Genomic DNA, 144179 nt, shown 5'->3' with positions numbered 1-144179 from the left:
CTTTCAAAGGTCACGTAATAAAATAATATGTACAATTTTATTGCTCGAATATAAACAGTTGTTCCTCGAAAGAACGAATGTAAACATTTTAAATGCCGACAATTAAAAGTCAAGTGGAGGGATATTGACGGTTGAAATCCTTGTTTCTCGGTTCGCGTCTGGTGTGGCTACCGTAATGTAGTGTTGGTTTGGTTTCCTTTAGCGCGTGTGCGGTATTAGTGTTGTATGGCGAAATACATATTGAAAGTGGCAGCTTTAAAGGAAAACGAAGTTTAATGAATCATTTTTAATCAGATGTATCGATATTTTAAACTATAAAAGTGCTATTAGTACAGAGCATGCAATTAGTGGAAGTCAAGTACCATGATAACAAAATTGTTAATAATAATTATAATAATGTCGACAGTGAACAAAACAAAGGATATCCTAAGGGCCCAAATTTTATAAATCCCGCTCTGCCTGCCTGCACTACATTTTGCAGACAAAAGGGGTTTTGGCGTCTAAACTCACAATCAGTCTGTGTGTTGCATACTGCCTACTTTGAAACAGTGTTTGTTAAAAAAAAAAAAAAAAAAGAACAACGAAACTTGGTTCACGTCAAAATAGAGGTCTAGCAATCTTTGTCGAATTGTATTCCTCGTCCCCATCTGTCTCCATATCGATGGCGGGGCAATCGTTTCACGGTTAAGCTCTCGCAATTAGTAATATTTTATCATTACTGCAAGAATTGTGCGTTAGCTTTCCTTTCCTTTATGCTTACTTGTGAAATCTCGATTATTTATTTCAATTTCACTGGCTTTTATAGTTTTTATTCTTATTTTTAACATACGTATATTGTATTTTAACCTGTTCAAAAGATGTAACTTGTTTCTCTAATATGTAGACTTGAAACACGACCAATTTGTACTATTTTTATACCTTACTTAAACCTGTTCTTCCAAAAAAAAAATGAATTGTGTTATTTAAGTCACGACTTTACAATCTTAAGATCTGTAGGAATTGAACAGGAAAGGGTCTCAAATTACATTAGCTTTACCTTTTATCGGCTACATTTGAATTGTACCTATTCTGGCTCAAGAGGAAAAGACAGAAGAGGATAGGTGCCAGTCAAAATTTTGAATGAATGAGAATCTGACCAAAGAACCCTTGCAGAAATATTATACGTATAAGACATGATTGCATGCATGAAACCATTGTTTAACAAAATAACTGCAGTTAAGACTGGAAGAAGTTTTATATTATCCCTAGCTTATCCCTGGCGTACAATAAACGTAGACAGACTACTTACATAAGGGAGGCCTCAGAGGCCCACACATTTTCTTCTTCTTTAACATTAAAATTCAAGAAACAATTTTTTAAATGAATCATTTCTTCCTTTGTTGTTCATATAGCTGCAGTTATACATATAATATTGCACGAGTGTCACACACAAATTTTATCATTCACTAAACCTGAAAATAACATGTTAATGTTGAATCAATGATTTTTTTTTGTTTACATATGAGCAGTTCTATAGCTGTTATAATAATTACATTAATTACCATAATTACCAACCAATTGTACACTGTTACAAGGTACACAAGTACCTTGGCGGAACATACATCTGTATTAGGGCTGATAGGCCCTCAAATTAAATTTTCCTCGTATGTACGTTACCTTCATCATTTTATGAACGAAGGCCATTGGTAGCGAACATTGTAATTGACTTTAATTTATTTTCAATTTTTTTTATATACAAATATCAACAGTTGAAAATTCCATAAAAAATAGGTGGTGGGTTTGGAGTCTCTCCTTCCCCCCTGCCCATCAAGGATAAGCTATTGCTAAGAATAAATCATTTTAATTAAGAGCGCGGGGGAAGGGGCTGTAGTGAAACTAAGTAGGTTATACACAATGCAGTAGGGATCCTGGCTCCCACGGCAGTCCCGTGGATGATCTAAGGTCAATTTTTTTCCGGCCTTGTCCATGCATAAAACGGCTCTGGAGCTCACCCAGCCTCAAACAAACGGGTGCCTAGGGTTAAACTTGGGGGGGGGGGGTTAAAGGCGGCAAGAACGTGCTGCTGATCACATCACCTCCAAATTGGCCTAGACTGAAGAGTATGTGAGGCCCTGCACATCTCTTTAGATAGTCTGATGGTCTGGTCATTGCTACGAGACTAAACAAAATGCTGAAGGACTACATTTAGAATATAATCGTTATATTTGCTTTGTACCTTCAATCACTGCCACGAGCACTGTAGGTGCAATGCCTATCAAGTGCTTTTTCCGAAACGTTTTCCGAGATCATGGCGGTGGAAAGTGAACCACTGAGCCTCTAACCGGGTGGGGGGGGGGGCAACGGTGGATCGCATCATGTGATACCGTTACCACTACGTCATCGGGAACAATTGCAATAGCGGAGAGCAGTCACACTATTTCCCCATCTTTCTTTGCAGTTGACCTTAATTATTTGTGCAGTGAACTTGAAAGAAATAGGGAGTACTTATTTCCCAACTAACTGTCCCATGCACACGCCACTGTTGCTTGGGCTTGTTCACTTAGAAGCGAAATCGAAACTCGAGCTCTCTAGCACACAAGTGGCGATGCAACTCCAGACGGTTTTGCGCCAGGGACAGAGAACGGTTTAGCAACTGAGGTTTGGTTGGAACCTGCATTTCTACAGTCGTGGCTTTGTTCCACTGCTTTGGTTGCGATGAAGTATTTTGACAGCTGTCTGTATTTCGCTGCAGGGTTGTTGCAAGGGGTAATAAAAGAATGTTAATGCTAGTATTACCTCGTGTGATATAACATGGATTATTATCTCTCTTTGGATAAAATTAACAACGGCAAGAGCAAAGTATTTAATCAGAAATCAACAAAATGAATACAGCATTTACTTGTCTTTACCTGTTGATGTATTACCAAAGGAATTAGCTGTCTTTGTTTTTAAATACTGCCGATACTGTGCGTAAATGCAGTCAGTAACCCTGCCCCCAAAATGGTATGTTTACTGTCTCTTCCAACGCTCTCTATTTCTAACTATTTACTTATTGGCTTCTTTAGGCAGATATGCGAATTCGAACCCAGAATTTTTGGAGCTGTGATTATGAGTCGCAGTCATAGCTGCGATATATAAAAGAAAGTTTAGATTACAATTCTGTTGAAGTAGGAGAATATTTCGTAAGTAACGAAAGCGCTTTGCTCATATCAGAATAGCACCTTTCAGTAAACAAAGGATTCATTGATTGACTTTGTGTTTTAAGTGCACTTTATGCACAGTGTGGGTAGACCTACAGTGTAAAGTGAAATCCGAACCACTATGTGCCTCCACCGGCTATCGAAGCCGGGACTCCTTGATTAAAGTGCGACGACGTTACCACTACGCCAACAGGGAGGTCCCAGTAAACAAACAAACGCAATACGAGTACAAAGAAGTGTAACAGTGTAAAATTTACTTTCTCTTGTTCTACCTACTAAACACCCGATATCATCACACATTCAAACACCATCCCTAGTTTTGGTTATCGTCAATATTTCCTTGCACACATGAAGCAAATGAAAATTGATATGTCAAGGCATGGTGGTGCGTACGGGGGGTGCCAGTGGGGTCTGAGTGCCCTCTCATATGTCCTCAAAAAATAAAATATGTAAAAACAACCATTACAATAATGAAAATAATGTCCCCTGCGTTGCCTCCAAATTTGAATGTTAACAGTTGGGTCGGTCGAGAGTTACAACTGGGGCCTTCCCTCTGTTCGATACCCTGCCCTGTGGAGGCACATAGTGGTTCGGATCCCACTTTAAACTGTAGGTTCAGTCCCAATTAGCTTTACTGTGCAGAAAGTGGACTTAATAAAATACTTACCAAATTCAATCAATCAATCAGTCGAGTTAGAGCCAGTAGGGTGAAGAGACTTGCAGCCAAAGCTGGAACCCATCCGGAGAGATGACCTTTCGTTCGGGATTCACAAGAGATGAGAGGAAATAATTGAATGCTTGTCGAGTTTCAAACAAATGATGTTGACTAATACAATAAAATACAATGGTAACAATGCCCACAATAGTTTCCAAAATGATCTACGTAATCTGTACGATGTTTCTAGACGAGAAACATTCTACTTGAGAGCAAACAGGTTTCAAAGTAGACTTCGATTGATTTGATTTATTTAACATCGCATTTCCACTACTTTTGGGTAATTGCGAAGATGAGGGTGAATGGTAATACGATCAGATTGATGAAGTAACAATCACAAACCTACATGGACGACACAACCCAGGCACCAGAGCCTCGTTAGTCTGATAAATACAGTTCAGGGTCAGACTCCAAGACACACATTTTGGCGAAGTACAAAATAATTTTAAATATATTCTTCTTATTATTATTCAATTTGTTCGACATAGCATGCAGTTTTTCTTGCATAACAATTGTGTTACTGAATTCTAATTAGATTTTTTATGTGTAAATATTTAGCGTACTACATACTGCACGAGTGGCCGCGGTGGCTCAGTCGGTAACGCGTCTGACTACCATGCTCAAGGTCCCGGGTTCGATCCCCGGCCGGTTCAAATCCGGGAACTTTTCTAACGGTGGAAGCGGCCCCGGCGCCTACCCAGCGTCGAATAACATGGGTACCTGGGGGAAACCCTGGGGGGTAAAGGCGGTCAGGGGCGTGATGCTGATCACATCACCCCCACTCACGACCGGATCAAGAAAGTGTGGGGCGTTACCCCCGCACCCCCTATACGCCTTCATGGCGTGGTGCTATGCACAGGGGAACACTTTACCTTTTTTTTTTTTTTTTTACATACTGCACGAGAAATTACTCTACTCGATTTATATAGGGCCTCCTTAATCTGTTTTTCGGGGGGGGGGGTGCAAAACTGATATAGCAGTCACCGTTTTGCTGGTGTGTATTAACGCTTTTCGTATAGTAACATTATCGGCCTGTAATGAAGATGTCTCCGATTCGATTTTCAGTGGCGGCACATATAAATAGTGTAAATACCGTCACAACTCACAATAATAGGAAAAGCTGTGCTAAGGTGATAATGCATACCCATAAACAATAAGGTCAAATATTTATCTTCATATACCTAATGGTTTCTGTGAAAGGGGAGAAATGAACGCATCACAATTAAGCTAACACTGTCCAGATAGGCAACTGAAACACCCCTTTACACTCCCATGCATGCATATGTGTGTGATGGGTAGGGAGAGGAGAGCGTATAGTTTAGAATTCTATTACTTACGTGTTTAAGTGACATTTCAAAAGCTGAATATCTGTTCCTCAGCATCATGAAACATGACCTTGAGACTCCGTATCGTATCGTTAACTAAATAAGGACGGAGAAAAGGATGGTAATTGGACATTGTTGATTGTTTTGGTGTACTTCACTTTTCTTTTCTGCCACTTTTGACTAATCGCGAAGATGAGGATGAGCTCTGGATTTCTCCCTATATTTTAGTCGCAATTAGTAACCGTGCACAGTTTTTTAAAGTAAACGCTTCCTCCACAACTACATAAGTTTGAGTAGAAAAAAATAGTTACAAGGAACACAGACATTTGCTAGTAAAAAAAGCGTGATCTGCGCGCTTTACAAAAGTACTAGCAACATTTTTTCTTGGTAATTAACAAATCACCCAACTTTTTAACGGCTACGGCCACTAGGCCTAACTACATATAACAAAGCGTCACAGATTCAACTACAGTTTCTGCCTCGATCGATACTCTCATCACGGGAATTTAAACGTCATTACTACAGCAATTGTTTTCTCAAAAACCACGACAGTGCAGTTATGCAACGTGCGTGTATAAATTCCAGCCACAGAAGATCCTCCATGTGGAGATAAAGAGTGTCTGCCAAATGGCAACCTTTGCGGAGAAAGCGGGACGGGACGGATAAAGCCGCGTTTACACCGAATGTTACCTACAAATGTTATCAACATTTTGTTACCAACACGGTTAAGAACAGACATTGCCAACAAATGTTGGTTGCCATTACACTACTTTCACTTTATTTTTGTTAATAACTTTTGTTAACATTTTGGCTGCAAGAAGCCGACTGTGGAGGAAGTTGATTACTCTCTGTGGCAACATGAGTCATTTTGGCGCAACAGAGAAGACAGAAGATTCTGGATGAGACCTTCACTGCGGGCAGGAACTAATTGTAGCGGAAGTGTCCTTTGATCTTTACCGACTTCTAGTGGATAACAACATTTCTGTTTCCAACACGGGAAATCTGTTGCTAACGTGAGATGTTGATAAGAAATTCATAAGCGTTTTTCGAAATATTACCAAAATTTGCTGGTGACGTGTGTGACCAACCCCGGTGTAAACGCGGCTTTACAACATGGATAAATACTGGAAAGTTTCGATACAAAGTTTGCTTTCCAATAGTTTTGTTATCCTGAATTGGTATTGAACTACAGCTAGGATCGTAGCAGTTAGTTAACACACTATTCTGTTCATCATTTGAAACTTTTCAGGTACTAAAAAAGGACATTAACAGTCGAAATAGACGATTACGTTACATTTACATGTAAATGTAATGTAATTGTTTGAGAAATGTTAAATTGTTCGAGCAATAAAACGTAAATAAGAATTTTAGAATTAAGAATATGATTTACATTTATTGATTATAAAGTACATTGATTGAGTTGGTGTTTTAAAGTCTGTTTTATGCACAGTAAAGCTAATCATGACTCGAACTACAGTTTAAAGTGGTATCTGAACAACTATGTGCTTCCACCGGGTATGGAACCCGTCGAACATTTACTGCAGCTGCGCTACCAGCAGATGCAACCAGAAAACAACGACGCGACGGGAGACGTGCACGTTGTCATGTTGGTTCGAAAGGTTTGAAAAGTTGCATTTGTTATTGAATGTTTGTTTCCAAGTGACAAGTGTCGCTTCTCGCTTCGCTCGGGAAGCTCCCCAAGACTCGTACGGGATTCGAACACAGGATCCCTAGTCGTAGAACACGGAACCAAGTATTTATACTTCTCAAAGTTAACTGCTTGATCGCAATCCTTAACTACATTCAATTTCAATGTAGTTCTTTTTTTAACAGTCGTGTTTGGCAACACTGATAAGTGAAGCGAAGTTTTTATTCTCGCCCTGCTGCCACGGCGAGACCCTGGATGTCTTCTTGCGACTTTGCTACACGTATTGGACGTTTTCTGTAATCGCTCGCTCTCTTTAACGTGCGACTAGAAGAGAGGGCATTTTCCCCTGTGTCTGTTGTCACGGTATCTTACGCTTGATCTCTCCATTGCGTAAGTTTCACAAAGTAGGAACTTGCTGTTTGTGTGTGTGTGTGTTCAAAGTTCAAATATAGAGATAACATACAAATACTTACGCAGAGATATTCGAATTATCATATGCGTATAATGCATTTTCATATACATAAAACAACCGAGAGAACAATGAAATGTACATTTGATGATGGTCCCCAACAGAAACTTTGAGGAAGGAGAAAAACCTCGAGTTGAAGACATCGATTTCATTCCTTTTTGATAAATAATGCCTGTAAACAACATGTACTTGCCTTCTATGATATTAATGAAAAAATTAATTCCACTGTAGTAAACACTACTTGCTAGATTGCAAAATAAAATATAAACTATATAAATACTCTTCCCGTTTCTAAACCTGATAATTTATAGCCGTGTATTTGATTGCACTTTATAATTAATAATGCAATGAAGTAAGTGGTCACACAGTATTCAGGTTTAGTGAAAGATAGAGCATTCCTTCCCTCGGTGTGGTCTTTATAAAACAATATTTACAAAGTTATAGAAGCAAATGTACTTGAAAGGACAGCTAAGCGTTAGGTAGATTTTATGCCATCAAAATATATGTGGCGACTGCTACAAAAAAAAAGTAAAGTTCCCCCTGTGTATGGCACCGTGCCGTGACACCATTCGATCAAATGATATGGCTCCACACATTCTCGATCTCTGCCGTAGTGAAGAAGACATGAATGATCAACACCACGCGCTGATGTAATCTAGGGATCCCGGGTTCGACACGCGGTGGAGGCACATGGCACAGTAGTTCGGATCCCACTTAACTGTAGGTCCAGTCCCGATTAGCCTTACTGTGCATAAAGTGGACTTAAAATTCCAAAAATTCCAATGAATCAAAAACCACGCTCTGATGAAGCATTATAAAGGGAAGTCTCCTTGAAACGAACGTATTCAGTAGATTCGACTATATTGCAGCTGACCTTCGTGGAGGAAAGGTTAGCACAGTGCATTACGACGGTACGTGGTTTCGGTTCGAATCCCGGTCTGCTCATGGGTGTTTTTTTGACGGTGCATTTCATCATATTATTACTCGTCTTCGTCGTTTGGATTAGCCAAAAGTGAAAAAAGCGACGCTAAAAATAATCTAATAAAATGTATTCACTATTTACCTTCCGGGCTCCATGAAGAAGTGGCTACGAAGCTAAAGCCCTACTTTTGAATCCCGGGTAAGGAATGAATATGTCATCGTGTTCGTTCTGATTCCACCATTAATGCGCATTAACGATTAACCTACTACGTAGAAATACGCTTAAAATAAACGTAAATATACTTCAAGCGGGGTAGGAGAAAGTCTTTACGGACCTTGCCCTTAATAAAAACCTTGATTAGAAAGTGACATCGTTCTTAGTCCATCATTTATATATGTATAGAAAGATTTCAACACTAGGAAATATACAATATTACAGGATTGTAAAAGACAATTATAAAATCACTGTAAAATTTAAGAAAGATAAGGAGTTACGAGGATTTCCGGATAATTCGTTCCGAGTAATGTTCTTGTCCTAAAAACTTAGAAGAATCAGGTAATTAACTTGAGGTTTTATTTTAAATCTACTTTATGTACAAATAGGTTAGTCATAGTGGACACCTACAGTTTAAAGTTGAATCATAACACTATATGCCTCCATCGAACACAGATCCCCTTGCTTACAAAGGGACATGTGAAAAATGCTAACGTTGGGATAACCGTTAAAATAAAATAAATGGTGGATTAAATGTCTTGCATTAGCTGACTTTCGCAGTTATAACTATCGAAAATTAAATATTTGTAGTTAGGTTCGCCTAAAATATATTGGTTGTTGGTTGATTTGGTGTTCACTTTATGCACAGTAAGGCTACCTAAAATATATTGGTAAAATGTTTTACATTTTCACACAAATGTCAAGTTAATGTACTTGAAGGTTATATGTAGTGTAAGTTTGAGACATCACAGAGGGTGGAGGGGTGGTTGTTGAAAGACTGCTGAATTCGTCGCATTATTCCTACAAGGGGAGGGGGAAACTCTGCGTTCAAAACGTAAATATTCTCACCTAAAACGCTAGTGGCGACAAAGAAAGAGGGGAGAATTGTTTTCATCACTCTGTCCTCAATATTTAGCATGCATGGACTAGTACATGAGAAGCAGCAACTTGAACTTTCCTAAAGTATAAATGAAAAATCTGCTGCTGCCAGGGGGCTCTGTATACTGGGTTCTACTCGTAACGGAGTTTTCACATGTTGACTCACATGCTAGTCATTCATGAAAGTCTGTCCTCTTAGTAGGTCATTCCTAATCAGTGACATGAATAGATATTGATATTTTTTAACATTAAAATTCAAGAAACTATTTTCTAATGAATAATTTCTTCCTTTGTAGTTTATATTAGGTGCAGTTATGTAATAATTACAATAATTGCAAAATCATCATCATTGAAAAAAAGAGAACCAATTGCACGAGTTTTACACATATTTTATCATTCTCTAAACCTCAAAATAATATGTTAATATTGAATCAATGCTTTTTCTTGTTCACATCACATCACCATCACCTCCAAATTAGCCGCGATTGAAGGGTGTGTGAAGCCCTACACATCGTTTTATCTAGTCTGATAGATAGTATGGTCATTGTTAAGAGGTAAAAGAAAGGTAAAGTGCTTCCCATTGCTTAGCACTACGCCATGAAGGCGTATAGGGGGTGTGGGGGTAACGCCCCACTGTTAAGAGACTAAACCAAATGCATGACTACATTTAGAATATAATCGTTATATTTGCACCTTCAAGTGTGTTTACAACACGCTCCGAAACGTTTGTCGGAATCATTGCAATGGGTGTGATTTCGCTTAAATAATTGTGGGGGATGTTATTGGCTGAATGTCATACAATGGAAACAGCCGCTGAGGCTGTAATGGTGATCGAACGCCGGACCACATCATTATATGTGATACCGTTACCACTACGTCATTGGGGACAATTGCGATAGCATACAATATTTACACTATTTCGCCATCTTTATTTGCAGTTGAAGTTAATTTTACAGCGAACTTGAACCATATTAGGAGTACTGTATTCCCAACTAATTGCCCCATGCACACGCCACTGTTGCTTGTGTATATAAGTGTTCACTCACTTACAAGCGAAACCGAAACTCGAGCTCTCAGCGAGACAACTCCAGTCTCTTTGGCGCCTGAAACAGACGTTCGGTGGAACCTTCATTTCTACAGTCGTGGCCTTTGTCCCACTTCTTTGGTTGCGATGAAGTATTTTGACAGGTTTCCGTCGTTCGCTGCAGGATACATGCAAGGCGTAACAGAAGAATGTTAATGACATGCATATGATATAAAATGGTGATTATGATTCGGAAATTAATACATGATTTCTCTTCTGCGGAGTGTAAGAATTTTCTCTTCCGATAAAATTAACAACAACGAAATAGTAGTCAGTAGCTACCCCCTGCCCCCAAAATTATATGTTTATTGTCTCTTTATATATATATATATATGATTCTAATTAATTACTTATTTGCCACATACGACAGATGAAATTGACATAGGAATTCGAAGCCGAATTTATTGTGCTAAGAAAATGAGTCGACCGACGTTTAACAATCATTACGTACTTTAACTTTTGCAGGAAGTCATAACCGAGATATATAAAACAACGTTTCGATTATAATTCTGTTGGTTAAAGTTGGATAATTTTTCGTAAGTAACGAAAACGCTTTGTTCGTTTCCGAATAGAACCTTTCAATAAACAAATTGATAGATTGAGCGAGTTCGTGTTTTAAGTCCACTTTACATACAGTATAGTTAATCGGGCCTAGACCTACAGTTTAAACTCGAATCCGAACCGTTTTATGACTCAACTGGTTATGGAACCCCCCGGGAACCCTTGATTACAAGGCGACGACGTTCCCACTAGGCCAAAAGGGAGTACCAGTAACCAATATACAGGGTGTCATTTTAATGGCGCCCACGGACCACAGATTCGTGTAGACGACATCAAAACAAACAAGTTTTCCCAGTAACATTTTTCTCGTTGGTGCATCGATTCGACGCTACAGCCGTTCAAAAAAGACCGTTTTGCCGCCTGGATGCTGGCAACCCAACACAACATTTTATCGTACCTGTGACGTCATATCCTGCGGCGAAACAGGGCACGGCAGGGTTGCAAGGAACACACAAATTTTGTGAAAAATGACAAACTACCAACCACATTATTAGCTGTAAAACAAAGCGAGAAACGCGTCCAGAAGACCGAACATCATAGCCTACCAGCCAGAAGATGAGCAGTCATCTCAGGGGAAGGGCGAAGTGAACCAATGATATGAGAAATGGTAAAAAACGTATTCAAAATGAAATGTCAATGTCGGATTTTGTCTCAGCCTACATCTAAAATATCAACAACAATACATTTTATTGGACTTACAGCTTACACGTGGCTGTTTACGCCCAGCTACATGTCAAATATTTGCAAATCTTGTTGCAAGGTTGATATCAACAGGTTTGTGTCCAGAAGCCATGCGGTACTTTTGTGCTGATAACGGAAGTATCCGAGGTTCACGTTGTTACATTACGGCTAAAACACGTACAACCACAGTAACAACGTACTGATGAATCAGTAACGAATATACTGCCCTGTTCACATTTGCAAACTATTACATGTGTATCCGGTGCATAGATAAACACACAGTCGTCTCAGAGCTTGTATTACTACTAGTTATATCCCTGTATTTTCAATCATTTTTGCCACTTGCCTCATAATGCTCTGAATACATTATATTATCTCTTGCTTACCTTTGGAATTTTGAGTTCTTTCATTTCTATTTTGTCATCTGTTCAGTGTGTCACAGACAAATAGTATCAGAAGAACGAAGTGGATAGAGTAAATTGTAGATGCCAACTTGGTAACTAGATTTGCAAATATTTGACATGTAAGCTGAGACAAAATTCGATATGACGACTTCCATTTGAATTATATTTTCTTTCTACTATTTTTTCGTATCGTTTGTTTACTTCCTGTTAGGTTACAGAACGTGATTTCTCGTTTTGTGTTACGGTACATAATGTGGCTGATTGTAGCTATGTCATTTTTCACAGAGTGTGTGTGTTCCTGGCAACTCTGGATCGCATCGCTTCACGACGGGATATGACGTCACCAATGCAATCAAATGTTGTGTGTGGTTGCCAGCATTCTGGCGGAAAAACGGGCTTTTTGAACGACTGTAGCGCCGAAACGATGCACCAACGAGAAAAATGTTACTGAGAAAAGTTGTTTGTTTTGATGTCCTCTATACGTTTCCGTGGTCCGTGGGCGCCATTAAAATGACACCCTGTATATATATATATATATATATATATATATACAGGGTGTTTCTAAAGGTCGTTTACAACGCTTGGGAGGTGATTCCTCACACGAAAACAAGCAAAAAGTCTAAGTTCCATTTTTACGACTGAGGCTTCGTTTCCGAGATAGGAGCCTCGCAAAAGGTGACAAAGTGAACGTGACACCTAACTGGGACGAATACTATCACAGATAGAGAGGCGGTTCCAAGGGAATCATAAAGGAATCGTATGTGCTCAGTCCGGAAGTCACTATGAAAAGTTCATTGCACGCATGCGCAATGGAGTCCTCAAAGGAATTGGGGATTTCCAGCAACAACAATGCATGGAAAAGGTATGTAACGCAGCAAGAAGGACCGTGACAATGAGAAATGCGTTCAAGACAACACATCCCGACCTCAAACATCAAAACATGACCACCGAACACAAAATCAGAAAAGTTGAGCACGGTTGCATACCCCAGTTACACGCGAGGAATGAACGAATCATGTCATGTGGCATACGAGAGACAGGAGGAGGGAAAGAAAAACACAATATCAGATGATTGCGACAACGTGTATTTTTACACGCGACAACTACGTAATATCCCCCCCCCCACACACACATAACAAACAACAAATGCTACAATATCTTACGCACAGACAGTCCGTGTCACTGTACACCAACTGAAGATGTCACTTTCACCACACAAAGGGGGTGGGGAGCAATACCAAAAGTGTTCGCACGCGATCATTGTGACGTAAAAGAGACCAGTTTTGGAAGCGCTGCACAGGCAAGTCTGGCTCTCGTAGTCTACGTTTGACCTTCATGACTGCTGTTCCCGCGAGAGGAGCTCGAAGGGTTGGTTCTCTCCGGCAGTCGTCCCAATCGTGTTGCAGGTGCTGGGATATGATCAGCAGTTCGCTCTAGGTTGTCATACGCATTGAAGAGTACTAGTATGTTGCATTGAAAGAAGTTGACGTGGTGGAGTGGGCAAGTCAAGTATCGCAACAATTGGTCTGTGGTGTTCGTACGGTGATACGGCAGTGCACCAGTGTTAAACAAAAACAATACTTTGCAGTTCCAGCTCCCTATTACACAGATGGCTGCGTATACGACCCAGCAGCTAGCAGACATGCATCTCATGTATGGGGAGGCACGTGGTAATAGCCGTGAGGCAAGGCGTCTTTATGGAGAACGCTTTCCACATAGACGTTTACCGTCTCACACCTTCTTTCAGGTAGTGGACAGTCGACTGCGTGAAACAGGGTCAGTGTTACCACCGCGACAAGAAGTTGGAAGACCCCGAAGTGTACGCACACATCAGTTTGCAGAAGATGTGTTAACAGCGGTCGCAGAACATCCTGGCACCAGTACGCGAGTGCTCGCTCGGGCACGAAACACGTCTCATGTGAATGTCTGGCGAGTGTTGTCAGATGAAGGAATGCACCCTTTTAAACTGCAGAAAGTACAAGAACTGTTACCTCGTGACTTTCGCCCTCGTATGGAGTTTTGCCAATGGTTGTTGCATCAGCTGGACACAAACCCTCACTTCGGGGCAAACGTATTGTGGACAGATGAAGCCATTTTCACCAGGATGGATGTCTTCAATAGTAGAAACAGTCATGTATGGGACATTGACAACCCACATGCACTTTTTGTGGCCCATCACCAGCACAGGTTTTCAGTGAATGTGTGGTGCGGGATAGTACATGATCATTTAATTGGACCATACATTCTCCCTGTTCGCCTGAATGGTCGCACGTATCATGCATTTCTTAGTGAGGTTCTGCCTGAACTGTTGGAGACCGTACCTTTGGCACTGCGGCAAGAAATGTGGTACCAACACGATGGTGCACCAGCTCATTTCGATCGTAATGTACGACATTTCCTGCATGACGTGTTTCGCAATAGGTTCATTGGTAGGGATGAGCCTGTGCCTTGGCCACCGAGGTCGCCAGATCTCAACCCTCTCGATTTTTTCTTCTGGGGAGAAATGAAAACCCTCGTATACGACACACCTGTCACATCAGCTGAGGACCTCGTTGCTCGCATCAACGTCGCCGCCGCGACGGTAGCAGATACACCTGGCTTGTTTGCTCGTACTCGACAATCCTTGATTCGTCGCTGTCATCTCTGCGTAGAAGTAAACGGCAGACATTTTGATAACCGTCTGTGATTATTGCCCTCGGCAAATACCAGTGAGAACACTTTTGGTATTGCTCCCCACCCCCTTTGTGTGGTGAAAGTGACATCTTCAGTTGGTGTACAGTGACACGGACTGTCTGTGCGTAAGATATTGTAGCATTTGTTGTTTGTTGTGTGTGTGTGTGTGGGGGGGATATTACGCAGTTGTCGCGTGTAAAAATACACGTTGTCGCAATCATCTGATATTGTGTTTTTCTTTCCCTCCTCCTGTCTCTCGTATGCCACATGACATGATTCGTTCATTCCTCGCGTGTAACTGGGGTATGCAACCGTGCTCAACTTTTCGGATTTTGTGTTCGGTGGTCATGTTTTGATGTTTGAGGTCGGGATGTGTTGTCTTGAACGCATTTCTCATTGTCACGGTCCTTCTTGCTGCGTTACATACCTTTTCCATGCATTGTTGTTGCTGGAAATCCCCAATTCCTTTGAGGACTCCATTGCGCATGCGTGCAGTGAACTTTTCATAGTGACTTCCGGACTGAGCACATACGATTCCTTTATGATTCCCTTGGAACCGCCTCTCTATCTGTGATAGTATTCGTCCCAGTTAGGTGTGACGTTCACTTTGTCACCTTTTGCGAGGCTCCTATCTCGGAAACGAAGCCTCAGTCGTAAAAATGGAACTTAGACTTTTTGCTTGTTTTCGTGTGAGGAATCACCTCCCAAGCGTTGTAAACGACCTTTAGAAACACCCTGTATATATATATATATATATATATATATATATATATTATGAGTACAAAGAAGAGTAACAGTGTAAAATTTATTTTCTTTCCTCTATTAGACACCCGATATTAACACACTTTCAAACATCATCTTGTACATATGAAGCAAATTAAAATTGATATGTAAGGGCATAGGAGTGAGCACGGGGGTTGCCAGTGGTGCATGAACACCTCCAAATGCGTCCACAAAAAATTAAGAATGTAGAATCAACCATTATAATAATAATGAAAACAATGTCTCCCCTGCTGTCTCGAAATTTTAATTTTAATGGTCGGATCTTTCTAAACTTAAAGCCAAGAGAGTGAGACGACTTGCAGCCAAAGCTATCCTCTTCTCTAAATTTAAGCTGCTCTTGCCTATCCTCTTCTCTACTCTGCTTCATAAATAATAAAAGTGTCGTGAGGCTAACGCTCTCTTTATTCTCGTCAGTTAATTTTTTGAACACCCTGTGCAATTTTACTTTCCTTTTCTGACAGTGCGCAGCATATTGGGAAAAAAATCTTCTATGCAACTCAAATTTCGTAAATTCTTCTTCGCTCATTTTCGCGCAAGATTTATGGTACCACTTTTTACAAAAACTACATTCTATTGTCCCCTCATAACAAAGTTCATTGCCGCAACATTCAAGTATTTTATTCCAGCCTATTTCGGCTGTTTCGTCCTGAGAAGGAGAGATCGACGTTCGAACCATGTTTGTACCACTGACCTACTTATCGCTATCTCGCTAATCCCTTAATCCCTTACAGCTGCAACGGAAAAGTCTGCTCCCCCGATCAAACAGTACAGTTTTTTTTCACTTTCTTATGTGAAACACAAATATTTTACACACAAATAATCCTATCTCAACTTATTATAAACAAGATTTCTTAAGACCCCTTGATTACAAGGCGACGACGCTACCACTGAACCATCGGGGAGGCCCAGTACATATTGTGCCAGAATATTTTAAATAGAAGGTATTAATTGTATTTTTGACTGTAAACACGAGAATCTAATAAAAATGTTCCTACATTTTCATCACGTTTTAATGAAGTCAAAAATACAATGTTCAAACTTTCTTGTAATACTTTTCTAGATATCCAAGTTACAAGATGTTGTAATTTCTCAATTATAACTTTGTTGCAACATTAATATATTTCTGTCATTGTAGTCATCATTTCTCAGCTAGGGTGTAGTAAACGTTCATGCAACTTCCAACTCTTTAAAATTATGCACTTTTTGCATGATTCCCGCCATCATAAATTAGGAGGGAGGAAAATAAATTGATGACACGCTCACTCAACAAGAGGCCTTGCATCAGTGGTGCTTTCAAATCTGGACTGAATAACAATTACAAGAGTCAGAACGAGTTTACGCCATAGATTGAGCTGATGCACTCGTATCCGGACTGAAATTTTCTGTGTCTTATACAGATGACTGCAGGCATGGCAGTTTCGTCGACGGTCAATATTTTCCAAATAATTGCCCTAAATCAAGAAATGTTCCAAAATAGTGCGACATTAAGTGAGATATAATATGTGGCTCCTTACAACTACATCCATACAACGCTGTAATGCACTTTACTTTACCCTTACATGTTTCACATTCATATTATTTATTAGTATTTTTTGTATTAAGAGCTCTACACCTTTCCAACGACATTCAAATCTAAAGTCTTAAAATACCACCATAAAATAGAGATTGTTCATTGTATGCTCGAAGGCTTGTTGCACTACGTCGCTATGTATTAGTAGCGACATGTTTTGTGCTGCCATTGGTTGAAAATGTTCCGTGTGTACGTCGATCCAAATTGTCTCTTTCAAGGTTAGTTGGTAAAACTACACACAATAATAAAACTAGACCGTACATAATTGAGACAGTTAGCTTCTTGTGCTTTTGTATTTGAGTCTATGTTCTGCCAAGACGACACCGTCTACTTTTTATAAGTAATTAATTGAAAGCATTTCTTGTGACTAAGAAATGTCTCCCTATGTTGCTAATATCGGACTCTTGAGATAACAGTGCAGAATAATGGTGTGTTCGTCTCTACCTCACTTTGGTGAAGCCACTTGTTTTATTGCGACATGTTATGAGAGTTTTTTAGTCGACATTCCAAAAAAATGTAACGCAACATCAGTTTACGGTTGTGCTGTCACGGACACTTCTGGGTAGTAATGATTCCGTTGAAAGTCAATAATGTTGCTACAACACAGAAGTGTCCGTGACTCTACGATATGATTATTTACCAATAATATACTTCTCCCAACTCGGCCTCGAGAACGTTGGTTCTTTTCTCTTTCTTAATCGTGGTTGCGTATTGCAAGGGTGACGTGTTTGTGATATGGAGGTAGCAAGGTGATAAAGAGGGTTATTTTTTATCCTGCGTTTGAGACTGGGTAACTACATGAAGACGTACGATATTTAAACTTCTTGACTGTATGCTTGCTTTTGGTGCAGGTGGAACTCGTTTGTTTGAGTTGGTGTTTTAAGTCCGCTATATGTACATTAAGGCTAATCGGGACTGGACCTACAGTTTAAAGTGGAATCCAAACCACGAAGTGCATCCACCAGGTATCGAACCTGGGACCCCTTGATTACAAGGCGACGAAGCAACCACTATGCCATTTTTTTTAAAGAATACCCCTAACCGGAAGTATACCCCTTTTTTCATTATATTCTCAAGATTTTCATTTCTCGGTTATTCTCAATTTTCAGTTTTTCTCATTTGGACAAACACAAATACCCATGCCTTACCCGGGACTCGAACCCGGAACCCCTGGCGTCGTAGCGCGCTGTGCTAACCACTCCGCCAAGGAGGTCGACTGGGCCATCGGGGAGGCCTTAGGTGTACTCGTACCCCTCCTACTTGACTAAGAGATGAACTACCAAAGTAAGAAAGAACCGGGCGTCCGGTAAAAAAGGCGCGAAAACGAAATGCTTGTGGTCTAGGTGATAGGATGCAAAGATACACCAGCAAACTTCACGGGTGACGTGGAAGTAGAGGTCAGGTGATGAACAGTTACTGTGATTGGGTGGTTGCAAGGAATGAGATTTATAAAACTTTTTATTGTTCGCTCTATTCGCGAAACAAACATTTCTGTACGCTTCACATCAAGTTTATACGTCAATCATTCATTATTACAATTATGCCCTATCTCAGGGGATCCCAAACTTTGTAGTTTTAAATTTTTTCCGCGACGCCCAAGTCAGAATGTAGGCATAGGCCTATCTAAAACTTGCAACGCTAAGTTAGTGTTGTTAGGTTGCTTGCCTTATGTTAAAAAATAAGCACATATTTCATATTCAGAAACAGTGTTTATGTAAAAAGGACTAAATAAGCAAATGTTTGGAACAATCATATCTAAAACCATCAGTACACTAACAAGTAAGTGGCATTTCAGTGAAATTATCGCACCCCGGGGCGCCAAGGAGCACACTTTGGGAACCACTGCCCTATTCAATATTGAATCAGTTTGTGAAGAAATGTTTAATTAAAATGTCCATTAAGACTCACACCATTATATGCTTGGATAGTTTTACCGTACTGGACTTCTGGTAAATTAGCACTTAATTCATATTACAAATAAATTAAATAAGTTACTTTTCCTTTGCTCCTTTTGTTCAAATGTACAGTCTACATGGAACAGCCATCTGAAGCACCACCCTCCTCCCCCAATCTAATAACTCCAACAGAAGTAAATTTTTTGTGGACTATAGTCTCCAAATTCTGTTCTCAACCGGAGAGATAAAATCGTAACAATTCTATTGCGAGTGACCCTTCCCAACGATGAGGAAAGTGAGATCCTAGTTCCAGCGAATAATTCGTTTGGGCCGCTTCAGTAGATTATAGTGCACGCTGAATGTGCACAAAAAATATAGTTTCAAATATAATGAGTGGCTTCGCAAATGATCTGCGGAGACTGTATTTGATAAGCATTCTCTTCCTTCCCTGAGGAGAATTGAATAAAACAATGGCTTGGTGTAACTTTCAGAGGGGAGCGGCACGTGACACGCTTAACTTGCAAACCAGCATTAGAAAGCGACAGGACAAGTTGCATGTGTCGCTCTGATTAGGCAGTTTTCTCAATACCGTGTTAGCTCATGCGCGGTGAATGTTTGAATTTAAACTAACTGTGCTAGTGTCGCTTGCCGCTTGTAGCTTCTGTGTGAATTCTCCGTGTCGCTTGTCGCCTGTCACTTGTCGTCTGCCGTTTGCAGCTTTTTTGCTTTGTAAGGGAGATTTCACACGAAAGCGACAACCAACACGTGTCCTTTGGAAGCGAACCAGCAGTAATGAATTGAACCTTTCGAACAGAAGCGACACGACAGGATGCAGGTGTCGCTTGTAGCTTGCGTGTCGCTCTGATTGGCCAGTTTTGTTAATACCGTGCATCATGTCGCTTCGTACTTTTGTTCGCGCATGCGCGGTGAATGTTTTGCCTTATATTGAATGGTCTAATGTCTCTTGTCGCTTGTCGCTTTGGTATAAAATCTCCATGTCGCTAGTCGCCTGCCGTTTAAGGAGATTCCAGACCGAAGCGAAGCGACAAGCGACAAGCCTCGGTAATCAATGCAACGTTTGGAACTGATACAGCACGGTAAGCTGCAAATATTCCATGTCGCTTGGTTGTGTCACTCAAACTGGCTACTTTATCAATGTTGTGCATCGTGACGCCTCCACTTGTTGTCGTGCACGGGCGGTGAATATTTTAGTCTACAAGACAAAAGGGACCCGTGTCTCTTGTCGATGTTGAAGCACACTGTCGCTTGTCGCCTCCGTCAGAATTCTTCCCCTGACCCCCTTCAAGGAGACTTCAGATCGAAGCGACAAGTGGCAGACGATAATCGACAGGCAACACTGGCATGAACGTCAGCAGGATTTTTTCCAGGGAGGGGCAAGGAAGGTATTTTTTTCCAGGGGGGCAAATAAGCCACAATTTCCCCAATGTTCCCTCAAAAAACATTGCTGAAAATTGAATTTATCATGTTCGTGCATTAATTAACACATTTTATTGTGGCTGAAATGAAATCATATGTGTGAAATATATAATTTTTGGTTGACTTTCATTTTCCAGGGGGGACACGTTCCCCCTTGGCCCCCCCTTCCGGACGCCCATGAACACTGGCGACTTCAATCTAAAGCAAGAAATTCACCGCTAATGCGCGAAAAACCTAATGCATCGAGCCGAAAGCGACATGTGCAGCTTTCCCTGTCGCATCGATGCGAAAGGTAGAATTGATTACTGAGGGTTCACTTCCAAGCGATACGTATCTCTTGTCGCTTGTTACCTATTGCTTTTCGCTTGGTAGCGTGCCAATAAAGTTCACACCGTTGCGGCATGATAGGCCGCACAAGTCTGCTTTGATTTCTGAAATCTTCAAACAACACAAAAAAGTATGCAAAGTTAAAAATTAAGAGTCAGCGATTAAGGTAAATGTGATTATTTTCTCAATTCCACAGTGGGGCAAAACCCCCTAAAGTACGCCACTGACTGCGGAGCAGTTAATCCCTTCCTAACTCCGCCGCGAAAGGAACTCTTTCTTTTCCCCCTCCCCCTTCCGAATGCTCTGCACCGATACAGATACGACGCTGTAAAGCGCGTTTCACAACTTATTGCCCAATTCGGTATGGCACGTAGCTGCTTACACACAGGAGGAAATCATGTGACCTACAAGAATTGTGATTGGTTGGACGGGTTTTGCAATATTGATTGGTACCCACAACGGATGCAATTGTATTAAAAATTACAACACGTAAATTAGACAGGTGATATTGGTACCAGGTTCCAACAAGAATAGTAACCATTTTTTCGTGAGGAAAACTGCATAAATGATAATTTTCAAAAACCACGGTGGTATTTGTAATCACATGCATGGTCTCGACATTTTAAAATGACCTTCATTATGCTAATTTATCAAATTATAGTGGTTCCAACAACATATGTACACTCACTCGGGCCTTATAAGACCACGTTTACACGTATGTGTGTGTGCGTGTGTGTGTATCTTGGCTTAGGTTTAAGTGTATCCAAAAAAAATATCAAGAGGGGCATATTTTTAACAAATTTATGGACAACAATCTGACAGAAATGCCTTTTGTAAGTGTGGACAAATCATTCTGAGGGGACTCATCATTTCACAGGAACTTCCCGAGGACATTTTTACAAAAATCTTGGATTAGACGGAGTACCACACTTGAGCAAAAAGCTCATATGGGCATGTTGAGCAAGTTTTAAGTGTAGCCAAATCTGCCTGAGGGGGGTTCATCATTTCTCGTCCCAGTAGTACCCTCAATTACACTACTCACTGCACATCCAAAGTTGTACTTTGACTGTATTAGCTGATATCCAGCTCATAGCTCCCAGGTCTGATACCTGGTAGAGTGTGTGGGCATAGCCCCATGGCTTATATGCCTTGTAATCAAAGGCTCCTGGGTTTGAGGCCTACCCATGGAGAAGTGTTAATATTGATGCCTTGTAATCAAGAGCTCCCAGGTCTGATACCTGGTAAAGTGTGTAGGCCTTCCTGATGGCAAAGTGTTGGTATTATTGCCTTGTAATCAAGAGGCTCCCGGGTTGGAGGCCTGGTAAAGTGTGTGAGATTAAAATACATGTGGCAGAATAATATCCCCACACGTGAGACTTTGAGAATATTCACTGCAAATCCAAAGTTGGACTTTGACTGTATTTAGCTGATATCCAGCTGATAGCTCCCGGGTTTGATACCTGGTAAAGTGTGTTATACAACAGCATAATAGAGCAAAACTACTCTATATTGGGGATCACCAGAGCCTAGTTATTGCTGTTGTCTGGGTATAAAAGCACCAGCTCAGACTAACTGCTGTTATAATTGTTTTGGCATATTATCGATAGTTCTGTTTTTTTTGGACCAAGAAATTTTATATAATAAACCAACAACAAAAATGACAAATCAAAAATATTGCAATCAGTGTAATAAAAATATATCTAGTTCTAATTGGGCTAGGCACCGCCATAATTGTGATCCTAAGAAATGCAGAACACCCACAAAAATATGCCCAAGATGCCATAAAATATTAAGCAAAGCATATTACAATAGGCATAAGTGTACTTGTTATGTACAGTCATCAACATTGCCCTCACAGCCATCTACATCTGGTCTGAAAAGGAAGCTTGAAACACCTGTTAATGCTAGAGCAGCAAAGCAGCCACGCTATGCACCACCTATCCATAGCAGTTTTAATGGCCAACTTAGGGATCACTGTTTTGAATCAGAGCCAAGATGTGACATTAAGAATTTTTTGAACAGTATAAATCCTGATGTGCAGGCAATTCTAAATGCACAAAATGGCTCTTATAAGCTGTCCCTCAAATTGTTTACACAATATAAGAAACCAAATGGCACAAAATTTACACAGCCCCACATAACAGAAACTGTGGCTGTATATTCAAATGCAAATTTAGACAAAATAATAAGCAGTTTGATAGAGCAATTGAATATTAAACACTCTGAATTTGCAGCAAAGGAATCGGGTTGGAGCCTATGTGGATCTCCACACAAGCTCTATGTAAATATTTCTGAATTCAGCCCACTACAAGGTTCTACATATCTGCCTTTACCTGCCAATATTAAAAACAAAAGAGCCGTGGTTAACAAAGAAAATAATGATGAGAAATGCTTTTTGTGGTGTATTTTAGCTGCTTTGTTTCCAGTTTTAAGGCATCCTGAGAGAATAACTTATTATAAACAATATGAACACAATTTTGATGATGCTATGGAGGGCTTAGAATATCCAATGTCTGTTCAGAATATTGATAAATTTGAAAAAAAGGCAGGGATATCAATGGTAAACAATTATCTATTAATGTTTTTATTTGTTCTACTGGCCGTGGCAATTGCTTGATAGCACCTCTCAGAATCAGTACACTTGATGATGATTCTGCTGTTCCGATTGATCTGCTCTTAATTGAAGGGGATGACACATACCATTACACTCTGATACACAGTCTTGAAGCTTTAGTCAGAAAACAACAAGGCAAATCCAATACAATATTCAAGTTGTGCAGAAGATGTTTGACTGTATTTGATGGTAGAAAAATGGTGAATGGTGTTTATGAAAAGAATGCAGAAATTGCTAAAAACAAGTTAATTGAACATTTAAAATACTGTGGCAACCATAAACCTGTTCATATGGTGATGCCTCATCCAAGTGAAAATGCCAAATTCAAAAAATTTGAAGCTTTGTTGGAACACCCAGCATATATAGTTTGTGATTTTGAATCAAACCTGAAACCCCTTGCATTATGCAGCCCAGATCCTGATGAATCTTCAATTACATCGTACCAGTTACATGAGCCTTCTAGTTTTTATTATGTGGTTGTACAGGATGGTGTTGTTAGTGAAGAATATTTATACATGGGACCAGATGCCATCAAAGAATTTGCACATAGAATAGAAAATGAGTGCCATGACATAGCATCTAATGTCTTACTAAAATCAAAACCTATGTTGCCTTTAACAGAGGATCAGATTGAAGATTTCAACAATGCAGAAAAATGCCCGGTATGTGATTCTGAATTTTCAGATACAAATATCAAGGTGCATCACCATTCTCATACAGATGGTAAATTCAAAATGGCCCTGTGTAATAGCTGTAATATTAAGATCCAGAGACCAAAATTTGTCCCGATATTTTGCCATGGTGCATCTAATTATGATTTTCATCATTTGATCAGGTACGAGGGGTTTGACAAGCAGAATTTAAATATTTTAGCAGAAAATGATGAGAAATATATTGCTATTAGCAAGAAAATTAAAGTTAATGGTGTTCCTATTCTCTTAAGATTTCTTGATTCCTACAGAATTCTGTCCGCTAGCCTGGCTATACTGGACAGTCAATTATCTGATGATCAATTCAATATCACATGTGCTTTGTTTCCAAATCAGGACCTGAAATTAATTAGGCGGAAGGGTGTATATCCATATGACTATGTTACAGATTTTTCTAAATTTGATGAGTGTGCTCTGCCACCAAAAGAAGCATTCTACAGCAAACTCAGGGCATCTGGAATTTCTGATGATGATTATCACCATGCCCAGTTGATGTGGAACAATTTAAAATGCCAGACATTTGGTGATTATCATAAGGCATATTTAAAACTTGATGTGACTCTCTTAGCTGATATACTTCAGGCATTTAGAATATCATCGATGGAAAATTATAAGATGGATCCAATGTATTTCCACAGTGCTCCAGGCCTAGCATGGTCTGCAATGTTTTTAAACACTAAAATGCAATTGGATCTGATCCAAGATCAAGATATGTATCTGTTTATGGAGCAATGTATAAGAGGGGGCATGGTGCAATGTTCTCAGAGATATGCCAGAGCCAACAACAAATATATTCCCAATTATGATCCAGCACTGCCATCAAATTATATACTGTATGTAGATGCCAACAGCCTGTATGGTTATGCTATGATGGATAATTTGCCATATGCAGGGCTTGAGTGGGTTGAAGATTTCAATATTGAAGATTTTCAGGGCCTCCCCGATGGCGCACTGGTAGCGTCGTCGCCTTGTAATCAAGGGGTCCCGGGTTCGATACCCAGTGGAGGCACAAGTGGTTCGGATCCCACTATAAACTGTAGGTCCAGTCCCAATTAGCCTTACTGAGCATAAAGTGGACTTAAAACAACAAATCAAATGAAGATCTTCAGGATTTTGATGACATTAACTATGGCCTGTTCTTAGAAGTTGATCTGACAATTCCTGATGATTTACAGAACACATTTTCTGGTCTGCCCCCAATTCCTGAGGTTAAGTGTTCACCTGGCTCTAAACAGAAGAAGCTCATGATGACTCTAGAGCCAAAACAGGATTATGTCATATATTACAAAAACCTCCAGTTCCTAATGAATCATGGTGTTCAAGTGACCAAAGTTGTCAAAGTCTTAAGGTTCAGGCACTCAAGATGGTTGAAGCCATATATTGTTACAAACACAGAGCTAAGAACATCTGCAATAAGCAAATTTGATAAAACTTTGTTTAAATTGATGGTAAATTCAGTGTATGGCAAAAAAATAGAAAATGTCAGAAAACATACTGATGTTAAATTAATTACTGACAACAGCCTGAGCAAAAAATTAATAGCAAAGCCTAATTTCAACTACAGAAGAATTTATGATGAGAATATGGCACTTTTTAACATGAAAAAAACAAATATTAAGTTTGATAAGCCTATTTATGTAGGGGCTGTGATATTGGAATTGGTCAAATTACACATGCTAGAGCTCTATTATGATGTGTTGAAGCCTATTTATGGTGATTGTGTAAAACTGATGTACATGGACACAGATAGCTTTATCCTTGATATTCAGACAGAAGATGTTTATCAAGATATGTCACAGCCTGCATTGCTTGAATATTTTGATACCAGTGAACATACAAAGATTCAACCCCACAACAAAAAGGTGCCTGGCAAGTTAAAAGATGAGACACTTGGTGATGTTATTGTAGCATTTGCTGGGTTAAGGGCCAAGATGTACAGCTTTGAAACATGTAGTGGTGTTGTTGCCAAAAAGGCCAAGGGCATTGGCAGAGTAACTGTGGACAAAGAGCTCCAATTTGAAGATTACAAAAATTGTCTCAAATCACAGAGTTTAATCAGAACATCAGAATGCAGAATTCAGAGTGTGGATCACTTGTTCACTACAAATGTTGTAAGAAAAGTGGCTCTGGACCCACATGATGATAAGAGATGCATTTTATCATGTGGCATACATACTCTACCATGGGGTCATTGTGATTTGAAAAGTGGCAAACAATGCCCAAACACAGAACATGATTTGAAATAAATAAACATGCCTATGAACTTATTTGGGTTCAAAAAACAGGCTATTATGGACCTGCCAACACCAGCACCCACTTCTGATATACAATCTATAATATCTAAACTAAGTGCTTTGTTAATTATTCATCTGAACAGCATACTTACAGATGTTGATGATGAAACAGGTAAAACATTGTACATATTTAACAATAATTTAAATCATTACCAATTACCTGTAGGTGGTCAATTACAATTTATTACAACCCCCGAGGGTAATGTCAAGGTTTCAGTAGGCAAAAATATTTACAGAATTAAGCACTCAAACATGGTTTCTGGCACTGTATATACTGTTTCTGCTGGTGACTGCTTATATATTGAGGTCCCAGGATCCTATGACAAGCTTATACCTTTTTTTATAGAATTAAGAATTAGATATTTTATAATAATTAACCACTAAAACAAAAAATGCCTAATGATATATTTGTCCATACAAGGCATGAAGATCACAGTGATGAGATTCTGATGCTTGATTTCAGAGTCAAAAAATTAAGAAGTGATTTACAACCTTTACAAACCACACTCAATGCCAGTCTTCAACTAGAAATTACAAATTTACAATCACAATGCATGGACCCTCTTCTTAAAATTGATTCAGAACTCAAATTGCTGCTTCAAAAATATACTGACTTGGCCACATTAGATAATTTTCAAAATATAGAGGAAGCTGTGGCAGCTCTTCAAGCCAAATTTAAGACTCAGGCTACCAACTCTGAGCAATTGAAACAACAATTATAAGAACAGATTAATAATGTCCAGACACAGCTCCAAACAATTGTCAAAAGCATAAAATCACAAGAAGATTTTGATCTAGTATTTTCCACTCTAAAGGAACAGATTCAATCACTACAGATACCTAATGTGGACCCCTTGAACAATGCCATAGCTGAGGTTAAAGAAAAAATTGAGACACTTGAAAATTTTATGAACAACTTGCCATCTTCTGATGCTTTGAGTGCTATAACTCGGAGTGTTGCCAACATCAAGCTGCAACTTGAAACATATGAGGATTTTGGAAAAATTCAGAGTACCATAAGCCATCTTGAGGGTACAATAACAGCAGTGCAAAGTTATCTGACAAATGTACAAGAAACTCTAGAATCCCGCCTGCCTGGTATTTTAGACACACTTGTCAGTGTCCAGCAACAGATTACAAAACTTGAAAACCTCAACACTGAATCTGAGCTATCTCATTTTCATCACTTGATCGATGATATCCAAACAAAACTTGAAATTTTACAACAATCAACACCCACTCAGGCAGACATAACCCTGCTACAAGATGCTATGCGAAGTGTGGCTGATGCTTCTGAATTAAATGATGTGAAATTGGCACTTGAATCTTTGCAAAATACTGTAGCAAATCTGCCTACATCACAGGAACTTAAAAATATTAAGAGAGCTGTGAATCGCATAATGAAATCAGAAGATATCAAGAATATCCAGACAGAGATCAAACAACTTACTCAGACAGTGGCCACTCTACCAACTAATCAACATATTAATGAACTGCATGCCCTGTTTGAGGATATCAAAAGACAAGTCCATGATCTTACAGCTCAAAATTCAAAATTGGCAGTTGTTGAAAATCTACAGCAAATTGTAGCTAATATCAAGCAACAGCTAGGAAGCATGGAATCCAACCAAGCAAATGCTTTGTCTGCTTTTGTCACCCAGCTTCAAGAGATTGTGCAACAATACAAAAACTTGTTGTGGACATAAAGATCAAGCCAGGCCATGATGATGTTGTTAGGACTATCAATGAGCACCTTGAATCTGTAACAAGTAGATTGCTTACAGCAGAAAAAAAATAACTGGCCTAATCGAGAATCCTAAATATACAGTAATTCTTGAATTGTACAGTATCCCCAACAAAGAATATGATTCACCATTTACACCAGGTGGCAAAATATATATGCTGTCCCCTGCACAATTTTATTACCAGTTTTTTGTTGGGGACAAACTTAGACCAATCAAGATCAAATATTGGCTACAACCACAGGCACACCACTACCCTACTTTATCAATAACTAATGCTGACAACAAACCATAGGTCACCAGTGTAGAGTTAGAGGATTTTACAGACCCCAATACATTAGAGACATCTTATGCTGAAGATGATGGTTCTCTGGAATTTAATATACAAATAGGAGACAAATTATATTTAGAAAACCCTGTAGTATCAGCTGCTGAACACCCCATAGTTGCAATATTCTTGTTTACATACTATGTCTAGAAAAATTATTGTTGATGAATTACACAGACAAGCCAGACATAATTATAAGAGACTGCCAGTGGTTACAAAAGGCATAGATGATTTATGGCAGTGTGACTTGGTTGAGATGGCAAGTGAACTGCTGAAAAACTTAGACAAGATCAACAAGGGCTACAAGTATCTACTCACTGTCATAGATACATTTTCAAAATTTGCCTGGGCTGTGCCACTCAAATCCAAGACTGGAGCATGTGTTACAGAAGCCTTCAGGACAATCATCAATCAGAGTGGAAGATCACCGAGCTATCTACAAACAGATAATGGCAAAGAATTCTATAATTCGGTGTTCCAACAATTTATTAAAAGCCAGTCAATACAACATTACTCGAGTTACAGTGATCTCAAGGCCTCTATTGTAGAAAGATTCAACAAAACCCTAAAAAATCATATGTATAAACAAATCACCCTTCAAGGTAATTATAAATGGCACAGTATCCTACCAGAACTTTTAGATAGATACAACAACTCGGTCCATTCCACAATCAACATGAAGCCCTCTGAGGTAACTTCATCTGATGAGCAAAAATTGATCAGTTTTGTTTATTATCCTAGATACCAGCCAACAACAAAAAAGCTAAATACAAGGTTGGTGATCAAGTAAGAATCAGCAAATATAAGCACTTATTCAAAAGAGGCTTTACCAGAAACTGGAGCACTGAATTATTTACAGTGGTTCAAGTTAAACCTGGGACCCTTAACACATATATAATAAAAGACCATCGAGGAGAAATTCTCAAAGGCAGGTTCTATGAAGAAGAACTCAGCAAAACTAAGCAGCCTGACACATATCTCATAGAAAAAATCATCCGCAGAAAAGGCAACAAGATACTGGTGAATGGCTAGGACTCCCAGAACACAGCTGGATCGAGGCAGACAAAGTGATACTATGAACACCTGGGATGTTATAAAGAGACTATCAGAGCCTGAACAGCAGAATAAGAGAAATGGAAAGCTGCTGCCTGATAATATTAAAAGTCTTATTGTTGGGCCATCGGCTTGTGGTAAAACTTCACTAATGATTGATAATTTTTTATTGGCACCCAACTGGTTAGACTGGAAAAACAGGCACTTGTATGTCTTCTCTAAGAGCTTGGAACAATTAAAATATCAGCCGCTGATGAAGCTATATGATGGACTGGATATAGCCACTTTTGAACCAGATGTTAAGCCACTTCATGAATGTCTCGATAATTCTGTTGTTGTGTTTGATGACATTATACTGGATAATCAAAACAAGGTTAGAAATTTTTTTACACAGGGCCGACACAAAAACATAGATTGCTTCTACCTGGCACAGACTTTTTCTAAAATACCAAAACAACTAATAAGAGACAACAGCAATTTTATATGTGTGTTTCATCAAGAACATACCAACCTCAAACACATACATGATGAATATGTAGGTGGGGACTTGAGCTACAATGATTTTTCCAAGTTTTGCAGTAGGTGCTGGAACCAGGACAGCTATGGGTTTGTCACAATTGATATGACAAGGAAACCCAATAGTGGCAAATACAGAAATAGAATCAACAATTTTCTAGACATTGAAACATATATAAATAACCATGAAATGACCAATTATTAATGATCTTAAATTAAGAGATTATCTTGTAAAAAGATTTAAGGGATGGAAAGTAGAGAACCGAGGAATCTATGAACAACACAAGCAAACAGAACAGCCTATTATTGATGCTATTAGTGAATTAGGTAAAAATATCAAAACTGTTACAGAGTAAAATCAAAATTTGATCACAGAGCTTGTGCCTGTAGCTGCTAGGAACATATTAGATTATCCAATCACCCCACTTTCTAGTATTCATACACCTAGTCCTGTTGCTCCTCGAAGAATTGAAGCTACTCAGGATCTTATTGAATTGGGTCTTCTTGCTCAAAAATATTGAAGCACACCTAAAGACAACAAAGATGAGGTCTTTGGCTTATATGCTGACACAGAGCGTGATGGTAGCATCATACATAGAATTGGCAATTTTAGAGTAACATTTATGGGAGATGATCTAATTGTATATTCAAAATCTCATCTTGGAGAAAGAGGTGGTTTTGTTAAGCATCCTGGAACACCTGGGTTGTGGGAACTTATGACTAGGAAAAGGCCTGGCAGCTATACAGATCAAGATTATGAGCATTACAAAGAAATATTAATAAAATCAGATGCTCTATAACAGAACAATGATCCCACACAAAAAAGAGTCAAGTCTAGCAGTGGAGCAAAATACAACAACTTAATCAAACCCATATGGTCACAGATCAAGACTGGTAGTGGAATCAAACATTACAACACCCTGCCTAAAGAATTTGTCTGGGTTGATGATGTCAGGAAACTTGTAGATAGGGGAGGAAAATGCTGGCAACCACAATTTTTACAATGAAAAGGTTGGAATTATGGACATGATAAGCACCAAATTGTCTAATTTTATAGTGAATGACACTAAGGGCATTGGATATCTTATACAAATTATTAATACTCTACCACCTAAATTTTGGAATATTTCTGAGGGTCGGGGGCTGGTTAATGACATCATAAACAAGCTGCCATTTGAACTACACATACCAGGCTATCAGTATTGTGGTCCAGGCACCAAACTAGACCATCGACTAAACAGAGGTGATCCTGGTGTTAATCCTCTAGATGCTGTTTGTAGAGACCATGACATAGCTTACAACACACATTCTGATCTTGATAGGCGACATGTTGCAGACAAGAAATTAGAAGAGGCTGCATTTGGTACATTTGTAAGCAAAGATGCTTCTTTAAGTGAGAGGATAGCAGCATTGGGGACCACCATAGCTATGAACACTAAACAAAACTGGGGTGGGGGTTGTGATAAATTAAATAAATTTAATCCACTTAATTAAGCTATGTAATCCCAGAATATGTATATAATAAACCTAGGATGAAGGCCAAGGGTGTTATGTATCAGATACCTTATGTAGGTCTTAAATCTCTTAAAACTATTGATAGCCTTTTAACCAAAAAGCAGCGCAAGAAAAAAATTCTTGTCTTGCCAAGGGCCATGGTATGAAATTATTATTTAGTACCCCTCAATTAAAAAAATTACAGCAATCCAGGAAAAAAATCACATGTGGGGGTTTTCATATTTACTATCCCGGCCATCTTAGCAGCTTTGGGGGCTGTGGGGAGCTTGCCTGGGGGATCAGCTGCTATAGCAAAAACAGTAATAGATGCCAAGAAGAATAAGGCAGAATTAGATGAATTGAAGCGCCATAATCTGGCCATGGAAAAACAAGGCAAAGGTGTTAAGAGAGCCATGAATAAGTTTAAAAAACAAGATCCCCTTACAAACCAAGATATTGAAACTTTAATCAAGCCACTGGGCATCAAAAATTTTAGAGGTGTGTACATGTCTGATTCTTTGCCACAACAACCACTCAACAAAGAGTGTGGCATAATTAATTTGGATAAGTACAAAAATCAGGGTACTCACTGGATCTGTTATCTTAAATATTTAAAAGATGAGGCATTTGTTTTTGATTCATTTGGAGGTGTTCCACCTGAAAATTTAGTAAAATATGTAAAATCAACTAATTTTTATAACAGTAACGCCCGTGTTCAAAACTTCAAAGATGTTAATTGTGGACATCTCTGTTTATCTGTTCTTAGATATCTGTCTCAAATAAATAAACCATCATTTGAAGATTTTCAAAAGGCCTTGTGGTATCTGAAACATCATGGGAGTATTCCATCTCACCAGCCAAAATTCAATATTGAAACTCAGATTACATGATGATATAGTGTATCCCAAAACAATAGCTCTCAGAACATTTTATGGCATGTGCTTGATACCTAATATTACACACCACAACAACACAATTGCAGTTGGTGATCAAAAAATTGTTATCACTCCAGGGCAATATAATCTATCTACTCTAAATGCTCAGTTACCCAGAGGTATAGTGTTAACTCAAAATTCTGTCACTCACAGAGTAGAGATTGTGTCTGCTACAGAAACAGTGGATCTGGGTACTATAGGAGAGCTGTTAGGCTTTGAGAACAACACAAATCTTTAACCAGCCATTAAACACACTGCTATTAATACACCTAAAGTCTTAGCTATAGAAACTCAAAATATTCACTGTAATGTGGCCGAGGGTATGATCACCAAATCAGATGGCATAGGCACTCACAAACAAACTGGCATTATTGCAACATTCAAACCTAACTCTGAATTTATGGAACCGATCATCTACACTCCTTCACCAACATTATATTTTCCTGTGTGCCATAATAGAATAGATTACATTGAGTTGATGGTCACTAATGATAAAGAAGAATTAGTTGATTTTGCTGGAGCCACAACAACTGCAATCATAGAAATTAATATTTAAATAAAAATACATATAAAAAAATGGAAAATATTGAGAGTTATGAGCTCCAATCATTCCCCCCAAACAGGAGGACATTTGCAAATTTAAATCAACCCAACACAGAGATTGAGGTTGATCTTGATGTAGGAGATGGCTTTATACACCCCCACAGAGCAGATCTATATATAAATTTGATGTTGTAAAGCTCGATGGTACAGATTATCCTGCAAATTCAAATATAAGATTGGTAGACAATTTTGTGCCACATCTGTTCTCTGAAATTGACATCAGAAAACATGGTGTTGTTATAAACAGAGTAGATTTCCCTGGCATTACCTCTACAGCTTTGGCCACACTAAAATTATCCAAGACCGAGGCCTCATACTACAAAATAGGTGGATTTGAGGCTGGTGATAAAATAATATCTAAGAGCCACACAGTGCTGTTCCCCATGCGCCTGTTGCCAGGATTCTTCTCAGATTACAAAGATATTACGTGGAAGGGTGGTTTAAGAATCACATTTAGAAGAGCTGCCAATGATAATAATGCTTTGATGAGGTACAGTACATTAAACTCTACCGGGGCAGCTCTGCCTAATACCCTACCTGATGAAGGCAAGTGCATTATTTAGACTATGGAGCTAAGAATTCCAGTTGTTGAATATGAAGCCAGTTATGCTCTTAAATACAAAGCAGATATCCTAAAAAATCCACAGGTGCCTTTACAATTTTATACATATCAATGTGTGCAGAAGCCTGCCACTGGCAGCTATAATGAATTTGATGCTACAAATTCATTCTCCAGTATACAATATGAAATGCCAGATTTTGTGGTGGTACTGTTTCAAACTGGAAGACACAATAATCAGGAAAAAAATTCAAGTAAGTTTGATAGCTGCAACATCAAGAACATATATCTTAAAAATTGCAGAAATGAGGTGTATCCTAGAGAAAATTATAATTTAAACATGTCCAAGGATGATTTTCTTAAATTATATGAAGCATTTACAGCATACAAAAGGGTCACTACTGGCAATACTGACATGTATTACACACCAGATGAATTCAAAGCACAGAGACCCATGTTTGTCATCAACACCTCAAAAAGGAAACAAGTTGTGGTTAATAACAGGACAAACATTAAAATTATCTGTGACATCCATGATACACTCCTTGATGATACCATATGTAGTGTTATTCTTATAGGTGAAAAATCATATGTATATGATGTAAGAAATGAGAGAGTCACAGAGCAATTCTAGAAAGCCTCAGCAAAATGCATTGTCTTAGTACTAGATATGCAAGTTGGGCCTGGTGTCCAATTAAAATATTCGGGTTAACATATTAATACTCTGAACTGACTGTCAAGTATTACACTAGAGGCAATAGGCTCATATGAGCATTTTTGGCTTAGTTTTAAGTGTAGCCATAACCATATCAAGAAGGGCATATTTTTGACAAGCTTATGGACAACAATCTCACAGATGTAGCTTTTGCACACATGGCCAAATCAATCTGTTGAGGATTCTTCATTTGTACACTAGAATTCAGGATTCTTGGGATTTTGACAGAGTAGCACACTGTAAGCAATAAGATCATATGGACAACTTGACATAATTTTAAGTGTATCCAAATCTGTCTGTTAAGGGTTCTTCATTTGTACACTAAGATTCAAGATTCTTGGGATTGACAGCATAGCACACCTGAGCAATTGGGGCATATGGGCATCTTGACATAGTTTTAAGTGTAGCCAAATCGGGCTGTTTAATCATATGGGCTCTTCATTTGTTGTCCTTATAATAGGTCAAATACAACTACTGCAAGGTGAACAATTTGGCGATTTTAGTGTCGACGCTGAGCAAATTACTGTGAACGTGTCCAAGTTTATTTTCAATGGGCAACAAATGCTCGATTATGGTATCCGTTATGGCAGAAAATGACGGTTTGATTTTCACTTCCACGTTTAACTGCTTGTAGTTTTCGTTCAGTTCTTGCAACTTGGCACCGAAAGAGGCCAGCGTCGATTCCTGCGTGGATTCCAGTACTCCAACTTGATCTCTGATGTTGACGACAATGTTCTAAAGGTTCTCAACTTGATTCAATTTCGAACTTTTCTCGGTAAGATCGTTCACGATGCTTCGCATATCTGTAAACTGCGTGTGAAGATCCGTGACGCTCTGCGAAGTGGGCAATGTCGACACCAGCGAAGTAATTTCATCTCGAATCTGTTCCACGTTTGCCGTTTCCGTTTCTAGTCGTTTCAGCATTCGAGATATGTTCCTTTTCAAAGCGTGTAATTCTTTGGAGGTGGGGAGAATGGCCACCGTACTTTCGAGATCACTCAATGAACTTTTGATGTCACTCGAATCGGATAATGCCGTCACTGCCGTTTTCAATTTTTCCAAATCTTCCTTCGAAGGTACACTCGTCTGTAACGATTCCAAGTCACCCTGTATGTTGTCCAGCACGTGATGAAAATGAGCAAGGTTCGATTCCACGTTCAAATTTTCTAAATATTCGATCTTCTGCTGAACGTGTCTTGAATACTCGTCAACGCGCTTGCTTGAACGTGAATATTTTTAATTTCTTCGTTGATCAACTCCAAAGACGCCTGAAGCGTAGCGATGGTGGTTTGAATGTGTTCGAAATCTTGATAAGCCTCCAATTGAATTTTTATGTTCGCAACGCTTTTACTGATGACTTGCAGTTCGTCTGACGATGGTAGGTTTGTCATTGTATCTTCCAAAGTCTGTAACTTGGATTTAATTTCTTCCAACGTGCTGGTGAATTCTTCTTGTAATTTAAAAACGACGACATGCAAGCGTTCTACATCGATATCATTCACAACGGTTTGAAGTTCAGAGAAATTCTCTTCAATTGCGGAAGTCCGTTCTTCGATTTCGAGTTTCAATTTTTCCAAATCTTTCGATTGAAATTGCTGTAATTTGGCCAAATCATTTTGAAGCGAATCCACGCTCAACTGTATATTTTGAACGTTGTCGTAAGAAGGTACATCAACATAATTTTTTATGAGTGTTTTCAGTTCGGAATCGATTTTCAGAATAGGATCGAGACATTGCGTTTGGAGCGTAGCGATTTCCGATTGTAAACTATTGTTTAAGGTCTCCTGCAAAGCCATCAATTCGCTCCTCAACTTTTTAACTCGAACGTCGAGCATGAGAATCTCTTCTGCGTGGTCTACACGCTTGGTGTGGCCGAAAATTTCGTTCGGCATTATGGTTATTTATAATAGGATAGGTGATTCGTAATTCTACGAAGAGAGGAATGAGTTTGTCGTAATCTCCAAGGAGTTCCACGTAAAGATAATCGCCTGCAGACACATCGTACGCCATGTTAGAAAGTACCTTGTGCTTCATTCGAAAAATATTCTTGCCGGTAGAAATTTTTATTTCGCCTTCGTTCTCCGGATTCACGGTGATCCGAAGTTTCCCATCGATCGGAATTTCGTAAAAATGTAAATTGTTGTTGAAGACGTAAAAAATCTTGCCGACCTCGTCGTCCAATTTTGTCCAAATGCTGTTGAGGTGAATAATCAGTAGACATTTGAGTTTAGATAACATGGAAGGTAGAAATTCATGATCTGTCGTGCGGTGTACAGTCTCCATTGTTTGCTTTCGGAAACCAAAGAGATTCATTGTCCTTGCTAGTTATTTATTGTGTATGAGACAGTTAAAGTTTTTTTTATTTTAGTTATAGTTATTTAAGTTTATTTTTTTTTTCATTTGTATTGCCTACAATTTTTAATAATTTCTAAACGATAGTGCCCCCAAGGCAACGTGTGGATTCCACAAGACAAAATACATCTTTTATCGTCATGCGGATCCAGCGCAATTTTCTTAACTTTGTTTGTGGTAAGCACGTGGTCTACGCTTTGTATCCTTGTCTCCAAACGTAGAATCCTCGACTGTGAATAGAGGCAATTGATGTAATCCTCGAACACAAGCTTGTTTTTCACGGTATTTTACCAACACCTTTGGCTTTTTTGGTGATGCTGGTTTTTGTTTTCACCACATACATTTTGGAACGTAAGCCGGGGAACTCCAGAATAATTTCTCCGTTGCATTCATCCTTCATTTTACCAAGCACTTTTTTATTGCGAGAAGGGAGATCAAATCTGTTTGGTTGAGGGAAGGGAGATGTGTCGAAATGATCAATCATTTTCGGTTGTTTCAAATTGTTGTAGAGGTCAGATGTCTGTACGGAATAAATAAAACTGTCCGTGTCCGTGTACAAAAGTGTTATATTTTCATTATAGAAGGGTTTCATGACATTATAATGAAATTCAAACATATGCAGTTTAGATAAATCCAAAACCGTCGCCCCCACGTAGATTGGTTTGTTGAACTTGATTATTTTTTTATCCATCACAAACAGGGCCAGGTTTTCATCATATATATTTCGTGATTTGAATGTCGGCGATGCTATCAATTTTCTACATTTATTTGAATCGGGAACTAATCTCACGTCCACGTGCTTCCTGACATTCTCCATTGTTTTTCCGTAAAGAGCATTATTCATGAGTTTAAAAAAATCTTTATCTAAATCTGACGTGGCGCGTGTTCTATGATACGTATTTTTTTCATTGTAAGGTTTTAACCACTCGGAATGTTTAAATTTCATTATTCTTCTCACATTTATTACTTGAACTCCCTTCTCAATTAAGAATTGAAGATTTTTGTAATGGAGAACGTATCTCTCTTTCCTATCCAATGTTAACAGAAGCTTACGTTGATTTGAATCAGGCGAACATTTTAGTTCGGGTGCAGGAGGTAGATCTTTGAAGTAATCGTGTAGATGGTCGGGGAATTCGAAGTCCACCTCTATAAACAAGCCAAATTCACAGTCGTTGAAATTATTAATGTTAATGGAAGTGGTATCCACCCATTCGAACCCGCCGTAAGGAAGTTTTTGTATCATAGCATGTCCGTATAAATTATTTGCATCCACATAAAATATGTATTTCGATTGTTCATTAGGATAGTATTCTTCTGTCACGTGAACGTTATTTGCTTTTGCATGTCTCTGTACGCATTGCACCATTCCACCTCGTATCCCCCTCTCGATAAAATATAACATGTCCACGTCCGGTATCAATTCGAGTTTTATTTTTGTCTGTAATAACATGGCAGACCACGCTAAGCCCGAGAGACCGTAAAAATATGCAGGATCTAATTTGTAAATATTCGCCGACGTTTTCCTGAATGCTTGAAAAACATCCGCGAGTATTGTCACGTCCAGTTTTAAGTAGGCATCGTGATAATCGCCGAGTGTCCTACATCCTAATTTGTCCCACATTCGTTGCGCGTGTTCGTATTCATCATCCGTGATTCCTTTCTATCTGAGTCGACTGTAAAATTCTTTTTGAGGTGGAAGAGTGTAATCGTTAAATTTAGAATTATCACTAACATATTCATATGGATAAATACCTTTACGTCTAATCATTTCTATGTCTACGGTGGGAAAATTAGCTCTCGTTATTCTAAATTGTTCAGCCGAAAGTTTGCTTGCAAGAGCGTCCAAGATCGCAGATAAAAATCTGTAAGAATCTAGAAATCTCATCTCCACAGTTTCGTTTGTTCCCGGAATCAATACTCGCTTGCTGACACTGATGTACCTTTTTTCATTCTCTGCTAGACTATTTATTTTTTGTCTATCATATCCAAGATTCCGAATTAAGAGATGGAAGTCGTAACCGCTGCCATTATAAAGGTATATGGGGACAAACGTAGGTTTTTGGATCTTTAGATTACACGTGTTACAGATTCCACCGATGTAGTTTCCGGTGAAGTGATTATGGTGAAATACTTTCCGGTTCTCGTCGGTGAAACGTTGATCGCACACCGGACACATTTCAATGTTATTGTGAGATTGAAGTTCATCGCTGGATAATGGAAGCATTGGTTTCGATTCGCGTAAGAGGCTGCCAATGGTCTCAACCTCTTCAACCATCTTTTCAAAAAAATGTTTGATTACGTCTGGTCCTCGGTAAACATACGGTTCATCTCTCCTATCCTGTCGCACAACAACATATCCGAAACTCGAGGCTTCGTGCAACTGATACGGTGTTGTGGAAGAAAGTTCGGGGTCTGGTTCGCAGCACGACAACGGTTTGAGAAAAGACTCAAAATCAGCAATGATGATTGCGGGATGTTCCAACAATGCCTTATGCATCCTAAATTCTTCGACCTCTTTTGATTTCGGCATCAACATGCGAGTCGGTCTGTTGTCACCGCAATAAATTTTATGTTCGGCAAGTTTATCGATAGCAATCTGACGTCCGGTGAAATTTTGATAATCGACTTGTTTTTTATCGTTGAATGTGGTTAGGCATCTCGGGCAAACTTCGATGTTGTTTGCATACTTGGTAGTTTGGCTTCTGACTAAGCGTGATAGTGAACGAATAAGACAGTAATGGTGAACACTGTCGTTTGAAATTAGAAGAAGATTAATCACACGAGCATCATCATCGTCGACATCGCTTATCCTGACGGGATGCACGACATGTTTATCCAATTTATAGGAATACACGTTTATTATTAAGCGTTTTCCTTCTGCATCTCGTGCTCGTGTTTCGAATTTTGATATATCAGAAATGGTCATCGGGTATTCGATGCCAGACATTGCATTTTCCAGTTCAGGTTCATGCTGCTTGTAATGATAAACCCGTTCTGGATTATTTGACCAATGAATCGGGTGAAGTTCCGCCAACACACACCGAAGAAAACACTTGTTATCGCTGTTCTGTATATTTAACACAGCCCTCTTGTGTTGAATGTTCGGTGGAAGAGGAACGTAGCTGGAAACGCGAAGAGGCAAGAATTGGTTCACGTAAACAGTTAACGTGTGAGGACTTCCACACAGAGACCATCCCGACCCTTTAGCCTCGAAATCGTCGTGTTTCTTAACCAGTTCATTTGAAAGATCAGAATAAAATTCGTCCAAATTATCGACGTCCGCCAAATGAAGAGCCTGTTTTTTTTGTTCGATGATAAAAGACTCTTGTTGTACCATCGACTTTTTCGTATTCGGAAAATAGATCAACGTATACTTTTATGGAATTATTTTCCAATTTATTTTTTAGAATATTTATCACGGATGTTTTCGTTTCACGCAAGAAACTAAGAATGTCGCAGCCTGGTTCCGAAGTAAAAGAGAAATCCTGAATATGACGGTTAAATGCAGATCTAATTGGTTTTCGTCCATCGGATAATTTAACTTGTTTGGAAGTAGAAGTATCGGTTCCTGGATCATCGATTTTTCTTTTCAATGTTCCTTGTTCGGTGGATGGTTTGCAAATTTTCAGGTGTTTACTTAAATTTGCAATGCTGATCATTTTTCCGCATCGAGCACAAGACTTAAAAGGTAACGAACGATTTAAACTCGAAGCTGTTTCGTTACATCTTGCCCTATGCTTGCTAATATTAGTTTTAGATATTGATTTTTCGCAAGTAACACATTCGATCAAAGTGGTGGATTCCATTATGCTTTCTCCAAAATCACAGAAATCACAAAGTCTAGTATATAGCGATACAATTTTCAGGTATGTTATTTATATAGAGTTTCTTGGGTGTGAATACAAAAAACGCACGATCAACCCAAAATTCAATGAGATTCTATTTACTAGGAAAAGTACGTCCTCAACGCGATACTCGAGGCTTCCGTGCAACAAAAATACATATCGATCTGCATGGGTTCAGCTGTTTCGAACCTTCTACGCTTGGATAGCAGGTACGAAGGCAATCCGCCCATCATCGAATTGGTGAATTCGATTTTGGCTCCTCTCACGGACGAGAAGAACATGCTTCACATGTTCATCGCGTTGCTGGAGATTGTACTCGAATGTTTCGTTTTTTCGATCTTGTACGGGCTTCACCATCTTGTGCTCTCTGCCAGCATGCATCAACTTCGATCGTCCCAGGGGTGGGGACCACCTCCTCCTGCACTTGCGAGGCGCTGAAATCATCCGTCGCTCTCGGGTGCATCAACCATTTGGACGTGGGAGTCCTGCTCGAATTGTACATAAAGAATATAGCTTACGTTTCGAATCACGAACACATCAAGCAGCTCGTGCAGAAATTGACCGACACGTTCTTGATAGCCGACGAGAAGACGCGGACGGCCAGGTTGCAGCAGATCATGGCCGAAAACCGTAACCAAAGAACTTTTTATTATTTCGATGGGTTGGGCCGGAATGTGTACCCTCTTTCTAAAATTAAATGCAGATCTGCTCCTGATGCACGTGTTCAGGTTTCAAGATAAGAACGTGGAAAAATTATCCTTGGATAGAAGATACAAGAAGATAGAAGAATTCTGCGACTTCGAACTTGAAATCGTTCAAAACGGTTGTTCCTGCGTCAACTCTCCGAACAGTACAATAAGAAGGGTAGGAAAGACAGAGGAAACAACAAACCAATTTTAACTCTGCTGAGAGAACGCGTTACGACTTTTTCCGAGGCGTGCCTGAAAGAGGCGAAGATCGAAATTCCGAAAAAGCCGGAGGATGTGAAAAATCGAGACACGACCACGACTCTGTTGAATTTTGCGACCACGTTCATAAAATCTATCCGGGATCAGACGTACGCGCTCGTGAAGGACCACGATCGCCCCCCCCGTTATTTCGATGAAAAGCCAGGAAGTACTCTTCCGCTATCCTATTTGTTCAGTGAACATGAAGAGATTTTTTCCCCCTTCACGCAGCACAGTCGATTTCAAATATCGCTACAATACCATTTTTTTGCATCATGAGGAGAAAAACATCGTAGCATGGGGCCCAAAAACATCGTAGGAGAGGTCCTCCCGTTAGGTCGTAGCAGCAGGGGGGCCACACATTGTAGAAGATCATACATGAGTTGATTTTTTTTTTTTAAAAAAAACATCGTATTAGGTCGTGGCAGATTACGCTGAGAGCAGAAGCCTATATATTAGCAGGTCGTAGTAGATTACACTGAGGGACCTTACAGTAAGAGGAGACAGACTTATAGGTAAGTCATTTCAAAAGTAGGTCAAAGGGCGAGGTAGCATAAGAGCAAAATTGGAGGATGTAAAAAATAGCTTAAAAAGTGATGCCAGAGCTTTTTCTGTCCACTTTTCTCTCATTGTAGGTTAGTTTAGTCCGTAAAACGTCGTTATATCACGTAAGATCGTGGCATTCGTTTCAAGTATGAGTGGGAAAAAAATGAGATGCGGTGAAAATTGCACTTAAAAGTCGTCAAACGCTATAAAATCAACAAAAAAATCGTCAAAATATGCTACCACTGAGGTTAAATTCGTAAAAAAAAGGACTCGTACCAAGTATGACTTAGAAACAATAAGTTTACACTACTTAGGTGTAACACAACTATGCTAACGAATGAAATTTGTGAGTCGTAATAACAAGTAATTTGCTGGAGAACGAAGAGAGCTACTTTCATTACGTAGGAAATAAACTCGCCGTAGTTCTTTAGAACTTTCGTCGGCTTGAAATTAGTTTATTTCTTAGAGAGAATAATATTGTTTAATAACGATAATAATAATTATCTACCCTAATCTTCTAAGTGAGAGTATTAGGAAGGGAGACTGCCCCCCCCATGCCTATGAGAAGGATTGCTACTTCTGCGGCTTTCCATACAAAGTACGGTTTAGAACGGTTTTCTTATCCTGAAAAGGGTATTGAACTTTTGAAAGATCCTAGATGATTACTTTGTAGTTCTGCTTCTTAAGGAAGGAGTTGAATGATATATGTATTCAATTGACGAATAACCCAGCCCTCAGAAACGCTCAGGTCGTAAGACCTGACTCAACTCTTTATTGATTTTTATTATTTAACTTCAGTATTCTGCCACTTTTGACTAACCGCGACGATGAGGATGAAGTATATGAAGTGACACTCATATCCAAGTCCAGTTCAGAATTCGAACAGTGGACGCCGGGAGTAGTCAGAGAGGGGGCATTAGCGCCACCCCCCCAAAATCTAACAATTTCATAGTAAGCTCTCTTAGTGTAATTTAGCTGATTTTCCAAGTGTAAAAAACTGAAAATTTGTTTTACGCAAGAGCTTAAATTCCAATTTTATTGTATAAAAATTCCAAGATTTAGATAATTTCCCCCTACGACACCTAATATTTAAATTTCACTTTTTCTAATAACTAAAGCAAAATCCATTACTTTTTTAACTGTAAAAAATAATTGACTCTCATGAGTCAATTTTAATTTTTTTTTCAAAATACCCCAGTATACATTCGGTCCATTTATATCTGAACCCAAGATACCGTACTTGCATATTCTCATATCCCCAAGTGTTAAAACTTTAAAACAGATTTTTGATCAATGTAAACAGAGGAGAGGATCGTTAATTACCAAAAAGTATATAGTTTTGTATACTAACATATAAAAAAATATATTTATTACAGTGTATAGTGTATTTTTATATTTTTTTGTTTTTTAAATAACATATATTTTTTAATTATTTTAATTAAAAATATGTCATCTTAAAAAAAGTTTTTGTATATATAAAACCAATCTCAAATTTTATACTTTTTTAAAATTAATTTAAGAAAGCAAAAGAAAAAATGTATATTTAAAACTAATTCCAAAATTTAATTATAAAAAAATGAATAATCAAATTTTTTTAGATCATATTATATATGATACAACTGATATAAATAATGAGGCAGTAGATATTCCCCATTTTCTAACTAAACTTAAACCCGAAATTATAAATAAAATAAATAGTCAACTTACAATATGTTCTCTCAAAATAAATTTTATTTTATCATCAAACTAAAGAAATTCTTCTAAAAATCAAGAAGATAATTTTTATCATTATACTCTTACAAAAATTCTACAATATAATAACAAACATCAATTAGATGATATTTATGATAGCTTTTGTAAAGAACTTGTGTTAAAACATGAAAATTTTGAAAACAGAAATTCAGGATGGTCACTTTGTGATACAAATCATAAACTTGAATTGAAAATAGCAAAATATCACCCTCTTGGAGGGGGAAGTGGATCTAGTTATTTTAGATTACCAGAACAGATCAGAAACAAAAAAAGGTGTATTGAATATTCAAAATGATGACAATAAATGTTTTCTTTTTTGTATCAAGCACATTTTTATCCAGCTAAAGATCATAAATATTGTGTTTCTCAATATAAAGGATATGAAATAGAATTTAAAAAAGCTATGAAAGGAATAAAATATCCAATAGACATCTTAGCTATCGACATATTTGAAAAACAATACAAAGAACACAATAATCATGTTTATGTTTTGTTCATGTTTATGGTTATAATAAAAAATGATGATATTTATGTACTCAAACAGAATCATTCATTACCACATGATATACACACCATAAATTTATTATATGTTTAAAAAAATAAAAAACACTACTGTCTCATACAGGATCTCCAAAAATTGACAAAAAGTCAAGTAACACCACATGGTAAAATTACTATATGCGATAGATGTCTGAAAACATTTTCTGGAAGAGGTAAAATATCAAGCGAACAACAATTAGAGCAACATATTAGAAATTGTAATACTCATCCTCATGTAACTTACAAATTTCCAAAGAAAAGTATAAAATTATCTATGTTTAAGGCACTGCTAAAACATCCATTTATAATCTCTGCTGATTTGGAAACAATACAGAAACTAACAGCAAACAACTTTAACCAAGATTCATGTACGTACATCATATACAAGACATATAGCTAAGCATGAAGCTTGTAGTTTTGGACTAAAATTCATAAATACTTATGGGATCCAGATACCAGATAGCGTAATAGAACCGTTTATATATCGAGGTGAAGATGCAGCCAAAAAAATTATTGAAACACTTAGAGAGTGGGTAAAAATTCTTGCTCTATTGTAACATACAGAAACACCAATGAATGATCTTACACCAGAACAACAACAGGAATATAATAATGCCATACAAAGTGTGTACTGTAAAAGTAATTTTGATTTAGATAATAAAAAAATTCTACACCACAACCATTTTAATGGAGAATATATCCATACGATTTGTAATTCATGTAACTTGAAAATACAAAAAACATTTTCTATTCCAGTAATTATTCACAATTAAAAAAAATGATATACATTTATTTATTAAAGAATTAGATTATCATGCAGAGAATATTAATATTATATCACAGACTAAACAAAAATATATTATTGTAGAGAAAACTATCAGATTAGAAAATAAAAGAATAGTTGTTCTTAAATTTTTGGATTCATATCAGTTTCTTTCCAGCAGTTTAGCTACTCTGGTCAAACAATTAACTCAAGACAAATTTATTTACACGAAAGAAGAATTTGTTCAATATGATATAAATTTGCTAATGAGAAAAGGAGTCTACCCCTATCAATACATGGATGATTTTGAAAAATTTGAAGAGACACAGTTACCACTGAGAGAAGCATTTTATAACCATCTTCAAGATAAAGAATGTAGTGAGGAAGATTATCAACTTGCACACACGGTTTGGGACATGCTAAGTTGTGAAACAATGGGAGATTATAATGATTATTATTTGAAATTAGATGTTCTCTTGTTGGCTGATGTGTTCGACACTTTTCGAAAAAATTGTTTGAAAAATATAGTTTGGATCTTGTTTTTATATGTACAACACCTGGTTTATCTTGGCAAGCTATGCTCTTAAATACTAGAGTTGAAATTGGTCTTCTCGAAGATAATGAACAGTTTACATTTGTTGAATCTGCTATACGTGGTGGTATAGTACAGTGTCCTTTAAGATATATAAAAGCAAACAATAAATATTTATCTGATTATGATGCTAATAAAAAAATTAAATATATCTACTATACTGATATGAACTATTTATATGGGTATGTTATGACTCAATCACTCCCAATTGGTAATTACGAATGGATGACCCACAAGAACTTGAAGACAGGGATTTTTTTAAATGGCCCGAAGATCATCCAAAAGGTTGTCTATTGGAAGTTGATATGCTATACCCACCATGGTGTCATGAGAAACGCCATAGATTAGCTATGGCACCAGTATCTTAAAAGGTTCCAGGTACAGAAGAAACAAAATTAATGTTAACATTCGAAAACAAAAATAATTATGTACTTCATTATCGAGTGTTACAATATTACGAAAAGCAAGGTATAATACTTACAAAAATCCATAGGGGTTTAAAATTTGATCAAACAAATTGCTTAGCTCAATATATTGTGAAAAATACAAACAATCGAATACAAACAAATTCTAAAGTTTTGAAAGATCTTTATAAATTAATAATTGATGCCATATATGGAAAATATTTAGAGAACAAGAAAAAATCGATTGAGGTGTAGTTTGGTGACCAATTGGAAAAAAACTTTTGAAACGTATTGCTGATCCTACATACCAAAGTTTTATAGAAATTACTGAAAATATGACTCTTATTGAAAGAAGTAACACCGATGTAGTGTGTGATGTGCCAATAGCTGTGGGTGTTACAATTCTTCAATTATCTAAATTAGAAATGTATAAATTTCATTATGATGTGATGCAAGCTAGATACGAAAACATAAAGGTAGCATACATGGATACTGATAGTTTTATATATGAAATAGAAACAGAGGATTTGTACAAAGATTTACTAGATATGAAAGAATATTTTGATTTTAGTAACTATCCAAAAGATTGTCCATTATATAATTTATTATACAGTTTTGATAACAAGATGATTACTGGGAAAATGAAAGATGAAGCAGCAGGATTTATAATATCAGAATTTGCTGGACTCAGAGCAAAAATGTATTTTGTCAAAATAGATGAAAAAAAGAAGAAATTAAAAAAGCTAGAGGTATGAAACGATCAAATATAGTAAGTCTGACAATGGATGACTTTAAAAATTGTTTATTTGAAAATAAAAATGAAAAAAAATAATGTCTGCATATTATCTTACCAACAAAAATCATGATGTTTATACTACAATAAAAAATAAAATAGCCCTCGATGGCCATGACAATAAGTTAGAAATATTAGATTGTAACATCCATACATCCATACTAGAGAATATGGACATTATGAAAATGTTGACACAAAACATTGTAATAAATGTAAATTAAAAAGTTGATAAAAATATTTATATTTAATATTTTTAATGTTATATATAATTATTCATATATTTTTATTGAGCTAAGGCTCTGAAGTAAATAATAAAATAATAAAATTCTATAATCTATTCTATTCTATTTAAAATTGTTCTATCACTCTCTCATTCTTTACATCATATACATATGACTTTTCTACTATTAATATAGCACTACATGTAGTATTTTCTGGTAGAGTTTCATGAAATTCACATATCAATTTTATATTAGTTCCATCATTTATAACAACCAATTTTCTTTTTGACGCATTTATTAAAAACATTGGTCTGTGAATTATGAACTCATCTGGATTATAATACATGTCTGTTTCCTTCAGTTACTCGTTTAAAAGCACTAAATGCTTCATAAAACTTCAAATAATCTTGTTCTGCAATGTTTAAATTATAATTTTCAAAAGGAAACACCTCATTTCTGCCATTCTCCAGATACACATTTTTAATTTTACAATTATCAAACTGGCTGCTATCTATTTCCTGATTGTCATCTCTCCCTGTCTGTAACAACACAGCTACGAACTCTGGCATATCGTATTGTAGAGATTGGAACTGATTGGTAATGTCAAATTAAAAAAAAATACCCTCGACAGGCTTCTGAATGCATTGATAAGTATAAAATCGAATCGGAATTTGTGGATTTTTCAAAATGTTGGCTTTGTATTTGAGAGCATAATTGGACTCATATTCAACTATACGCGTAATTCCATAGAGTGGATCACACATTTCGCAGCTTCGGGTAAACTAGCTTCATTAGCTGTTCCATCTGCATTTAAAGTTTTGTATCTCATGATGGTATTATGATCATTGGGTGCTCTGCGAAATATGACACTCAAACCACCTTTCCACATAATTTCTTTATAATCAGAGAAAAATTCAAATAGCAATCACATGGGGAACAGTACTGTGTGACTTTTTGCTTGAATTTTTGTTCCAACTTCGAACCAACCAACTTTATGATATGCACTCTCTTATTTGGACAGTTTCAATGTCCCCACTGTAGTGGATGTAATTCCAGGGCAATCAATCCTGTCTATGACTGTACTATGCTTCCTAATTTCAATTTGAGAGAATAAGAATGGAACAAAATTATCTATAAGTTTTATATTAGCCCCGGGGAGGGGATATTCTTCACCATTACTTTGTTTTACAATATCAAATTTTATATACAGATCTGATCTATGTGGATGAATGAACCCATTCCCTACCGTGATGTCATACTGTATCTCTTTGTTGGGCTGATTAATATTTGCAAATGTCCTCCTGTTTGGTGGGAAGGACTGCAATTCATATCTCTCAATATTTTCTAATTGGTATTTATTTATATATTTTAAATATTAATTTCTATTATTGCAGTGCTATTAGCACCAGCAAAATCGATGATCTCATTTTTCTCATTTGTAATTGTTATCTCTACGTAATTAACTTTATCAATAGAAACAGGGAAATAGACTTGTGGGATTGGGGAATAGAAGAAGGGTTCCATAAATTCTGAATTTGGTTTAAATGTAGCGATGATACCTGTTTCTTTGTGGCTACCAATCGAATTTTCTTCTGCTTTGATAATCATACCTTTGGCAATGTTGCAGTGAATATTCAATGTCTCTATAGCTAAGAATTTTGGTATAAATTTACCTATGTGCCTAACACCTGGTTCTAATTTGCTATTGTTCTCGAATCCTAGAAGTTCCCCCATGGTAGATAAGTCCACTGTTTCATTGGTAGATACAATCTCCACTCTCTGTGTAACAGAATTTCGAGACAGCAATACGGTGTTTGGAAATTCAGATTTTAAAGTAGATAAGTTATACTGTCCGCGAGGAATAATAATTTTTTCATTACCTACTAGTATAGTATTGTTGTAGTTAGTTACATTCGGATCCAGATACATACTGTAGAATTCTCTTAGAGCTATGGATTTTGGATAGATAATATCATCGTGAAGATGTAGTTTCAAAACCGAAGTTTCGCTGGAGAGATGAAAAATTCCCATATTTAATATACAATACAGCTTTTTGAAAATCTTTTAATTTGATGTTTGGTATTTTATTTAATATTCTGAGCATCGTAATGCAAACATGGCCACATATAATTTGATCGAAATCTTGAATACGATCGTCGTTGTAATAAACCTTAACATGTTTTAAGTAACGAATTAATTCTGTAGGGGTACCCCTCCGATAGAATCGAAAATGGCGTAGGAGGGAAATCTGCATAATTTTTAGCAGTAAGAGGTACCAACTCATTGATGAGGTCTTTATTTTGTTCTGTCACACCCTTAATCTCTTTACCAAGACCACTAATTACATCGATAATTGGTTGGTCTTGACGCTTGTGTTGTTCGTAAAAACCTCGATTATCTGATTTCTAACCTTTGAAACGTTTGGACAAGTACTCTCGTAATTTCGAACTATCTTCAATTTTGTGTTTATTTATTTCTTGATTAATGGTTATTTTATATCGTTTGAACGTTTAAAAAGTAGTTGATTTTATTTCTAAACTTACGATTGTTAGGTTTCCGAGTCATGTCGATAGTAACAAATCCAAAATCGTCGCTGTTCTAACAAGATGAACAGAATTTTGAAAATTGGATGTAATTTAAGTCTCCTCCCACATAATCATCGTATACATGTTTCAAATTAGTATGATCTTGACGAAACAAACAGATTAAGTCTGTATTATCTCGTAGTAATTGTTTGGGAATTTTGGAATAAGTTTGAGCTAATTAAAAGCAGTCTATTTCTTTGTGACGACCCTGTGTAAAAAAATTTCTAATTTCATTCTGATTTTCCAGAATAACATCATCAAACACCACACAGAATTTTTCAAACATTGGTCGAGAGGTTTTATTGTTGATGTAAATGTATCTATGCCCAGTCCCTCGTACAGCTTCATGAGTTGTTGGTATTTTGGTTGTTCTAAACTCTTTGAGAATACATACAAGCGTCTATTTTTCCAATCTAGCCAATTGGGGTCAGGCAAGAAATTATCAACCAGCAAAGTGGTTTTTCCACAACCGGATGGGCCTGCAATAAGGCATCTTATGTTATCAGGTAACAAACAGATCTCCATTTTTTTATTAGTTTCCACTACATCTGGTAAACGCTGTACCACATTCCATGTTGGTGTCAAAGAATCACCTGGTTTGCTTCTATCCAACTTTTGTCTGGCAGACCTAACCATTTCACATACAATTTATTATTTTTCTTCTTCAATTTTTTTCCCGATTACATATGTATCTCGATATTTTGTTTTACTGAGTTCCTCTTCATAGAATCTCCCTTTCAATATTTTGTTATGATTATCTTTTATGATATATGTATTTATATTCCCTGGTAAAACATGAACCACAGAGAATAACTCCGTACTCCAATTTCTAGTGAATTTCTTCTCGAATAATTGTTTATATTTACTGACCCTTACCTGATCCCATATTTTAAACTTTGGCTTCTTGCTAGTGTATGTATATTTTTGACAATAAAGAGTAGAAATCAATCGTTGCTCATCAGATTTGGTTACCTCAGCAGGTTTTATGTGAATAGTACCGTGTACTGTATTGTTATAATTATGAACTAGCTCGGGTAAAATTTGCTCCCACTTTGCCCTGTAGAGTAAATTGTCTCCACATGCGATTTTTTAATGTTCAGTTGAATCGTTCCACTATACTAGCTTTCAGATCACTGTATGTACAATAATGTTTAATATTATGTTGTTGCATTAACTTAGCAAATGTAGAATTGTAAAATTCTTTCCCTCTGTCTGTCTGTAAATATTTTGGTATCCTTCCCTCACTAAATATCGACTTAAAAGCCTCGGTAACACAAGTACAAGTCTTGGATTTTAGGGGAACAGCCCATGCATATTTGCTAAAGGTATCAATAACTGTAAGCATATATTTGTAACCATGATTTATCTTATCCAAATTTTTTAAAGTCCCTGTAGCCATCTCAATCAGATCAGCCTGGAAGAATTCATTCACACCTTTCGTTACCACACTCAGTCGTTTGTAGTTACGACAAGCTGGTCTGTGTAATTCATTAACTATATCTTGTCTTGACATCGGATTCTATAAGACAATATTACATAAAATGGATTATCCTCGGGGTATAATTGTTTCACCTCAAATAATAATTTGTCATTAGCTTGCACAAGGAAAACAGATAATTCTTGCTCCTCATGTATTTTATATTTTTTTCCAGATTCTTCCCAATATGCAACAGGTATCTGTAGTGCTCTGTAGACGCCATCTTTTCTCTGTATGGTGAAATTTGGTACTTCCACATGCTTTCCCTTCTTCACATAGCAAAATTTTTTAAAATATAATTTCGCCATCAGGGAAAAATTCATGAGACTGACTGTAAGGATACATTTTGTAAACATTTCCTGCATTAAGATAAGTCCTGTGCCTTTGTACATTTGGTACACTCTCAAGCCTAAGTATCTCAACAGTGAAAAATTGACGTAATTCGAGATCGTCTAATCTGTTTAATACCGTTTCTTGATATTCGTTTATGGTGCGTACCACTTCATCGAAGCTGGGTTTGATTTTCACATCGACATACAACTGTTTAAATTTTTTTTTGAGATCGTGAAGTTCTGATGTGAAACCTGATAAAGCAGATTCCTGGCTTGTTTCGAGGGTAGCAATTTGTTTTCTAATGTTGGAAGTAATCTCCAGTAAACTTTCTACAAGTTTCAATTTAGTGCTCTGGTTTGTAAGATCGAATACCTGCCTTCTGATTTCTACAAACAATGCATGTAATTCATTCACAATCTGATTGGTAGGCAAAGTAGCAATAGTATCTTGAATTATGGCAATTTCCGCTTGAATATTCTTAATGTCCTCCGACTTCAATATTCTATTTACTGCTCTTTTCACAGATCTCATCTCCTGGGATGTGGGTAAATTGGATACTGTGTTTTGAAGTGACGTTAAAGCTTGCTTAACCACATCTAATTCTGTTGCAGATGCTACACTGGTTAAGGCATTTTTAAGTTGCTGTATGTCATGTTGCGTAGGGGTAGACTGTTGCAGTATTTGCAATTTGTTTTGTATGGGATGGTGAAAATGAGATAGTTCAGATTCAGTGTTGAGATTCTCTAATTTTGTGATCTGTCATTGAATTACAATTAAAGATTCGGTTATGCTTGGCAACTTAAATTCCAGAGTTTCCTGTACATTCGTCAATTCGTTTCTCATGGTTGTCAAAGTATCTTCAATATGAGCTATCGTAGTCTGTATCTTTTCAAAATCTTCGTAAGTTTGTAATTGCAATTTGAAGCTGGCAACACTGCGAGCGATGGCATTTAATTCGGAAGATGAAGGTAAATTATTAATAAAGTCTTCTAATGTTTGTAGTTTGGATTGAACTTCTCTTATGGCTGCATGTATTTGGTCTGTTTGCAGTTCGGATTTAATATATTCCAGTGGGTGAATTTCAAAATATAAAAATTGGCCCCGTAATTCAAGAATGCTTGCATTAAGCAGTTCATAATGCTCTTGAGTCTTGATGGTTTCAATTATGGAAAGTAGTTCCGTACGAATAGTATTCGCTTGGTTATTTAGTTCTTGCTTTAGATGTTTCGAAGTAGTTGTTTGAATTTGAAGGAATTTCTCAAGATCAATTTTTAATTTAGCTAAATTCTCTTTTAAATTTTCAACATTATCGAGAGACGGTAAATTAGTATATTTTTGAAGTAAAGACTTGAGTTCCCCATCAATTTTTACTATGGGATTAATTAATTCAGACTGGAGATTGGTAATTTCAGCGTGTAGGCTTACATTCAAAGAATTTTGTAATATTAATAAATCGGATTTAAGTTTCTTAAGACGTTCGTCTAATTTGGCAATGTCGCTGGAATTATCTGGTATTTCCTGCCTTCTTCTGTTTCCAAATATGTCCATTTTGTTTTGTTTATGTTTTATTTTTATTTATTATTTTATTTTTGTTTCGGTATTTATATATTCATAAGAAGATAGACTATTCTTATTTCGATAAAAAGGGGAATTACTTTATCATAATCGCCAATTATTTCAGCATAAAGGAAATCACCTGCTTCCACATCATATATTGTGTTGGGAATCATATTATTGTGTTTAATCCTGTACAAATTTCGACCTATGTGTACAACTGCTGAATTAGATGGAGAGATACTCTTTTGGATCTTTCCTGTCACAGGGATTTCATATGATGGATAGTTGTTGTTAAAAACATATAGTTGCTTTCCGGTATTCTCATCAACTTCGTACCATATACTATTAAGTTGAATAAGGAAAAACCCTCTCAATTTGCGATGAAGATCGGAAATCAAATATTTTTTTATGGTAAACTATGTTGATTTTGATCTCATTTTAAAGAGTACGTTGAGACGAAGCGAATAAAAAAAACCGCACCATTCTACGTTGTATAGTTTTCGAGATATGAGTATTTTAATAATTTGCAAGTAAACACTAGGTCAAGAAATCTATAAGACAAAATCTATTACTTATTGTATTTCTTTATTACACGCAAAGAAACAGATAACAATCTTTATTCCAAGTTGAATCTGTTTAGCGTGTCATGTCAAAAACTATCTTCGATCCCCTCTTCGCACACCACATATGTCAGTGTTACACGCTAATATTGATTTCTCTTCCCACAACATAACCTCGCCATTCATTTATTTATTCAGCTTTTATGTCTCTGATTTTTAGGAGGAGAAAAATAAAGAGGGAGTGGGAGGGGTTAACATTCCCCCCCAAGACAATATTTATTAACATAATATTCCCTAACTGGCCAATATCTTCGCCTTGCAATAAATCATGTAACCTTAAGCAACCAAAACCCACAGCGCTACAGCCCTTGAAGGGCCTTGGCTTACCTACCGACTGCTGGTCTCCCTCCCACACTGTTTCTCCGTCACCTGTTATAGCGTGGAGGTCTTAGACCAGTATTGGGGTGACGGGTGATCAGCCCGACGAACCCCCAGCTGTTGTTGTAGGTCTTCTTGACCGGGTTCGCTCACTCACTCGGAGCTTCACAATTTCCTCACGATGGTGGGTTGCCACCGGCCCTATACGGAGGACGAATAAATTCCGACCAGAGCCGGATTCGAACCTACGCCGTCCCGCAGCGAACGTTAAGCAACCTGCACGAACATGCTTCCCTCGGGAACCTTTGGCTTCTCCGAACAACACTGTTTTGAAAATCAATAATATTTCTAACAGGGCATTGTCTTGTTGTTCCTACATACACCTGCATATTACAGAGCCTCCGAACAGAGAAAGGTTATTTTTTACACAGTATTGCCATCTAGTAGCAAATAATTGTACTTGGAGAAACTTGAAAGCAGAATAGAAGCATATGTATGTGTGTGTGTGTGTGTATGTAAGTGCTCCCCATCTAGTTGCAATAGAGAGTACTAATATAGCTTTCATAACTTAGCATGCGTAACTTTCTCCGAGCTAGAACATTTAGCAACGCCTCAATGTTTGTACATACACTTGCATATTACACTTTTCCAGAAGAGGGAAAAAGGGGGTTACTAAGAAATAGAAGTATGTGTGTGTAAGTGCTCGCCATCTAGTTGCAAAAAAAGTACTCTTAAGTTGACGTAGCTAAGTTTGTAGGGCCCCCAATGTTACTGGTTAAGAAAAAGTTTTTTTTTAAATTAGAAAGAAAAACACTACGAAAACCTATGACCTTAACAGGTTAATGCCTCAATATTCACACGCTCCCGTAAGTACGTCAATCTTCACACATACACTCAGGAATGTTTGGAATGCAAAGAATTCTTGTGACAAAATTATTGATTTGTCTAAGTAAAAACTAGCTTACATGAGAATTCTTTGCATGTGACGCAAGTTAGGTTCCCAAAAAATACTTCATACACAGTAATTTATATATCACCGACGCCATCTAGTTGCAAATAAATGTAGTTGGAGAACATGAAAGCAGTAAGTATCACTAGATGCTGCCATCTAGTTGCAAAAAAAATATACTTGTTGGAAAAAAGTTTCATTACTCAATGATTTTATATATCTTCCGGCAGTAATACGATTAGCTGAAGACATATGACAGAGCGCTCTCGAGTTCACGTAGCTAATTGCTAGGGCCCAAATATTACTGAAATATCTTAAACTTGTATATATCTTGTACCGCCATGATATTACTGATTAGTTACAAGCACAAACAGTGTGAATAACAATATCATAACACTTGGAGGATATGAGAATATGCAAGTACGGTATCTTCGGTTCAGATATAAATGGACCGTATGTATACTGGGGTATTTTGCATTTTTTTTTAAATTGACTCATGAGAGACAATTATTTTTTAGAGTTAAAAAAAGTAATGGATTTCGCTTTAGTTATTTGTAAAAGTGAAAATTTTAAAAAATTAGGTGTTATAGGGGGAAATTATCTAAATTTTAGAATTTTATACAATAAAATTGAAATTTAAGCTCTTGCGTAAAACAAATTTTTAGTTTTTTACACTTGAAAAATCAGCTAAAATCATGATTTTCAGTTAAATTACACTAAGAGAGCTCACTATGAAATTGTTAGATTTGGGGGGGGGGCGCTCGTGCCCCCTCTATGACTACTTATAAGAACGCTGATAATACTTTACTAATTCAAAGTAAGTTTCATATGTTGAATAATATTTTATCTGTATCGCCTTTTTCTTTGGTAATTTGAAAAATAAAGTTAGATTATGCAGAACGGTAGAGATTGCATTTTACTCTCAACAATATTATTTAAGTACTTTCTAATGTTACATAAAATTTGAAATGTTCTTGGAGGGCAAGGCAACATTCTACATGGAATAAGAAAGAACGATTTAGTCAGAAAACTATATAATCTTACTATCTTTTACAGTTCGTTGTGTTAAATATTGTAAATGAAGAATTTCGTTAAGCACTGATGTGCTGTTGCTTTATTGAATTAATTACGGTTGCAAATTTGTGATAACTAAGATAAATTATGAAAAGAGTTAATACTTGCACACGAAATTGTTTATCTGTAAATTTACAACTATTTTGAAGGCAAAATATAGTTCATTGTTTGTTTCTTCAATTTTACTTTCAAATGAAAAAAACTGATAACATTTCATAGGAAACTTAATTTAGAACAAAGTATATTTGTATGTATGTACGAGTGTGTGTTTTGTATTTTTGTTATATAGCGTCGCTTTTCTACCACCTATAGCTAATCATATCGATTAAGAAGAGTGATAATATCTATGTCCAGGCCGGGTCTCAAACCTGGGAACGTTGGTAACGAGTTCCGAAAGTAAACCACTTAACTCGTTTGGTTCCGAACTTGCTGACTGTGTGTGTGTATGTATCTACATACAAACTTACTCAAACCGTTTGTTTTCCTGGTGATCGGAAGCGTACGCTGTGCCTGCACTATTTTACATAACGAGAAATTGATGTACATTGTATCATCGCCATCATGTAACTAGTTACAACGAACTTCTACATTCCGTTTAACATATTATGTTTTGGAAATTTGTATACTCATTGTTCTGTGAGACAGGGTGAATCCTGTTTACATCAAAAAAGTACCAGGGTGACTGGCAAAGCTACAACATTGGGCAAGGTTGTATGATTTTACATGTATCTTTTTGCACGTTGGTTCAATTTTGCAATGGGACAAAAAACAACACTTTATTCATGTTCTGTTAAGCCCGTATATTGTAAGGAGCTTTACTTTCGGCTGTACTGTTATAAAATCAGAATGGGTTACAACAGTGATGAATAAACCCCCACTGATGATCAACAGGTAATAATTTCATTGAATACTCCAAGGAAAAGTAAGGTTTCTTTTGTCAAGAATGCTGTGAATATGAGATAGTATAATATGTACTTTTCATTTGCCACCCTAATTACCTGTTACTTTACCATATTCCTTTCCATACAGCACCTCATTATTTCACAATAGAAAAACAACTTTTCGCCATTTTTTGTTTGTTTTATGCAGGCAAACATGTGTGTATATGCATTGCTAATACCCATACCTCCTGATCATGTAGGACAGGTGCACTGAATTTTTCGATAATGTTTCAATGAATTAATATTTGAAAGTAGCAAGTCGTATAGGGTCGCAGGATGGCCTAACCACCATTCGGGATCTTGCTCATCGCAAGCAACGCTTTTGTGTTGTGAGGTAAGTGCAATATGCCTTCGTTCTTAGGTTTAGTTCTCTTAGCATAAACACACTACACATCTTCGGAATTTGTTAGGTTCAGTTCTTTCTTCTGTACAACGAAGGGAGGGGCCTGACAAAAATTAGATTTGAGTGCAATGAACGGGAGGAAGGTGTCTGATTTGCGTACAATGAGCGGGAGAAAGGTGTCTTATTTGTGTGCAATGAACTGGAGAAAGGTGTCTGATTTGCGTGCAATGAGTGAGATGCATTCGTTGACACGCACTGTCATCTAGCGTGTGCAAAGAGAAACACCTTGAAATAGTCGAGTCGACTGCTCATAGATGGTCCTAGCATCGTCAATGACGTATTAAGGCCACAGAATATAACACGGAGTTAACAAATCTCTCTTGAAGTTTATCTATGGTTACTGCCCTCTTCAATATTTTCTCCGCCCCTCCCCTTGAGTACTTTCCCCTGGCGCTGTCACTGTTCAACCTGTACATATTTTCAAGGGTATGCATGCAAATTAATTTTACATTTTACTTAGGTTAGCAGTATTGCATTTGATGGTCAGTGGCGTAGCAAGGGGTGGGGGGGAGTAGGCGACCGCCCTGGGTCTCGCGCCTAAAGGGTCCTCGCGTCCCATGGGGTTGATACGAAGAATGTAATAAATAGAAGTGAGGAAAATATTGAAAAGGCTAATTCTTGTTGGCAATAAAAATAGAACATTCTGTTTTTTTCTGGTTTCGAATTATACAAACCTTATAATTTTAATAAATACGTCAAATCAAGTGCGTAGCATACAGGCAGGTGGATCCTAAGCCTAAGGAAGCCCGAAAGAAAAACATATCGTCGTTGATTGATGGATTTGCTATATTTTACCTTGCTTCTTGTGCCACTTTTGGCTAATTTGCGAAGATGAGGATGAGTGATATGATGAAATTAATGAATGGACACTCACAAACATCCATGTCCAGGCCGGGATTCGAACCAGGGACCCCTTGCGTCGTAGAGCGATTAGTTAACCACTCCGCCACGGGGGCCGGGAAAAAAATGGCATTTTTCTCATGTGAAACATTTACGCAAAGATTCACGATAACTTGCTTGGATATTTTTCTTCATTTAATATTTTCTTGAATAATAAACACTCTGCCTTGTATTTTTATCTCTCTCTTGTACTTGTACTCCCAATTTTAATATGTTAACAATAAAACACCTCCAACTGCCACGATGCAAGTGTGACGCATTTAAACTGCCAAATTTGAGCTCCCGGAAAACAAAGAAAGACACTTTTAGAGTGAGTGAAATTATTAAATATAATTTCCGTCAATAATTTATTAAAATTATTTAAATATGATAAATTGCTGACGTATCACTGAAGATTTTGTATCGATTCATTTTGAGATTTCAAATGTAAAGGACAAGTCGGGACCTCGCATTCTAATCTCGCCCAGAGCATCGCAATATGCTGCTACGCCACTGTTGATGGTGATAGTAATTTTATGGTATATCTTAAATTTGCAGGTATTTTTTTCGTGCGTATGTAATGAAATTTGCTTCAAAACAAGTGGTGGAAGTGGTGATTTCCCGTTTTTGTTAGGTTAGGAACGTTAGTTCATGGTGATAGTATTTATACGTTATTCTTGGATTTCCCGCGTGTTTTTGTGTGATTTTAATTAAAATTGATTTAAAAATTGTAAAAAAGTTCCGGGATACGAATAATGTGATGTGTCGTTGTCACATTTCAGGGCTAAATGTCTCGGCTATTTGTGGTTTACACATGTAGGAAAAACTTTAAGTCATCATTGAACATCGAAATCTGTAGATTGAGAAAAAGAGTTGAAATTTCGAGTGTTTTTGTAGGTAGACCAACAAAAATATACAGATCATGACTGAATCATAAGGGAATATCAAATGTCTTGTTAGGGGTACGTACCCTTTGTATCATTTTCCTCAACGAAACCGGCTCTAAGATTTTGAGAACGGTTGGGTTAGAGACTGCAACTAATTAAAGCTCATTCATAATATACACGAGTAATTATTTTTTACTGGTGGTGTAGTTGGTAGGGCGTCTGACTGCCACACGGCAGATTCAGGTTGAATTCCCGAGGAGAGTGTTCTAAGGTAGGAATTATTCCGCCCTTGTCCCAGCATAAAACTTCTCACCCATACTCAAATCAATGTGTACCTGGAGGGAACCCTGGTGAGTAAAGGCGATCGGAGCGTGATGTTTCAGAACACCAACTGGACCCTACCAAGGAAACACCTCTACCTGTGTCTATACATAGCAAATCGTGGGCGGAAGAGGTGGCATCTTTAGACAACCTCCACAGTGATGTACGGGATCACGTTTTGGTGACTGACAGTCTGGAAACAACTGATCAAGAGATGCGCGAGTCTGACACTACGAGTAATTGTGAAATGGAGACTGACATGTACGAAGCAGGAGGATCCCATACACTGGAAGATCAACAAAGCAAGGTTCAGTTTGGTGAAACCACAACAGGAACGAAGGACAATGCCAAATGAAAATCAAATGTGAAGAGACTCCAGGAACAGAAGCTGTTGAAGAAGAAAAAAGTACAACAAAATGTGGCACCTAACCCCCACCACAAGAAGAATGTGAAGTAGCAGGCAATAGCCCCCTCCCCAGTGCGTATAACCAGATCCCAAAGTGTGACAAATTTGACCCCGAGTGTTGATTTACAACCTGTGATCGGATCCAAATTCAGTGTTTCCCCTAGTGTGTCTAGTGTGGGTGCAAGTAAAAATGAAAGTCAGAAATAGTATGTGTAAAATGAGTAAAGGTATATGATGTTTGATCAGGTGATTGGTGTGAAATATTCCATACATAGCCAGAGTATAACGTATAGCAATTTTTTCCTTTTAAGAATCCTTGTGTGTAAGGTAGACCGAAAAATAGTAAAACAATATATATATTTAACAGTATTGTAAAAGCAAGTGTTTACATATCCATAGTGATGCTTACCACCATTAGACTTGCTAGTATAAACATAAACAAACTACAAAACAAAACAAAACAAAGTGCATTGGGGTACTTTTTAATTCAGTCCGCTATAGATATTGCTCTCATTCAACAAGTAGCAATAACTAATTATGAGTTACCCTCTAGTTATATTGTCTATAATAATTCCACATATTCAGCGCAAGGAACAGCTGTATTAGTTCGAGACAATATACCAGTATCAAATGTAGAATACCATCCGAGTGGTAGAATTACAACTGTACAAGTGGAAAACCTGTGGATATGTAATCTGTATGCGCCTACTGGTAGTAATCAAATGCAGCAACGCAATGAATTTTTTGCAACTGAAGTAGCGACGGAACTTCAAGGTATTAAACAACATATTATTTGTGGAGGCGATTTTAATTGTGTTTTGTTGCCAAAAGACCAGCGCCCTGGATTTAATACATCCAATGCGCTGCAACAGTTGGTAACTGGGTTTCATTGGAAAGATGCATGGGACACTTTGCACCCAACAAGTCCAGGCTTCACATATGTAAAGGATGGGGGTGCTTCACGGTTAGATAGATTTTATGTTTCACCATCAATTATCACTAATGTTAATATGGTGCCAACTTGCTTCTCAGATCATAGTGCAATTATAATGGCTTTAAAAATGCAACTGCCAAATATACGTACAATATGTGTATAGACATTGGAAAATGAATATATATATATATCTTTATTTGATGATATAAATGAAACAAATAAATATAATTAAGTGGTGGGATGAATATCTAAAGCCAGCTATCACACGATTTTGTAGACAATATAGTAGAGAACGGAACCAGGATTGGAATAATAAATACAATTTTTATTATAAAGTGTTGAGAGAGCTAACTGATGAAGGGCAAGAGGTGGAAAAGTGCAACAGAACATTAAACAAGTACAGGCAATAGTGTTGCAATTACACCCGCAAAAAAGAAGTGGATGCAAAATACGTAGTAAACTATTAAACTTATGACGCTCTTGAAATGGCCAACATTAGTCATGTTCTACATGAACATAATCGTGGAAAACGTCAAACGATTCATAAGATAATAGACGAAGATAATTCTGAACATAGTAATGTGACTGACATAAAGGAAATCTTTTACCGCGCTTATTACTCTAGATTTCAAGGAACAAGTTATGGTCCAGCTCAGGAACAAATATTTTTACTACAAGTTCCGGAAATTTTTTCTGTTAATGACAACTTGCGGATTGAAAATACCTTTACAGCTGCTGAGTTGTACGAAGCGATTCTAGGAATGAAGAATAATTCATCGCCAGGAATAGATGGTATTTTCATAGAATTTTATAAAAGATTTTGGTCACTTGTAGGTAATATTGTGACAGACTGGATAAATGCAGTATATGATCAACACTGCTTTGGAAGAACGACCAATACAGGTGTAATCGTCCTGGTTCCCAAAGTTCCTAACCCTACGGTAATAAAACACTATAGACCTATATCCTTGTTGTGCACGGATTATAAAATTTTTGCACGATGTTTACTTAGTCGTCTTTTGCCTAATATGGAAAGAGTGATCGGTGTCCATCAATACTGTTATGGTAATAATAGATCGATCTTTACTGTATTACAAAGAATTCGTGATGTCATAACTAGTTATAGACATATGACCATACAAGGTCACCATGATATAGTGGCATTGGATTTTCAAAATGCTTTTGATACTTTACAGCACGAATTTTTATATGCTGTATTCTTAAGGATGAGTTGTAGTCCAAAATTTGTAAATGCGATTAAGAGTTTATATACTGATGCCAAATCGTGTGTAAAAAATAATGTTTTTTAACTAAGACATTTCCTATACAAAGGGGTGTAAGACAAGGTGATACCATGTCTACGATAAGTTTTTGTGTAGCGTTAATGCCACTTTTAAAGGTACTTGAAATGCAATTGCAGGGGTTAAATATTCACTCAACAACGATAAAATTATTAGGTTATGCTGATGATGTCACTGTGTTTATGAAATTGCCGACAGATATGAAATACTTGAAAATGTGATAGAAAAATACAGCTGGGTGACTGGCCTAAAGCTTAACTATAATAAAACTCATTGGATGCACTTAGATGCTACAAATCACTCGTATCAAAACGATAAAATTCAAAAAGTAAATGCACTGAAAATACTTGGAATAATTTTTACCCACTCTTTACAAGAAATGATTGCTCAAAATTATTCAACATGTATTGCTGGCCTGAAAAGTGTGCGTGCTTAAACAAAACAAACTTCGTGCCCTTTGCTTGGTTGCCAGGGTAGGCTTTGTAAATATTTATGCGAGTTCAAAGCTCTGGTTTGTGGCACGAGTGATTCCGATGAGGAAATTGGACAGATAAGGAGTGCGATAAACTGGTTTGTCTGGGCACACCAAATGCTGCGGGTGAGTCACGAGAATGTGTGTCTACCGGTATGGTGCGGGGGACTTGGTCTGACTCAAGTGGAGTTATAGAGCCAAGCTCTCCGCGTACAAGCAGATATGTCAATGTTAGTAAACTTCCCAGACAGTTTAACGGGTGTGATACTTAAGCAGATTTTGGACAGCATACCATTACAGTTTCCGATCGCTATAGCCACGGTGCCACCGCATTATAAATATTTACAAGAATCAGTGCTAGAAATTTGTTATATACTACTTTCAGTGAAACCTCTTGAAATACCAAATGTATCTCAATTATACAAGTCACATTGTTTGGCAACACTGCCTAGCTGCAATATAATGATTAAACAACCAACCCATCCCTGACACAAGATACGGAACAATGTTCAAGCACCACATTTATCGCGCTTGGTAAAATCTGCGTGTTACTGTGTGGTGCAGGATATAGTGGTGACGGAAGAGAAATTACATAAATTAAAACTGTTACAAGACCCACTATGTGGTGGGTGTAAACAAAATGGTTCGATTTCACTCTGGCTAAGTGAATGCATAGGGATACGTGAAACATGGAAATATCTATGTGTGTTATTAGGAAAAAATTGTCGCACCCATCCCAATGCGTTTACTGTGCATAACATAATGTTACCTACGTTTTCGTATTTTCCATGTACTAAATTGCGTAGTGTGGAATGGCTGGTTGGACATTATGTATTGTTTGTCTGCATATACAGGGTGTTTCTAAAGGTCGTTTACAACGCTTGGGAGGTGATTCCTCACACGAAAACAAGCAAAAAGTCTAAGTTCCATTTTTACGACTGAGGCTTCGTTTCCGAGATAGGAGCCTCGCAAAAGGTGACAAAGTGAACGTCACACCTGACTGGGACGAATACTATAACAGATAGAGAGGCGGTTCCAAGGGAATCATAAAGGAATCGTATGTACTCAGTCCGGAAGTCACTATGAAAAGTTCACTGCACGCATGCGCAATGGAGTCCTCAAAGGAATTGGGGATTTCCAGCAAGAACAATACATGGAAAGGGTATGTAACGCAGCAAGAAAGACCGTGACAATGAGAAATGCGTTAAAGACAACACATCCCGACCTCAAACATCAAAACATGAGCACGGAACACAAAATCCGAAAGGTTGAGCACGGTTGCATACCCCAGTTACACGCGAGGAATGAACGAATCATGTCATGTGGCATACGAGAGACACACTACTCCACCAGGAGGAGGGAAAGAAAAACACAATATCAGATGATTGCGACAACGTGTATTTTTACACGCGACAACTACGTAATATCCCCCCACACACAACAAACAACAAATGCTACAATATCTTACGCACAGACAGTCCTGTCACTGTACACCAACTGAAGATGTCACTTTCACCACACAAAGGGGGTGGGGAGCAATACCAAGAGTGTTCTCACTGAGATTGCCGAGGATAATAATCACAGACGGTTTTCAAAATGTCTGCCGTTTACTTCTACGCAGAGATGACAGCGACGAATCAAGGATTGTCGAGTACGAGCAAACAAGCCAGGTGTATCTGCTACCGTCGCGGCGGCGACGTTGATGCGAGCAACGAGGTCCTCAGCTGATGTGACAGGTGTGTCGTATACGAGGGTTTTCATTTCTCCCCAGAAGAAAAAATCGAGAGGGTTGAGATCTGGCGACCTCGGTGGCCAAGGCACAGGCTCATCCCTACCAATGAACGTATTGCGAAACACGTCATGCAGGAAATGTCGTACATTACAATCGAAATGAGCTGGTGCACCATCGTGTTGGTACCACATTTCTTGCCAAAGGTACGGTCTCCAACAGTTCAGGCAGAACCTCACTAAGAAATGCATGATACGTGCGACCATTCAGGCGAACAGGGAGAATGTATGGTCCAATTAAATGATCATGTACTATCCCGCACCACACATTCACTGAAAACCTGTGCTGGTGATGGACCACAAAAAGTGCATGTGGGTTGTCAAAGTCCCATACATGACTGTTTGTACTATTGAAGACATCCATCCTGGTGAAAATGGCTTCATCTGTCCACAATACGTTTGCCCCGAAGTGAGGGTTTGTGTCCAGCTGATGCAACAACCATTGGCAAAACTCCATACGAGGGCGAAAGTCACGAGGTAACCGTTCTTGTACTTTCTGCAGTTTAAAAGGGTGCATTCCTTCCTCTGACAACACTCGCCACAAATTCACATGAGACGTGTTTCGTGCCCGAGCGAGCACTCGCGTACTGGTGCCAGGATGTTCTGCGACCGCTGTTAACACATCTTCTGCAAACTGATGTGTGCGTACACTTCGGGGTCTTCCAACTTCTTGCCGCGGTGGTAACACTGACCCTGTTTCACGCAGTCGACTGTCCACTACCTGAAAGAAGGTGTGAGACGGTAAACGTCTATGTGGAAAGCGTTCTCCATAAGACGCCTTGCCTCACGGCTATTACCACGTGCCTCCCCATACATGAGATGCATGTCTGCTAGCTGCTGGGTCGTATACGCAGCCATCTGTGTAATAGGGAGCTGGAACTGCAAAGTATTGTTTTTGTTTAACACTGGCCCACTGCACAAATTGGCCGTATCACCGTACGAACACAACTGCTGATCATATCCCAGCACCTGCAACACGACTGGAACGACTGCCGGAGAGAACCAACCCTTCGAGCATTTGTTGTTTGTTGTGTGTGTGTGTGGGGGGGGGATATTACGTAGTTGTCGCGTGTAAAAATACACGTTGTCGCAATCATCTGATATTGTGTTTTTCTTTCCCTCCTCCTGGTGGAGTAATGTGTCTCTCGTATGTCACATGACATGATTCGTTCATTCCTCGCGTGTAACTGGGGTATGCAACCGTGCTCAACTTTTCGGATTTTGTGTTCCGTGCTCATGTTTTGATGTTTGAGGTCGGGATGTGTTGTCTTTAACGCATTTCTCATTGTCACGGTCTTTCTTGCTGCGTTACATACCCTTTCCATGTATTGTTCTTGCTGGAAATCCCCAATTCCTTTGAGGACTCCATTGCGCATGCGTGCAGTGAACTTTTCATAGTGACTTCCGGACTGAGCACATACGATTCCTTTATGATTCCCTTGGAACCGCCTCTCTATCTGTTATAGTATTCGTCCCAGTCAGGTGTGACGTTCACTTTGTCACCTTTTGCGAGGCTCCTATCTCGGAAACGAAGCCTCAGTCGTAAAAATGGAACTTAGACTTTTTGCTTGTTTTCGTGTGAGGAATCACCTCCCAAGCGTTGTAAACGACCTTTAGAAACACCCTGTATAAAGGTGTAGATTTTCATGATCAATTTTTAATATATGTTAAACAGAAATATCACAAAGTGTCTCAAGATAAAATAAAAATATTATTCGCACATTTTTTAAAGGTGCTGATTGAATGTTAAAGTAGAAAGAACTACTGTTATCCAAAAATTGTAAAATTACTGTATAAAACAGAAGAAGTGGTTAGTACATCGCGCTGCGACGCCAAGCGTCCGGGTTCGAATCCCGCTCAGGCTTGGTTGTTTGTGAATGTCCATTCATCAATTTCATCATTTCATCATTCATCCCGATCTTTGAAAATTAGCCAAGAGGAACAAAAAAAGTAAATAAACTAAATCAATCAATCAATCAATCAACTCTTCTCCGGACATACATTAAAATTATAGATTAATTTGAAATATATGTTAACTGATGGATTGATTTTGTGTTTTAAGTCCACTTTATGCACAGGAAGGCTAATCGGGACTTGACATACAGCTTAAAGTGGGATCCGATCCACTATGTCTCTCCACCGGGTAGATATGTATGTTAATGTGGTGACAATTTACATAATATATGATGTGAATCTTCGGTCTAATCACATATAATTGTATTCAATGAACTATGAATGTACTAGAGAAACATACCACGCTAGTCTTGTTGAATTTTCTTTTATATTATCTGTCTATTTTGGCTACCATGACAATGAGGATGAGTGATGATATGAGGAAATTAATGAATGGACACTCTCAACGAACACGCATACCGGAATTTTAACATGGACCCTTTAGCTTAGTAGCGTGCTGTGCAAACCACTCCACCATCTCACAGTGAAATGTATTTATATTTACATATATGGTATGGTCTATATACATATAAGTAAGTTACTAAAGTAAAAAGAATATTAACAACGAGTTACGAGCTTATGATAATTATAATAATCTAATCCATGTGCAATTGATTCAGGTAATAAAGGAATAAGCTGAAACATAGGTTTTGCGAAAGGAACGTGTAGTGGAGTTTATTAAACCAAGAAGAAAATTTTATTACATTGATTACACTCATTACGCATCAATACAAGAAGAATGTGCTAAATTACATTCATGAACTTGAATTGTTTGTAATACAAAAGTAAAAGTAATTTTTTCAACGTTCCAAACACAATTTCAAGAGAACAATAAATTAAATTAATATTAGAGACAAAGAAATACAAAAAATCCGAGTGTATAAATCGAAAACTTACATTTAAAATTACAAAATTTACGCTTTTTGGAACGATTAATTTTTTTTCTACATTGTAGAAAGAAATGGAAAGAATCACATTGAGGTGTCATGGAGCTACGAGCGTTCATGAAGAAAGTAGCAGGTGGTACTTTGTTTGTTGACGTACATTAGAGAACCAAGCTCTAAAAATAATTAACATTTACAATAAAAATGCAAGATATTAATCCTATTGCAATCAAATATTCTTCTTGAATATTTTGACATCAAAATATATTTGTACAATAAACCTCAGTATACATTTACAGATTTATAATACAAACAGTCTTATTTAACGAAGTAGATTTTGTAAGAGATTGTACAACAAACTCTACCCGAATGTACAAGATTATTACCTTTCAAATGCCCCATTTGTAAAAATTTCCACTTCGCTGAGTTGATATTTAGAGGTCCATGAATGGCTTTATTAAACAAAAGTAGAATTTACTGAAAACTAGTCACATAAAAATCATGCATTTTCTTCCATGTTTGTCCTGTATCCCCCTTTTCATCAGTAATTTACAAATTTGAAACCCCGACTATCCCTAACACATTTACAGATTATGTCCTCTTACTTCGACAAGTAGCCTTTCGCTGACACCGGTGTTCGCTTCTCCAAGCATTTGCCTGATATATTATAAACATAAATACGCACATAATTCTAATAAACATGTCAGCAGCACAAAATAAGCAGAGTATTAAACACATTGGAAAAGATTACACTTTTACTATAGCTACGAGAGAAGACAAAGCTGCAAGAATACCTGAGCGAATGACGACGTCAGATGTTTGATCTATCCACCCCTTCCACCCTAGGAATCAAGGAGAAGTCGATAAATAAACGCTCATCAAGACAAAACATTTGCAGCTTCTACGTTATCTTGTACTTAGTAGGTGGCTACCTCAACAGAAACTATTCTCATTCTCACCCACTATATTTCCCCTCCTTTCTGCCTGGCCCCATTACTCGCCTTACTACACGGAATCAAGAAATGGAAGTAGAGAAGAATGTGGAAAGAATTACATGAAATGTAAAACACCACACCACATTGCATCACCAACTCTCTAGCCTTCGGAAACCCAAAGGTTTATGGCTGCAGCAACACAAGCCATCCATCTATTCCTATCCTGGGCAAGATGAATACAATCTTTTCCATCCATACAGATTTCTTTCAGGTCTATCTCAAGGTCATCCCTACATCTTCGTCTTGCTATAGGTCACTTACCATCAGGTTTCCAAACAAGTATCCTTTGAACTCTTCTTTCCTCTCCCATTCGTGCCACATGGCCTGCCCACCTAAGTCTTCTTCATTTAATGTATTCTAATAATATCTGGACATGAATACAAATTATGTAACGTTCTCCACTCACTTGCCTTCTCATCCCTTTTAGGTCCAAATATTTTTCTAAGGATATAGAATATATATAGATATAGAATATATTTTAATGTAAGGGACCAAGTTTCACATCCATATAATACTACAGGCAAAATTACTGCTATGTATATTTTAACTTTTTTAGTTTCTTAGATCTTATACAAGAAGACGAAAAGTTTATGAATGGAAAAGTAAAACCCATTTCCTGAATTAAGTCTGCTTTTTATTTCTTCTTTAATATAATTTCTATTTGTTAGTATTACCCCTAACTACTTGATTTTACAGACTGATTAAAACGACTTGTTATCAACAGTTAGATTTTCATTATTACCTGACGCTTGGTTTTGGCCTGTAAGCATATATTTAGTTTTCTCTTTGCTAACCTAGTGTTAGCATGTTACTGTTGCTGTGTAGTTTTAACGCACACAGCTGTAAAATGAAATATATATGTGAAAAAGTTAATTACTTTATGAATGCTCTTGCCAAGGTTGCTCTTGCCCGGTAGTCGGGGAATTCAATGTTGTTTCCCTTGATGACTCTCTGGTATATCTTTCAGGGAAAAGTGAAAATAAATTGTACATAAAATACATAATTGTGAGACGTCATTGAGCGTGCCCTATAGGTCGTAGCTGCATGCTGGGTACTTGAAGCGTGAAGTGTTTTTGTGGTTTGAGAATCGGTCCCCTGTTAGAAACCCCTAGACTTCGAGAGGACAGTCGATTCGGGTTACGTAAAGTGTGAATGTACGTAGGACCACATAACACTGTGTATACATGCCAAAGAAAATTACCATCACGTTTTTTATTTCAGTTTATGGTATGTATGGAATTCATAGAAATAGGTTGGTAATATTACAGTAGAAAAAAATCAGGAGATAAACTTACTCTTAACTGTGAGAAGGAAAATAGTTTTATGTCAATTTTGAATGATAAACGTTTCTGTGCCGCGCAAGATGCAACTTACTAACATCATCAACTGCAAGAAAATATAACCAATTTCCCTGTAATTGCTGTTTTACAGTGGACAAATCGTAATGCATTTGCTATTATTTTCTTGAATGAATTAAATTCTTATTTACTTTAAAGTGCTATTAATATCATCATTGCATGGGACTAATAATTTTCACCAACATTTTAGAAATTAGAAACACAAAAATCTTGTTTATAAATGTAAATCGGTAACCAATATTTCCAACTTTAACATTTATCATTTTTTGTTACCCCAGGAATATATTTAGGGGAGCTAGACGTAACACTAGTTATTGTTATTATTAGTTATAGGCATTTTGGTACATTCATCCGAAGGATATTTGAACTAAATCATTGAAATGGTGCATCTACGCTACCTCTTCGAATGTACAAGACAAATGTACCAGTTCAAGCTATAAACATAAATTCTAGGTGTAAGAGGGATGGTTTTAATGGAGAGTAAATGGTTGCAGTTTATAGTAGTAGAAACATCAGGTAAAATAATGGAAGGGGTCAGAGCTAGATATATCCAACGACCCATAGCTCAAGGTGCCGCTGATGTACAGTCAGAGAAAGTAGTTTGTGGGCCACGTGAACTACGATATCGTTATATCTTAAAGCCTGTTGTCTATGCAACCCAAATATCAAAGTTATCGCTTAGGTTTGTCCGGTGACCCTGGCTTCTCGGGAACGACTGAGTATTGACAGCAGCGTGAGTCATACCCCCAGGCCCAGCCACAACAAACAACAGCTGGGTGCCGTGAGACCTCCAGAAAAGTTTTAGGAATTGGTTTCTTAACAATAGCTACTCGTAAGGAAATGTTCTCTTTACTGATATTAGAGTCATTGTCAAGAAAGTTCACTGAAGTGGTGATTTCATCAAATCATCATCGCGCAACACACATGCTGTCAACCCAGAACTCCATGAGAAAGATTGGAGTTAAAAACAACTACTTGACAAATGATAAGACGAAAATATATTCATTAGTCCCAACTTAGAATTTTGTGTAAGGCATGGATCATCATGTCCTATTATCCGTTTCATAACTTCATTAATCATCCTCATCGCCTTTGTTGACGCAAGTGCTAGAAAAGCAATATAAAATAAGCAAAATTAATAAATAATTAATAAATGACATTTTCAGAGGTCACGCCGCGACTCAGTTGCATGTAGAAATTGTTTCATTAATCGGGAACCAAGAGCCCCTCGTTCTGCTTCATTGTCATTTCCCTCCACTTTGCCTGCAGCAATTAACCTGATGTTGATTAATGCAACATTAATTAAAACAACCAACCAACGAAACAATCCACTAAGTGCACCAAAGCTGCGCATATTATAAATAGTTAACTATGTGATATTATGCTAATTTAGAATTTAGTAATAAAATGGGAATTTTGGGGGATCCAGTTAAGTGGCTGCGCATCCATTATGTAATCGCGATATCATCAAATTGTACGAAGTGTGTGTGCACCTACGTAAAGTGCCAGTCCCCGTGATGAAATATGTAACCCAAAGCCAGAGCTTTAAGATGAAATTTGTTTTGTTATTGTTTTTATTAGTAATTACCTCAGTTTTTTGCAATCTCAGCTCAGAAATTACTTCCCGATTTTCTAGATCCGGAAAAGCCCGGATGTATGTATAAAAATGCTTACTTTGTGAAGTTTTATCGATACTCTAAGTGTCGGTATTTTGTTCGAAGTAACACGTTTCATTTTAGAAAATACATAAACAGTCCTTATTGCAGAAATAAGGCACACAATTCTGTTCTTTTCCAGTGTATAGTAGTCTTTTACATTTGAATAAACAATAACTTTCAGAATTTGTTTAAGAAATTGTGAACTTTTTCCTTTCCGAATTCCTGGATTGTTTTCCCTTCCTGGCCCCGTCTCGACGAAAAACGTTCTGTCTTGCATACACAAGTTGAAGTCACATACGGCCGTGCTATTGATGAGCAATTGAGGAATTTTGAACTCAACCGTTCACTTCAGCATTAATTTTTGAGCTGAAGATGTGTCATATTCACGTTATATGCTAAGATGTCCTAGTAACTATTATATTTACTGCAAATGCGTTCGTGTCCAACATTTTGAGACAATTTGTCATACTTTCCGCTGAAGAGTGATCTGATAGCCCTGTGTGTGATGAAAACTGTTTTTACTCAAATTCTAATATAATTTATTCTAGCATTTCCTAAAACTTCTATTACCTTGTTATTACCTCCAATGCTTACACGACTTTTCCTTCGTACTCGATCTTTGGATTCAGAAATGTTTACAACACTTCCATCTCCCGCGTGTAAATAGCAGGCAACAACACTCTGGAAAGACCATAATGTATACAACTTGTTTACTACATATTTTACGAAAAGATTAGAATCTTAGCTTGATATAGTAATTGTGGATTGGAACGAACAAAATAAAATACCTGTTTTATACGTACACTGGAACGAGAGCAGAAATGCTGTGAGTCACTCGGGCAGTGAAGGTCAGCGATCGAAGCAGTTGGTGCTTGCTTGCTACAAGTAGGCGCCTTATCTCTGCTCAAGGAAACACGGAAATCTTCGTTACTTTTTTTTTTCTCGCCATACTAATGGTGAACATTTACAGGAACGTAAGGAGTAGTATCGTATTCTATTGGAATTAGATTTCGTGACGCTTGAAAGATATCATAAGAATATGTAAATCTCTTTTGTGACATACACTGAACTTATGTTAAAGTTTCATTGACATGTGAAAGCGGAAATGTAGAGATCCTTCTTCCTTACAATTCCTAAACAATGAAAGAGTGTGGTGAAAGTGAAACTACCTATTGTTCGCAACAACGATATGTATTATACAAATTGTCTATAATCAAAAACCCTATTACATCACAGGAAGTGATTTTTAAGACAATTCTACCACGTATCCAACGTAACCAATATTCAGATTGATTACAAGCTTCTGTTTGGGTTATTTTGTGTCGCATTTTTATCTCTTGCGATAATCGCAACGATGAAGATGATGGGTAATTATACGAATGAAATGTTACATCTAAGCGTCAACAGGTTTAGAACCTGGATCCTTATCGAACCCGAGACTCCTTGATTACAAGGCAACGCCGCTACTACTGCGCCATGGGAAGGCTAAGAGAGAAAGTTACGGTGACTACGCTAATGAAGAATTGAAAGTAGCAGAACGACTAAGCTATTTTTTTAGTCAATATTGGGATTGTGAATGAATATTGTGAATGTCAGTTCAAATTGGGGGGGAAAAAACTACGAAATTTCCAGAGTGCCGTTACAAATCGTTATTTTTTCCTCTTTTCACACATTACTTTGCTACTGGATATTTGTATGCTAAGATGTAGAAAGTGCTGCATTTTCAGTGTGTAGAATTGAGATTTATATCTGAGAATGGAGTAGTGAGAAAAGGATCACCTCACATGTTTGGATTATACCCCCCCCCACACACACACAATCACACAAAGGATATCGGCTGTTGTTCTTATAACGAAATATAACATGTATGAATTGCGTCAAGAAAAATTGGAGCCTATTCACATCCCTACGGAACTTGGAAGAAAGCCCACGTAGAGATTGGGAAGTTCAGTTGCGACAAAATCTGGATGTGTATAGTAAATTAAAAAGCAAAGTGTTACCTTGTGCTTTACACCAAGCCATGAGGGCGTGTAGGGCGTATGGAGATAAGGATCCAAGGTTTCTTGATCAGGCCGAAGGTGGGGATGATGTGATCAGCACCACGCCCCTGGGCGCCTTACCCCGCTCCCCCAGTTTCCTCCAGGTACCAACTTTACACGACGCTGGGTGGGCACCGGAGCCGCTTGAACACGTGGACAAAATCCCGATTCTCTCCCGTCGGTGATCGAACCCAGATCTCTCGCATGGTAATAAAACGCCATAACGACCGAGCTACTGCGGAGCATATAGTGTTGTAGCGTATGTAATTAAGGCAAGAATTATTTTAGCGTTTCGTTTAACGATTTTAAGCGAATCATTTTCGGAGATATAACGTGTAGCTGTTGTCGGTTCTGCGACCTGGCTTGAGAAAAGGCGATTTGCTGACGAACAACATTCCACCTGACACGTCACGTGACGTGACTTTCCTACATTTTCTGTGTCTGTTGGTTATTGTATTAAAGACGAGTTGCTCTTCAGACAGACAGAATCAGCCTATCACATAAACGTGCAATGTGTGTTGCCTACCCTTCCGGCATTATTTGCTGCCATTAATGTCTTATGGGGAGGAACTTTTTTCCACCAATGTACAGTGTATATTCTAATCCAACCTTTTGCTTTCTACGGACATAACTCTTGTTTACGAACTGAAAACAGCTGTTTTCATCAACGTTGCCACTGGTACGACCAAGATCCGGAATCGGAACGCGTTACATCAGAAACGGCAAAGAGTAAAGTCGGACAAAAATGCTTTGCTGATCTAAGATGCCACATAGATGAGTTTCTGCTAAAAATATTAAATTGGCTATATTAATCTAAATTTCCAACACATTTTTTTTATTTTTTATTTTTTTAGCAACACTAACAAGGAAATACTATTGTTGAAAATTTCTAGGGTAATGTTGGCCTTGAGTGTTGAAAATTAAGTATTTATTGTACTGTTTGTCGGCATAGTACGTAATTATTAATTCATTTCAACAAACAGGGTCGGCTTAAATGCCGGGCGATTCTAGCGACTGAACGGGATGCTGCCTTCAGGGGCGCCGAACCGAGAAGTTCCTCGTAGAGTAGCGCCGAAACCTTATTTCTGATTACGTAATTGTGGCTATTTGTTTCAAAAAGAGTCGGATTTGTGTAGACAAGAATTAATTGAAGTTACTGCTGTAACATTAGTACATGGTAAAATCATGTAGCAATATAACCTAAAAGATTATTGTTATTCTGATATAATTATGTAGGAATTACTAAATAAACCTTACAATATATAATAGTAATACTTTACCCGCCATTGGTCGACTAACGTTAGATCGATTGATTTATTGACTTGGTGTTTTAAGTCCACTTTATGCACAGTAAGGGTAATCGGGACAAGGCCTACAGCTTTTAAAGTGGGATCCGAACCACTATGTGCCTCCACCGGGTATCAAACCAGCGACGGCGCTACCACTGCCCCATCGGGGAGGCGACTAACGTTGGAGAAACGCCGATGATCGACATGTTGGCACGACGCTCACACCTACATTTTTTTCAAATTCCGTATATCTGTTTGGTTCTCAATATCATTTCTTGTTCATTGTGTGCGTATTTCACATTGTTGTTTCGTCACATCCAGTGTGCTCTGGCCCATGAAAATTTAGTTGAGTTTGATTATCATCTGCGACGGCTGATACTAAACTGTTCCTGTGACGATCACTTATACCAGACTGCTCCACATCACTATCTTCTGAATAAAGAATATAGCATTGCTCCTCACGTACACTTTCATCGTCTGCATCGTCCATTACCATTGCAATATATGAGTATTGTCCATCATGAAAAAGTCACTTAAACACAAAAAGACCAATACAATTCACGAAAATGAAAAATAAACAATGAAAAGTTATTGAATTGGTGTTTTAAGTTCACTTTGTGCACAGTAACGCTAATCGGGACTTGGCCTACAGTTTAAAGTGCGATTCGAACCACAATGTGCCTCCATCGGATATCAAACCCGGGACCCCTTGATTACAAGACGACGACGCTACCACTGCGCCATCAGGGAGGTTCCTAAACAACGAAAAATACAGTCCCGAGGTTATTCGACAGGTAGCGTCACACTAACTTTTGACAATGCGTTGACAGGATCACGGCACAGCTCCTAATAATGAAAGGGAACGATCCCCGCAATTTTATTTTTCCACCCGTAATAATACAAACGCCTTTCGTATTTTACAACAGATATATCAGCAGAAAAATTTCAATGTTATCGCAGCGCTAACATGTCGACCAACGCCGGGTTAAGGTACTTTTATAATAGGGCTATTATATTTCTTCATTAAAACCGTAAACATGTTACATTGTCATGTTATTATTGGAGAGAGGTTATAAGTAAGGGGACCAAAGGTATAGAAAGTAAGTGGGGGTCAGAGTGGACAGTAGGTGACTCCAAAAATCCATCTCGCACTGTGTAATTTTTTTTTATCTTGAACAGCTCCTGCGAACAAAGCAATTATCAAAATAGGTAGCTTTTCTTTTACCATTCGTTATGCGAAAGTGCAAATGTTAGAAAACCTTTAGAATAAAAATTGATTCTTGGATTAAAATGTTGTGAACCAAAACAATTCTCGTCAGCCATTGACTCTCTTTTATTTTGTATGGATCTGCTAATACTGGAAAAGATAATTAACACTTCTGTAACATTGTGGTGTAAAAACAATTTAAAAAATACAAAATACTGACATTTAATCCATTTAAGGCAAATCTTGGGAAGTAATTGCAATTTCACTATATATTTCTTCTTCATTCCATGGGGAATATTCGGCATCTCCACGAATTGCAATATAATCGTCTTCCATTTCTTATTCACCTTCTAGATTGGATGAAGGCAAAGCCATTGGTGAATCTAGTACTTCACTATAAATGCCTTCATCATTCAATGGTGACGTTTCGGAATGTTCAGAAATTTCAATGTCTTCGTCAACTTCTGCATTGGATGGTGAAATCAAATATTGCGATGGTTCTTTAATTTCACTGTAAATATGTTCTTCATCCAATGCTGAAGGTAAATGATTGCCAGTTTGAGGAAGCTCTTTGTATATGTTTTCAACTGCATTCGGGTATCTGATCCTTGAAATCTGTAAAATACACAAAGGTAAATATATATTAAATGTTGCAGTTTTATTTTAAAGTTTGTATCATCCAAGCTGACAAAAAAAATACTTCTTAGTAGAATAGAATAGAATAGAATAAAATGGTCTTTATTTAAGCAGGCGTGTTTCGGCCTCGTGGGCCGTTCTTACAACCAACCAGTGGCGAAGTTAAGGCGTAAATACTGGGTAGGCTGAATAATTTGCTTATATTTTTTTATACAGCAGGTCCATACGTCAATTCTTGTTGGTTGCAAAAGTATCAATTACTCTTTCCTTGAAGCCTTGATCAATAGAAAGTTCTTTAACCAGTTTTTTCAATGGCTATTGTACTGAGAGAACTTAATCTTTCATATAGCATTGAATTACGGAGATATTTTTTTACTCTCTTGAGGGTGCTCATACTTCTTTCGGAGGAAGCTGTTGTAACAGGGAATGTCAAGACCAACTTGATAAGTTGTGTTACTTCTTTGTAGATTTTTTGAAGATCATTGCTAACTATGAATTTTAGATGGTCTACAGGAGATAAATGCTTTTCTTCATCAGCATAAATATTTTTTAAATCATTTTCTAATCGTTGAAAAAAGGTTATTTGATTTCATCACTGGAAAATGTAGTTTATATCGCCCAAAGCTACTTTGGTCTAGCAATTCAACAAATTTTATCTTTTCAAGATCACCAAAACGTATTTCCATTTGTACAGTCAGTGTGTCCAAGATTTCGTAGGTTAAGCATCTGAGAGCCACGAAGTCTTGTTCACTTACATTTATTTCACTGCAAATCCTCTTAGAGTTTTCAACACATAATTTCACAGTATTATATTTTTATAACATAAATACACTATGTGACACACACGCACACACACACGCGCGCGCATGCACTTGAAGTAAATTAACATTCAACAATGCAGCGCGTGAACAACGCACTTTGCACAAGAAGACTAGAAGCACAACAGGTCGGTTCTGAGGCTAGCCGCTTTCACCCAGTGAATCCGCAGTCCCCTCCCCTTACCCTCCCCTCCTACCTACACAGAGCTCACGCTGTAGCTGCCTTTTAAACGCGAGGCTTTTCGTCAAAAGCCTCACAGTTTGGACCGAACGCGCTCTTCTCTTTCTGGCCTGACTGACGAGATATCTGGAAGGATCGGCGGAACCAAACGTTCGGATTACATAGTTTAATTCGTTTTAACGAACTTTGATTGTTACAGGGTACAAGAACATTTTAATTTCAACATTTTTTGGGTAGGCTAAGCCTGAAAAGCCTCATAGGAGCTTCGCCACTGCAACCAACCATTGTAAATGATACAATAGATGAGTAAAAACAAAGAAAGAAAAAAGAACACATTGATTATGATAATACAATAAATATAATATAAAGATTATACAATAATAAAATTATACATTGAATTGATTAGTATATACTAAAGTTAAGTAATAAGTCTCCAGTTGTTCATTGTGTGTGCGCGGGTTTGAGGGGGGCGCTGTTAGGTACGATCATGTATTGTATGGTGTGTAAGTGCAGGTGCAATTGTTAACATATGAAGGTTAATATAGTTGTTGGGACAATAGTAAGTTCTTTAGTTTTTCTTAAAACTTTGATGGCAAGTAATGTTATGAATGGTGCAGGCAGTTCCTTCCATTATCTGATCCCTGTAATAATGAAGGACTTGTTATAGGTAGCGGTTTTATGTTGGGGGATTTTTAGATTGTGTTTCTTGAGGATATTATGTTCGACCGATGTTCTACGAGAACATATCTTATCGAATAAGTATTTTGGGGGCCACTCTTAAGTATTTTGTGCATCAAGGTGAGTATTAAGTATTTTCTTCCATGGTTAATGTTTTGCGAAAAAAGTTTATTTAAATAGGGGGATACATATTCTTTTCTTTTTAGGTTAAATATGAAACGTATACAACAGTTCTGCATTTTTAGAAATTTATAATTTGGGCCCTGGGAGATATTACTGTACACTGACACTGGAGCGCAATAGTCTATTGTGGATAGGACGAGTGCTTGCATAAGGCGATCTTAAACATTAGCGTCCAGAGTGTTTTTTTTTAGTTGCTGTTTTAAGTCCACTTTATGCACAGTAAGGCTAATCGGGACTGGGCTTATAGTTTAAAGTGGAATCCGAACCACTTGTGCCTCCACCGGGTATCGAACCGGGACCCCTTGATTACAGAGTGTGTTTTAAACGATACAAAGATTTGAGTTTGAGTTACAATGGTTGATAACTCAATACTTATTACTATATATATTTCACAATGACGAGAGCAGTTTTCACAGAAAATTCAGTATCTTCTTGCAAGAACACTACGAAAAAAATCATCTCTAAACAAGGAAGAAATGGTATGCAAATTTCTTAATAGTGCTTTATACTTAATTTAAGTGATACAAAAATGTCAAGGTTCTAACCAAATAGAAAAATTGTAATTAGCAGTAATACACTTATGTAAATAACAATGTAATCTTACAATTTTGATATCAAAATGAGACAAATAAAAAAAGAAGAGTGGTTATCACATCGCGCTACGACGCCAGGGGTCCTGGGGTCGAATCCTGACTCGGACATGGATGTTTGTGATTGTCTGTCCTGAAAAAATCCTGAAATTGGAATATGAATGAAATTATATGAGTGAATGAAGTGTGATGGGGGAAGCTTCCGCATAGGTGCTTTCCTTAAAGAAATAAAAAAAGTTAAAAAATAAAAAAAAAAAAAAAAAACTGGGTATGATACTTGCTCCCCACACAAAGGGTCTCCAGTTCTAATTCCTATTACAACATTTTCTTTTTTAAACGATAAAATGCAAAATAATGCAAGTCTGTAAAATATTAATTGTAAATTGATGACAAAGGATCTTATTATTTATTTCATACTTCAGGTTTGTGCGACTTACTTACTTTTATATATATTTTCTTCCGTATTTCTAAAAAAAATTAAAAATACAAAATTATTTATTACTTACGTAAAATGAGTATCTATTTTGTACACCGACAACGTTTCGGGAACCACTGTTCCCTTCTTCAGGTCCTACATTTCAGCTATCCGAAAATTGCCATAGCCTCGTCAATTCATACACTCGTCAGGAAAAGGAATAGGTACATACATAATGGTAAAGGTAACATATTTGGAAAACGTTAAACCCTTTGCAGGATCCAAACTCACTGTGGTTTGTTAAAATAATCACTATAAAACCTTCCGCTAAAAAACCCGTGCAAGTTAAAACTCCTAAAAAGGAAAAGATGCCCTCGTATCACTCTATTCCCATGCGAACTGCCTGTGCTTTACTTATTGTATGCGTGAAGTTGTGGGCGTGTCGACTCTCCCCTCCCCTACTTTGCCCCTGCATTTCTCATCCTCGTTACATCATTTCAAATCAAAATCGCGTAAAACGTGTGCTTCGCGTATTACGTCAGAGGTGACCTGGAATCCAATTTTCTCGTATTCCCGTTTCTCCCGTTTTTTAAGCATTTCAATCCATAGTTCGTCTATATTACCATCTTCTCTGTTAAGCTTATTCTCTCTATATTTACAAATGTACGAGGTCTCATAGACGTTGCTCCTAAGCAATTTTTGCTCTTCCTTTAATATTTCTCGTATTTCTGTTTGGTGTCCTTCATCTATAATGTGCTCCTATATAGGACCTGAAGAAGGGAACAGTGGATCCCGAAATGTTGTCGGTGGACAAAATAGATACTCATTTTACGTAAGTAATAAACAATTTTGTATTTTTAAATTTTTAGAAATACGAAAGAATATATATATATATAAAAGTGAGTAAGTAGCACAAACCTGAAGTTTGAATTCAATACTCTGTACGGGAAGGAAAGTGCAAGAATTTCGGAATCAAGGATTAGGTTAAATTTAACTATTAACAAAATATGTTTCCCTAAAGAATGTAAGACGTTGGGAGTGGTGCCGAAATTTCTCAAATGGGGGTTTTAACCGCTAAGCATTAAGGGGCATGATCAAAAATTGGATTTAAGGTCATCTCTGACGTAATACGCGAAGCCCAAGTTATACGCGATTTTGATTCTGAAATGATGTAACGAGGAGGAGAAATGCAGGGACAAAGTAAGGGCGGGGAGAGTCGACACGCCCACAACTTTACGCATACGATAAGGAAAGCACAGACAGTTCGCATGGGGAATAGTGTGATAAGAGGGCATCTTTTCTTTTTTAGGAGTTTTAACTTGCACGGGTTATTTAGCGGAAGGTTTTATAGTGATTATTTTAACAAACCACAGTGAGTTTGGATCCTGCAAAGGGTTTAACGTTTTCCAAATATGTTACCTTTACCATTATGTACCTATTCCTTTTCCTGACGAGTGTATGAATTGACGAGGCTATGGCAATTTTCGGATAGCTGAAATGTAGGACCTGAAGAAGGGAACAGTGGTTCCCGAAACGTTGTCGGTGTACAAAATAGATACTCATTTTACGTAAGTAATAAATAATTTTGTATTTTTAAAAATTTTTACAAATTCGAAAGAATATATATTATTATTTATTCAAATTGCAAATGTTTTTGAGACTGCTGAATACCAAATTACTTTAATAAATTTGAAGCCATGAAATGAGACGTAAATAAAATAAACTCTAAGTGTAATTTATGATTTGCATATAATGATTTGCATGGATTTGATATCACCAGATTATTTGCTTATATTAGGCTATAGTTATGCTATTGAATCTAGTATCTAAATCTGTACACAGACGCAAACGTTAATGTTGGAATTGTTAGCAACCTCGTGGCAAGCTCTCATTTCATAAAGTGATTTCTTTTGCAGTTTGCCATTTATATTCTTTCCATGAAATGATTGATGTTGTTTTTCACCTTGAAAAATTTTGTAATTTTAAGCAGTGTGTACAGTCAGAGAAAGTAGTTCTTGGGCCACGAGACCTACGATATCGTAACATCTTAAAGCCTGTTGTCTATGCAACCCAAATAACAAAATTGTCGCTTAGGTTTTCCTGGTGAACCTGGCTTCTATGGAACGATTAAGTATTGACAGCAGCGTGAGTCATACCCCCAGGCCCAGCCACAACAAACAACAACTGGGTGCCGTGAGACCAGCAGAAAAAGTTTCAGGAATTGGTTTCTTAACAACAGCTACTCGTAAGGAAATTTTCTCTTTACTGGTATTAGAGTCATTGTCAAGAAAGTTCATTGAAATGGTGGTTTTCATCGAATCATTATCGTGCAACACACATGCTGTCAACCCAGAAGTCCTTGAAAAAGATTGGAGTTAAAGACAACTACTTGATAAATCATAAGACGAAACGATATACATTAGCCCAACTTAGAATGTTGTGTAAGGCATGGATCATCATGTCCTATTATCAATTTCATAACTTCATTAATCATCCTCATCGCCTTAGTTGACCCAAGTGCTGCCGGACCCTGTGGCCGATTGTTAGCACATCGCGCTGCGACGCCAAGGGTCCTCGGGTTCGAATCCCGCTCGGGCTTGGTTGTTTGTGAATGTCCATTCATCAACTTCATCATTTCATCACTCATCCCCATCTTCGCAAATTAGCCAAGAGGCACAAAACGCGAAGTAAAATAAACTAAACCAATCAAGCAAGCAATTGACCCAAGTGCTAGGAAAGCAATATAAAATACGCAAAATTAATAAATTAATAAATTACATTTTCAGCGATTTCACGCAGCGACTCAGTTGCATGTAGACAAGGTTTCATTATTCGGAACCAAGGGCCCCCTCGTTCTGCTTCATTGTCATTTTCCCTCCATTTTGCCTGCCGCGATTAACCTGATGTTGATTAATGCAACATTAATTAAAACAACCAACCAACGAAACAATCCACAAAGTGCACCAAAGCGGCGCAAATTATGAATAGGTAAACTATGTGATATTATGCTAATTTAGAATTTGGTAATATAATGGGAATTTTGGGGGTTCAGTTAAGTGGCTGCACATCCATTATGTAATCGCGATATCATCAAATTGTACGAAGCGTGTCTACACCTACGTAAAGTGTGTCCCCTCATGGAATATGTAGCGCAAAGCCAGGGCTTTAAGATCAAATTTGTTTTACTATTGTTTTTATTAGTAATTACCTCAGGTTTCTTCCTCTGAAGTTAAATTATTCGTGACGACGATTTATGATTACATTAAAGACATGAATGAACATACACAATGAACCCATTTTGGTCGGAACTCGAACTCGGAACCTTGTTCGGCAAGAAATACAAATATCCATAAGGCATGAGTGTTTCATTGGAGATGTTCCTCTACTTCCATCATTTTATCACTAATATATTTCTTTAATATACAATAATAAATCACAACTACCTAGTAAATATTATTTTGCATTTTCACATGCATATGTTCTTTTACGGTTAGAGTGTGAACTGGCACCTGTTTATTTACGTCATTGTTCCTTATGTTTCGTCTGTAGTTAAAGATAGGAAAAATGCTTGTGGAACGATTAGGGCTATAAGAATTCCGTCCGTGGCGGAGTGGTTAGCACAGTGCGCTACGATGTCTGATGTTCTGGGTTCGAATCCCGTCGTGCGTATGGGTGTTCTTTGTGAGTGCCCCTTCATCAATTCCATCATATCACTCATCCTCGTCGTCGCGATTAGGAAAAGGTGAAAGAAAAACGACGCTAAATAAGAAAATAAAAAGAGATTATGAGAACCATTCTTATTTCCGGACTTGTCCTAGAGTTGTGTCTAGGCCTCCAGAAGGAATTTGAAAGATATCACAAATGTCTTATACGTATTTTGGGCATCACGTAACTTCAAATTAGATGGAGAAAAAGAAAATCTGAGGGGAGTCTGAGATAACGTGGTTCCTTGGAGAAGTATGCTTAAATCAAAGAGTGTGCATGGTTGCTACTGGATGTTCGCAAAAACAATTACAATCCCAGCTCAGAATTTATTTCCCGATTTTCTAGATCCGGAAAAGTCCGGATATAGTGTGTATAAAAATGCTTACTTTGTGAAGTTTTATCGATACTATAAATTTAGGTAATTTGTTCAAAGTAACAAGTTTCATTCCAGAAATTATAAACAGTCCTTATTGGAGAAATAAGGCACACAATTCTGTTTTTCCCAGTGTATACTAGTTTTTTTACATTTCAATAAACAAGAACTTTCAGACTTTGTTTACGAAATTGTGAACTTTTTCCTTCCCGAATTCATGGATTGTTTTCCCTTCCTGGCCCCGTCTCGACGAGAAACGTTCTGTCTTGCATACATACACAAGTTGAAATCACATACGGCCGTGCTATTATTTAGCAGTTGAGGAATTTTAAACTCAACCTTTCACTTAAAAATTAATATTCGAGCTGAAGATGTGTCATATTCTCGTTATATGCTAAGATGTCCTAGTAACTATTATATTTACTGCAAATGCGTTCGTGTCCAACATTTTGAGACAATTTGTCCTACTTTCACTGAAGAGTGATCTGATAGCCCTATGTGTGATGAAAACGGTTTTTACTCAATTTCTGATATAATTTATTCCAGCATTTCCTTCAACTTCTATTACCTTGTTATTACCTCCAATGCTTACATGACTTTTTCTTCGTTCTCGACCTTTGGGTTCAGAAAAGTTTACAACACCCCCATCTCCCGCGTGTAAATAGCAGGCAACAACATTCTGGAAGACCATAATGTATACAATTTGTTTACCACATATTTTGCGAAACTATTAGAATGTTAGCTTGATATAACTGTGGATTGGAACGAACGAAATAAAATACCTATTTTATAAGCACACTGGAACGAGCACAGGCCTGCTGTGAGTCACTCTGGCAGTGAAGGTCACTGATCGAAGCAGTTTGTCCTTGCTTGCTACAAGCAGGCGCCTTATCTTTGCTCAGTGAAACACAGAAATCTTCGTTACTTTTTTTTTCGCCAGACTAATGGTGAACATTTACAGGAACGTAAGGAGTAGTATCGTATTATATTGGAATTAGATTTCTTGACGTGTAAAAGATATCATAACAATATGTAAATCTCTTTTGTGACATACACTGAACTTATGTTAAAGTTTCATTGACATGTGAAAGCAGAAATTTATAGATCCTTCTTCCTTACGATTTCTAAAGAACCGTATAGTGTGGTTGGTGAACGTGAAACTACTTATTGTTCGGAACAACGATATGTATTATACAAATTGTCTCTAATCAAAAACCCTATTACATCACAGGAAGTGATTTTTAAGAATTCTACCACGTAACCAACGTAACCAATATTCAGATAGATTCCAAGTTTCTGTTTGGCTTATTTTGTGTCGCATTTTTACATCTTGCGGTAATCGCGACGATGGACATTATGGGTAATGATACAAATGGAATGCTATATCTAAGCCTCAACAGGTTTCGAACCTGGAACCTCTGGCTTTGTAGAGAGCTTCGGTGATTTTGATTTTGATTTTCGTTTGGTATTTTAAGTCCATTTTATGCACAGTAAGGCTAATCGAGACTGCATCTACAGTTTAAAGTGGGATCCGAACCACTATGTCTCTCTACTGGGTATCGAACCGGGGACTCCTTGATTACAAGGCGACTCCTCTACTACTGCGCCATCGGGAAGGTTAAGAGAGAGAGAGAGAGAGAGAGAGAGAGTTAAGGTGACTACGGTAATGAAGAATTGAAAGTAGCAGAACGACTAACAATTAGCTATTCTTTAGTCAATATTGAGATTTTTAATGAATATTATGAATGTCAGCTCAAATTGGGAAAAAAACTACGAAATTTCCAGAGTGCCGTTACAAATCGTTAATTTTTCTCTTTCCACACATTACTTTGCTACTAGATATTTGCATGCTAAGATGTAGCAAGTGCTACATTTTCAGCGTGTGGAATTGAGATTTATTTCTGAGAATAGAGTAAGAGTAGTGGGAAAGGGATCACCTCACATGTTTGGATTATAACCCCCCCCCCCACACACACACACGCAGACAAGGATATCGGCTGTTGTTCTTATAAGGAAATATAACATGTATGGATTGTGTCAAGAAAAATTGGAGCCTATTCACATCCCTACGGAACTTGGAAGGAAGCCCACGTAGAGATTGGGAAGTTCTGTTCCAACAAAATCGGGATGTATGTATAGGAAATTAAAAAGCAAAGTGCTACTTGTGCTTTGCACTAAGCCATGAAGGCGTATAGGGTGTGTGGAGTTAGGGCCCCAAGCTTTCTTCATCAGGCCGAAGGTGGGGATGATGTGATCAGCATCACGCCCCTGGCCGCCTTACCCTCCCCCTCCCCCCGCCCAGAGTTTCCTCCAGGTACTCACTTTATACGACACTGGGTGGGCACCGGAGTAGCTTGAACAGGTCGACAAAATCCCGATTCTCCCCCGTCGATGATCGAACCCAGATCGCTCGCATGGTAATAAAACGCCCTAACGACTGAGCTACTGCAAGTAGCACATATAGTATAGTAGCCTATGTAATTAAGGAAATAATTGTTTGAGCGTTTCGTTCAACGTTTTTAGGCGAATCATTTTCGGAGATATAACGTGTAGCTCTTTTCGGTTCTGCGACCTGGCTTGAGAAAAGGCGATTTTCTGACGAACAACATTCCACCTGACAAGTCACGTGCCATTCCTACATTTCCTGTGCCTGTTGGATTTTGCATGAAAGACGAGTTGCTCTTGAGATAGACAGAATCACCCGAACACCTAAAGGTGCAATGTGTGTTGCCTACCCTTCTGGCATTATTTACTGCCATTATAGTCTTATGGGGAGGAACTTTTTTCCACCACTCTACATGCCTAGTGAGAGAAGATAATATCGACTTTTCATCACTACATTTATCAGCCCCTAACTACGCACAAACATTCCTTAAAAATCTAAAGAACGTCATTACCCCCAACTCTTACTTAATTCTTTTTTTATCTACGGAAATCAGTGCAATAAAATGCTGTGCAAATATGACTTTATAGTCAAGTCGGTATGATAAGTTGCCAACATGCTAAATGGTCCCTGGTTCGCTTCTCATCAATGGCAGATCTTTTTGTGCAGTGCCAACTAGTGTATGCCTAGAATGGAATTAATTACACATTTAGAAACGTATGCTATTTTAAATAAAGATGTACTGGTTTTTGAGAATAACTTGAACTACTTGATATTTAATCTCTTGGAAAATGTGGAAAGGCATGTGGCCAGTCATAAATACAAAAAAGACGTAAAGAGTTGATACGAGCTTATTGTTGTGTATGAAATTGATTTCACTATAGTTCCTGTTTTGTGTGGAAACCTAAATGTGAAAATTCTTAACAACCACGTCATTATAATTTTGTTTTAAAATCTGTGGCTATGTATAAGAATAGCGAAACGAATGTTCTTACAACCACCTTTAGCACATGGTTTTTAGGCCAATCAGTATCGTCTTGATTTACATTTGTAGTATGCATACGTTGTGTAAAAGTTAAACCTTTTGTTTGTTTCATTCCTATTCTAGGATTCCAGAACAATATCTCTTTAGATACAGATTAAGTTAAACATATTATTAGGTGACAATGCAAACTTGTGTAAACGAACTCGAAATCACATTTAGTTTAAAATATAGAGCCACGTAATTTACAGTCACTCTGAAAGTAGGTATAGTCTAACAGCTTCATGTTTGGTTTCCAAGTGTAAAATGAGTTTATGAAGAAGAAAACATGTAAGACGTTTCTTAAAAATTAGCGGGTCAAATTATGGATTGAAAATGCATGTTGATGTCGTATGCACTTCACACATTCCATGTATTCGAAAATATGCATAGTTACATGATTAAAAGAAAGTTACAACGTCAAAATGTGGATTCGAACACACACATGTTGGAGCTTCATTGGTGACTACAAAAAAAGGTTCTTTGACCAGGCTCGAACACGCATCCTTCAGAACGTGAAGCTGTAACACTGACCACTTCTTTTTTATATATTGTATAAGAAAGAATACCCCTCTTCGGTGGTTCCCCCGTCATTCACACATTATCTCAACATTCGTACATATTAGTTTTTCTCGGTTTCCTCATTTTACGGACAACACAAACATCCAAGTTCTAGCCGGGATTCGAACCCGGGACACCTGGCTTCGTAGCGCCCTATGCTAATCACTGCGCCACGGAGGCCGACATCACTCACCTACAGCTCCTACTGGTAGCTCCGTGAGTATTTATTTATAATGTAAGTTGTTTCGATTGTATCATCACGGGCGACTTGTATCTCTTCTCGTTCATTTTCTTTCAGATGTAGTTATTTTTTCAGACCGCTTTATAACCTCCTGCCACACATGTAAATCTTTCTGCAATACATTATTGGGGCGCAACTTCGAGAAAGAGAATATCTTAATTTAGAAGAAACCTGAGGTGGTACTGGTGTGTTCAGTCACACATATTACCTTAAAATATTTAATATTTGAAGTTTTACTACAATCAACCAAGCGCAAACTTTCTAGACAAATAGTAATATGATGATAATAATAATAAATAACCCATGGCACGACAGCCGTTGAAGGGTCTTGGCTTATCTCCCGACTGCCAGTCTCCCTCCCACAATCCTACATACAAGTGTGGAGTTTATTTAACCTGTAATGGGGTGACGTGTCGTCAGCACGTCGGTTACGTTATTCACTCGTAGCTCCTAATTTCCTCATTATGGTGGAGTGCCACCGGCCCTATACACAGGCCGAGAATTCAGAGACTGAACCCAAGTGGACTCCAACCCATGCCGTCCCGTAGTCGGAGTCCAAAACACAGCACCTTAGACCGCACGGCCACGGAGGAGGAACTAGACAAATAGTACCTACCCTTGATTCATGTGTAGATCTGGCAACATGGCACTCTGTTGCCATGACAAACGGTGCTGCCATCTGTTATCCAAAAGTTACAACAAAATTGCCTTTAGTTCCCCCTTAATTGCATAGTAAAGCTGATAGCTTTGCTGTAAACAATAATTTGAAGATCTCCTGTTTTGTAAAAGTATCGCACTTGGCACAATAGCGAGAAAGTTGTTTGAAATTTGACAACTTTATAAAAAAATGGACTGGAAAAATGATTGGAATATGCACAGATGGTGGTCGTTACATGTCAGGATGTTAGGGAGGACTACAAATTCTTATCTGTAGGAAATTTCTTGGCGCAATATGGACCAGATGCATTTTTCACAGGGAAACAATCCCTTGCTTCCAAGAATCTCCGAAGTGGAGTACACGACGTACTGATAGTAGCAAAAACAGAATAACAAAATTCTGCCCAGAAAAGCCAGATTCTTTCAGAAATTTGTGTCGATGTGGGAACTGAAATAACTTCTCTTCTGTTTTATTGCAACTAATATTGGTTGTCCCTGGGCAATTGTATCTCCCGTGTTCTTCAATTGAGAAAGAAAATTCCATCGTACCTTGTAGAGGAAAACCATGCCAATCCTTGAAGCTTCATTGAGAGTGCGTTTGTTCAGAAATTGGAATACCTTTTCTGATACTTCAACAAACTGCAACTGTCCCCGGTGTGGAGCAGTTTGTTGCAATATTTTAAATAAAAATAACTTTTCAAATGTTACTTAACAAAATTAGTATATTAACCAATTTCTACAGTCACTATAGTAACGAATAACAAACAAAATAACATCAAAATTGAACAGAGTAGCACAACAGAATTTTCTTCATTCTTTTCAGATTATGCTCACAACTAAATAACAAAATATAATTGTAAAATGTCTTTGAATTAAAGAACTGTTGCAATAGCTTCGTCCTCCGGTTGAAAACCTTGACATCATACTTTGATGTAGAAATACGTATATTTTTCAAACGTAACATCTTCAATGTATCGTCTTCACTTCTTCTTCTACTACTTCTTTGGCAGCAATCTCATTCTTTTCACATCTTCTTTACAGCCATCTTGAGTAGATTTCTTCTTTACTGCAATCTCATTACCATTACTATTTCATAACCATCTTATGTCCATTTAAAAAGGTTTTATTCTTAACGAGTGCACTTCTTCCGTTTGAAACTATATGTGCAAATGAAGCCCTTCAATAAAAATGCGAACCACATTACATTCAACTTACATTATATATATATTCCTTCTTATCATTCTTCCAGAGAGACACTTTGTATAACTCTCCCTTTGTTATTCGTGTCAACATTCTTCCTCAATACATTGACATACACCATATTGATGAGAATAGAAGCCAAACATTAGTTCTTACATAAAAGATAATATGATTATCAACAGAACAGAGATAATAAATTCATGCTGGTTTACACATGATAATAAAATACATAACGCAAACAACTGAACTCGTTTTTGCACAAAATTACAACAAATTCAACCCTTATGTACAATTAAAACATAAATCAGTATTTCTTAACAACTCCTTTCTTTTCTCCTCCGAACAATTAAAAAGTTTAATGTTTTCTAGGTTTTGTCTACCTTCTGTTCCCTTTCCATCTAGAGAAACTACAGTCGCACAATTGTTTCTTACTTCTATTACCAAGAATGGGCCAATAAACAAATCATACAATTTGTAGATAGTTTTGTTTAAAGCAGAGCTCTTAGCATGATTTTTAATCATGATTAAATCTCCTTTGACAATATTTTTAGTACCAGAGCTTATTTGAACACCTTTAGAATTTCTTCGATGTTTAAGTTTTTCTTTTAGCTCCAAATATTTTGCCTTCCAGGATAATTCTTCAATATTCTTAGGCCAATCGACAATATTAGTTATATTATCTTTAACTTGATTGTGTAAAAATAGTTCCGCAGGTGTAAAACGAATAGATTCAGAATATGAATTGTTCAACAATTTGACAACGTTTGTCAAACATTTAGCCCAAGATTTATGATTATCCTTGCAAAATAACCTCAGTAAACGCACAATCTCTTGATTGTAGCGTTCAATTGGATTAGCGTGTGGTGAATATGGCGAAGTAAAAATATGCTTGATGTTCTTGGAGGTAATAAAACTTCGCCACTCCTTAGATTTAAATTGTGAACCATTATCACTTAATATAATTAGACATGCAGGATATGATGAAAATACGATTGGTTTAGTTTATTGATAATTTCCATAGATGAAGCTTTACGCAAAGGATAAACCATAATAAACTTACTTGCAAGATCCACTATACTTAGTATATAATGATAACCTTGAGAAGCTGGTAACGGACCAATCAAATCTAATGAAAGGAATTGATGTATTTTAGGAGTTAATATGTGAAGATCTTCTCGTGTGATACGTTGCACTCTCTGCTTTGACTTGGCACATTCAAGACAATTTCTCAGATATAATTTAATGCTGGCTCTCATGTTTGGCCAAAAGAAAAATTTTGAACACTTTCTGAAGGTTTTTGAATAACCAAAATGTCCACATAAATCATGATGATCATACAGTACCTTTTCCACAGCTTTTTTAGTTACAAATATTCTCCAGTGTTCAGACGCAATAGATTTATAGAATAAGATATCTTCATGCATTCTAAAATGTCCTCTGATTTCGAACTTAGAATCTCCTTTGTTTATCGCAATTCTTAACTTTTGACACTGCTCATCGTTCTGTTGAGATTGTACCCAATATTGTGGAGTATCTTGGGATAGGAGATCGATATTTGTATTATTAACGTAGAGTTTCGATGTGAATAAGTCTCCCTGTGCCCTTTCAGGATATCTGCTTAAGGCATCAGCCACAATATTGGTAGAACCTAGAATATGTTCAACAGTAAAATCAAAACTTTGAAGTTTTAGTGCCCAGCGGTTTAGTCTTGGGTTTAAACTTCTAGCCGACTGCAGCCATGAAAGTGACTGATGGTCACAATGAATAACACATGTTCTTCCACTAAGATAAACACTAAACTTTTCTACTGAAAATAGAATAGCAAGATATTCAATCTCATGAGTTGAATACGTTAATTCTGTACCACGCAATACTCTACTAACATATTGTATTACTAATGTTTCATCTTCATCTGATAACTGCCATAAAACTCCTCCAATTCCAACTTTGCTTCCATCAGTGTTAAGATGGAAAATTTTACTAAAATCCGGTTGAGCTAATACATCAGGAGATGTAACTAGCTGTTTCAAATCATTAAAAGCTTGGTGATGATTCTCCTTCCAGTCCCACTTGTTATTTGATTTTAGTAAATCATACAAAGGAGCAGCTATCATTGCAAATTTGTGAACAAATTTTCTCCTCCAATTTACTATTCCTAAAAATTTCCTTAGAGCCTTCTTGTTTTGAGGAACTGGAAAATCCATGATTGCTTGGTTTCTTTCAGGATCAATATGAATGGTTTCTCCAGAAATCACATGGCCTAGGAAATGTATTTCAGTTTGGAAGAACTTGCATTTCGACAATTTAATAGACATATTAGCTGTCTTCAGAGTTGATAAAACATAACGTAAATGTTCTAAGTGGTTTTGAATTGATGGAGAGAAGATTAAAATATCATCAATATAAACAATCAGGAAAGAATTTGTATGATTGCCAAATATTTTATGCATTCTATCAACGAACACACTCACGGCACTTTTGATTCCAAAAGGCAAAAAATGGAACTCCATCAAAATACCTCTATAAGAAAATGCCGTAAACTTAAACGACCTTGGTGTCAAAGGAATCTGAAAAGAACCGCAACTAAGGTCAATAGATTAGATATGAAGTATTTTGCTCCCTTCAATCTTTGTAGTAATTCCGAGATAGGCTCTACCTGTGTCATCGGAGAAATTACGTGTTGGCTTAATTTACGGAAGTCGACCACTGGTCTCCATAAACCTCCCGCCTTTGGGACTATGTGGAGTGGATTCCTATAGGGAGATGTGCTTTCTTGTATGACGCCCCACTGTTGCCATTTTTGTAACTCTCTTTCCATATCATCCCGTCTAGTATAAGGAACAGGGTAAGTGGGTGCTATTATTGGCACATCAGTATCCAATTGTATATCGTAAGCTTCCACATTTGCTTTTTTAGGTCTGTCAGAAAATAAAACTTGGTATTCGAGAAGAAGATGAAATAACTGATCCAAACAATCAGATGGAAGAGTATTGTTCATGTACGCTGCACGCCGAATATCTTCCTCCGAAGCGATGTCAGATGTTCCTTCAATTTGTGAAGTGGTTGAAATTGGTAATTTGCAAGAACGTACTATTCCCTTCATTGACGGAAGACTTTCTTCAGATTGTACTAAAAACGGAGTAATTATTTCCTGACCTAATGAATTCGAAAGCATGACGGTTGCGTTGCTGTAATTTATAATCGCCTTATATTGCCACAAAAACGGCGAACCCAAAATTAAATCAGCGTGTAACTGTTTGACAATATACAGTCCCATGTGGAAAAACTCATTTGCTATTTGAACTGTTATATATTTGAAACCCATTACCTTTAGACGTTGATCTCCTGCAAAGCAAGCCAATTGTATTCCTTCTAATTGTTCCAATTTTGCTCCAGGTATAATTGAAGTTAGAATTGTCCAGATTTTATAATCTAATAAATTACACTGACTTCCAGTATCAATTAAACAATTTAAAGACAGATCCGCAATTTTACCTTGTATTTCTGGATTCTCAATTTTTTGTATTGGAGTACCGTTTTCTGACATAATCCACTCTGGTTCAGAATCGTACCATTCTAATAAAAATGCTACAGATAAAACTTTATCTCTGGTAACGCCTAAAGATTTAATTTTATTATAATCATTCAGACATTCCTTAACATGTACTAAATAAGGGTTATTAACTCTACCATCCAGCTCCTTTGCATTTATTTGTGGCAAGGTAAATCGGAGCATATCACCCTGCATTAGTTGTTTAAGTAGTTAGAAGAATGTGCACTTGTGGTAGTAGTAGCAGTCGGAGTTAGGTGTTCCATATTTGCAGAATTACGCTGCAAGTGGGTGCTGCCTACTGTAACACTATTTTCCTGTGAACTATGAGATGCATTACCATACTCTATTGGTTGTTCATTGTAATTTCCAGTTCTACTATATCTTCTGTTATCAGATGTTGGGGTATTGCCAAGTCTGAAATTCGAATTATTTACGTTATTATTAATTCTTTCAGACCTTACAAACTGCCTTCTTGAGGGATTGCGTTCAAATCTTCTGGGAGATGGGCGACGATTTACATTGATTCCTGCATTTTCGGTCTGTGTTGTAGAATCATAAGAATTCCGCTCCACATTTACTTGCCTGACGAAGTATTTTGGTCTGTCGAAACTTCTCTTCATATTAGTCTTGTCATCAGAATCTGTATTATCACCGGGCAAAGATAAACTTTTATTCTTTTCGCTCGAATACAAATCAATAGTCCTTAATTTCTGCGTCAGTTGCTTAAGATCTGTAATGTTATGGCAGCCCATATTCTTTGAAATTGACTCAGGTAGCTGTTTCAAAATCATCCGTATTACTTCAACTTTGTTTGGAGTTTCCACAAGGTTACAATAAGCAGAGTACGTTTTTAAAGCGTATGCTTCCAATGACAAACCTGAAGCTGGGTTGTATTTTCTTGATCGTAACAATGTCAACTGACTTTCTAATAACTCATTAGATGCAAACTGATCAAGAAATTTATGTACAAAGTCCTCATAAGAAATGAAACTCTTCTTTTCACTGTTGAACCAGTAAGCGCCTACATTATAAAAACACTTACGAATTATACATAATTTATACTTGGGAGGAACACCAATTATGTTTAACATTGTAGTTAGTTGTTCGATAAATTCTCTAGCAGACTGTTTTGAAACATCTCCAAAACGTGGCAATTGACTGAGTCCACTAACTCGTGAAAATCTATTAGAGCATGTATCAGACTGATTATAAGAATTCCATGTAGAATCATTATTCAGCCACATCGGGTTATAAGTACAGTTTGTTCTAGTACAAGGACTATGATTTACATTTAAGTCATCAGGAAACTGATCATGGATTAAGGAATGACATGCACTTTGACGTTGGCAACCACATACTGAAGTTTCAAGACCTGTGAAATTGTCTTTATTATCACAAGCAACATAAGTTCTAGAAGGTATGGAATTTCTGTTAGATGTAGAACAAATTTGCTTTGATGTGTCTGTAGCACATAAAGAACTAGGTGCATTATTTTCAGTATCACAAGTATGTACGTGCTTATTATCATACAGTAAAGAGTTGTTCAACGAAGAAAGACATGAATGGTTATTGAGTGAACATGTACAATGGATTTTGTCAACAGTAGGATTGCTATTACTAAATTCAGTATTATCTAAAACACAATGCCGCAATGCATATGTATTCTTGCCTTGTGAAGTGGAAGCTTTAGCAAATTTATTTCTACTTTTATTGTGAGCAGATTTGCCCTTGCACAATTTGGTTACATTTTCCTTTACAGAATTCACTTCAGCATCAGATGTATCATAGCCAGAAGAACCTGTATGAAATGTTTCGCATTTATTGTGTTGACTAAAAACAACGTGCTTTATTCTAGAATTTAATCTTGTATCAGTTTGGCATGCTATGTGCCTATGTTCATTAATAAGTGCATCAACATTACTTAGTTCTTTATCTGGTTGTAGCACGTCTCTAACCATACTAGTACAAATAACATCGCTTTGCTCTAAGTTAATGCATTTCTCAGTTAAATCCTTAAGCATAGAATCAAATTCTTGCAACTTTACCTGCGTAGTATTCATATTTGTTTGTAGTGTACTTATAGAAGTTTCATGTTGGCACAACTGGCTTGATACGTGTTGTTTTAACTCATCATCATGATGGTCTAGTTTTGATTCAAGATCACTGACTTTCGAATTTAATAAAGTTACTTCATCATTTATACGTTCATTTAGTAACTTATTAGCTGATTGACAAGAATCAGAAACCTGCTGCAACTTATTTTCTACATGTTGGAGTCCTTCGTTCAGTTTTTCAGTACTTTGCTGCAACCTAACCAATTTTGTACCCCAAACTTCACAGTTTGTTTGTAAACTTTCGCGCAGCGTTTCAGCGTTCTGATCAAGTCTATCTTGTAACCTATTCTCCAAAGCTTCAATGTTCTGAAGTATATCTATTCTCCAGCGTTTCGGTATTCTGGAGCAACTTCTCTTGCAACCTATTCTCCAGAGCTTCAGTATTCTGAAGTAACCTATTTTCCAGAGCTTCAGTGTTCTGAAATAACCTATTCTCCAGCGTTTCGGTATTCTGGAGCAACTTGTCTTGCAACCTATTCTCCAGAGCTTCAGTATTCTGAAGTAATCTATTCTCATGTTGGGCCAAACTCAAGTGAAAAGCAGATAAAATTTGGTCAATATTGAGATTTACTGTATCCAAGTATGATTTTAGAGTGAATGGATTGAATTCTGGCTTTCATGCCTTACAGTAATAGTCTTCTTTAATAGAGCTGAATATTACCCAGTGAATAACTGTAAGACCCCTACAATTTACGTGTTCCCATTTCTTGCATGACGTGCATTCAATCATGCGAGTGTCAGAAAATCTGTCCTTACAACAGAGTAAATCCTCCATTTGCTTACCAGAATTGTCCTCTTCGTTGCTTACTTCAGCAACATCACTGAGATCCGGTTGAAGGCACACACTACTTCGAAGCACGTAAGGCACTTCTCTTTTCTTCATTGTAGCATTATCAGTTCAGTTCTTATCAACTTACAATTTTCGAATCCTGGCTCTAGGTCGCCAATTTATTGCAACTGTCCCCGGTGTGGAGCAGTTTGTTGCAATATTTTAAATAAAAATAACTTTTCAAATGTTACTTAACAAAATTAGTGTATTAACCAATTTCTACAGTCACTATAGTAACGAATAACAAACAAAATAACATCAAAATTGAACAGAGTAGCACAACAGAATTTTCTTCATTCTTTTCAGATTATGCTCACAACTAAATAACAAAATATAATTGTAAAATGTCTTTGAATTAAAGAACTGTTGCAAAACTAAATGTTAATTTCTTTGGCTTATCATAGTTCGTATTTATGTCACTTTTAACTAATCGTGAAGATGAGGATGAGTGTTGGTGAAATTGATAAAGGTACACACACAAAGAGCAGCCATCCCGTGAGAGGATTCGAACCCCGTTTCCCTGGCGTTGCAGCACGGTGTGATAACCAATACGACAGGGAGGTCGGCAAACTAAATATTCTGAACGTAAAGGAATACCTGTATTCTGCACCAATCACACAAGGTGTCAGTCTTCAAATGGAAATTGAAGCTTGGGGAGAGAAAGATCAAATATTAAAAATTAGCAATTGATTTCATACACTGAGAGTGGGCCTCCTCGATGACGTAGTGGTAACGTCGTCGCCTTGTAATCAAGGAGTCAAGTATTCGATTCCAGATGGTGGCGCATAGTGGTTCGGATCCTACTGTAAACTGTAGGCCCAGTCCCGAAGAGCCTTTCTGTGCATAAAGTGAATTTAAAACACCAAATCAATCAATCAAGTTATGATTCCGTACTCACATCCACCTATGTGGTTTATTTGCTTTGTCTGTTCAAACCATTGAACTATATATAACTGGAACGCTCGCTGCAACGCTGATCGGCCGCGAAAACTGAAGCCACTTTTGCGATTAGTTTCTCCAGGGAAGACGGGAAGAAAACGTGGTGAACCCATAAGCTAACATGTATTTACCAAAAGAAACATAATTTAAACATATTTATGCATTCAGTGCTATAAATGAATGTCTTAATAAGTGTTTCATCGCTGCATTAATAGTTGACATGCGTTTTCTTCGAACAATTTATCCAGTCTTAAGTGGGTTGAACATATGGTACGGTCGTGTTCGGCGTTTAAATGTACAAATCGTTTAGACACTATGTCCGGGTGTAAACTTTTATCGGTATCATTCTTAAAATATGTGAATATTACGAATAGATGTATTTGTTAAAAATTGATGACGTTAATTAAATAGCGAAAGCTTTCGAATGAGTTTCATAAACTGTCGACTGTCGCAACTCGCAAGTGATTAAATTTTGTAATAACCAATTTGAATTGTTCATAATTTATAAATACATGAAATAAATTAACAAAGCGAATTAAAATAACTAATCTCCGGATAGATTTTTTGTTGTAAAATATTAGTTTTATCTACATGCCATGCTTATGAGTAATTTGTGTATATTGTTGGCATGTCAAGCAGTAGTTACTAAATTTTAATTGTGCATCCAAGAAAGTGTCTCGACATTATGTCCCAACTTCCATACAATGTATGTTTTTCGCAAGACGCACAGGAAGAAAAGAATGTGTGGAATCTTCGAAATGAGTGTTAAATATTGTTTGAGATTTTTTTACCGTGATTCATTTTTTTTGTACTGAAGGTGTTAATTGTGCATTAATTGTGTGCCCAAAAGCATGTTATCAGGGTGTCTACCAGCCTGTAAATCCTAGAAATATCAGGGAAATTTGCTGTATTTGTGGAAAAATCAACGTTTTCGTAGTAATGCACCAAGAGTAGGTTTTTGAAAAAGGAAAAGGACAAGCAATACATTCAAAATTTGTTGCGGGCAAACTCTAATTCAATGTGACATACTGAGTGTATCTGGTAATTATACAGTAGAAATTGTATATTAAATATTATTGGAGAAGGTAAAGTTTCGAATTTTTCCACTTTCTTTTGCAATTTTTAGGTTAGGTATGAGGAATAAATAATTTAGATACTTTTACTCAATTTTACTGTAATTATGCATTATTTATGCTATAATTCTGATAATTTATGTAAAACAATATTGCGTTAGTCTCAAGTAAATAAATGTCAAATATTACGTACAAGCTCACCCCTGATAACCCTTTTCAACAGTCGGTTTGTATTCAATTTCCCATCTTGTTATCACGTTTACATGTTAAGCGTTTTATATCCTTTAAAAGGTATTTTGCACACGTTTTATTCACAAGTAACAAGAATATGCATAGAAAGTGGTGTCTGAATGCAGGTAATGTACTCAATGCAATTCTATTCTCATAAATTATGGCTTTTATTTCGGAAATAATCTGCCGTAAAAATTAATTTGCCGCCACAGAGAAATTCGTCTGCTTGAGGTTTTCTTCCTCCGTTCCCTGGCGTAACTAAGCGAGAGAATGGCTTCACTTTTGCCCCGTAAAGCAGTCCTTCCATGTTATATATAGTTCAATGGTTCAAACCAACTTCCGAAACATCATGGAATCTAACGAAAACACACGCAAAGGTAACATCTTCTCTCTGAAACATGTCTCACATCAAAGGTCCCAGGCTCAAGTTCTGGTTTTATCTATTTGTGTGTATTCCAGGGATAGGCCCGGAAAGCACTGGGTAGCAATTTACAAGTACAGGAACTGCCGAGGGGATTTTTTTAGATAGTTACGTAAGACTTTTACATGTACATAACGATTTCCGATTTTTGGAAAGTAACTGTAAATTCTACACGTACAAGGCTAGGGACGGCTTTGTATATTATGGGAACTACCGTTTTCTGTATTTATTTCATGGAGCCTCTGGTAAAATCGTGCGTCAAATTCAAACTTTGTTGCCAGTGCTGGCACAAAACGACAATATTATAACAACGTATTTTCTGACTCGTAAATTAAATTTATAATAGTCGGTACGCATACTAGAAATTTCACATAAGTTACATATTTTGTGCTACTGGTAGTATTTTAATACATTTTGTTGCGTTACGATTTACAACAGCTTTATTATAATATTTTTCTTGTATTGTGTATTTAGAGAACGATGACGCTATATCCAGATAGATTGCCCTCTTTCATTAACTGGAAATCAAAGAAATTCCCATTTGTAGAAGCTCTGTCCGAAGCACAAATAGTTTTATATTCAAGGAGAGGATAAAGCAGTATGCTTCAAATGTGGTGAAGGATTATAATGGTGGAAATACGAAAACAATTCCATATTAGAACATCATCGATAGTTTCACTTTGCCCTTTGTCTGTGAACATAATCTCAGGTCGACAATCCGGTTGATGCTTTATTTTTTTTAAAAACATAGGAACACTCCTAATTAACCTTTGAATAACAAAGATATATGTGATAGGACACATTTAACAAGTAAGTGTCATGTACGACACCTACCCTATTTCTGGTTTTTAGACCCATAACCACTTCCAGTTTTGTAAATATAGTTAGAATACCTTTGGAAACAATATCTCATGCCAAAAAGTCCAAAGAAAATACGTCAATAAAATCATCAGGGATAAAAGTAGTGTAATTGGTACTATAGCTGGATCGATAAATGAAGAGGTGTTTGACTGAATAGAAATACTTAAAACTAAGGCAAATGTCTATAAAATTTCATTGTTACTGTGTAAAACCTACGATTTTTGTAAAAAAGCTTCCTAGAAAGGAAGACCCCCTCAAATTGATGTGGCTAAACCTGAATTTGCTAAAATTGCTGTTTATAAATTTGTTAAAAATATGGCTTTTCTCAATATTGTTTTAACTACACTTAAAACTAAGGCAAGATGCTCTTAAGAGCTACACCTATACTTATACTTATACACATTTATTTTTGATCTATTTCTGGTTAAAAATATGCCTGATATTGCCCTATTTTGTTAGGTATAAGTTGTATTTATATTTTTACTTATCACCGAGTGGATATTAGAAAAAACGGCAAACAGAATTTGCTTGTTTTAGAAATATTCAACAGAGCCATCTATGTGCAAATGTCTGAACTCGGTAAACAGACCCGAGTCGACAAGTCAACTTTTTTCAATACGTCAATATTTTTAACTATCTCTGCCAGCAATAGGGAATGGTAGTAAGCGCTAGACAAAGTACTTTGGAGCCGAATATACCTTTCTTAAGACGTCGTATATTGCTAAAATATCTTGAAATTCACATATTTCTCATACCGCCGTATCTTGTTCTATTAGACCTCTTCAAGAAAATCGCCAATTAGTGAAAACTAATTGAGCACAACAGCAAAAGAGGATCCTAATAGGGCAAGCATACAGTGATATGGGGATATGTGAATTGTCGGTTTCTTCGATTCAGATAAATGGATCGAATTGAAACTGGGATATTTTGCATTTTTTTAAATATGATAGCTAATTGAACCGAGGGATAGAACATAGCTCTGCTGGGATTCGCCAAAATATTGATCCACAGAAAAATAGTGGCATACAGAAGCGATAGATATCACACGATATCAGGTCATTGCCATATCACGACGTGCATGTCTGCACACGCAATTGAGGCAGGTTAGTCTTTCAGTAGGTCACTGCTTTTCTGTGGATCAATACTTATTCCACCTTCGTGTACGTAAGCTATATTGGCATTACAATTTGTCATAGTTTTATTAAGTATAAAATTTTGATTTGAGACCCAAGAAATCTGATATAATAAACCTAGGATAAAAATTAATAATATTAAAATATTAAATATATACAATAATTATACAAAGTACACTGCTGAACCCAATTCATATTTTATATTAAATATAGAGTTTTAATTTAAACCCCAAGAAATTTTATAACTAATAACAAAAATGCCAAATCAAAAATATTGTGATCAATGCAATAAGAATATATTTAGCTCTAATTGGGCTAGGCACCAAAAAAATTGTAATCCAGACAAATATAAAACTCCCACAAAAATATGCCCAAATTGTCATAGAAAATATAGTCTGGAATATTTCTTATATAAACATAAAAATAATTGTTCTGCACAGTTTTCTACTTTATCACAACTATCTACATCTTCATCTGGTCTAAAAAGAAAACTTGAAACACATATTAATCATAATCCAGCAAAGCAGCTCCGCTATGCACCTATCTATAGCAGTTTTAATGGTCAACTAAGTGATTACCGTTTTATATCAGATCCAAAATGTGATATTAAAATTTTTTTGAAAAATATAAATTCTGATGTGCAGGATATTCTAAATAAACAAAATAACTCTTATAAATTATCTTTCAAATTATATACACAATATAAGAAGCCAAATGGAACAAAATTTACACCCCCCCACATAACAGAAACTGTAGCTGTTTATTCAAATAGAAATTTAGACAAAATAATACGCAGTTTGATAGAGCAATTGAATATTAAACACTCTGAATTTGCGGCAAAAGAATCAGGATGGAGTTTATGTGGAAGTCCACACAAGTTATATATTAATATTTCTAAATTTAACCCACTACAAGGTTCGACATATGTGCCATTACCTGCTAATATTAAAAATAAAAAAGCCGTGCTTAACATAGAAAATAATGATCAGAAATGCTTTTTGTGGTGTATTTTAGCTGCTTTGTATCCAGTTTTAAATAATTCAAAGAGAATAAGTTATTATAAAAAATATGAACACGATTTTGATGAAGCAATGGAGGGCTTAAAATATCCAATGTCAGTTCAAAATATTGATAGATTTGAAAAAAAGGCCAGAGATATTAATGGTAAGCAATTATCTATTAATGTATTTATTTGTTCCACTGGTGCTGGGGATTGTTTGATAGAACCTCTCAGAATTAGTACAGTTGATGATGATTTTGCTGTTTCGATTGATTTGCTTTTAATTGAGGGGGATGGCACATACCATTACACTTTAATACGCAATTTTGAAGTTTTGTAAGAAAACAAGTAGACAAATCTAATAGAATATTCAAGTTGTGCCGAAGATGTTTAACTGTATTTGATGGTAGAAAAATAATAAATGGTGTTCGTGAAAAAAATGCAAAAATTGCTAAAAATAAGTTAGTTGAACATTTAAAATATTGTGGAAATCGTAAACCTGTTCATATGGTGATGCCTAATCCAAGTGAAAATGCCAAATTTAAAAAATTTGAAGCTTTGTTGGAACACCCAGCATATATAGTTTGTGATTTTGAATCAAACCTCAAACCCCTTGCATTCTGCAGTTCAGATCCTGATGAATCTTCAATTACATCATACCAGTTACATGAACCTTCTAGTTTTTGTTATATAATTATACGGGATGGTGTTGCTAGTAAACCACACTTATATATGGGACCAAATGCTATCAAAGAATTTGCACATAGAATAGAAAATGAGTGCCATGATATAGCATCTAATATCTTATTAAAATCAAGACCTATGATACCTTTAACAGAAGAACAAATTGAAAATTTCAAAAATACAAAAAAATGCCTGGTATGTGATTTTAAATTTTCAGATACAAATATCAAAGTAAAACACCATTCCCATACAAGTGGTAAATTCTTAATGGCTCTGTGTAATAATTGTAATATTAAGATCCAGAGACCAAAATTTGTCCCGATATTTTGCCATGGTGCATCTAATTATGATTTTCATCATCTGATCAGGTACGAGGGGTTTGACAAGCAGAATTTAAATATTTTAGCAGAAAATGATGAGAAATATATAGCTATTAGCAAGATAATTAAAGTTAATGGTGTTCCTTTTCACTTAAGATTTCTTGATTCATACAGAATTTTGTCGGCTAGCTTAGCTACTCTGGCCAGTCAATTATCTGATGATCAATTTAAAATTACTTGTGACACATTTCCAAATCAGGACTTGAAATTAATTAGGCGAAAAGGTGTATACCCATATGATTATGTTACTGAGTTTACTAAATTTGATGAGTGTGCTCTGCCACCACAAAAAGCATTCTATAGTAAACTCAGGGCATTCGAAATCACTGATGAAGATTATCACCATGCTCAGTTGATGTGGACTAATTTAAAATGCCAGACATTTGGTGATGATCATAAGGCATATTTAAAACTTGATGTTACTCTTTTAGCCGATATACTTCAGGCATTTAGAAAATCTTCAATAGAAAATTATAAGCTAGATCCAATTTACTTTTATAGTGCTCCAGGTCTAGCATGGTCTGCAATGTTTTTAAACACTAAAATGGAGTTAAATTTAATCCAAGATCAAGATATGTACTTGTTTATGGAGCAATGTATAAGAGGAGGCATGGTGCAATGTTCTCAGAGATAAGCCAGAGGTAATAACAAATATATTTCTAATTATGATCCAGAATTGCCATCAAATTATATACTTTATGTGGATGCTAACAGTTCATATGGGTATGCTATGATGGATAAATTGCCATATGCAGGGCTTGAGTGGGTTGAAAATTTTAGTATTGAAAATCTTCAGGATTTTGATGACAGTTATTATGGCTTGTTCTTAGAGGTTGATCTGACAATTCCAGATAATTTACACAACAAGTTTTCTGATTTGCCCCCAATTTCTGAGGTTGAGTGTTCACCTAATTCTAAACAAAGAAGCTAATGATGACTCTGGATCCAAAACAGGATTATGTAATATATTACAAAAACTTGCGGTTTCTGATGCGTCATGGTGTTAAAGTAACTAATGTTGGCAAAGTTTTGAGGTTTAGGCACTCAAGATGGTTGAAATCATATATTGATGCGAATACCGAACTTCGAACATCTGCAGTAAGCCAATTTGATAAAACTTTGTTTAAATTAATGGTAAATTCAGTATATGGCAAAACAATAGAAAATGTTAGAAAGCATAGTGATGTTAAATTAGTTACCGACCCTAGCCGGAGCAAAAAATTAGTGGCAAAGCCGAATTTTAATTATAGAAGAATTTATGATGACAATATGGCACTTTTTAATATGAAAAAAACAAAAATTAAGTTCGATAAACCTATTTATGTAGGGCGGTGATATTAGAATTAGCCAAATTACATATGTTAAAACTTTATTATGATGTGTTGAAACCTTTTTATGGTGATCGTGTAAAACTAATGTACATGGACACAGATAGTTTTATTCTTGATATTCAAACAGAATATGTTTATAAAGATATATCACATCCTGAATTAATTAAATATTTTGATATTAGTGAACATTCAAAAATTCAACCCCACAACAAAAAGGTGCCTGGCAAGTTAAAAGATGAGACACTTGGCAATGTTATTGTAGGATTTGCTGGGTTAAGAGCTAAAATGTATAGTTTTAAAACAAGTAGTGGTGCTGTTGCCAAAAAAGCTAAGGGTATTGGTAGAGATACTGTAGACAAAGAGCTTGAATTTGAAGATTATAAAAATTGTCTCAAGTCACAGAGGTTAATCAAAACATCAGAAAATAGAATTCAGAGTGTGGATCACTTGTTAACTAGCAATATTGTAAGAAAAGTAGCTCTTGACCCACATGACGATAAGAGATATATTTTATCATGTGGCATACATACTTTACCGTGGGGACATTGTGACTTGAGAAGTGGTAATCAATGCCCAATTACAGAGCATGATTTAAAATAAATAAAACATGCCAATGAATTTATTTGGATTTAAAAAAAGCTATTATGGACCTGCCGACACCAGCACCTTCTCCTGATATAATATCTAAACTAAGTGGTTTGCTAATTATTCATCTCAATAGCATACTTACAGATGTTGATGATAAAACAGGTAAAACATTATACATATTTAACAATAATTTAAATCATTACCAATTACCTGTAGGTGGTCAATTACAATTTATTACAACTCCCGAGGGTGATGTCAAAATTTCAGTAGGGAGAAATATTTATAGAATTAAGCACTCAAACATGATTTCTGGCACTGTATATACCGTCTCTGCTGGTGATTGTTTATATATTGAGGTCCCGGGATATTATGACAAACTTATACCTTTTTTTATAGAATTAAGAATTAGATATTTTATAATCAATAACCTCTAAATCAAAAAAATAAAAATGCCTAATGATATATTTGGCCATACAAGACATGAAGATCATAGTGATGAGATTCTGATGCTTGATGTCAGAGTTAAAAAATTAAGAAGTGATTTACAAGCTTTACAAACCACACTTAATGCCAGTCTTCAACTAGAAATTACAAATTTACAATCACAATGCATGGACCCTCTTCTTAAAATTGATTCAGAACTTAAATTATTGCTTCAAAAATATACTGACTTGGCAACATTGGATAATTTTCAAAATTTAGAGGAAACTGTAGCAACTCTTCAAGCTAAATTAAAAACTCAGAATACCAACTCTGAACAATTGAAACAACTAGAAGAGCAAATTGGTAGTGTCCAGGCACAGCTCCAAACAATTGTCAAAAGCATAAAATCACAAGAAGATTTTGATCTAGTAATTTCCACTCTAAAAGAACAAATTCAATCACTACCAATACCTAATCTGGACCCTCTGAACAATGACATAGCCGAGGTTAAAGAAAAAATTGAGACACTTGAAACTTTTATGAACAACTTACCATCTTCTGATGCTCTGAGTGCTATAACTCGCAGTGTTGCCAACATCAAACTGCAACTTGAAACATATGAAGATTTTGGAAAAATTCAGAGTACCATAACTCACCTTGAGGGTACCATAGCAGCAGTACAAAGTGATTTGACAAATGTACAAGAAACTCTAGAATCTCGCTTACCTGGTATTGTAGATACTCTTGTCAGTGTTCAGCAACAGATTACCAAACTTGAAAACCTCAACACTGAATCTGAGCTATCTCATTTTCACCACTTGATCGATGATATCCAAACAAAACTTGAAATTTTACAACAATCGACACCTACTCAGGCAGACATAACCCTGCTCCAAGATGCTATGCGTAGTGTGGCTGACGCTAGTGAATTAAATAGTGTAAAATTAGCACTTGAATCTTTGCAGAATACTGTATCCAATCTGCCTACATCACAGGAACTTAAAAATATTAAAAGAGCTGTGAATCGCATACTAAAATCAGAAGATATCAAGAATATCCAGACAGAAATCAAACAGCTTACTCAGACAGTAGCCACTCTTCCAACCAATCAACATATTAATGAACTGCATGATCTATTTGAGGATATCAGAAGGCAAGTCCATGATCTTACTGCTCAAAATTCAAAATTAGCTATTGTTGAAAATTTACAGCAAATTGTAGCTAATATCAAGCAACAACTAGGGACCATGGAATCCAACCAAGCAAATTCTCTGTCTATTTTTGCCACGGAACTTCAAGAAATTGTGCAACAATACAAAAAAACTTGCTGTGGACATAAGAATAAAACCAGGTCACGATGAGATTGTTAGGACTATCAACGAGCATCTTGAATCTGTAACAAGTAGATTACTTACAGCAGAAAAAGAAATAACTGGCCTAATCGAGAATCCTAAGCATACAGTAATATTTGAATTAAACAGTATCCCCAACAAAGAATATGATTCACCATTTACACCAGGTGGCAAACTGTATAAGCTGTCCCCTGCACAATTTTATTACCAGTTTTTTATTGGAGGCACACTTAGACCAATTAAGATCAAATATTGGTTACAACCACAAGCACACCACTACCCTACCTTATCAATAACAAATGCTGACAACAAACTAAAGGTCACCAGTGTAGAGTTAGAGGATTTTACACGTCCCAATACATTAGAAACATCTTATGCTGAAGATGATGGATCTTTGCAATTTAATATACAAATAGGAGACAAATTATATTTAGAAAATCCTGTAGTATCAGCTGCTGAACACCCTATAGTTGCAATATTCTTGTTTACATACTATGTCTAGACAAATTATTGTTGATGAATTACACAAACCAGCCAGACATAACTATAAGCGACTGCCAGTATTTACAAAAGGCATAGATGATTTATGGCAGTGTGACTTGGTAGAAATGGCACCTCATGGGGGACAGTTGAAAAACTTACACAAGGTCAACAAAGGATACAAGTATATACTTACTGTCATAGATACATTTTCAAAATTTGCCTGGGCATTGCCGCTCAAATCTAAGACTGGAAAATGTGTTACAGAAGCTTTTAGGACAATTATTAATCAGAGTGGAAGATCACCACGCTATCTACAAACAGATAATGGCAAAGAATTCTATAATTTGGTGTTCCAACAATTTATTAAAAACCATTCAATAAAACATTACTCGAGTTACAGTAATCTCAAGGCCTCTATTGTAGAAAGATTCAACAGAACTCTAAAAAATCATATGTATAAACAATTTACCCTTCAAGGTAATTATAAATGGCTTACTATCCTACCAGAACTTTTAGATAAATATAATAATTCAGTTCACACCACAATTAACATGAAACCCTCTGAGGTAACTTCATCTGATGAGCAGAAATTGATCAGTACTGTTTACTATCCTAGATACCAACCAACAACAAAAAAAAGCTAAATACAAAGTTGGTGATCAAGTAAGAATTAGCAAATATAAGCACTTATTCAAAAGAGGTTTTACCAGAAATTGGAGTACTGAATTATTTACAGTGGTTCAAGTAAAACCTGGGGCTCGTAATACATATATAATAAAAGATCACCGAGGATAAATTCTCAAAGGCAGGTTTTATGAAGAAGAACTTAACAAAACTAAGCAGCCGGACACATATCTTATAGAAAAAGTTATTCGCAAAAAAGGCAACAAAATACTGGTCAAATGGCTAGGACTTCCAGAACACAGCTGGATCGATGCAGACAAAGTGATACTATGAACACCTGGGATGTTATAAAAAGACTACCAGATCCTGAACAGCAGAATAAGAGAAATGGCAAACTGCTGTCTGATAATATTAGATGTCTTATTGTTGGACCATCGGCTTGTGGTAAAACTACACTAATGATTGATAATTTTTTATTAGCACCTAACTGGTTAGACTGGAAAAATAGGCATTTGTATGTCTTCTCTAAGAGTTTAGAACAATTAAAATATCAGCAGCTGATGAAGATATATGATGGATTGGATATACCCACTTTTGAATCAGATGTTAAACCACTTCATGAATGACTCGATAATTCTGTTGTTGTATTTGATGATATTATATTGGAAAACCAAAACAAGGTTAGAAATTTTTTTACACAGGGCCGACACAAAAACATAGATTGCTTCTACCTGGCACAGACTTTTTCTAAAATACCAAAACAACTAATAAGAGACAACAGCAATTTTATATGTGTGTTTCATCAAGACCATACTAACCTCAAACACATACATGATGAATATGTAGGTGGTGACTTGAGCTACAATAATTTTTCTAAGTTTTGCAGTAGGTGCTGGAACCAGGATAGTTATGGGTTTGTCACAATTGATATGACAAGAAAACCTAATAGTTGTAAATATAGAAATAAAATTAACAATTTTCTAGACATTGAAACATATATAAATAACCATGAAAAGACCAATTATTGATGATCTTAAATTAAGAGACTATCTTGTAAAAAGATTTAAGGGATGGAAAGTAGAGAACCGAGGTATCTATGAACAATACAAGCGCACAGAACAGCCGATTATTGATGCTATAAGTGAACTTGGTAAAAATATCAAAACTGTTACAGAGCAAAATCAAAATTTAATCACAGAGCTTGTACCTGTAGCTGCTAGGAACATATTAGATTATCCAATCACCCCACTTTCTAGTATTTATACTCCTAGTCCTGTTGCTCCTCGAAGAATTGAACCTACTCAGGATCCTATTGAATTGGGTCTTCTTGCTCAGAAATATTTAAGCACACCTAAAGACAACAAAGATGAGGTTTTTGGTTTATATGCCGACACAGAAATTGATGGTAGCATCATACATAGAATTGGCAATTTTAGGGTAACATTTATGGGAGATGATCTAATAGTATATTCAGAATCTCATCTTGGAGAAAGAGGTGGTTTTGTTAAGTATCCTGGAACACCTGGATTATGGGAATTGATGACTCGTAAGAGACCTGGCAACTATACAGATCAAGATTATGAGCATTACAAAGAAATATTAATAAAATCAGATGCTCTATACCAGAACAATGATTCCACACAAAAAAGAGTCAAGTCTAGCAGTGGAGCAAAATACAACAACTTAATCAAACCCATATGGTCACAGATCAAGACAGGTAGTGGGATCAAACAGTACAACACATTGCCTAAAGAATTTGTCTGGGTTGACGATATCAGGAAATTTGTAGATAGATTGCTAGTAATAGCTGGGGAAGAAAATGCTGGCAACCACAATTTTTACAATGAAAAGGTTGGAATTATGGACATGATAAACACCAAATTGTCTAATTTTATAGTGAATGACACTAAGGGCATTGGATATCTTATACAAATTATTAATACTCTACCACCTAAATTTTGGAATATCTCTGAGGGTCGAGGCTGGTTAATGACATTATAAACAAGTTGCCATTTGAGCTACACATACCAGGCTATCAGTATTGTGGTCCAGGTACCAAACTAGACCATCGACTAAACAGAGGTGACCTGGTGTTAATCCCCTAGATACTGCTTGCAGAGACCATGACATAGCATACAACACACATACCGATCTTGACAAGCGACATGTGGCACACAAAAAATTAGAAGAAGCTGCATTTGGTAGATTTGTAAGCAAAAATGCTTCTTTGGGTGAGAGAATAGCAGCATTGGGGACTACCATAGCTATGAACACCAAACAAAAATTGGGGTGGGGGTTTGGAATAAATTAACTAAATTAGCTACAATTTAATTGACTAGTTAATCCCAAAATATGTATATAATAAACCTAGGATGAAGGCCAAGGGTGTTATGTATCAGATTCCTTATGCAGGTCTTAAATCTCTTAAAACTATTGATAATCTTCTAACCATAAAGCAGCGCAAGAAGAAAAGTTCTTGTCTTGCCAAGGGACATGGTATGAAATTGTTACTTAGTACCCCCCAATTAAAAAAAATTACAGCAATCTAGAAAAAAATCACATATAGGTGGATTCATATTTAGTATCCCAGCTATTTTAGCAGCTCTCGGCGCAGTTGGCAGCTTGGCTGGGGGATCAGCTGCTATAGCAAAAACAGTAATAGACGCCAAGAAGAATAAGGCAGAATTAGATGAACGCCATAATCTGGCCATAGAAAAACAAGGCAAAGGTGTTAAGAAAGTTATGAATAAGTTTAAAAAAAAAACAAGAGCCGCTTACCAACCAAGATATTGAAGCTTTAATAAAACCACTAGGCATCAAAAATTTTAGAGGAGTGTACATGTCTGATTCTTTACCAGAACAACCACTCAAAAAAGAGTGTGGCATAGTTAATTTGGATAAGTACAAAAATCAGGGCACTCACTGGATTTGTTATCTTAAATATTTAAACAATGAGGCATTTGTGTTTGATTCATTTGGAGGTGTTCCACCTGAAAATTTAGTAAAATATCTAAAATCAACTAATCTTTATTATAATAATACCCGTATTCAAAATTTCAAAGATATTAATTGTTGACATCTATGTTTATCTATTCTTAGATATCTGTCTCAAATAAATAAACCATCAATTGAAAATTTTCAAAAACCTTTGTGGTATCTAAAACATCATGGGAGTGTTCCATCTCACCAGCCAAAATTCAATATTGAAACTTAAACTACATGATGATATAGTATATCCCAAAACAATAGCTCTTAGAGCATTCTATGGCATGTACTTGATACCTAATATTACACACCACAACAACACAATCACAGTTGGTGACCAAAAAATTGTCATCACCCCAGGACAGTATAATTTGTCTACTTTAAATGCTCAGTTACCTAGAGGTATATTGTTAACTCAAAATTCTGTCACTCACAGAGTAAAAATTGTGTCTGCTACAGAAACAGTAGATCTGGGTACTATAGGAGAGCTATTAGGATTCGAGAACAACACAAAACTTGAACCAGCCATTCATCACACTGCTATTAATATACCTAAATTCCTAGCTATAGAAACTTTGAATATTCACTGTAATGTGGCCGAGGGTATGATTACCAAATCAAATGGCATAGGCACTCACAAACAAACTGGCATTATTGCAACATTCAAACCAAACTCTGAATTCATGGAACCGATTATCTATACTCCATCACCAACATTATATTTTCCTGTGTGCCATAATAGAATAGATTATATTGAGTTGATGGTCACTAATGAAAAAGAATAATTAGTTGATTTTGCTGGAGCCACAACAACTGCTATCATAGAAATTAATATTTAAATAAAAATACATACAAAAATAAATAAATAAATAAAATGGAAAATATTTAGAGTTATGAGTTACAATCATTCCCTCCAAACCGGAGGACCTTTGCAAATTTAAATCAAGCCAACACAGAGATTGAGGTTGACCTTGATGTAGGAGATGGATTTATACACCCTCACAGAGCAGACCTATATATTAAATTTGATGTTGTCAAGCTCGATGGTACTGATTATCCGGCTAACTCAAATATAAGATTGGTAGATAATTTTGTGCCACATCTGTTCTCTGAAATTGAGATTAGAAAACATGGTGTTGTTATAAACAGAGTAGATTACCCTGGTATTACCTCTACAGCTTTGGCCACACTAAAATTATCCAAGACCGAGGCCTCATACTACAAAATAGGTGGATTTGAAGCTGGTGATAAGATAATATCTAAGAGTCACACAGTATTGTTTCCTATGCGCCTATTGCCAGGATTCTTCTCAGATTATAAAGATATTACATGGAAGGGTGGTTTAAGAATTACATTTAGAAGAGCTGCCAATGATAATAATGCTTTGATGAGGTACAGTTCATTAAACTCTACCGGGGCAGCTCTGCCTAATACCCTACCTGATGAAGGTAAATGCCTTATTCAGACTATGGAGCTAAGAATTCCAGTAGTTGAATATGAAGCTAGTTATGCTCTTAAATACAAAGCAGATATACTAAAAATTCCACAGGTGCCTTTACAATTTTATACATATCAATGTGTGCAGAAGCCTGCCACTGGTAGTTATTATGAATTTGATGCTACAAACTCATTCTCCAGTATACAATATGGCATGCCAGATTATTTGGTGGTACTGTTTCAGACTGGAAGACACAATAATCAAGAAAAAAATTCAAGTAAGTTTATAACTGCAACATCAAGAACATATATCTTAAAAATGGCAGAAATGAGGTGTTCCCTAGAGAAAGTTATAATTTAAACATGTCCAAGGATGATTTTCTTAAGTTATATGAGGCATTTACAGCATTCAAAAGGGTCACAATTGGGAATACTGACATGTATTACTCACCAGATGAATTCAAAGCACAGAGACCCATGTTTGTCATCAACACCTCAAAAAGAAAACAAGTTGTGGTTAATGACAGGACAAACATTAAATTTATCTGTGAATTCCATGATACACTTCCTGATGACACCATATGTAGTTTTATTCTTATAGGTGAAAAATCATATGTATATGATGTAAGAAATGAGAGTCACAGAGCAATTCTAGAAGAGTTTTGCATATTATATTTTCTTAGTATTAGTTAAACAAGTTGTACCTGGTCTTAAATTAAAATATTTAGAATGTTACAAGTCAACATATTAATTCTTTGAACTTAAACCGGAAGTGGACCGGAAGTGGACCGGAAGTAGACCGGAAGTGCACCGGAAGTGGACCGGAAGTAGACCGGAAGTGGACCGGAAGTAAATATGTGTGGGTAGGTATGTGTGGGTGGGTGTAGGTGGGTGGGTGTGGGTGTGTGTGGGTAGGTGTGTGTGGGTGTGTGTGGGTGTAGCTCTTAAGAGCATCTTGCCTTAGTTTTAAGTGTAGTTAAAACAATATTGAGAAAAGCCATGTTTTTAACAAATTTATAAACAGCAATTTTAGCAAATTCAGGTTTAGCCACATCAATTTGAGGGGGTCTTCTTTTCTCAGAAGCCTTTTTTTACAAAAATCGTAGGTTTTACACAGTAACAATGACATTTTATAGACATTTTGCCTTAGTTTTAAGTATTTCTATTCAGTCAAACACCTCTTCATTTATCGATCCAGCTATAGTACCAATTACACTACTGATAAACATAGGAAATATGTCGTGTTTTTTCCTAAACTCCCTGGCTCTTCCTATCGGCCCAGGTAGGTGGGTCACTGGATTCCTGCTTCTGCTTGGAATCCTAGATATTCTGCTACTCAACGGTCTGTCTGCCCAGACAGTTTCCAAATTTCTACCCAAAGTGAAATTTATATCATCTTCAACTCCATGTCGATTCCATAATTGACACCTGAGTCATCAAATGTTGGTACCTCCGCACCACCAGCGAGATCGTATTCGTAGCGTTCATCTGATAACAGACAGTCCTCTGTTTCACTACCTGAGCCACCTGAACTACCACCATCACCACGGCTTGCTTCTACGTACCTTATCAATTCAATTTATATATCTTCCTCGGTAATATATTGCGAAATCATAGTCATGGCTACAGTAACAGTTGGAACACAAACAACAACGCAGTGTCAAAGAAGACAGCTATGTGCGAAGGCTCTCAAACAATATGAAACTACCAGCAGACCCGTTAGGTGGGGACATAGTGGACTAGCTCCAAGTCTACTTTCATACTGGCTAGGAAGGTGTACCACATGTGAGAAACCTCTAACCAGTTTTCGCACGCACGCGTGCAAAAGAAGAGTGTAGGTGTTACACATGACACAGCCTTGTTATTCAAAGGTTAAATAAATACATATATGCATATTTGTTATCCAAAATGGTCATCTGATGTAACTTTCCAACGTGTATATCTATTATAATTTTCATTTCTAAAAGTATTCTCGTAGATAAAATATTTCTTCAAGATGAAATTTATGATACTCCTCCTCGACCTCTTTGTCCTGCAAGTGTTTACTTTGCTACGTGCACATCCGTCAGAGGAAGACGCCCACGTATTTCTTCAAATCCACACGTGCATGCTGCGACATGTAGCATCTCGCAGTTCTTTGTCATGGGATCCTCTACTTCGACGTTGCTGAAAAAATTGAGATTTCAGACGTACAATAATTTCGAACAGGTTCTTCAGAAAGAGAGCGATCTGACGAGCAGAAACCAGTAACCACTCTTTCACGTCTACTTTTTGAATGCTTAGAAATCAAAGGTTATTTCAATGTGACTGTCCTCTCATTTGGATTTCCAACTTGTGGTCAGGTTACGCATGAATACATAGCTATTCCAGATGAGCAGCCTCGTGTTTCCTATTCAGCAAGTGAGCAACATGAATTGATGTTAACCACACTGTTCAACCGCCGTCAGATTATAATAAGGGAATAGAACAGCTTACAGTCCCTGGAGATAGTACAATAAGGGGGGAACCCCCGAATGTATCCTAACCTCCACCCGCATACATTCGAGGGTATGCGCATGTCCCAGTGCCTCTGTGAAAAAAACTGGGACGGCAGTTGCTCGTTTTACGGTTCCCCCGTTATTGTTACGCTCCATTACTTTATTTGAAATTTGCATTTTACATAAATCTGGAAATAAAAATTTGACAATTACAATAATATTTAATAACATAATATATAACAAATATAATTGAGTATAATTACATTGGTATTAGTACAGTACAATGTTAATACATCTATACATTTCATTTTTTACATGAACCTTCGCTGGAATATGTTTAAAATACGATATAAGTCTTGTGTGTTTGTATGCATTGTTTAACATATACCGGATTTCGGGATCCGAAATCTATAGTGTTGAGAGCTCACGCGCCCTGCATATTACAATTTTCTTGCTACAAATAGTGCATAGGGAGCCAGAGAGCGACAGTAGATCAGCATGTGGTTTAAGACCATTGATTTGAGTTATATTAATTCAGTTGGATGGGTATGCTTCACCTCAGAGGCTAGGTGTTCCGCTGTCGGTCTCCAGCTCCCATATTTTGAAGATAGTTTGATGCGATTATGCGTGGTCAGTTCCCATTTGGAATTGTAAAATGTGTGTAGTATTGTGTGTGTGGAAGAAAGTTACCTGCTGCCTTGTATATCTGTTTGCTGAAATGAATACACTTCAGCAGAAAGCAACATAGTAGATATGAATTATTGATTGATAAAATAGAGTTAGTACAATACAAAAGGTAAAAGTATTTGAAATATTAATGAATGTAATTTTGAATGAGATTTATGGATTATAATTTATAACTGGATTGTATGATATGTAGTTTAGAGAATAACGCCGGAGTACCGACGTTTGAATGGTAGCTGGTGTGCCAGCTAGGTGTTGTGAGTTTGTTTTGAAGCCATTTCTCTTTCCATTTAATCCTTATGTCTTACTCCTGGTAATCGGACGGGGCGAATTCTTCTCCGCTCTGAGGCCTCCCCTTCGTCCAGTGGAAACCACACAGTGCCTTCGTCTGGAAACATTGGTGGGTGCTTCCTCCTCCTCCTCACCTTCCTCCTCTACAGGAGTAGGAGGCAAAGCACGAGAAGTAAGGGGCCTTCCAGCAGTTCCTCTCCTGGTTTCCATGGCAGATTGGGTCTGTGGTATGTGTATTGGCTGGGGTGGTCGCCTTTGCTGTTTCTCGAATCTTCCCAGCTCCTCCAAAGACACGGCGTCTGCGAGTGCCTTGAATCTTCCTATCTGTTGCTTAGATAGCAGGATTGTTATATCATATGTTGGAAGTTCCCTCCTCATGTTTTTAATGTTCTCACCTGACCCTAGGCAGAAGAAGACCTTGTGCTCTGGGGTATCTTCCGGAGCTTCGCAGGCAATGCATTTTTTAGAAGTTCTGCTGCCTATCCGGTGTAGATGCTCTCCGTAAGGGCCATGGCCTGTCAGGAAGTGCATTAAGCCCTTTGTGGCATGAGCAGATATCAGTTTGTTTTGACGTAGATTTGGGAAGAAGCCGAACGTCCTTCTTCCATTCCGGGCAACGTCCCATTCCCCTTGCCAGGCATCCATGAATCTTTCTCTTATCTCCCGTAGAGTAGGCAAGAAAATTCCAACACATTTAGTAAGGTTTTCCTCGTCTCCCTTCCTAAACCAATATTTGGCCGCCCTCCAGCGGACCTCTAGATCCAGCGGAAGGTATCCCGTAAGGGCAAGCAATGCCTCCGTAGAGACTGTTCCGAAGGCCCCCGTTACTCGCAGAAGAATCCTACGTTGAGAGGACCTGAGCATTCTGATGTTCTTTTTCAGTGTCAACCCCTCCATCCATGTGGATGACGCATATGTGGCTATTGCTTCATAAATTGACTTGGTATATGCTTCCATTATGCTGAAATTTAGATTAACTTGGTATGATGTCAACCTGGTGAGTTTTTGCATTGTGATTTCGGCTTTGGTAGTTATTTTTTGTATGTGTCTATCGAATTTTAATCCCTCACTTATGGTTACCCCAAGATATTCAAAATGTTCTGCTCTTTGAATGGTAGAGCCAGATAGTTTTATCGATGGGTTTCTCCTGGTGCTAATTTTACCCTTTAGAAACAAGTATTTTGTCTTTTCTGCGGATAGTTCTAGCTTGGCTTCCTTGCACCATATTCTTAGGGCCTCTAGAGCTTCATTTACTTTGTGCTCAACCTTAGCACGGGAGTCGTCTGCACATACCATAGCTATGTCATCCGCGTAGGCAATAACTTTTGTAATGTTACTGTTATTACTGAGATCACGAAGGCAGGGTTCTAGGTTAAGGTTCCATAAATGAGGTCCAAGCACCGACCCCTGAGGGCATCCCTTAGTTGAAATTTTGGAGAAGGTTTCCTCGTTCAAGGTTAGTTGAACCTTCCTGTTCCTGAAGTAATCTTCTAGTAGTTGGATTATTGTTGACGGACAATTCAACTTCCTGAGGGTAAGGAATAGCCACGGCCACCATAGGTTGTCGAAGGCTCCGCTGATGTCCGCGAATACTGCCACCACTATCTTCTTGTCTGATGTTTGAGCCTCCTTCTTTAATTCATTTACTGCATCTTCAGTTGAGCGACCCTTCGTGAAACCGTACTGGCGGCCAGGGCCTCCAATCATGATCAGAAACTCCTGCAATCTCTTATTAATCATCTTCTCGAACAACTTCCCCAAGGTGTTGCGTAGACAAATCGGTCTATATGACTTCAGGCTTGTTTCGTCCTTCTTCCCATCCTTTTTTATTATTACCAACCTTCCCTCTTTCCATGGGGTAGGGAATTTCTTGTTTGCCAAACAGTGGTTGAACAATGCTGTTATGAAATGAATCGTTTTTGGCAAGGACAATTTAACGACTCCAGCTGAAATGCCGTCAGGGCCCGGTGCCCTGTTGCTCTTCATTGTAGCCAGTTCACGGGCAACCTCCTCCGGTTCGAAAGGAACTATAGGTGTGTTGTTCGGATATCCTTCGTTTTCCCTTCTCGTCGCTACATTATTTTCATTGTCAGTTTCCTCATCATCATCCGGAAGGAGTCCACTAAGGAGGGCCTTTCCAGTCTCTTTCAGGTCTCTAGTGAGGGTGCCATCTGGTTTTCTTATTGTTGTTATTCCTTGGCTAGGTTTGATTTTTTTGGTCATGATTCTGTATGGGAGACCCCACTTATCCCGCTCCAGGTTACCCTCTACAAATTTTTTCCATCTCTTCTGCTTGAGTTCTTTAAGCTCTTTGGCGTATAAAGCCTTTGCTCTACGATAATCCTCGAGATATTGGTTCCTATTGCCTTGTATGACAGGTTTTTGGTATAACTTGCGGCTTTTCCGCATATTGGCTCTTAGTACATCCATCCTTGCCGACCATGGTCTGATTGGGATATTTTGTCCTCTTCTCGGTGTGGATGCTGCAATGCCCATTTGTAGATTTTTTGTGAGCAGGGTTGCCCAATCGTCAATGCTTCTATCCGGTCCTAGATTTTGAGGAAGATTTATGTTTTCGAGAAGAATGTTTGCATCCGTCCTGTTCCAGTTGTATGTTATAGCTCGATCATTTTTGTTTTCCAGTGAGGTTCCCAATTTTATATTAAAAGATATCAGATTATGGTCGCTGGTGGTTACCATATCATATACCTCCCAGTTTTCTATGAGCGCTGACATTTGATTGTTCGTTAAGGTTAGGTCTATGTTGCTGCTTGCCCCTGCTCTTCCCCTGTACGTGGGTGGATTCCCTGGTAGGTTTTCAATGTTGAGATTCAACTCTGCAATGAGGTCGGTCATCTTTTTGCCGTTATCATCAGTTTCCTTGCCGAACCAAAGGGGAGAGGAAGAGTTACTGTCGAGGGTTACAAGAATTTTCTTCTTGGCATTGGCCAGGCAGGCGTTCCTAATGCGGGCAGTGTAGATTTCAATGTTGTGGCAATATTGGCAATAGCTGTTTATTATGATGAAGTTCATCTTTCCGTAGTTTACTTCTATGCAATTTGTATGCGTGTCTGAGAAATTCGAAATTTTGAGGATAGTGATGTTCTTATTGAACGATACAATTGCTGCTTTCGTATTGCTGTGTGGATTATAGATTAAGGTAGCATCAGTTGGTGCATGTATTAGTTGTTCATTTTGTAAATATGGTTCCTGGAGTAACAGCATATCTATATGGTTTCTTTTTGCATAGATGAAAATTTCCTCAGTAGCCAATTTTGCTCCGTTTAGGTTCACCTGGATGATTCTTAGCTTGTTTTCTTTTTCTAATGTCTTACTACTGTGGTCCATGAAGGCCATGGTTTCGCAGTATCTTGTATAACCCTTCCATATCCCCTAGCGAAGTCCTCGTAGACCTCATTTAAATTCAGTTCCAGGTCTCTACGTTGGAAGGCAGTCTTCAACAAGTTGTGTAAGAGGTCTGGGTCCACCGGGATGTTGTTGCATCTGAGCATCATTTTGTCCACCACCTCAGGATATGGGAATGTGATGGACTTGCCACCATCATGCTTTAGCCGGACAAGCAGCCGAAGAGCTGTTATTAAGTTGTCTCTTTCCTCTAATCGGCTTAATTGGAGATTAACTTCGAATTTTTGATAAATAGGGGCCGGATCAATTTGGGTGGGGGAGGGGTCTGGGGTGTCAGGCTTCTCTGGTTCTAAAATTACAGGGTTTGTGAAATTTGGATATTTCCTTTGTGGATTAAAGGGCGTTGCGTTAGGATTTAGTTTTGGTTTTTGCTGTGTTGGAGAGTCGGGTAAATCGGTTACATCATATTCAAGTAGAGGACTATCTTGTTGTTGAAAGAGAGGATCCTCCTGGGAGGCAAGAGAAGAGTGTGAAAAAGAGGGGGAGGGGGAAGGTGGTGGCGTGAAAAAGGTGGATTCAGGGGGCGAGATTGAAACTGGAGAGGATGGGTAGCTGATGAGAGAGACAGGGGAGAGAACAAAGGCGCAGTATCCGAGGTTTGGTATGTTTCTGCTAAAAATCGGTTGGTGGTGTTGAAAATTGGTCGGTTGACATAAGGGGGAGGGATATAGCGAAAAGTTGCTTTGGTGAGGGGGGGTATATATGATTTCTCGAGGATCCATAGGGTTAAGGTAGAGAGGGAGTTCTATGTGAAATTTATTATTTAATAAATTGCTGAATTCTTTCTGCTTACGTTCATGATACTCCGCCGCTCTTATCGCGTTGCGGCGTCGGCGACTGGGGGTGTTGTTTTTCCTTTTCTTTATTGGTTTAGGGTCCATAATTAGTTCTTTCAATCAGCCTTTGCTGAAAGAATTTTAATGTAGGACAGTCCTTCTGCGTGGCGTTGCACGTTCTTTTTCTACGTAAGCATGGTATGCATACTTTTTCTTGGTTTTCTCTTCTACACTGCTCCCTTTGATGGCCCTCAGCTCCACATCTGTCGCAGCATTGCACCCCCCTGCAGTGCCTAGCTATGTGCCCGTAGTCACAACACGAAGCACACATTGGAACAACCAGGTAGTCTTTCATTGGCAAGGATAAGTATGCCAAATGTATCTTGTTTTGATTTAGGACGAGTTTTCTGATTACAGGATCAACCTCATACACCCTGTGAGATACGGGCTTATTTCTCGGTCCGGTCTTGAATCTGAACTTGAATTTGGTCTTAAATTCCTCGAATGTCATATTTAAGTTCTCTTCAATGCCGTTTAGGACATAAAATTCTTCTGCAATATCCTCCTCTTCTCTTTTAGTGGGAACCTCGTATATTACCATTAGGGGGTTACGTTTTTTTTGGTAATTCGGCGTTAAGTTTCTTTTCCTTAAGTTTTGGGTTTTTCAGGATTTTATCCACATCTTCGCTGGTGGGTGTTTCCACAATAAGGGTTTTTGGAGTCGACCTTACGGCTTGGATTTTCACCCCCTCCCTAACTGGGTTAACTGCCATTGTAAAGTTGTCCCAAATGGCTCTGACGTTTTGATCATCTTGAGCTGTTATGAAAACGGTGTGTTTAGGTTTGTTTGTGATTTGTTGTATCTGAGTTGCTTTTGCTCCCAATGGTGCAGGGGTGGCAAGCGTTTGGGCATACGATATTTTTTGTGGGCCCGCATCAGGTAAGGGGTTGTTTTTGTTTGTTTGCTCCAGAATTAAGCAAGCTGTTCTCAGTGATTTTACCTCCGCTACCGTTTCCGTCTGGGTTTGTCCCATCTTGGCTAGGATTTCCAAAAATTGTGTTTTCTTGTCCGCCGTGATATTCTTTTCCTTGGCAATGAGGGTGGTGATATCCAATTGGAGTTTTTGGAAAGTTCCCAGGAGTACCTCTGAAGTGTCCGGGACGATTTTGCTTAAAGATGATATTCCGCTTCCAGAGGGGGTGGGGGTAAGGGTGGGGATTAGTCCTGTGGTGGCTACCCGTGCTGCATTTTCCTCTCGGTTGCATTGCTGTTCCGGGCTGTCCGGAAGATGTTTCCTCTTTACGGGGGTGGGGCTTCGCGCCAAACCACCCCTTCTGAAGGGGTCAGGGGGTGGTTGGTCCTCTTTTGGTTCATTTCTTCCCTTCGAGGTGGCCCCCGTAGGAGCCATCTCCGCTGCTTACAGTTAATTCACAGGCCCGAGTTAGCCTTTTAATTCATTGATCGTTTCCCGCGCGAAATGAAATGAGACGCACGTGGTCTTATTATGGTTTATTGTTTTTATCCTCTGGAGATAGTGTTCATCACAGAAAGTTCGTGGCGGGACTTTATGAACATGTTCACATGCATCGAGCATGCGGTGGTTATGTGTGAAACTGTGACGCCGTATCTGAAATCATATTTTGGAAAGTATGTGGAATCTTGCATTCTTGACCTTGGCGAACAGTGTTTCGGATGCACGGATATTTCCCCTGTCCTTGCATGTAACAAGGAGAAGTTTGTGCTTTCCCACCTACATGAAGGTACAAAACCTGTGCCTTTGTCTACACAAAACATCAACGGGGAAATACTTTCCAAAGACATATTAGTTATTTTGCGAGAATGTTATTGTGTAAAAAATAGTAGAACATTTCAATTCCGTGGTTGCAACAGACAGTGGCTATGACGGATACACAATTCCTTATGCGAGTGAGTGAACGAACATGAAAATATAGAACTTGCTAGAACTGGTGGCTGGTGGCTTGCTAGAACTGGTGGCAAAAATAAACATGTTATGTATGTGTGGTTCTTTTGAATTTAATAAACAGGGGTAATATATAAATATTTGCTTCTTCTTTGAGTTATCAACCCTTCAAAAAATCCATATGGTTTATGATTTTATTGGTCATAATCAGTCTTAATAAGTTTGCAAGCAACTCATTACAACATAAATTATTAACTATATAATGCAAAAAAAGGTGCGTATGGCTGACGTGTCAGAGGTAAAGCATTAAGACTTTTCTGCACACCGTTGGACATGCAAAGGCATGTATCTTTATTTGCATTATATTACAAGTAGCTATTCTCTAATTTTCTTATCACTGAATAAAAAACACTCATAGAAATTAATTCCCTTTTCTTTTAAGACATCTGTCGCCACCTTGCTTGTTGCCTTTTGTTTAATTTCCATTTATGCGATATGGCTAATCGAGATATAACTTTAGAATTGTATATGGATTTGGAAACATAGAATGTTGCCTCCATTGAGGAATCATACCTGCACCCCATCTTGCTAGTTTTCCGTCTCTTTATGCATTTAGGTTAATATGTACTGGCATACACAGTAAGACAAGAGAAGCAACTTTATCATTATTAATTACATGACCTCCCCGACGTAGTAGTGGCAAAGTCTTTGCATTGTGATCAAAGGGGTTCCGGATTCGATACCCCCTTACAGCATACAGTCGTTCGGATTCTTCTGAAATCTGTAGAACCAGTCCGGATTAGCCTATCTGTACTTAAAGTGGACTTCAAAACAACAACTCAAACTTTATGCATTACGGTAAATTTGTACTACCTTAAGAAAGACAACAATACCCTCAGTGGGAATCGAACCCTCAACCCCCTGGTTACAAAGCACTAAAGTCAGCCATCCTTTTTTGGATTTAAGATTTCTATTTGTGCTTCAAGGCTAATCGGAATGGTAACGCACTTTTCAAACAAATCAATTTTATTGTGCAATTTGCCAACAATAGGAATTGAACCCGTAACCTCTTGAATACAAAACACCAGTGTCAGCCATCTTGATATGATTTTCAAATATCTGTTCGCGCATAGAGACTAATCAGGACTGGTAGTACACATTTATAAAAAATCGATATTATTAAGCAATTTGCAACATTTTGGAATCTAACCTAGGATCTTGATTACAGCATTAACACCAATTTCCAATTTAGTTTTGCTTCTTCATTTCCTCTTTGTGCATAAAAGATAATCAGGACTTCATTCAAAAGAATACTTTAATATCCAATTCTTGCCGACATTGGAATCAATACCGGAACATCAGCTTTATCCAATTTTTTTTTAAAAAAACTATTATTTGCGGCCCGTTCACAACCGTTACCTCTCACCCGCACGCGACACGCGGCAGTCATAATACGGTTTAGGAACATATGGTCTAATCGGGACCTACAATGGGGGACAAAAAAAGAATTAACCCATTTGACTACGTACGGAATCGAACCTGAGACCTCTCTACTATAAGGCAACAACATTATCCACTAACCCTACTCTATTTTCGAACAGGTTTCGTCATGTCCTTGCATGTTTCACGTTGGATGCGTACGCATATCCTCCACACACACACACACACACACACACACACACACACAAACACACGCGCACACGCATACGCACACACAAGCAACGTGTTAGTTTAACATACACCAAGAAACAAGATCACGAGCCAATTAACTCCTCCTATTCCACATAACCACGGGTCTCTTCGCCGGTCATCTTCAAGGTCAACAGGCACGTCACATTTCTGCTGAGTCATGGTTATATCCGCTCATCCACGGATGTCGTCAAGGGCCGGGGATGTAACATAACACCGGATGTGTCAGATTTCTGCTGCATCAGCGGGATATACGTATTCAGGCACTCCTACTAAGTGTAAATGAATTTAAGGTTGTTAAAGCAGTGATATGGATTCTGCCAAAGATATATAGGATAATGACATATCTTTCACCCTGTATCTAAAACGTTCGGTGAATGGTCAGATATATCAACGGCAACATGAGCCAGGTGTGCGCGCATGCACATGATGGCTATTCAGAGACATGTGGAGAAATGCCACAGCTTACAGTGACCGTGGCCATCAGAGTAAACCCGCTGCGGTCAGTCGAACGTAGTCAGTATCACCACAAATAAGAGTATCTGTGGTATTTGAAGTTCTGCTTCAAATTGGGAGAAACTGCGACGGAAACGAGACGCATTAAAATGTTGGTGAAAGTGAACGGGACGGACTTGAAGAAAAAATGTGTTTACAACTAGTTCAAACCCTTTCGAAACGGGAAGGAAACGACCGAGGATGAGCCATCTTCGGGTGAGCCGTCGACATGCAGAACCCCAGACACGAAAGAGCGAGTGCGACACATGATAGCACGATATTGGTGACCGACTCTATGATTGATGGCGGAGGAATTGGGCATTATCAAGGACACGGACTTGGTGGCAATCCAAGAACGTGTGACAGTGGGTCTGTGATAGATTCCTAAAGAGCCCTCTCCTGACAGTTTCCAGAATCTTTATGAACATTGCCAAAGGTTGTGGCAGATAGAGATTATTTTGAAGTCAAATTAAGTTAATCTGTTTGTGTATTTGTTTCATTTACTTTCTGAATCCATTCACCGAATTTTTAGACACAGATTGCATACAGCAATAATGAATATTGATAACGCATAGCAAAGGGTGATTCAAAAAGCACGCCGGTTTTAATATATCAAAATAGGAACTTTATTTTGGAAAAATACATGTACACTTCTGTTCATATAAAGTGGCACACATTTCCACTGCTCAACCGTATAAAATGTTCCACTTTATGTGAACAGGAGTGTACCGAGGACAGAAACATGTTAATGAAAACTTCTCATTTCAGGTATAGAAAATGATATCGCGCATATGACCCCCTCTACTTTGCTGGCACGACAAAACTATCTTCGTGAAATTGTTGATCACGGCCTCACAAACTTCCATGTCGATCTCGCCGATAACTCGTCGAATTTCATCCTTCAACTCGCCGATATTTTGGGGTTTATTGACATACACCGAAGACTTAACATAACCTCAAAGGAAAAAATCGCAAGGGGTTAAATCACATGACCTTTTGGGTTATTGCTGGTCACCACGAAGCGAGACGAGCCGATCCGGGAACTTCTCGTGAAGCAATGCAATTGTATCGCCGGACGTGTGGACGTGTGTGCTGAAACCATAATTGTTCAATGTCCATTGCATCGAAATGAGGCCACAAAAAATATATAATCATTGTACGGTATCGATCTCTATTAACTCTCACTGCTTGCTCTGCTTCATCTTCAAAAAAATAAGGGCCGATGACACCACCCGCCCAAAAGCCACACCAAACCGTCGCTCGCTGTGGATGCATTTCCCTTTCATGAACCGTGTACGGATTTTCTGATCCCAGATACAGCAATTTTGTTTGTTGACAAAACCGTTTAAGTGAAAGTGTGCTTCGTCGCTGAAGAAAATTTTCCGCGCATAGCCGTCGTCCTCCTGTTGTCTTCTCAGAAACTAGCCAACAAAATCTCGCCTCTTCTGGTGATTTGGCACTTTCAGTTCTTGGGTTAACTGGATTTTATAGGGGTGGTAATGGAGATCATGGACAAGAATTCGCCGCAGTGAGGAATATCCTATGCCCAATTGTTGGGAACGGCGACGAACCGATCTCTTTGGACGAACAATCACACTGTCACGAACGAAGGCAATGTTTTCAACAGACCGGGTGGAACGCGGACGCCCGGATGCTTTCAAGTTGACTGTTGAACCTGTTTCATTGAACTTTTTCATAAGTCTGCGCACTGTTGATTCATTCGGTGCTTCATCACACCCGAAATTCGAACGAAATCGTCGGACAGTTGCAGAACAACTTTATCCGTTTTGATAAAACGTTTTCACAATTAGCACACGTTGCTCTGTTGTGAAGCGTCCCATGTTCACACAGACTGAATTCTGATGGTGCACAGTTGACAACAATATGGCGAGCGATTCTCAACCAATGTTTTTTTTTTTTTAAATCGGATGGTTCACAGAATACAACGTACTACACACCATCATTGCCAACCGCGTAACAATAACATGATGAGCGATTTCATACCGGCGCGCTTTTTGAATCACCCTTTATTAGCCGCTATTTTTACCACATTGTTGACTTTCGGTTTCTGTCGAGTTTCTGTGCTACAAGAAATACAAACGCCAATGAAAGATCCTTTTACTGAAGAAGTTGATTATTAGAATGCAAGTTCATGGAAGAGAAAATTAAATAGTTAAAACTGAATGGGATGAACAAAAAATATACTCTTCTCAATAAACATATGTAAAGTGGCAATATTTTTCACAATCATAAACTTGAAATGTAACATTAAAAATTGTCTTCGTCATATTTACAATTGCTGTGCCCTTGTTAATAATTCTAAGTACGTACTTTAGATGTTATTAACATTATCAGATAATTTGTTGCCTTTTTAAACACTGCAGTGGTAACGTGGAAAAACTCTCGTTATTGATCGCGTGGATCATTATTGTGATCCATGTGATCCATAGAATATTATCATTATTACAAAATTATTTGTCAAATTTCTCTGGTTTTATAGCGAGAATATCCTTATTTAAGTATTCTGGTTCACTTAACAAGAAACCATAAGTTATTTTATTTAACACATTTCAGTAGGGAGGAAATTCTAAATCTAGTGCAATGCATTTGGATGTGATGAAACTAAACAGAAATACTTATCTTAGAATCTTACTCTTATTTCCTTTCACAAAATTTTCGAAAGTAGCTTTTTGATGATCTGGACACACCCACTTCATATATTAATAACATGTTTTGGAAACACTTACTACGTATACGAAAACACCTCCGTTAATGGTCGCGTGGATCACTATTGTGCTCCAGTGAAATATGAGCTCCTATAGAAAGTGAGCAATTGATATATTTCAAATAACGGCTGAACCAACATAGTTCCTGGACTGTTCCAGGATGGTACACCGAGGCCCGGGTTCGATTCCCGGCATGGGAACCAAAACAACCCCTCCCCCAAAAATACAATTTTTCAGCACATAGTGTACTCCTAGTTAGACATATCTTCTCAGAATTCACATTTCAAACATACTCTTCATACACAACAAAGATTCAAGCTTTAGAGCGAGGTTTCGTAATAATTATAGGCGTTCGCGAATGTCATCCCTCCAACTCCATCGCCTGTAAATATTCAAAAAGAAAAGAAAACAAACAAATACCAGTACAAGTTTTCAAACATAAACCATTCATTCTCACTATAATACAGGCAACATACACCAAAATCTACAATAATTTACATTCATAAAATGGGAGCATTCTTAATTAACCTTACATAAATTCTGAGATCTTGCCGATCCAGGTAGTAACATTACATATTATTGCCTCTTCTGGGCTCCAAATATCTTTTCAATTTATTCACATGTACTTTGGAACATACATTTTCATCATCAACTTTCTTAACCAGAACTCAATTCTCTGTTAGAAATTTACTTATGAAATATGGACCCTCATAGGTATTACAAAGACTTTTAGTTATCTTGTCCTCCAAGGAAGATTTAATCTTAGTTCTAACCAATACCTTGTCATTGAGTTGAAATGTTATGGGAGCATATCTCTTTTTATACAATTGTTTTCTCTTTTCCAATTCCCTTTGCATATTTCTGTTAGCGCTTTTCCATTTATCTTGCAAATTACCATCTGATACATTAAAATCCAAATCAGATAATTGCCATTAGACTTCCAATGGATCCCACAATTGTCTTCCCAAAAACAATTCCATTGGAGTATTTTTCAATGTATGATGGTATGAACAATTTAAACTATACTGTATCTTTCTCAAACCTTCATGCTATTTAGTTTGATCTGCTGAATAATAACATCTCAAGGCAGTTTTCAAGGTACGTATGTATCTTTCACTTAAATTGGCCTGAGGATTGCCAACAGTTAATCTAATATGCTGAATTCCATGGTTAAATAAATAACTAGTAAATACATCTGATACAAAATATGAAGCATTGTCTGATACAATCTCATAACAATAGCCGTAAGTCATAAAAATATGATCTAATTTATCAATCAATACCTTTGAACTCAATTTCCTAATTGGCTCAAATAAACAAAATTTAGATGCACCATCTACCGGAACAAAAATATATTTATAACCATTAGATACAGGTAATGGTCCACAAATATCTATGTACAACCTTTTCATGGGAAATGTTACAATTTCAGAAGTTAATATATTTTCAGGGATTGTGTTTTTACACTTAGCTCGTTGACATACATCACAAGATTGAACTAAATCCTTAACATCCTGAGACATATGTTCCCAAGTAAAGTGTTTTTGCAGACGCTTAAGTGTTTTCAACCAATTTCCATGAGATCCTGTTCGCATATTAGTGTGATAATATAATATTAAAGGGTGTTTCAAATTGTCTGGTACATATATCCTATAAGGAAAATTCTTGGCTTTAGTTCTTTTGTACAAGAAACCTCGATGCAATCTATAATCTGGTAAATTTATACCTTGCTCCATTTGTCGCATGATATTAGCCAATTCTGGATCGTTCAACATTTCTTTCTTCAAGGTATCAGCATGAAATGGGTTCACCAACATAGCCAAATTAACATTACTAACATAATCAGAATCTAATTCTTCCGTCTGATATTCTCTCCAATCATACATACGAGATAATAAATCAGAAGTCACATTTTGCTTAGAGGGTATGTGCACCACTTCCAACTTATAACAAGAGAGTTTTCCCATCCACCTCACATATTTGGAATATTTCTTGGATTGTTTAACCATATAACTCAGGCTCATATTATCTAATTGAATTATGAAAGGCTGAATTTTCAAACAGTATTCAAAACGTGATATGGCTTGCATTAAACTTATAAGTTCAATCTCATAAATTGTTAGTTTTCTATCAACTTCCTTTAATCTTTTAGAAAAGAACGCCACTGGTCTTAGATTATTATTTTCATCAGCTTGCAAAAGACAAGAGCCGAATCCTCTCAAGGACCCATCACATTGAATAACAAACGGTTTATTTAAATCAGGCAATTTCAAAATTACAGGTTCTTCAAATAAATTTTTAATTTTTTCTAGTGCTTCTTGTTGCCTAGTACCCCAATGAAACTTTATTTTGGGTGTTCGGATTTCATTTAAGGGTTCTACTACAGTAGAATACTCTGGAATAAATTCAGAATAACAATTTAAGGTACCCAATAATCTTAACCCTTTTAAATTTCTTGGAGAAGGGAGATTTTGAATCACTTCAATTCTGTCTGGATCCATTTTACAATTTCCTTGCCCCACAATAAATCCCAAGAATTTTATTCTCCTTTTCAAAAAACAACTTTTATTGGGGGAAATCGTTAACCCATATTCTCGTAATCTCTTCAGTACTAAACGTAAATGTTCCAGATGTTCTTTCTTATTAGTAGTATGAACAATTATGTCATCACAAAATAAATGTAAAAACCTTCCCTTATAATCATGAAAAACTTGGTTCATGACTCGTGACATGCAACTTGGCCCAATACTAATGCCAAATGGAATGACCTTATATCTATACTGATTATTAGGAGTTACAAAGACTGTTACATCTCTACTAGATTCATCCAAATTTACTTGGTTGAACGCTCTTTTCAAATCAATAACAGAAAATACTCGCCCCTGACTCAATTGAGCCATAGTTTCTTCCATATTAGCCACTGGGTGCGCATCATAGATTATTTTCTTATTCACTGCAGAATAATCACAAATAAGTCTTCTAGTCCCCCTTGAAGAAGGTATTACAAAGCAGGGTGCTGCGTACGGTGACGAAGAAGCTTCAATAATGTTTTGTTCTAATAATTCCGTAATTACTCCATTGTTGTTTAGATGGAGAAACAAAATATGGACTCCGATGTACAGGAACATTGTCATATAATTTAATTTTATACGAAAAGTTCTTTAAACGTCCTAGCTTAGAAGTAATAACATCAGAAAATTCACTTTTCAACTTACATAACTGTTGTTCAGTATCCTCTAATGCAGGGGTTTCCAACTGGCGGCCCGCGGGTCGCATGCGGCCCCCGTTGCATTTTTCTGCGGCCCGCGAAGCCAGCGCAAAATACATTAATTTTATTTATTTTTATTAAAATACGTTCTTTTTTTACTGAAGGAACGGATGCTCTGTGAAGAAAGACAATATCACAGGTAGAATTGATTTTGCAGTCAATAATGATCATCAGAAGAATCTAAAGTGACGTAACTTTCTCTCCACACCATGCATTCCACCCCTTCGCTATGAGGAATGAACTCGCCCGCTTCCGCGAATGCTTCACTCTTTGTGTTCAGAAACAAACTGCAGAGCGGCGCTATACAAATCTGTTTTACTACGCACGAAGTACGAAGAGATTTCCAGTGCTCCAACTCGGATTGTGCTGTGACTGATTGTTAAAATTTGTTCAAATATCGAAATGAGCAATATTTCCTAAAAACGTAAGATTGAAAATTAAAATAGCTTCTCTCCAACTTGAATAGCGTGATTTGCAAGGCGATGTGTTCCTTCAAACTTGGCAAGAAAAGGGACCAGAGTTTTTCAAATACCTTTCAAAAGAACGCTTTCCAAACCTTCGTAGTTTTGGGCAAAGAATGACATCGATGTTCGGCAGCACATACATTTGTGAAAGTGTTTTTTCTTCAATTAAGTTCATCAAGAACCGCTACAGAAGCAGACTGGCAGATTCTTCACTGCCTCACCTTCTGAGGCTTTCAAATACAGAAATTCAAATACAACTTTAATAAAAGAAGCAGATGGTGCTCAATTTTCACATTGAACACTTACCATGAAGGATTCTTATTTGTATGGTGTGTTTTTCATTTCTTTCAATTCATCAATAAGTATTGGGTTTTTGTGAAATAAATTCTAATTATACAATTTTGATTTGTAATTCCATTGTTTTATTGCCTCATTTTAGAAATTTTGGTCATGCGAAAGTACTACATTTTCAGTTCAGTACTTACAATTTTTGTAATTTTTAATCCCCACCCAAAAAAAAAAAAAAAATGCGACCCGCCTATCAACTGCTGGATATAATTTTGGCCCTCGGACCTTTTGAAGTTGGAAACCACTGCTCTAATGCAAACTGTCCAAAAGATGTGCCAGAAACATCAGAAGATCTGGATTCGAGTCAACGCCTTCTCACTTGTGGCTTCCACGAAGTCCTATACTGGCTACGAAAGGAGTTTTCTCCAATGTTTACATTTTTGACGAAGTTTTCCTGGTTCGCAACTGCTGCCTGCTGAAAAGCTACATGTTGACCTTGGTCAGTTCTCGTGCGCTGATAAGACCGAGCTCTGGATCCTCGGCCCGCGCTGACGGAACCATGGGCAAAAGAACGTACAGGAACTGATGGACGTTCTTGTCTTTGACCTATATTCAGTAAAACACGAAATTTTTTGCATAAGCTTTCAGAGGCCCACTTGATAGGAATTTTCTCATCACTTCCGGAAAAACCAACAATTTGTTCTAAATAGTTAATCACCATGTGACACTGTTTTTGAAATCTCACACCAAGCACTAAGTCTAGAGGCATGTTTTTGCAAACATGAATAGTTGTGGTCCAAGATAAATTACCAAGAATAACATGTAACATAACTCCTTTTTTAATATTCATGAGGTTATTGTTACCAACTATCACTTGCATGTCAGTATCCCATTCTCGAACAGTTCCCCTAGTCTTTATTCGTTCCAATAGACTTTCACTAATTAAACTATATGTTGACGCAGTCTAAACATGCCAGTAAATTCAGATTATTGATTTTACAATCAACAAACACAGCAGTTACATCAGTTTCACCACTTTGTCTTGGTCCTATGTCACTACGCGATCATTGCAAGGCAAATTGAGCACCCCTGACCTGCATCGGACACCATCGCTCAAAATGATCACTTGCTGAACATTTACGACAATATTTTGGAGTATAGTCTTTGAATGCATGACCTTTAGCCTTGAATTGTCTTTCCATATTATGCAATCCCAAAAAAATCCTTGGACAAATAAGAAAGTTTTTCTAAAACTTTCAACTCGTTCTGCAATTCATTTAAAGTATTAGGTATCCCCTTTAGATACAATTTTTCGGAATACTGAGTCTATCCACAAGATAACTGACAAAATTGCTTTCATCTATGCCATACTGCAAAATCTTAGCAGCTCGAGTTCTACTTTCGAAATACTTGAAGGGAGTTTCATTGTCTCTTTGATTACCCATTAAATACTTATTACATAAATACTGCCTCCCAATAGAAGTTGCATACTTATTTAAAATCATTTGAACTACATCATTCCAAGGGATATTTTCAATTATACATTTCATCCATAATTTACCCATTTCAGCATTTAATTTGGGTAAAACTGCGAGCATAATCTCGTGAGAAGGAAACATTTTTCTGTCTTTAATACCCTGCAATACATACAGAAATCGATACAGGCTTTCAGCATTAATTTCCTTAACTATAGGTACAGTAGCTATTAATTGAGTCAAATTTTCTTTAGCCATTTCCATGTTTAACTTTCTCAAATCGGACCTATTATATAATACTCGTTCGTCTTCATCAGACGACGACGAACTTTCCAAAGGCTTACTTGGGCGTTTATTCACCCACCGGGGTTTACAAGGTACCTTTACGTACGTTTCTACATCTTCCCCCTCCCTTTGTCGTCCTTGGGCATTTTCTGGAGAGTGTTGAAAGGGTCCAACAAATTAATTTAACAACTGCGAAGCAGAATGTTCTCTACGAGTTGAGGAAAGTGGGGGAAAAGGTGGAACAAAATTCCTCCCATCCACTGTTCCCGTAATATCTACTATATAATAATTCCTAGAGGTAGCCATATTACCGCACAATTTTATAATCTAATCAAACTAGAATTATGCATAGCCAATTGTACACATGTATCAGAGACAGAACAACCATGTAACCACGCTCTGCTCTTATAATCCTGTACGTCTGTTATTTCCCCTTTATAAATAATAAAGAAGTGAGACGTGGATTATATTATCGGCGCAGTGGAAGTTAGTTATCTTTCAGTAGCTAATTAAACTATTTAATGTAAAATTAATTAATTCAACCATAATATTTATTAACAAATCAAATCAGTAAATATATTTTCCAAATTTATATATGTATCACATGGTTCATTCAAACCTAAAAGGGAGGGGAAATACAATAAGAAATAGGAGCACCAATTACAATTTTTGATTAAAACAGTCAATCCTAAATATACTCCAGAATTCGCAGTAAGTGATATACAATAAAGATTGTTAGCAAATAAAGTTAAGATTTACTTTAAATATGAATCAACTCTCCAAAGCAAAATATTACAAATGGATATAAGTTATATCATGTTGAAATACTGAACATAGAAAAACATGTCTACACAAAAAATTGTATAAAGTATAAATCCTCAATAAACTCTTAATATTCTAAGACAATAAACAACCATTAATACAATACCAAATCGTTATATTCAATACACCTGTTACATTCAAGGAACTGGGTCATGAGGGTTGTAATTATTCGGAGAGGGACGACGTCGGCAGTAAGAAGCGGAGTGTCCAGTTCTCCGGCAAAATTTACAGTACAAAGGGTGAGATTGGCGTGGAGGGCGATTTAAATTCTGCCCCCGGTTTGAGTGCAATAGGGAAGCTATCTGAGTGTCCGATGATTCCACCTCTGTTGAAGGTTCTTCCCGAATATGGTAAGGTTTAATATGTGAAATATGAACCTTCCGAAGAAAAACCTCAGTTTCGGGATCGACTAAAAGAACAGTTACAGGACGCAAAAGCTTGAAAACTTTGGCAGGACCTGCCCAACGTTGTTGGAGTTTTGAAGTGACTTTCTGGAAGGCGTTACTCTGTGGGAAGGTTTTATAGAGAACCAAATCTCCGACTTTGAAGGAGGAAGGTTGCCTTTTGGGATCATATCTATCACGTAGCGAAGTCCAAGCCTTTTGTAAGTGATGAAAAGCCTGAACCCAGCATTTCGCACGGTCAGCAGAAAGAGGACCGGCCAATTCTGAATCAGATTGGAATTCCCAGAAAAAGTTCATAGGTCCGTCAATGTTCCGTCCAAACAATATTTGAGCAGGTGTGGTTTGAATACTATCTTGTACAGCTGTATTAAATGCAAAAGAAATTGCATTTAAATGAACATCCCATTTGGTGTGATCATCTGAATGATACGCTATCAAGGAGGCCTTTAAATTACGAATAAAGCGTTCGGCCAATGAAGGATTAGGATAGTAAGAGCTAGTATAAACATGCTTAACCCGAGACTCAAACAAAAAGGAATTAAAGTGACGAGATCGAAAATACGAAGCATTGTCTGACACCAATTCACAAGGAGCCCCAAACACAAGAAACAAAGACTGTACCTTTTCCACTATCTGATTTGATGTGAGCCCCCGAAGAGGATAAAGAGAAACCCACTTGGAAAATGCGTCCACGACCACCAGAATATAGGAATGACCTTTGGACGAACGTACCAAAGGACCGACAAGATCAATATACAATCGTCGCCAAGGGTGTTTTATGATCTCGGATGACAGAAAACCGGGAGGCTTACGTATGGCTAATTTTGCTTTTTGACAAGTGTCACAAGACTTAACATAGGCTTTGATATCTTGGATACATGATGGCCACCAACATACGGACATTATTTTCTTGGTACACTTTTGAATACCTAAATGTGAACCACCCACAGGTGTATCGTGATAATAACGGCAAATCAGGTGTTGAAGGGTATGGGGAACTACAACTAAAGAGACCTTAGAACGTGGGGGTTGCCATACAAGTAAGTCATGATAAAGACCATAATGTTTATAAGTTTGCCCGGCACGTAATTGCTGTACTATTGGAAGTAAAGTAGAATCTTTTTGTTGGAGATCAAGAATGTCTGATTTACTAAAAGGAATAATTTGGAATTTTGGAGCAACGCATGCAAGGGAGGTAACAGGTAAAGGAGAAACCTGGAACTCTTCAGGTGAGTACATTCTTGATAGACAATCAGCAACCGGATTAAGTCGAGAGGCAATATGCTCGACGGAGTAAGAAAAGCGAGACAAGTAAAGCAACCAACGACCAAATTTGCCGTATTGTTCAGGATGGCGTAAAAGCCAAGAGAGTGCCTGGTTATCAGTCTGAAGAGTGAAATGTTTCTCGGTTAAATAGGTCTAAAACTTTTTAAATCCATAAACGATAGCGCAGCATTCGGCCTCGTATATGGATTGTCGACGTTCAATGTCCGTACGTTTGCGAGAAGCAAAGGCGATAGGGCGTAATGACCCATCGGTCATACGTTGGTTCAGGGTAGCCCCCAGAGCCAACCCTGAAGCATCGCATTGCAAGACAAACTCTTTAGAGAAATCCGGCAAAGCTAAAACCGTATGTTTAAGAAAAACCTGCTTAAGATGATCAAATTGTTGTTGATCACTCTCAGACCACATAAATGTAAGACCCTTTTTCTTTTTATCTGTTAAAAAGGAGGTAAGCTCAGAATACGATGGTATAAAGCGAGATTAGTACCCCAATAATCCCAAAACGCGCTGGACAGCTTTGACGTTCCTAGGTGGAGGCATATCCTGAATCGCAGAGATACGGTCGGGGTCTAAAACAAGTTGCCCCTCACGTAAAATATATCCCAGGTATTTGACCTCAGTTTGCATCCATTTGGATTTGACTGGATTTACAGTTAAACCCGGCTTCTCGAAATGTCTGAAGAACCAATTTAAGATGAGTCAAGTGAGTTTCCTTATCTGGACTAAAGATCAAAACGTCATCAGCATAGTTAACCAGGAATTTGTATTTAAAAGGACCCAAGATTTTATCCAAAGCACGTGTCAATAGTTGAGTACCGATATTAATACCAAATGGAACCCTGGTATACCAGTATTGACCAAAGGAGGTGACAAAAGCCGTTAAGTCTTCACTAGGCTCGTCTAACCTTATCTGGTGAAAACTTTTGCAGAGATCCAAGCAGGAGAATACTCTAGCAGATTGTAAATGTTGAAAGATCAAATTTATACGGCTTTGCGGGAAGTTGTCGTAGGCAATAAGTCGATTTAAATGCTTATAACTGCATACGAGGCGATGACCGCCGTCCTTCTTATCGACGAGGAAACAAGGGGATGCATAAGGGGAAGCGCACTCCTCTATAATGTTCTGGTCCATCAACTCCTGAATTTGCTGACGTAAAATATTTGTTTGTGTTGGGTTTAACTGGAATGGTTTTGAACGAAAAGGGACATTAGTAATTAAAGGAATGGAAACAGGTTCCAGCGTACAACTACCAACACGTTCTGTAACCACATCATCATATTCCTGCAATAAACTGGTAATGTTGGTGGACAAATTATTGGCATGAGGGAGACTGTCGTCCTCATTACGTCGTACCTGATGTTTCGTTGCATGAGGTACGGAAGAGGCGAAAGGAATTAAATCATTGGAATAGGGAAAGGAAACAACTAAATGTTCAAAAGAAACAGTACCCTTAGAATGTGAAAAAAAATCTGAGCCGAGAATAACCGGAAAGGGTAAAGTTTCGGAAATCCAAAAGATCCATTTCCAGGACAAACCCTGTAACTTCAATGTCAAAACCACACGTGAGTCAAGGTATATAGATTGACTATTGACTGTTTGTAACGTACGAGTAGTATCTTTAAGAATAGATGGCTTGGGACGTAAGCTGGCTAAAAATCCCCTCGCAATTAATGACACAGAACTTCCCGAATCTACAAGAAGACGACTCGGTGTAGAATTCAAAGTGGCAAGTATAATCGGCACTGCTTTTTCAATAATCGTCAAGGGGTGTTCTATATGAGTTATAGTCGTGGTCTCCGATGATGAAAGTTGTTCCGTACCCAAATGAGAGGGCTTATTATTCGATAAGTTATTATTATGCTGTGGAACAACATTAAAAGGTAAATCCTCGGGTTTCTCTAGACTGTCCAAGGAAGAGGAAGGAGGAGAAAATACAGGCAACGTTGGCAGGGGATGTGCTACAGGTACAAGCGCCTGTGGGAGAGGAGAATCGATTAGATGTATTATACGTTCCTCCACTTGCTGCTCCACACGGCGTAATTCCATAGGCCACATTTCCCTAGAGAAACAGATGAAATTGGAAATTGAAGTCGGTCGATTGAAACCCATTAAATGCAAACGAGTAGTATCCTGTAAACTCAGCAACGCAAATTCCAAGAGACTAGGTTCAGACCAATCAATCGGTAATACATGATAAGCGTCGTAAATGTCATTTAAATAGGTGGAAAGAAATTCATCTGTTCTTTGAGGACGAATCAGGTATTTGTCGAGCAACATTTGCATTTTTGGAAAAGGAACTAGCCGATACCAGATAACGCGTATAAACATCGGCCATGGAAATTTCTCAATGAGGGAATCGTACCAAGTTTCTCGAAGTAGTCCCTTTGTCGATGCAAATGCCATCAACAATAATGATTCTAAATCTAAAAGATTTAGTTTAAAGGTTTTGTAAAGGGTTAACAAAAAATGAAACAACTGGTCGGGATCAGAACCATCCGTATGCGGTAACGCCTGTAAAAGATCTATTGCTGCTGAATATCTAATGTGATTTGTAATATGGGAATAGTCGGGAGGTAACAAAAGTTCTCTGGGTGTACGAAGGTTTGGAGTCTGCAAAAAGGGTGAAGGTTGTATGTTTACGGGCGGGAAGGGAAAAGGTGGCGACCCATGCAAATGGCCGTGAAGGGGAACAGACATTATGCAGACCGCTCGGTGAGGATACCCCGAATGTCCAAAAATAAATAACCAGAACAAAAGGGAAACCAGTACTATCATAGATACAAGGAAATTGCAGAAATACAACATAAAGATATGTAGTAGAATTGTAATCAATTTACAAAAATTTCTGTGATGACAACTATCCCCCCCAAAATTTTGTAATCCTTTATTCCCAAAAGGGGTAAAGGTGAATTAAAAAAAAAAATCAGGAAAGAAAAAAAAATTATGAAGGGGGTTGTTGTAACGCTAAAACTACCAACAATTGTAATATAAGGGGAAACATTTTTTTTATATTTCTACTATAAATATTAATCTAACCAGCTCTGCTTCCAGGAACTTTGTAACGTGATGGTTGCGTACGTAAGAACAACATTCAAAATTTAGGAAGGCGCGCGAATAGTCCGTGGACCAATTTATTATGCGTACGCTAAAAAAAGTGGAAAAACCAATCAGTTACAAAAGTCACGGTTTTATGAGGTTAATGACAAGTGTTTAGCACTGTCACCTCAGTCTCTAACGAGAACCTAATTTAACGTAGTATTCAATCCGGATAAACGGGAAAGGTTGAAACATACATTCAAAGCAAAAATACATTCAAGAATTGCTGAGAAAGTTAACTCTAAATCAACTAGTGAATACAACCACGACTCCGTCTCCGAACAATTTGTTACAATACAGTTCGACCAGCTTGTAATACAAAAATGCAATTTTTTTCTTTTTTTGGAAAAAAGGTCAACATATACTGCAATATTTAGTTTGAGACACTTAGTCAAAATTTATTATGCTAATCCCGCAACGGAGATCGATTAGCATTCCAATCAACAAACATGTACATTGAACAATATTAACAATTTCTCCCATTTAATTCTCGCAATAATGTTTCAAAAGATTCAACAATTGTTTTTACTACGAAGGTCTATACATTAAATAGCAAGGGAGCAAAAAGAAAGACAATCATCAGAACACGCATGTATTCGTAACATTTAAATTTACAAGGTCAATCTTTAGCAGTATGTGAATCCTACACATTTCCTTTGTGAAAAATTTCCCCCCCCCCTTTTTACTTTGGTGCTCGCATTCCTTTTTATATCTTTCTTTTATCAACATATACGAGAGAATATTTTTGTCCGTCCTCGTGCCAACCAACAATTATTTTAATTGTATTTCCCCATTCCCTGTGATACTTTATTAAATTCCGCTAGGACCTGCCTTGCTTACAAAAAAATAAAGATTGAACGCCGCTTTTACTTTCCACAAGATCAATCGCGACGAAGACTCATTTGACCATTAATGCATCGTTATTTTTGTCTACCATTTGAGTTGTATGACATTTGTCACTCCTTCTTTCCAATATTTAAACTCATAACTCGGTTCACAAAGACGTACATCTATCTCGCACACTTCACTGTCACTTATGCAAAAAGGTGGGTTGAAAAGTACATACCTCGACAGTCGGGGAAAACTCGTCCTCGCAGACCTATTGAACTTCGCCAGTATGGAGTCAAATATGGATATGGTGCCTTCCCTTGGTAGTCTTCATACTCGTACACAATCCCGTGTGCTGCCACTCAATCTTGCTTCATCGTCAAATCCCATTTGTAACTCCATGGTCCTAGCAACGAATCGTGCACTGAAGAAAACGTCGACTAAGCTGTCCAAAGGTCAAAGTCATGTCCGCTCACCGTATTCACTCCTTCCCAAAAAAAATGCAGTTCTTCTACCTCTTTACTGCCAAGCGGTACAATAAAATGAGTCAGTTTTCATAGTAGACCGAGTAGAAAAAGGAGAGTCCAATACTACAACGTGTAACTGACGGTAGATAGATAAGTCTCGTCCGGCGAGGCACTGTTCCTCTCAAAACACACGTCGTCTCTCCCATCTACTTCAAGGCACGGTCGCTGGTTCGGGACTGCCAGCTGAAAGAGGACTGCTGAGCTTCCACGCTCGTAATCGCAGCACTAAAAAAGGCCAGTGGAGACCTCTAGCGGTCAGTCGCTCAACCAACATACAACAACACAGACGCAAGGCGTACCGACGATTTGAGGAGGAAATGTGAGGTTCTTCTACGCGGTACTTTAACGTAATACCGTTTATTACGATCCGCGCAGAAAAACGTCACAACACCTAAGTACAACATTTTAGTTTACTCAACAAAAATAACCATATATAATCTCCCCCATTAAATTGTAACAGTCCGTCCAATTAGATTGTCAAAAGTCAATACGTAACGGCTATATGAGTCAACTGCAACCCCGCCCAAAACCCCCACAGCCAACATGACTCGGATCAATCTACCCTTAAAAAACAAATTCCTTCTTTAGCACTTTCAAAAAGTCGAAATAACTATATTAACGTTAGGCAAATTACACCAGGCCATGCAGGCCCAAAAAGGGTGATACACGGAAATACAGTATACTCAGCCTGTGTCCAGTTAGTCCTACGTCTCCTCCAGTCGGCAAGGATCTGCCACGCCAAACTCCTCGCTCACCCAGCGCAGAAGCCTAGCCAATGGCATGCCCTACCTTAGTCACATGTATATTGCGTCTTCCTTACGTCACCAATGAGCTATCGTACACTATGGGCTTACAGGTGGGAACGAAGGTCAAGAGTGTTGCCAAACTGCAGTAACACGTGAAAATATGCCAGTGGATCACCATTATGATCCACGCGATCACTGCATTGTTAAAATATAGAAATAAACTAATTTCATTTTTGGTTAGTGTCTAACGTGACTTACCTGTCATCCCAGATGGCGTAGTGGTAAAATCATCGCCTTGAAATCCAGGGGTACCGGGTTCGATTCCAGGTGGAGGCAAATGGCACAGTGGTTCGGATACACATTAAACTGTAGGTCCAGTCCTAATTAGCCTTTCTGTGCATAAAGTGGACTTAAAACAACGAAGACAATATAAAGCGACTTACCGAATATGGGGAGTAATGGACCACCAGTTCATTGGTTCTTCATGATCCCCTGCAGAGATTGATTTTCCTGGCAATGCCGAGAACGTAGCCTGGAAAAGAGGAATGACAAACACAATACATATTTTGCTTTAAATGGGCACTTGTCAGTAAACTACCAAAATTATTAAACATTCAGAATACAACATTTTACACTCTCTTGCATTTTTTACATAAATATTACAATTATGAATTACATTTCAACCTAACGGCCTTGAAATATATCTAATTGCAGGACTCGTTGTGGTGATCCCTTGTCAAGCCTTTGTAAGATTATGTGGTAAGAGTCACTATTACTTCAGGAACTGATTGACAACATTTTTGTAATTTTACCTGAGCACTTATAGAAAATGTTTCTAGAGAACAACTTTTTGATATTTTCATTTACTGCATTAACGTTCTCAAAATTATTTGCTGTTGCAATATTTTATTTCTACATTTTCCTTGACAGGGCACACTACTACCAGTCAACGGGATCATCACAGAACCTCGCGCTTGCCAACTCAACGGGTGAAAAGAGATTTTGAACACAGTGGCTTGTCCGTCGAAACATACAATGGGGTTAGAGGATGAACAGAAATAATTCTGGAGAAATTAATATTAGATTCGGCCGTGGTTACGGAAGAATGATTGAACTTACCGTGAGGTGGAAAAAATATATTTCTAATGCAATGGCCTCCCAGTAGAAGGTCCACTTGGGATGCTTTTCTTGGGGGATAAAATACTCTATTGCAGATTCTCTCATTATGGGATCTCACTAACCGAGCACGATGATTATACAGGGTGTTTCAGTGCGACCCAGACACTACCTTTTCCTCGAGAACGGGAGATCCTATCAAGTTGAAACAAAAAAATGCACCACTAAGCTGGGCCCAAAGAATCCGTAGAAAGTATTTGCAACAGCCCGAAAGCCACTCTTTGTGGTTTTAGTGGGGGGCACATGCCCCGTTCGTGCGATTTTCAAATGGAAAGGGTATGTTTGGAATGCAGATTCGGAAAGGCGGGGAAAAATACGATTGTCATATGAAACATTTGTCTGTACCACCTACCTTTTTCCGTGTAGAAAATGGTTTTGCAAAAAAAGGAAGGTGAGCCAAATCGAGTATACCGAGCTTAAGAATTAAGATTACTGCAGCACCATAACAGTTTCGGAAAGTGCAGGACACAAGCTTTCCAACGATATGCCACATGATGACTGCGGGACTAAAAAAGGATGAAACCGCGTGACCCAAAAAAGGGAGTCTAAAGTTAGGGACGAACTCGAAAATTACAAATGGCAAATGGGGTCGAGTAATACCTCGTTTTAAAGGTCGCAGAAAAGGTGAAATGAATGCGAACATGATTTTGTAATCCACTGACCGATTTCAAAATGGCTGTGGGGCTGTGCCCTGGCCTCCTAGGTCACCAGACTTAACATGTTTAGATAATTACCTCCGAGGACGATTGAAAGAAATCGTTTACCAAAATCGCCCTACAACAAGGGACGACATGATCGAGCGCATAGTTGCTGCATGCAGTCAGATTAGTGAGGCAGAAGTTATTGCAGCACAGAATGATTTCAGTGTCCGTGTGCAGAAATGCATTGAGACCGAGGGAAGATTTCGAACATCTACTGTAAGTTGGTAAATGTGCATCACACTGGGTGCTCTACCTATTCATCTCGTTTTCGTTGTTCATTGGTTTCTGATTACTCTTTCGTTTTTCTTATCATCATTTCAGTTAGACCTATTTCTCTTGTCAAACAATGGTTTGGCAATCAATTGTGATAAACGGACCTTTTTCATTGGCGAAGCAGCCGTTAAACACGCCAACGAATTCCTTATTGTGCGAGACAGTAAACCATTCGTTGCCAGTCCTAAGCCTGGAGAAAGTGTGAAGGGCGGTCAAAATTGCAGCTCAAACAAAGCTTACAGTAGTACGGTGTTTCAAGAGCGAACCCATTAACATAATTGTTTGTAGAGGATCTTATGTACTCTCTCCAGTGTTTGTGTTTTGCTATTTACGTACGTAATTCCTCACTTTGGAACACCAACTTCAGGGGTTGGAATTGTTTTGGTCGCCATTTTGAAATCGGTCAGTGGATTACAAAATCATGTTCGCATTCATTTCACCTTTTCTGCGACCTTTAAAACGAGGTATTACTCGACCCCATTTGCCATTTGTAATTTTCGAGTTCGTCCCTAACTTTAGACTCCCTTTTTTGGGTCACGCGGTTTCATCCTTCTTTAGTCCCGCAGTCATCATGTGGCATATCGTTGGAAAGCTTGTGTCCAGCACTTTCCGAAACTGTTATGGTGCTGCAGTAATCTTAATTCTTAAGCTCCCTATACTCGATTTTGCTCACCTTCCTTTTTTTGCAAAACCATTTTCTACACGGAAAACGGTAGGTGGTACAGACAAATGTTTCTTATGACAATCGTATTTTCCCCCGCCTTTAAGAATCTGCATTCCAAACATACCCTTTCCATTTGAAAATCGCACGAACGGGGCATGTGACCCCACTACAACCACAAAGGGTGGCTTTCGGGCTGTTGCAAATACTTTCTACGGATTCTTTGGGCCCAACTTAGTGGTGCATTTTTTTGTTTCAACTTGATAGGATCTCCCGTTCTCGAGGAAAACGTAGTGTCCGGGTCGCTCTGAAACACCCTGTATATGACATTGATTGATTAATTTTGTGTTTAAGTCCCCTTTGTGCACAGTAAGGCTAATCGGGCTTAAACCTACAGTTTAATCAGGGATCCGAATCATTGTGACCTTCCACTGGGAATCGAGCCCGGAACCCCTTGATTTCAAATCGACGACGTTACCACACACACACCCTCACCCACCCACACCCACGCCCACCCACACAAATTTACTTCCGGTCTACTTCTATTGCATCATGTTGCGCAATGTTATGCAACAAGTTATTACGCAATAGTATGATGACCCCGTATCTGACGTGTTGTTTTCTGATTGGTTGGTTATGACGTAATGCGATGACGTGGTGTTTTCTGATTGGTTGGTTATGACGTAATGCGATGACGTGGTGTCTTCTGATTGGCTCACTGTTTCGTATGTTTTCAACGCGGTCCGCGCTTAGGTTACTTAAAGGGTTTTCGCATTACAGATCAGTCAGTATCGTGATAGTGTTTGAAGAGTGCGGATTTCATGTTGGAGTGCTCCTCATAATTTTTTTGTTAAAAGTTAAGTATTTACTTTATTTTAAAGCTACATATTATTTATTATTTTTAAGTTTATAAAGAGTATCAAGTGATTTTTTCATAGTAATTTCGATCAGATTGAGTTTTGGTGTGATCAGATGTTACTTGTTGTCTCCGGAAAATCTGTATAAATAACATAGCTGAAAATTTTATCGTAATAGCTAAAATTATTCTATTTTTAAGGTGGTTCAAGTCGTTTTTCATACAGATTGAATTTGTATGAATTTGTACTTGTATTGAATTTTGTATTTTTCCCGAGAAAATTTATATATAAATACCACAGCTGAAAAAAATATTATAATTATAACTATTGTTTTTTTAAGTTACATTCTATCAATTATCGTAAGTTTAAAAGTGTTTTTTTCTAGTAAATAGAATCTTATTGAATTTTGAGTTGATTGTGCGGCTTATTCTTATTTACTTAAAGCATATTTAAAAAAATGTCATCAACCAATTTCATTGAATGTGTTATTTGTGGCAAATTAATCTCCAAAAGTAATATTAGCAAGCATAGGGCAAGATGTAGCGAAACAGGTTCGAAAATAAATTGTTTGTTACCTACTAAGCCTTGTACTCAATGTGGAAAAATAATTAGCATTGCTAATTTAAGTAAACACATGAAAATTTGTAAAGCATCAACCGGACATGGAACATTGAAAAAAAAATTGATCATCCTGAAACTGAAGCTTCTACTTCCAAACAAATTAAGATGTCTAATGACCAAAA

Source organism: Lepisma saccharinum, chromosome 2 (assembly GCF_977018435.1).
Source record: "Lepisma saccharinum chromosome 2, izLepSacc3.1, whole genome shotgun sequence".
NCBI lineage: Eukaryota > Metazoa > Arthropoda > Insecta > Zygentoma > Lepismatidae > Lepisma > Lepisma saccharinum.
Note: the sequence above shows the minus strand (reverse complement) of the source record.